Source organism: Notamacropus eugenii, chromosome 2, assembly GCF_028372415.1.
Source record: "Notamacropus eugenii isolate mMacEug1 chromosome 2, mMacEug1.pri_v2, whole genome shotgun sequence".
NCBI lineage: Eukaryota > Metazoa > Chordata > Mammalia > Diprotodontia > Macropodidae > Notamacropus > Notamacropus eugenii.
Window position 1 is genome coordinate 500,464,937 of NC_092873.1, and position 144,179 is coordinate 500,609,115.

At 38.8% G+C, this 144,179-nt stretch overlaps 2 protein-coding genes and 2 pseudogenes across 8 annotated transcripts in view; all 4 read right to left on the minus strand.

Annotated features, from left to right (window-relative positions):
- Positions 1–429: 429 nt before the first annotated feature.
- On the minus strand, positions 430–48,980 carry LOC140529958 (guanylate-binding protein 1-like). Of its 5 annotated transcripts, none has more exons than XM_072649021.1 (11): positions 48,782–48,980; positions 44,705–44,913; positions 7,686–7,813; positions 7,391–7,500; positions 5,989–6,185; positions 5,424–5,648; positions 4,780–5,060; positions 3,337–3,549; positions 3,022–3,124; positions 2,273–2,466; positions 430–1,185 (listed from the first exon to the last, which is right to left on the minus strand). In XM_072649021.1, the coding sequence occupies exons 2-11, from the start codon at positions 44,892–44,894 to the stop codon at positions 1,063–1,065; spliced, it is 1,764 nt and encodes a 587-aa protein (XP_072505122.1). In that variant the 5' UTR covers positions 44,895–44,913; positions 48,782–48,980; the 3' UTR covers positions 430–1,062. The 5 variants fall into 5 exon arrangements, with proteins under 5 accessions (XP_072505122.1, XP_072505121.1, XP_072505124.1 ...); XM_072649020.1 differs by lacking the exons at positions 44,705–44,913; positions 48,782–48,980 and adding exons at positions 9,981–10,189; positions 14,086–14,295; XM_072649022.1 differs by lacking the exons at positions 430–1,185; positions 2,273–2,466; positions 3,022–3,124; ... (4 more) ...; positions 7,391–7,500; positions 7,686–7,813 and adding exons at positions 35,261–35,961; positions 36,968–37,161; positions 37,706–37,808; ... (4 more) ...; positions 42,108–42,217; positions 42,401–42,528.
- Positions 48,981–60,294: 11,314 nt separating this feature from the next.
- LOC140523225 (guanylate-binding protein 6-like) lies at positions 60,295–93,402 on the minus strand (annotated as a pseudogene).
- Positions 70,210–71,457, minus strand: LOC140529960 (heterogeneous nuclear ribonucleoproteins A2/B1 pseudogene; annotated as a pseudogene).
- Positions 93,403–130,147: 36,745 nt separating the features above from the next.
- Positions 130,148–144,179, minus strand: part of LOC140529957 (guanylate-binding protein 3-like) — a 21,622-nt gene continuing 7,590 nt past the window's right edge. For all 3 annotated transcript variants that reach the window (XM_072649016.1, XM_072649018.1, XM_072649017.1), the window contains 7 exons: positions 142,000–142,196; positions 140,421–140,666; positions 138,610–138,890; positions 137,632–137,844; positions 136,791–136,893; positions 134,981–135,174; positions 130,148–132,699 (listed from right to left, as the gene is read on the minus strand). In XM_072649016.1, coding sequence (XP_072505117.1) covers positions 132,478–132,699; positions 134,981–135,174; positions 136,791–136,893; positions 137,632–137,844; positions 138,610–138,890; positions 140,421–140,666; positions 142,000–142,196 — 1,456 coding nt within the window. In that variant the 3' untranslated portion in view covers positions 130,148–132,477. The remainder of the gene's footprint in view (positions 132,700–134,980; positions 135,175–136,790; positions 136,894–137,631; positions 137,845–138,609; positions 138,891–140,420; positions 140,667–141,999; positions 142,197–144,179) is intronic.

Genomic DNA, 144,179 nt, shown 5'->3' on the forward strand with positions numbered 1-144,179 from the left:
TTGTGAGGTTTTTATGCCCTGGCACATGGTAAGATTTTGTATAGGTGCTTTGTACCCCTGACAAAAAGGAATATTCCTTTCTATCCCCATTCAATTTTATCCAGAGGTCTACCATATCTAACTTTTCTAAGATTCTATTCACCTCCTTAACTTCATTCTTCTTTATTTTGTGATTAGATTTATTTGGTTCTGAAAGGCGGAGGTTGAGCTCCCCCACTAGTAGAGTTTTGCTGTCTATTTCTTGCTGTAACTCTCTTAACAAAGTTCAATGATATACCACTAGGTACATATACATTTAGTATTGATATGGACACATATCTTTCACCTCCTCTCTTAGTAAGCTGCTCAGCCTCTGTCTCCACTGTTCAGAAGGCACTTAAGGTGAAGTCCTGTGGTGACAGCGCAACTATAAATGCAGGTATAATAATCTATAGCAACCAGTAATGATTTATTTACATTCCTCAGAGTAGAGAGCACTTGGGGATGAAAAAAGAACGAAAGAGACCCCACATGGGAAAGCATGACAGCAGCAAACATCTTGTTGGCTGTGCTTTAACCCACCAACCATCCCTTTCTTCCTCTTTTTTCTTTTCTTCTCTTCCACTTTCTGTTTCACAATATTTGTATTGAAATACTTGAAAGGTTGCCATGAGGGAGGAAGGATTAGACAAAGTGAAATCATTCATAGAGACCAGAATTAGATGACATTTTCAGGGAAGGCTCCTGGTTCCTGCTAAGGAAAGACCCCTGAACAGAGGATTGACCAAAAATGGAATGGGATACCTGGACTATAAAGGCAGTGAATTCTCCATCCTTTGGGGTCTTTGAGCTGAGCCTTAATGATCATTTGCTTGTCACAAATATTGTTAAAAAAAAAAAAAGAAACACTGTCTTTGGGCCAGAGTTTGACAGATGCTTTCTGAGATATCTTTAATCATTCAATTGTATAATTCTTCTATTATTTCAGTAAGATGAGTCTCTTGTGCATTGTACCAAGAATAAACATTTCTCATTTAACTGATGCTCTAGCTGTGGATAGATGGAATGGTGAAGCTTTTATCTTCACAATATAATACAGTTGTTATTTGAGCGACAGGCATCATACTGGGCCTGCAAATGCTGGAGCTGGCGCTGTCTTTCAGCAATCTCCCTCCTGTTCTGTTCCTCGATGAATCGTTGTTGTTCCTGCGGAGAAATGAGAACAAAAAGGCATCCACCAGGTCAAGTGTAGATCAAATCAGAGAGCTGGCAATACAAGTTAGTGCAAAGAACAGCTACTACTATGTTCTAGGTGATGGGATACAAAGGCAAAAACATGAAAGTTCCCTGCCTTTATGGAAGTCACATTCTATTGCATTTCCTATTGATTAGTAGCCTTAAGTTCTAGCTACTTAATCATTTCTTCATTAAAAATGTGAACACGCAAGATACTTTACTAAGATCTGTGGAGGATTCCAAGAAACATAAAATACCATCTAGTTAGGGAAACAATTTGAACACATATAAAGAAAATTTACAATATAAGTCAATATACCTAATTATTCAAGGAGTTGGTATAGAGAGGCATGTTAGAAGTTCATAAAAATAGAATAACTCTTGGAATACTCTGAATTTTCCTTTCCCTTTTCTCTCTCCTCCTTCCCTCTCTCCCATCCTTTTTCCCTATCTTTTTCCTTTCTTTCCCTTCCCTCTTTCTTTAATCCCAACTTTCCTGCCTTTCTACCTTTCTTTCATTTTTCCTCCTTCCCTCCATCCTTCCTTAATTCCTCTTTCCCTCCCCCTTCCTCCTGCCCATGCTTTCATTCTTCCTTCTTCTTTCCTTTCTTCATTCCCTATGTACCCCTCTCTTTCATTCCTTTTCTTCCTTCCTCCTTTCCTTCATATCTTTTCCCCCTTATCTTCATGGGCTGCCATAGTGACTTAGGTGCTTAATAAATATTTACCAAATGAATTAATAAAAAGAAACAGGGGATGTTGGCCTGAACTATATTGGATTTCCTTTAACATAAAAAATTTTTGCTATTCAAATGTTGTAAATGCATGATCTCCATTTACTTAAATCATTGTATTGGTTATTGTGTTCATCCTTCATTTTCAAAGAGGACCAATGATGACATGGCTTGCAATTGACTTTGTTTCAAGTGAGAGAGGACTGTGCAAGGTCACCAGCCTCACTTTCTCCTCCTGAGCCATCTGGATCCAGTGACCAGATATTCATCAGGATGATGGAGACAAGGAAGAGGACATATGTTGAACTGGGACAATGTAATACCTGTAGTCTCCGAGCACGCTCTCTCTCTTGTTGTTCCAACAATTGCCTCCTCTGGGCTTCCCTATTTGCTTCCATTTGCCTTAGTTCCTCTTGCTCTCTCCTTTGATTTTCCAGCACTATCTGCTCTTGCCTTCTTTGCTGTATTTCCAACTCTCTTGCAGCAGCTGCTGCAGCTTCTGCTTTCCTCTGTTGCTCTGAGAAGGAATGAGAATTTTAAAAATTTAACTAAAGGTAGAAAGGGCATCTGAGTGGTGTAGTAGATAAAGAGGCCTGGAGTCAGGAAGACCTGAGCTGAAATTTGACTCCAGACACTTGCTAGTTGTGTGTCCATGGGCAAGTTGCTTAACTTATGTGCCTCAGTTTTTTAATCTATAGAATGAGTTGGAGAAGAAAATGGAAAACCACTCTAACATCTTTGCCACAAAAACCCCAAATGGGGTCACAAAGAGTGGAACATGACTAAAATGACTGAAGAAAAACAACTAGAGGTCATAGGCTTCACCCTCCCTCAGCCTTTTACTCAGCTGCTTACTATTGGTTTGACTTCACAGAACAAAGTTATTGGACCTCTTCACTAGAATAACTACTACTTGCCTAGAGAGAAGGAAATATTTAGGAAGTAAAAAAGGAGTCTTTGTTGAATTCAAATGCTCTCAAGGACATCAAGTCATTATAAATAACATTTCTGAAGGCAGAGGGCACAATTCTCAGCATTCCTGAGGATACAGTCTCTTTCATGTATTTCTCACCTTCCATCTCCTTTTCCTTGGCAGTAAGCATTTTGTCTGCCTGGTTAATTGCCTCAGTTACCGTTTCCTTTGACTTCAAGTATTCTTCCAAAGTCTTCTCTGCCTGGAGGATAGGAAGAGAGTGAAACAAAAACAAGTAATGTGATGTGAGGGTAAATCCAAGGCTTGTTCATTCGTCTGAGCAGAACTTCCTTGTGCATCACTCCAGCTGACAGGGCTATTAACTATTCACTTTGAGGCTTATAACAGACTTTTAAAAGATCCTGGCTTCCCTTAATCTACAACCCAGAACCTGTGCCCAAAGGGAGGGTTTACCTGTATCCCCTTCTTAGGCTGCTGGCGGTACTTATATATGAGCTCTTCCTTCTTCTGAAGAAAGACACTATAGCCCCCTGGTTTGAAGAAGGCATTCTGCTTCACTTCTTCTTCCAGAGGACTGAAAATATCCTGGAGCAAAGCAGCGCACCGGTCTATAGACTGTCTTTCATTTTGTTTTTGGAAGTCATCTAGCTTGGCTTCTAGCTGAGTCTTTAGAGTGATTAATTAAAGAAAACAGAATTAAGACTTAAGTGATGCAAAAGAATGACGTAATTTCGGAATTCAAAAGGACCTTTGTAGTCATGTAATCTATCCCATGATCCATGTCGCCCAAGCTATTGTCCAGCCTATTCTTGAGGAGTTCTAAAGAAGCAGAACCCATGATCTTTCACTTTTAAGTAATTTTGATTGTTAGGAAGTTTTTCTTCAGATGATTCCCCTTAAGAACATGTCAGGTCTGTGGTATATGATTGTGATGAAATACTACTCTGTTGTAAGAAATAATGAGCTCAGTAATCTTAGGAAAATATGAAAAGACTTGCATGAAATAATAAAGAACCTAGAGAACACTGCATACAGTAATAGCAATATTGTTTTAAGAATAATTCAGAAGCATTAAATCATTTTGGTCATTATAAATACAGAAATTAAAAATAAAGAACCTGTGAAGATAGATGCTATCTCCATCCAGAAAAAGAACTCATAAATAGAAGTCTGTATTGAATAATTTTACATATATGTACCCATTTGTGTCTAATAGTAGCCATCTCTAGGGTAGGGGTGGGGAAGGAAGAAATACAAGGAAAAATAAGAAACTTGAATGGTGATTTTATTATATATTTAAAAGGAATGGCAGGTCTCATGCAAGAGGCTTGCAGTTCAACGTGCAATCATCTTTTTAATACCATGTTATGAAAATGCTTGATTTACTCCATAAGTTAAAGAAAAATAAATTTTAAAATCTAACATATGAGGTACTTATCCTTCCTGCACATTGGTATAGAACCAAAATCTGTTGTCTCTATGCACTTTTACAGGCAGTCAAAAGCACCAAATCCGTCCTCTCACCCATTAGCCTGAGATCAACTCCCATTAGATCCTTCAATATATGAAGCATACAAGTGTCTTGATTGGAAACTTCCAAAAATCCCTTCCCACTGCTGTCTTTGTTTGCAGCATATACCATAGTATATAACCCACCTTGCAGACCAAAAGCCTCAAGTGGACCTTTGATGTGTAACCTTTTAACTTTTCAAGATTTTCAATATATGTAATAGACAACCATGTTACATTAGACCTACAGAGCACATACGAGTCATGAGACTTTCACTTACTGATAATATTGAAAATGGGGTGTCAGAGTCACAATACTGAGGTCTGAGGCTTTCAAACGTACTAAGAACTTAGGTCATAGGCAAAGTCATAAAATAAAAAAGGTACCTCCAGTTTTGTTTGGAATTTCTGATTCATATCCTTGAAAGAGTCCCTGACAAAGACTTGAGTGGCTTCCCTCTTACAGATGGCATGGATGTCCAACAGTTCTTGAATGGTTTCTGTGGGGAACTGGACCTTCTGTGTCATCAGCTCTTCATACAGTGTAAGAGCCTTTTGAACTGCAGCCGAGTTCTCTAGCTCAGCCAGTGCCAAGACTGTATTCTCCATACAGGGAATATCTCCACTGGTGATGGCTTCTACATAGTTCAGGATCAGGTTTCCTAGACCTATAGAGGGAAGACAAGTGGAGTGATTGGGAGAATGGCCAGGGCACCTTGTTGAGGAAGGAGGTTGTATCTTTATTCTTTGTCAGGGTGGGGAGTAGGGATTTCATTTTGTTTCTCAGAAAGTGAGCTTTCTGATAGAATCAGGAAGTAGCAAGTATGTTGAGGAAATGGGAAATAAGAAAGATGTTTTTGGTGACCAAAGTTCTTACAAATGTGGTACATGTGATTGGTCTGATGCAAGAAGACAGCCATTGGCTTTGTTCATGGTTACCCGAGGAAGACTCCTCTCTGGTGAGACACTCTAGTATTCCCTACAAGTGCCATAAGCAAATCATGGGAAGTGCTGGTGAGCAGAAGACTCACGAGGCCCATTGACCATGCCACCTCCTGGGAGAGTCTTGGCCTTAGCTTCATCGTAGATGTAATCACAGAAGTTCTTAGTATTTTCCACAAAGTCAACATCAAGTTCATCATCATGAAGTTTGTCCAGGTGTTGGAGCTTCATTGTATCAGCAGGTGGGACAAAGATGAAGCATTTCCTGTTTACAAAGAACTTCTGGATGCACATTCTAGCTTCTTCACTGGGACCTAAGGAAAAGGAAGAAAGAAGAATCTGTCATAGAGTGAAAGTTGGACTGGAGTTCAGTCCTGTCCACTTGTGTCCTCTTTAGAACATTTGACTCCCACCTAACACTGATGTTTGTAGGCATGAGGTTGAGTAAAGAGAGAGAAAAGGAAAAGGACAAAAAATTTATCCTTTGAATACAATTGTTAGTTGAACCTAGTCATCTAGTTTCCTTCTAAGCCTTGCACCATGTTAATCTTTTTTTGAGGAGGCTAGAGAGTATGACTACAAACAGATTAACTGGACAGTATTAAAAGCAGTTTCTGGGATTTCCCCCTTTACCCAACCCTTCTTCCCTGGGACCTTTTATCACTTGCAGGGAATTCTCCAGGTACTGGTCAGAGGTGATAGGCTGCCCATTGATTTTCAACTCCAAGAGGAAATCACGCACAGTCCACACAAAGTCTGGAAAGAGGCTTCCAAATTCCATGGAGTCATTCATCTCCTCAGTGTTGGTGGAGGATTTTGTTTTGATTTTATCTGTCAGTTCTGTTACATAGCTGGTGGTGTTAATTAACGAAAAGTGGCAGAAAAAGAGCCTAGCAGTCATCATTCCTTAAGTCTCCCAATTCCCTAAAGTCTTCTACTTCTCCCCTTGTATCAACTTACTGGTTTGGTTTTTTTTTTTGCAGGAACATGAGACTTTTCTGACCATTACTAAGTGTATGTGTGTGTGTGTGTGTGTTTCACTGGATGCTTGTTTTCATCAGTATAGGGAACTCACAGTGAGAAATTTTCACTTAGAAATACAGATTGATATTTGATTTGTATAGCTTTAGAGACTTTAAGTGTTTTGCCTTGTTAGAAGAAAAATTATAACCTAGGTCTTCCTGATTGCAAAGGACTTCTCTATCCAATCTAGGGGTGGGGAAACTATGGCCTTTTAGGTCCTTGGGTGTGGCTTTTTGACAGAGTCCAAGTTTTACAGAACAAATTCTTTTATTAAAGGGATTTATTCTGTGAAGTTTGCATTCAGTTTAAGGGCCTCAACTGAGCTCCTTGAGGGACATATGTGACCTTGACGTCACACGTACCCCACACCTGCACTAGGCTATGTTTTCAATCTTTGTCTCTTTGACTTTATCTCTCTGTGTGTGTCTCTCTCTCCGTGTATCTCTATCTTCCTCTCTTTTCGTTCTCAGTGATATAATAAAATTGTTATCGTTGTTGTTTATCCTTCATTCTTACAGAGGACCATGTTATCTGAAGGAGATATCATGACTTAAAAGTGAATTGGATTTAAGTGAGGGAGAGCTGTGCAAAGTCAGAAGCTTCACTCTCTCCCCTGGACCAATCTGGGCCCAGTGGTTAGATACAGATTAGTATGACTGGAGATGGCTCCCAATTCAATAAAATACGGACTTTCTAGAGGTCTCTTTAGGGAAGAAAAGAGCTGTCTCAGGCTTATTTTGCTCTTCCTTTCAGCAATAATATAGACCAGGCATGTGGAGCCTGTGGCTTCAAGGCCGTGTGTTGCCCTCTAAGTCCTCTAGTGCAGCCTTTTGACTGAATCCAAACTTGCTAGAACAAATCCCCTTGATATAATGATTTTATCTGTAAAACTTGGGTTCAGTCAAAAGCCCATACCCAAGGACCTAGAAGGATACCTGTGGCTTTGAGACAACAAGTTCCCCACCCCTGTTATAGATCTTGAAGTTGGCCAAGTGATTTCTTACTATCATCTTATTTTGTGCAAAAAGGATACTACAGGTCTTCCATAGCCTGCTGGTTGATGGTGCCCATGCTGTTGTAGACAAAAGTACTGCTCAGTAGCACAGCCAGGGCAAAGATCCATGTGTCATTCTTATTGTCACCCTAGAAGTTAGATCACATTATCTGCACTGAATTCATGACTTTTGTCATTTCTGTGAGATGCCCCAGAGTACCATGGTTAGGCAGTAGGGGAAAACCAACTTGCTTGGTGTTTGTTACACTGCAGTCCTATAACAACAATATTTAATAACATTTGCTTGAGCAGTGTGGCCCCCACTGCTTCTTACCTTCTCCACATCACCCAGACCCTCGGTGTCCAGAAGAATGAGGGTATGATTTGGTTTCTTGGGATGAGGAACACACCAAATCCAGATGCCTTTGGTGTGAGACTGCACTGTGGAACCAAGGGAGAAACCTGCACAAGAGTTTAGAGAGATGAGCCCAGATGGTAGCAAAGTCGAAGTTTTGACCTTTGGGGCATGTGGAGGACATTCCAATCAGACAACTAGTGGAAAGAGATGGATGTAGATTGAGTGTAAAATGCTTCAAATGACCCACAGAGGGATTTAATTTAACGTAGAAGCACTAAGGCACTTCTTGCTCTGAGAAGCAAACATTAAAGTCACCTATAAATATTATGCTATTATCTATGTGTATCTTTTCTAATTCAGCTAATATTTAAAAATGAAATGGATGCTATTCCATAGGGTGCATATATGGCCAAGCTCCACTCAATAGTGAGTGTAGTATTGCTTCATTGTCTGTTCTTTAATCATAGTGTTATTTCCTGTATATCTTTCTTAGTAATGTGGATTTTCGTTTTTGTTTTGTTTTGTAGCTTCATTCAGCCTCTATTTTTATGGAATCACTCTGATGCATAGTATGTGTTATTCCTTCCTCTTATTTTCATTCTAGATGAATATTTATTTCTGGTTGTGTTTCTTGTGTTGTTGGGTTCTGGTTTCTTATCCACTCTTGTCAGTTTATTTTATTCGGTTTGATTATGCATCCAGTCCACATGTGGAATCTGTCTTTCTCCTTTTATTTATTTTATACATAATCTCTTAAAATCAGCATTTTGACATGAGACTTTTTTTAAATTTGCTTTTAAGTTTAAGCAACTTCTATACTAGTGTCTCCGTGAGTTAGAGTCAGTCCTCATGTGTAACCAATATTGTTTAAACTTCATTCTATCTGTTACCAGTGCAACTTTCTTATTTCTATCCTGGGTTCTAAGTAAATCATGTTCTGACATTTCTTATTAATGATTAAAACTGCAATAAATCTCATTAAGTAATTAATTAGCTGTGTGCTCCACCTCAGTTTGCATATTTCTTATCTAATGGTAGATTTGCTTAGATTCACTTCTCTCTTGATAGGGATCACCCTTCTCCTGAACCTCCAGTTTCTCAATTCCTAGGCTGAACCATTGAGGTTCTTGACTATTCTATATATTGTCACTGTAACCAACAAGAAAACAAAGTCATGAATGAATATTTCTAACATATCAACTGAGAGAAAGTCATACCCAAATTCACTTTCAATGACTGACCACTATGAACTTCTCAGTTTATGAAACCTAGGAACACCATTCAATTCTTTCAGAATATGCATTAAAATCTTTTCTCAAGAAGTTTTTCTATATCCATTCTGAGATATATGTTATGTTCAATTGTCTCTACACATGAACTGCTTTAGTTCCTTTCTCTCTCCTCTCTTCAGCTTTCACAGTCAATAATCTCTCCAGAATAACTCTTTGCTCTTCCCATGGACTTCCCATAGAATGGCAGAGATATGGTGACATTGATTGTACTTTCTGAGAGAGAAGTTGTTGAATTTGATATTGCACCCATGTATTATTCCCACTTTGTCCTCCCCACTCCAATCTTCTCACCTCATTCCCATTTAACTGACCTATTCTAGATTCTTTGAAATTATTTATATTTTTAATTTCTCTGCTTATTTTTATATTTGCTCATTTCTCTTTCTCTTTCAGACCTTGTTTCTCTCTGTCCAGTTAAGATTTTGGTTCAGAAGTTTCCCTTTCAAACTCTCATTTTAAGTAATAAATTGGGAAAGAGTAGTCAAAAAAATTTTGCTCCTCATCACAACTGTTAATATGTAAAAATACATATCTCTACTTTTCCTTATTAAGATGATGTCATCTAAAACATCACCCTCACTAAGTAACTATCTGTTGATGCTTTTTTAGCCTTCTCCCTTTTGTTGTTACTTCTCCTTTTTAAAAAAAAAATGTCCTTTCCTTTTTCTTCCTCATTACTTCTTTTCTTGTCTAGCCTATTTATTTTTAATTCTCTGTTTTATGACCTCTAACATTATTTTATTTTTAAGCTCTTCATGTTTCTTGTGAAAGAAAAACTTCTGTAATACAATATTTCAATTCCCTTCTCTGTCCTGTTTCTTCATTATTATATTTGAAAGGAATCAGGAGCACTGAGGAAGAAATCCTGCCTATAAAAATTCATTTATTCTTATCACTAAGACCCTAATCTGATCCAAATGCATAATCTTCTGAATGTGTACACAGAGGGATGTGTCATAGCCTTACCTTTTGGACTTACCAGTTTTCTGTTGAGCCAACTTATTCATCAGGTAGGATTTTCCAGTGCGATAGAGTCCCACAATGGCCACCACGACCACAGGCTGGGTAATTGTGGTAAGGACCTGCAGTGCTTCGTGGTTCACCATGAACTGCCCATTACTGTTTTCAATTAGGCAAACTGGAGCTGGCATCAAAAGAGTACTGGCCATGTTGGAGGTGAATTGTTACCTGCAAATACAAAGGCTCTTCAAATAGGAGTTGGAAAATATTAACCACTTCAAAATCCTGAGCCTGGAAACAGCATTCTCACGGCCATACTCCTTTTACCAATTATGACCCTCCCCATAGACTGTGTTTCCAGGCAGAACCAAAGACCTCTTATCTTTCTCCCCATTAATTCCTGTATCGATGTGGTCCTTCCTTCCTGAAGAGGATGAAAATGATATCACTATGCTAAAGTCAAGTTTCAGTGTGTCCAACTGTGGCAGACCACACTAGTACCAGCTTGGAATGCTCTACTACATGTTGAGCATAAATAGTACATATGAACATTTGGGGTGGTTACTCAAAATTTGTGCATCCTGTGTTTAAGCTGTTTCAATTCTGCCTTGCTCATAGAGCACAGCACCTTCTCTGAGGTGGGCATTCCATGCTGAGTCGTCCTGTGTCAGTATCTCCCATGTCACACACTGAAAGCGCAAATAATGAATCCTGTGAAGCAATCATGTGCAACTCAATTTCAATATTCAAAGGTGAATTAGGGCCTCTAGGTGGTGCAGTGGATAGAGCACCAGTGCAGGAGTCAGGAGGACCTGAGTTCAAATCTCACCTCAGACACTTGACACTCACTAGCTGGGTGACCTTGGGCAGGTCACTTAACCCCAATTGCCTCATCCTGGGTCATCTGCAGTCATCCTGATAAATATCTGGTCACTGAATTCAGATGGCCCTAGAGGAGAAGTGAGGCTGGTGACCTGCACAGCCCTCCCTAACTCAAAACACAGTCAAGTGCAAGTCATGTCATCATTTCCCTGATGGCATGGTCTTCTTCGGCAAGGAAGGATGAACAAACTGCCTCTAATAGTAACTGAATCCAGACGAATGGAAGCTTGCACTATGAATCCTAATAATGCAACCATGGCAGGGGATTAATTATTTGCATTAAGACCTGAATGTAATTACTTTTTAGTATCCAGCCTCTATTTCTTCAAATGCAATTTACTATAAAAAGTAGGAACAGCTACCTCTTCTCATGTTTTTCTGCGCCTCTGAAAATGTTTCAGATTGCAAAAATGTGAGGATTTTTGACATATTTATAAAATCATAGGTTGAGTTGGAAGTGACCTTAGAGATCATCTATTCCAGTTTACAGGAACCTAAAGTACAGAAAGTGTAAGTGGCTGCCCAAAGTCACACAGTCAAGAAATAGTGGAGATTGAGTTCATGCTCAGGTCTTTGACTCCAGAGCACTTCTAGTTTTCTTGATTTTCTTCTTATCTCTCCAGCTTTAGTTCCTGAATAAGGAATGTGCCAGGGCCAGGTTTCCCTTCCCTGCTACCAGCACAAGTGATTGAGGAAGCGAGGTGGTACAGTGGGTAGAGCACTGGGAAAAGCTGGTATTGGAAGGTATATTTAAACCTGACCTCAGACACTTGCTAGCTGTGTGCCTCTAAGCAAGACAAAACCTTAGTTTTTGCTTCAGTTTCTTCACCTGTAAAAGATGGTTAGTATCAGCATCAACCTTGCAGGGTTGTCCTAAGAAGCAAGTGAAATAATGTTTGTAAAAAGCACTAGCATGGTCCCTGACACATAGTAGGAACTACATAAATGCTTATTCCCTTCTCCTACCCCTTCCATTTTAAATGACTGAGAGGTTTGGACTTGCTCAAGCCTTGGGTCTCTGAATTCTTGTGCTGAAATTCCTCTCCTGGGCCTCAGCCTCACTCCCCTGTCCCTGGATCTTTAAGGTTCACAGAGCAGAGTCTTCAGGGCCCTTTCTGGAGTCTCTGGACAGAATGCTAAGCACATTGGAGCCTTGTGTTGTGGGCTTTCTCCAAGTGCTGTGACATTATGTTGGTTGCCACTGCTCTGGTCATTGGTTGCTCTCTGGTTGTTACCTAGGATTCCCAGGGTGCTCACCCTCTTGCTTTCTTACCACTTTCATGTTTTCTTGATGGGGGAAGGGACAAAGCATTTATTAAGCACCTAAAGTGTACAAGGCACTATAGTAAGCACTTTGCAAATATCTCACTGGACTTCTGTGAAGAGGTGTTATTATTACTCCTATTTTACAGTTGAGGAAACTGAGACAGACAGATTGTAAGTGACCTTACTGTTGTCACTTGACTAGTAAGTAGAGCTAGCTAGATTTGAACTCAGTTCTTCCTGACTTCTGGGGTCAAACTCTAAATACTGCGCCACCTAGCTGCCATCTCTGGTGTGCTGGAGGGCTCATCTTTCCTACTGCTATGGGCTTCTGGGTAACTTTACAATGCTGAGGCTGAAGTCATCTACTTTAGTTTTTCATTGGATATCTTCATCATGATTTCCTCTGAACCAAGGGATTTAGCTGGAGTAGGTAAGTGAGAGATGAACGGCTGGTGTCCTATTCAGGCAACTGTTATGTCTGGAAGGTGAATTACTGACCTATTTGAGGAGTTAGGGTTGAAAAAGAAAGGAAGAAAGGGTGGGGGTTTTGTTAGGAGCAACATGTTTTTCAGAGCAGAGATTGTCTTTCCAATTTTAAATACAATTTAAAATTATCTCTAATATACCCTGTCTATATCTCTTTCTACATAGTTGGTACGTTGTCTCTCCCATTAGATTGTGAATTCCTGGAGAGTTGGGATTTTTGGGGGGAGGGGATGCTTTATCTGTTTCTTAGTGCTTAGTACATGGCACCTAGTAGGCCCTTAATACAAATTTGTTGAACTGACTTCTCCTACCAGGTTATGCATCAAGATTTTTACCAGTTCATCAATTAAACAGAAAATTGAATGATCTTTAACTCTTTCTAAAAATCCAAATTAATACAACTTCCAATTATGATGCCTCAGACATGTAGACAACCCTTACTTAGTGTTTAGAGACTCTCCATACTTAGGAGTTCCAGAAGTAATACAGTTTAGGTACTAAGATACAGATCTTGCCCTCAGTCACTCCCACCAGGAGTTAGCAAACATCTCTAACTATTTTCCCTGTCATAATCTCCCAGGGGGGAAATATCTGGTTAGAGGAAAAGTCTGGATCCAACACATTGATTATTCTTCTGGCTTCTGATTGCTTAAACCCTGGCCTCATGATAGAATGAAATGCCCTCCCACAGAAACCATTCCTCCTTCTGTGCTCTGTTTCTTTCCTTTTCTGTGGGGATATGTTCATCAAATAGAAAGATACAACATTTATTTGGAGCTGTGGTCAAGGCTTGCCCTCTTGCTCTTTCATTCACATTTTGAACTTTGATTAAATATTTCCTATTTCAGTGCTGTGCTTAGCCTTGGTCAATTAGCATTTTGAATACTCAAAAGCTTGGACTTGAGTTTGTTTCAGAAGTTTCCAGTTTTCAGACTGTGTAGAGAGTAAATAAGCCAAGATGGAGAAAGTGCCGTTAAAAGAGCCCACAGTCCCACAGTATCTAATTCTAATAAATGGGAAAACTGGCTGTATGGAATGAGATTCTGGAGGCAGGATTTGGCAGTTTCAGTGGGCTCTAGATTCCTGTTCAGGTTTTTTCCTCTGTCTTTTCTTCTCCTCTCTCAAACTTTAAGATTTTCAACACTTGCATAGTTTTAGACATTTGCATCACAGACAATATTAAAATAGTTCAACTTCTCAGAAACATTCTATGCCAGACATTTACCTCTCCTCCTTACCTCAGTGCCTAGAATAGTGCTTCTCATGGAGTGGACACAGCAAATGCTCTGAAGCAACTCCTGACCAGACCAAGATTTAGACTTTGCTGATCTCTGAGGTGGCTGAGGACAAAACATGTCCTATTTTAAGCAAAATGCCTGGCCTACCCACTTCACTCCTCAAACTCCAAGCAGAGATTATAAAACAGAGCACAGCTGCTTTACAGTTTCTGAGAGGTCTATTTAGAAAAGAAAATACAGAAAAGTTCTTACCACTTCTCCACTTCCCAGTCTCTGTGTCTTCTGTATTTCATAGATTTGGTGACTCCTTTGGTGTTGTTTGTTCGTTTTTCTTTTAATCTTTTCACTTTGACTCTCTCTCAGTCAGTTTGTTAACCTAAAGCTCTCTGATCACTGAACTGTGACAGCTTTCAGTTTTTAAAGAATTCTGAGGAGTAAAAAAAAATATGGAAATGAAGTAGAGGAAAGGGAAACTGAAACTAGTAGCTAGCACTTTGTGACAGTGGCTGAATGAGGAGACAAAAAGGGGAGGTACCTAATGAGGATGCTGAGGATTATTACATGGAGATCTTTGAGGGGATATTGGCTTGCCCTGATTCCCACTGGAGGAGGAGAGGTTGGAGATTATCTAAAATAGAAGATCATCTCAAATATATTTATGTCTGCCCTTGGAAGGTTGATTACAATTATTTGGGTTTGTAAGTTGTTTATTCTGGAAATCAACTAAAAAAGAGAGATGAGATGAATGAATTTGTCTGATTACTGTCTCAGGATCCTATTGATTCTTTTCATTCTACCATTGGGCAGTGGATAGCATCACACTGGCAGATGCAAACTAGAGTATTATCTGAGTTATTTTCCTTCATCTCTAAAATACCAAGATGTTTTTGGTTTCAAAGCCATCTTTGGAGGGTAGACTCAGAGAGGACAGACACCTTAGGGATCATAAGATGGTAGATTTAGAGCTGTCAGGGACCTTAGGGATCTTCTAGTCTAACATCTTTTTGCAGACGGGGATACTGTGGCCCCAAAGAGGAATATGACTTGCCTAAGTCACACATGTGGTCTGTAGCAGAGATTGTATTTATACTCAGACCCTTTCTCCAGTCTTCTTTCAAAGGATTATCTATTAAGAAACAAATAGAGAAGGCAGGTTGTTGGTAAGACAGTTACTGAAGGCAGTAGACCCTGTCATTGCCTGTACAGATAGTTCTATTTTCTGGTGATTCTTGTGGTAAGAGATTATGTTGCCAAAAGGAATCCAAAAAGTATTTTTAAGGATTACAAAGGCCTATATAAGAAATTAAAGACCTTAGAACTAGCAGTGTTTCTTCACTGCTTCTAATTCAAATCAGGGAGAAATTTAATGATGATAAGAAAAAGAAACATAACAAAGTATATAAGTAGGCAGTTTTCAGATGCAGTAATCAAAGCTATCTATATTCATATGAAAAACAGCTCTCAGTCTTTATTGAGTAGAGAAATGCAAATCAAAAGACCTCTGACATATCAAGTCACTGCCAGGAGATTGACTAATATAACAGAAAAAGACAAATATGGGAGGGGATATCGGAAATTTGGGATATTAATGGCCTGTTGGCAGAATTCTGAACTAATCCACTGTGGAAAATAATTTGGAACTCTACCCATGATGCTATAAAACTATGTGTGCCCTTTGAACCAATGATATCATTACTGGGTCAGTATCCTAAAGAGATTTTTAAAAACAGTTACATGACCTGTGTGTACAAAAATATCCATAGCAGCTCTTTTAGTGGTGGCAGACAATTGGATGCGGAAGGGATGCCCATCAATTGGGGAATGACTCAACAAGTTATGTTGTATGATTGTAATGGAACACTGCTGTGCTGTAACAAATGGCGAACACGATGATTTCAGAAAATCTTGCAAAGACTTACAAAGTGAAGAAAATTGTCATGAGCAGGACCAGAACACTGAACATAGTAACATCAGTATTTTATGAGGAAGAATTGTGAATGACTTTATTCTTAGCAATTCAATGCTCTAAGATGGTTCCAAAGGACTTATGATGAAAAATGCTATTCACTTCCAGAGAAATAATTGATAGAGTCTGATTGCAGATTGAAGCATCCTTTTTCACTTTATTTTTCCTGGGATTTTTTGTGTTTTCTTTTGCAGCATAAATAATATGGAAATATGTTTTGCATGACTATCCATGTATAAACTATATGAAAATGTTTGCCTGTTCAATGAAGGCAGATGGAAGGGAGGGAGGGAGAAAATTTGGTATTCAAAATTTTAAAAGGTGAATGTTAAAATTATTTTTGCATGTAATTGAAGAGATAGAATATGAAAATTAATTTAAGTAATATTGTCATTTTTCTTATATTGGGCTTTGATAACTCAGATCAATGTGGTAATAAACCAGGATTTCAGAGGACGAATTATGAAACATGCCTTCTGACCTTCTGAAAGAAAGGTGATGAACTCAAGGTGTAGAATTAGAAATATATTTTTGGATGTATCTAGTGTGGTGATTTCTTTTGCATAGTAGTTACATAAGTTGAGTATTTCTTTTTCCCTCAAATGGAGGCAGGGGGAAGGGAGAGAAAATAATAAGGATTATAGTAATTACAATTATTAGTATTTCTATAGTACCTTAAGGTTTGTAAAGCATTATCTCTTTTGATCCTCACAATAAACCTGGGGAGTAGATATTGTGATCACCCTCATTTTTTAATTGAAAAGAAATAAAATTTGGGGGAAAAGGGATCACACATTGCTCTTTACTTAAATAGAAAAAAAATGACAGAAATGTCTTTCAGTTCTGCACAGTCAGTCCCTTGGCATCTGGACCAATTTGAAACTCCTCTACTTTCCTCCTTCCCCTGCTGCCTGAACAGAATACCACCACCCAGTTCCCTACCCCTCTTTAGGAAAATAACTTCTGACTTCATGTAAGGACAGTTTGTACAGTATTTCCTGTAAACTTTGAAGTAGATAGAAAATGAAACTGGTTTAATTCAAGGAAATCAGCCCAGTAGTGGGCTATTTGTGTGTGTGTGTGTATATATGTATATCTCTATGAAAGGCTTTGAGCACCAAAGAGAGGATTCTGCATTTGACCCTACAGGTGACAGGTAACCTCTGCAGATTACAGCATAGGGATACAACATGGTCGAACCTGCCTTTAGAAAGATCACTCTGATAGCTGAGTGTAGGATAGACTGGAGTGAGGAGAGACATGAGGCATGGAGAGCAATCAGAAGGTATGAAATAGCCTAGATATGAGGGGAGGAGAGTGGATACCAGAGAAGGGAATGTACATGGGACATGTTGTAAAGCAGAAACAATAGGGCTTGACAATACTTTAGAGATGAGGAGTGAGATAGTGAGCAAGTGAGGAAGTTGCCTGGATTATGATCCTGGGTAACTAAAAGGATGGTGGTGCCCTCAACAACAATAGGAAAGTTAGGAAGAGGGGAAGCTTGGAGAAAAGAGAACGAGTTTAATTTTGGACATGTTGAGTTAATGATGTCTATAGAACACTCAGTTTAGGAAGTCTAACATGCACTTGGAGCTGTGAAGTGGGAGGTTAGGGGACAGGTTAAGGCCTGGGCATCATCTGAATAGAGATGATAATTGAATCCATGACAGCTACTGAGATCACTAAGTGAATTAACCTAAAGGGAGAAAAGAAGAGAAAAGGGCCCAATCAGCAGGCTCAACCTGGCAGAAGAACCATCCAATGAAACTAAGAGTGATCAGATAGGTAGGAGGAGACCCAAGAGGGGACAATGTCACAAAAACCTGGAGAGAACAGAGGAGCAAGTTAAAGGTGATCTTTGGCTGAAACACAAGGCATCCTTAGGGAGAGAAATAAGGCAACATTAGTCTTGTTCTCCATCTGGGTGATCATCTAACCTCATAATTTTCTTTAAGACCTGCTGGTTAAGAATTGTTTTCCTTCCCTCAGTTGTGAAAACTATAACCGTCTCTTCACCATTAATTCTTTTATGGTGTTTTTTTTTATTTAGATCATTGACCCATTTGGAAATGATTGTACTATATAGAATGGATGATGATTTGTCTCCCTTCATCGCAAAATTATTGTCTAGTTTTTGTGATACATTTTGTTTAATAACCAATTCTTTTTCCATTTTTTCTTTTTCATATAGATCATTCAAAGAGTTCTCAGAGAGCATCTCAACCACCTCTTCCATTTTGATTATAAAGAAACAAAGCTGTTAGCTTACTGTTATAAAGTCATAGAGTTAGTTAGTGGCAGAGCTCAGACTTGGATTCATGTCCTCTGGGTTCAAACCCAGCTTTTTATTCCATTGCTGCCCCTCATCTAGTGGAGCACTTGAGCATCACAGTGGGTAAGAGTCCTTGGAGTATGGAGGAATTAATTTCAAGTCTAATTTCACAGTGATACCAGCTTTATGACCCTGGGCAAATTACTTACCTTCAGCCCCAGTTTCTTCCTCTGTAAAATAGTTTTAATAATAGCACCTTCTCTAAACTCCCCTTTCACCCTTTGAATCCTCACTGCCAATACACTACCCTTCCTCCCTTCCTGCCTAGTGAAAGACTTTTTGAGTTTAAGTAAGGACAGTTTATAACTAACTGACCTTCCTGCCAACTCTGAGTTAGATTGAAATTGAAGCTCATTTGATTCTAGGAAGTCAGCCAATTGCTGTGCTGTGCTATCTTCTCTCTCTCTCTCTCTCTCTCTCTCTCTCTCTCTCTCTCTCTCTCTCTCTCTCTCTCTCTCTCTCTCTCTGTGTGTGTGTGTGTGTGTGTGTGTGCGTGTGTGTCTTCCAAAGTGCTGAGGTCCATGACAGAACAAAAAGAAAAGGTTGGGAACCTATATTCTATGTAGAGAAGCTAACCATTTTTAATTTTAAGCTTAACTTCAAAACAATGACATCAGCTGAGTTTAGAATATAATTAATTGTCAAGAAATTACTTTGAAAATCTGGAAATATCCCTGTGCCATGGAGACCCCTTCTCCCATTGGTGTGTTCTTTCCAGAGGCTCCCATTTTGGGGACATTTCCAGACCTTCCATGCTTCACTCCTCTCCTGGAGGTTCTTCTGACTCTCCCCCTTCCCCTCCACTTCTTTGTTTTTCAGCCATTTTTTTATGTCTTGTCTTCTTCCATCAGAATGTAAACACAAGGGTGCAGAGAGTTTTCCTTGCATTTGTATCCCCAACACTTAACAGAGTTCCTAACACATTGGAAGTATTAATAAATAATGTTCCTTGCCTTGATATAGTCCCTATAAATCTGAACCCTACTTCTACTGGCTAGTTGTGCAATTGTATATCAAGCACTGTGACATTGCTGTTTTTTCTTTTAAAAATTTTTTATTAATTTTATTTATTTTCAGTGTTCCATAATCACTACCATATAAATTAGATTTCTTTTTCCCTCCCTCCCCCTTACATTCCACCTCCCTCCCCGAGACGGCATACAATTTTGTATAGGTTCTACACATACATTTCTATTAAATACATTTTCATCACAGTTGTGCTGCATAGAAGAATTGAAATGAATGGGAGAAATCTTATAACAATTCAAAACATAATACAAAAGAAAATTATCTCCTACATTCTGCAATTTAATTCCATTCTTTCTCTGGATGTGGAAGGCATATTGCCTTAGAAGACCATTGGGACTTTTTTTTAAGTCCTTGAATTGTGAAGTTCTAAGTCTATCAGGAAAAGCTCTTGCACACTGTGGTCACTGCTGTGCACAAAGTTCTCCTGGTTCTGCTCCTTTTGCTTAGCATGAGATCATATAAGTCTTTCCAGGCCTCTCTGAAGTCTTCCTGTTCATCATTTCTTATAGCACAATAGTATTCCATTACATTCATATGCCACAGTTTATTCAGCCATTCCCCAATTGATGGGCATCCTCTTGATTTCCACCTTTTGGCCACCACAAAAAGTGCTGCTATAGATATTTTTGTATATGTAGGACCCTATCCAATTTTTATGATCTCTTTGGGATACAGTCCTAGAAGCAATATTGCTGGGTCAAAGGGTATGAATATTTTTGTAGCCCTTTGGGCATAGTTCCAAACTGCCCTCCAGAATGGTTGCATCAGCTCACAGCTCCACCAACAGTGAATTAGTCTTCCAAATCTCCCACATTTTCTCCAACATTTATCATCCGACTGTTCTGTCATGTTTGCCAGTCTGAAAGGTGTGATATGGTACCTCAGAGTTGTTCTGATTTGCATCTCTCTAATCAATAGTGATCCACAATACTTTTTCATATGACTATAGATATATTTAATTTCTTTCTCTGAAAACTACTTATCCTTTGACTATTTATCAATTGGGGAATGACTTGTATTTTTGTACATTTGACTCAGTTCTCTATATATTGTAGAAATGAAGCCTTTATCACAGACACTAGCTGCAAAAATATTTTTCCAGTTTTCTGCATCCCTCCGAATCTTGGATGCATTGGGTTTGGTTGTGCAAAAACTTTTCAGTTTAATTTAATAAAAATTATTCATCTTGCACTTCATAATGCTTTCTATCTTTTCTTTGGTCAAAAATTTTTCCTTTCTCTATAAGTCTGATAAATACACTATTCCTTGCTCCACTAATTTGTCCATAGTATCCATCTTTATACCTAGATTGTGTACCCATTTGGACTTTATTCTTGTGTACAGTGTCAGACATTGTTCTATGCCTAGTTTCCACCACACTGTTATCCAGTTTTCCCAGCAATTTTTGTCCAACAGTGAGTTCTTATCCCAGAAGCTGGGGTCCTTGGATTTATCAAACAGTAGATTGCTGTAATCACTGCCTGCTGTGTCTTGAGTACCTAGCATATTCCACTTGTCTACCCTTCTGTTTCTTAGACAGTACCAAGTGGTTTTGATAATTGCTGCTTTATAATACAATTTGAGATCTGGTAGCACTAGGCCACCTTCCCTAGCGTTTCTTTTTATTACTCCCCTTCATATTCTGGACCTCTTGTTCTTCTAGATGAATTTTTATATTGTTTTTTTTTCCAGCTCTAGAAAATAATTGTTTGCCCCCTAGTCTGCCTCCTAGTCTGTCTCGTGATAGCCTCCAGCTGTTTCCAGCCTTTGACCCTCCTTGGATTTCCTCCTTGGACTTCTCCTCAATACCCTTCCTAAACCCTTCCTCCCATCACCCTGGACTACCAGACCACCTCCCCACCCCCCAGATTCCTCCTATACTCTTTTCTGTATTTAACTCCCACCTTGCCTCCATGAAGGCACTCAGATTCAATCCAGCTAAGACCCTGTCTAGCTGGGATTCCATCTGGCCCTCTTGTGAATACAAGCGTTACAAATGCTTAGGCTCCTTAGGAGGCAACCCAACTTGGCGAATCCTTAATAAACTTTGTTTTCTTTGGCTTTAAAAAAAAAAAGAATATGACTGTTTGATAGTTTGATTGGTATGGCATTAAATAAGTAAATTAATTTAGGTAGAATTATCATTATTATTATATTGGCTTGGCCTACCTACAAGCAACTGATGTTTTTCCATTTACTTAGATCTGACTTTATGTGTTTGAAAAGTGTCTTGTAATTGTGTTCATATAGTCCCTGGGTTTCTTTTGGCAGGTAAACTGCCAAATATTTTATAGTGTCCACCCTAGCTTTAAATGGGATTTCTCTTTCTGTCTCTTGCTGTTGGACTTTGTTACCAATATATAGGAATGCAGAAGATTTGTGTGGGTTTATTTTGTAACCTGCAACTTTGCCAAAGTTGTTAATTATTTTAAGTATTTTTTTACTTGAATCTCTGGGATTCTCTGAGTATATTATGATATCATCTGCAAAGAGTGATAACTTAGTTTCTTCCTTGCTTATTCTAATTCCTTCAATTTTTTTACATTTTATAATTGCTACAGCTAACATTTCTAGTACCATATTGAATAACAGTGGTGATAATGGACATACTGGTTTTACCCCTGATCTTACCGCATCTAGCTTATCTCCATTGTATATAATGCTTACTGAAGGTTTTAGGTAGATATTAATTATTATTCTATGGAAAGTTCCCTTTATTCCTATGCTCTCCAGTGCTTTTAATGGGAATGGGTGTTGTCAAAAGCTTTCTCTGCATCTATTCAGATAGTCATGTGGTTACTGTTAGTTTTGTTGTTGATATGATTAGTAATGCTAATAGTTTTCCTAATATTGAACCAGCCCTGAATTCCTGGTATGAATCCTACCTAATCATAATGTATTATTCTCATGATAAGTTGTTGTATTCTTTTTGATAAACTCTTATTTAAAATTTTTGCATCTATATTCATTAGAGAAATTGGTCTATAATTTTCTTTCTCTTTTTCATCTCTTCCTGGTTTAGGTATGAAAAACCATATTTATACAATAAAAGGAATTTGGGAGTAGTCCATCTTCCTCAATTTTCCCAAATAGTCTATATAATATTGGAGCTAACTGTTCTTTAAATGTTTGATAGAATTCACTTGCAAATCTATCTGACCCTGGAGATTTTTACCTTGATGGCTTGTTCAATTTCTTTTTCTGGGAAGGGGTTGTTTAAGTACTCAACTTTCTCTTCTGTTAGTCTGGGCAGTTTATACATTTTTTAAAATACTTATCTATCTCATTTAGATTGTCGAATTTATGGGCATAAAGTTGCGTAAAGTAATTTCTAATTATTATTTTAATTTCCTCCTCATTGGAGGTGAGTTCATCCCCTTCATTTTTGATATTTGTAATTTGGTTTTCTTCTTTCATAATCAAATTGACCAATGGTTTATCAATTTTATTAGTTTTTTCATAAAACCAACTGTTAGTTTTATTTATTAGTTTAGTAGTTTTCTTAATTTTAATTTTATTGATCTCTCCTTTGGTTTTCAGTATTTCTAATTTGGTACTTATTCGGGGATTTTCAATTTGTTCTTTTTCTAGCTTTTTCAACTCTATGCCCAAGTCATTGATCTCATCTTTCTCTATTTTATTCATGTAGGTATTCAAAGATATAAAACTTTCCCTAAGAACTGCTTTTGCAGTATCCCATAAGATTGATAGGTTGTCTCATCATTGTCCTTCTCTTCAGTGAAGTTGTTGATTGTTTCTATGATTTGTTGTTTAACCCACTCTTTCTTTAGGATTAGATTATTTAGCCTCCAATTAATTTTTGGTTTATCTTTCCATGGCCTTTTATTACATATAATTTTTATTGCATTGTGATCTGAAAAGGATACGTTGACTATCTTTGCCTTTCTGCACAGTATTGTGAAGTTTCATGCCATAGAACATGGTCAATTTTTGTATATGTGCCATGTGCCACTGAGAAAAAGTATATTCCTTTCTATCCCCATTCAGTTTTCTCCAGAGATCTAACATATCTACCTTATCCAGAGTTTTATTCACCTCCTTAACTTCTTTCTTGTTTATTTTAAGGTTAGATTTATGAAGTTCAGAAGGGGGAGTTTGAGGTTCCCTGCTAGTATAGTTTTGCTGTCAATTTCTTCCTGCAACTCCCCCAACCTCTCCTCTAAGAATTTAGATGCTATACCACTTGGAGCATACATGTTTAGTAATGGTATTACTTCATTGTCTATGGTGCCTTTTAGCAGGATATAATTTCCTTCCTTATCTCTGTTGATTAGATCTATTTCTGCTTTTGCTTTGTCTGAGTTAGGATTGCTCTCCTTGCTTTTCTTACATCAGCTGAAGCACAATATATTCTGCTCCAACCTTTTACCTTTAGCCTGTGTTTATCCCCATGTTTCAAATGTGTTTCTTATAGACAACGTATTGTGGCATTATGGCTTTTAACGCATTCTGTTATTCGTCTTCATTTTATGGGAGAGTTCATTCCATTCACTTTCACAGTTATGATTAAAATCTATGACTTTCTCTCCATCTTATTTCCCACCATTTGGACTTTTAGTTCTCCTGTCTCCCTCCCTCTCCTCAACACAGTTCGCACTTTTGACCACCATCTCCCACAGTCTTCCCTTCCTTCTTTCAGCCCCACTCACTTTTATTCCCCTTTAACCTTACTACTTCTTCCCTTCCTTTTAGCTTCCCCTCCCCTTTCTTCCTCCTTCCTCTCCTACTGCCTATAGGGCTAGTTAGATTTATATACTTAATTAAGTTTATTGTTCTCTCCTTGAACCAAATCAGATGAGAGTACCTCTCAAACACTGCTCATCTCCCTCCCCTCTTTCCCTGTACTATAATTTTGTACTTCTTCCTGAGATGTAATTTATCATTTTCTGCTTCTTCCTTTTCACATCTCTTGTTATACCCCTTCACATGCTTGAAGTACAATTTTATTATCACATCACTTACTTTATACCCATTACTTCCATCTATGTATATCCCTTTTATACTTCATAATAGCTGCACAATTCTCAAGATTAACAAGTGTCATCTTCCCTTATAGGGAAACAGTTTGTCCCAATTGAGTAAGAAGTTTTTCTTGTCCCCTATTTACTTTTTTTATGCCTCTCTTGAGACCTGCACTTGAAGATAGAATTTTCTATTGAGTTCTGGCCTTTTTGTCAGGAAGATTTGGAAATCCTTTATTTTGTTGAATGTCCATCTCCTTGCCTGAAATGTTATGCTGAACTTTAATGGGTAATTGATCCTTGGTTGTAGTCCTTTGCCTTTGCCTTACAGAATATCATATTCCAATTCCTTCGATCTTTTAATGTAGAAGCTGCAAGGCCCTGTGTGATCCTGACTGTAGCTCCTCGATATTTGAATAGTTTCTTTCTGGCTGCCTGGAGTATTTTCTCCTTCACTTGATAGTTCTGGAATTTGGCAACAATGTTTCTTGGTGTTTTTAGTTTTAAATCCCTTTCGGGAGGTGAATGGTGGATTCTTTAGATGGCTATTTTGCTTTCTGGATCTAGCACTTCTGGACAATTTTCCTTGATGACTTCTTGGAAGATCATGTCCAGACTCTTTTTCCATCATGGCTTTCTGGTAGCCCAATAATTCTTAAATTTTCTCTCCTGGATCTATTTTCCAGGTCAGTTGTTTTTCTAATTAGATATTTTACATTTTTTCTATCTTTTCATTCCTTAGATTTTGTTTAACTTATTCTTGATGTTTCATAAAGTCATTCACTTCTACTTGCCCAATTATAATTTTCATCAAATTGTTTTCTTCAGTTAACTTTTACATCTCCTTTTTCATCTGTCTAATTATTCCCCTTAAGGAATTATTTTCTCCAGTTAGTTTTTGTACTTCCTTTTCATTTGTCCAATTTTCCCAGTTAGGTTTTGTACTTCCTTTTTCCATTTGTCCAATTTTTCCATTTAGGTTTTGTGCTTCCTTTTCCTTTTGTCTAATTTTCCTTTTTAAAGATCTGTTCTTTTCAGTGAATTCTTTTTTCATACTTTTGAAATCATGGGCCAGTTTTTCTTCTATTTCCTTCTTCAGCTGTTCCAGGAGAGCTGTTTGTGCATGCAAACAGCTCATAGTCCCTTCTGAAGTTTCCAATGGGAGTATAATCTCAATACTGACCTCTTTGGCATTTGTGTTTTGGTCCTTTTCCCCACAGAAAGATTCTGTGGTCTTTTCCTTACTCCTTTACATCTTGCTCATGATGGTGAGTCTTTGTGTGTTGTGGTCTCTGGTTCTTTCAGTTAGAAGCTGGATAACGTGGTGTTGAGCTGACTAGTGTGAAAAACTTTGCATTCCATATTGTCTCCCTTCTCCCCTCTCCACCCACCCTCGTTGAGACAGCAAGAATTTTGATATAGGTGACACATGTGTATGTAACATGCAAAACACTTCCATCACAGTCATGTTGAGAGACACTAACTATATTTCCCTCCATTCTATCCTGACTTCCATTTATTCTATTCTTTCTTTTGACCTGTCCCTCTACCAAAGTGTTTGCTTCCAATCACCCTTTTCTCCAATTTACCATGCCTTCTAATATCTCCCTCTCTTATCCCCCTCCCCCCTGCTTTTCTGTATGGTAAGGTAAACTTCCATACCGAATAGAGTGTGTATATTATTCCCTTCTGAAGCCAAATCCAATGAAAGAAGGTTCCATTATTCCCTCCCACCTTCTGCTTTTTCCACTCCATTGTAAAAGCTCTTTCTTGACTCTTTTATGTGAGATGATTTACTACATTCTACCTTTCCCTTTCTCTTTCTCCTAGTACATCAACACTTAATTTTCTTTTAAAAATACCATTGCTTCATATTCACCTCACCTTATTCTCTCTCTCTCTCTCTCTCTCTCTCTCTCTCTCTCTCTCTCTCTCTCTCTCTCTCTCTCTCTCTCTCTATATATATATATATATATATATATATATATATATATATATATATAATATATATATATATATATATATACACACACATATATATGTATATATAATATATACATGTATAATATATATATACACATATTACATATGTACAGGACCCTATCCTCTCAACCTTCAACCTCTGTTACTGTTTGTAAGCAATGAAGCATTGACCTCCAGGGTTGATTGCAAAGGTAAAAAGATATATTAGTTATAAACTAACCCACTCAAATGTCCTCTTTGTGTCAGAGATTCTTATGATATGGAGACTCTTCTAGTTATGCTTTGGAAAGTTTCTTCCTGCTCACATTTTTGTCACTTATGCAGCACATCCTGGTGAGTGTTGAGGGTGCAAATGGGGTTCGGAATCAACTTCAGACCAGACCTTAGGGGGAACCTGTTTTCTGAGACTGCACTCGTTATCATCTAGTATCACTCTCCATGACCTCTGGATTTCCTGTGTCTGTGAGATAAACAGAGAATGTGCAGAGTACAAGATAATAGGCAAAGTCAGCAGATGTCCTCAAGGATCACATTCCTGAGAACAAAGAATGAGTCAAGAAAACAAGAATGGGAGACTGGCAGCTTATCACAAATACTTTTGGTTTTTGTCTTTAAATGTCCTGACCCTCAGATAAATAAATGGAGTTGTTCTATCATCTCCTGCCTGACCCATGTCTTTCTTCATCACCGCTTCACTGAACCAATAGGGGATGTGGGCTGCCCCTCTGCACTTGAGAAAATGTAGCTATGATTTAAAACCAACATCTGACTTGTGTATAGTCCATAGTTTGTGATTCTGGTCCAGGGAAACTCAGTCTTCTAGAAGCAGCTAGGACAACTGAGCAAACTTTTATCTAGATTTCATAAAATTCACATGATCATGACCAGATCATTAAGGAGAGCTCTAGGAAGAAGTGGGATCTTCTGGGCAGATCTTAGTACATGAATAGAAAGCATGGAGGAGAGAGATTGGAGTGACAGTGCTGTACATGCTGTCTTTACCTCTTAAATCCCATGGCACTTTCCCACCAGAGTCAACATGCAAAGTGGTACTATGAATGATTGACAATTAAAGCTTTGGGAATGAGACAGAGGCTATTGGAATCTGATTAGTCTGTCAAGTGAGACTAAACTGCTGGCTTCATTGCTTCTTCCCTCTGCCTATTTGAAGGATCTTTAACTCAGAGCCCAGATGGAATATGGAACATTTATCTCCTGTTTCCTTTTGTCCAAGGGAGAGGAGGAGGAGAAAGGAAAAGTAGAGAGAAAAATTTGTTTCTCCTGAGCTCCTAGACTGGCCTGTACCAACACTTTGTCCTCTTACTGATTTCCTTTTGGGTGGTTTTTTCCTTTTCATTCTTATGATATAAAACACTGTCCCTTGAAATCCATTTGTGTTAAAGTATTTACTTTCTGGTTCAAGGTTACAGTGAGAGAACAGGGAAGTTTTCCCTTTGGAGACATAGGAAACACTGAATTCATTCATTAAGAAATGAGATCTGGTGGGAGAGGCCACCAAATCTATTTTGGCCAAAGAGAAATTCCAGGGATCTTCATCCTTTAGATCTAATAAATCCATGAAGGATATGCAGAGATAAAAGCCCAAGTGCAATGAAGCTTAAGGAAATTAAAGTTGAAATCGTTTGAACTTCCCTCTGGTTTCCTTTTGAGGTCCTGGTGTGACAGAGCACTGAGACTTTGAGAGGATAAAAGCTGGGGTGAGGGAGCACTTTCAACTTCCATGGTGCCTGGAGGGTTTCTAGCATCAAACTCTTTTCCCTGTCAGATCTGAGAAGGACCATCATTGTTATTTTACATGCAGCTCCTTTACATGTTTGAGCATATTGGAAGGGAAAGACATCATGCAAGCCATTTATTTTGTTGGAAACCAGAGTGCTGTCTTCTTCTCCTCCTCCTCCTCTTCTTCTTTCTCCTCCTCCATTTCCTTTTCCTCCTTCCCCTCCATCTCCTCCTCCTCCACCAATTCTTTTTCTCATTCTCTTTCTCTTCCTCCTCCTTCTTCTCTCCACTTCATTCATGTAAAATATGTGGGGGGCTTTATATCTGATTTTTATAAAGACACCATTCAACTTCGGGGACCCAAGATGGCTGAGTAAGAAGTAAGTCAATCTCACTCTCCCTTATTGATCTTTCAAAACCCATAAAATATCCACCTAGGAAAAATCCTAGAACAGCTAAGCCAGGAGAAATATGGGGTGCAAGAGTCTTGTCGCCTGCCCAGAAAGCTTGAGGGATTAACAGGAAAGGCCTTTCTCACTCTGGGGAGACGTAGTAATATAGGACAGGAGGGGTTCCTGCAAGTCAGAGGCAAGCCCTGCATTGGTGGCAGACAAACATCCTCCAGCAACCAAATATTCCGGTGCTTTAAAGAAGCCATAGGTGTCCTTTAGGGGTCAGATTCCCTATCCCCACCCAGAGAGTTTAAGTATTGCTGACCCCAGCTCAGCACCAGAAAAGCTGCCTTACAACCTCCAGCTGCCAGCACCTGAAGCCCCAGGACACAAAGCCAGTGACCAGAACCCAGACTTCCAGCACAAGAAGTTTGGGACAGTGTCCCCTGCAGCCCAGAAGCAGAGCTCAACTTTAAAAGCAATAAAATAGACAAAAACCATAAGCAAGAAGTAGAAATGGACAATGACCATAGATCCTTATTATGGAGACAGAGAAGATCAAAACACAAACTCAGAAGAGGACAACATTGTCAGTATACTCACATCCAAAACCTCAAAGGGGAGTATGAACTGGTCTTAAGCCCAAATATCCTTCCTGTAAGGGCCCAAGAAGGATTTTAAAAGTCAGATAAGAGAGACTGAAGAAAAATTGGGGAAAGAAATGAGAGGTATGCGAGAGAGAGTCAATAGCTTGGAAAAGGAAGGAAAAAACTGACGGTAGAATACAAATCCTTGAAAAATACAATTAGCCAAATAGAAAAAGATTATACTGAAGAAAGCAACTCCTTAAAAAGTAGAATTGGCCAAATGGAAAAGGAGGGACAAAATCCTATTGAAGAAAATAATTTGTTAAAACTTAGAATTGGGCAAGTGGAAGCTAATGACTATAAGATATCAAAAATCAAACAAATAAAAACAAAAGAATGAAAAATAGAAGAAAAATGTAAAATACCTCACTGGTAAAACAACTGATCTGGAAAATTAAGCCAGGAGGGGCAATTTAAAAATTATTGATCTACCTGAAAGCCACAATGAAGAAAAGAGCATGGATGGCATCTTTCAGGAAGTCATTCAGGTAAACTGCCCTAAGGTCCTTGAAGCAGATGGTAAAATAGAAATTGAAAGAATCCACCTATCACCTCCTGAGAAAGATCTGAAATTGAAAATGCCAAGGTATATTTTAGACACATTCTAAAATTACCAGGTCAAAGAGAAAATACTGCAAGCAGTCAGAAAGAAATAATTTAAATATAACGGAACCACAGTGAGGATTATGCATACAGTTTCTACATTAGAAACCATAATCCTACAATATCTTGTTTACAGGAAACACATTTGAAGCAGAGACACACACAGAGTAAAGGTAAAAGACTGGAGTATAATATATTATGCTTCAGTTGAAGTAAAAATAAATAAAAGCATTGGAAACAATCTTGATTTCAGACGAAGCAAAAGCAAAAATAGTTTTAGTTAAAGGAGATAAGGAAGAAAACTACATCTTGCTTAAAGGTATCATAGGCAATCAAGAAATAGCAATATTAAACATATATGCACCAATTAGTATAGAATCCAAATTCTTAGAGGAGAAGTTAAAGGAATTACAGGAAGAAGTAGACCACAAAACTATATTAGTTGGGGATCTCAACCTCCTGCTCTCAGACCTAGATGAATCTAACCACAAAATACACAAAAAAGAGGTTAAACAGAAGAAGAAAATTTTTTTCAAAGTTGGATATGGTTGACCTGTGAAGAAAATTGAATAGGCATAGAAATAAATATAATTTTTCTCAGTACTAATTTCTACACAGAAATTGACCATGTACTAGGGCATAAAAACCTCTTTATCCAATGGAGAAATGCAGAAATATTAAATTCATGCTTTTCAGATCATGATGCAATAAAAATTACATGTAATAAAAGGCCATGGAAATATAGACATAAAAATTAATTGAAAATTAAATAATCTAATGCTAAAGAATGAGTGGGTCAAACAATAAATCATAAAAACAATCAATAATTGCATCAAAGAGAATGACAGTAATGAGACAATGTACCAGAACTTATGGGATGTAGGCAAAGCTGTTCTTAGGGGAAATTTTATATCTCTGAATGTTTGCGTTAATAAAACAGAGAAAGAATAGGCTAATGAATTGGGAATGCAACTAAAAAAGCTTGAAAAAGAACTAATTAAAAATCCCCAATTAAATGCCAAATTAGAAATTCTGAAAAACAAGGAAAGAGTAATAAAATTAAAACTAAGAAAACTATTGAACTAAGAAATGAAACTAAGAGCTATTTTATGAGGAAACCAATAACATTGATAAACCTTTGGTTAATTCTATTTAAGAAAAGGAAAAAATCAAATTACTGGTGTCAAAAATGAAGAAACTGAATTCACCACCATTGAAAAGGAAATCAAAACCATAATTAGGAGCTATTTTGCCCAACTGTATGTCAGTGAATTGGCAATCTTAATGAAATAAATGAATACTTAGAAAATTATAAAATGCCAAGATTTGGGAAGAGGAAATAAAATACTTAAATAATGCCATTTCACAAAAAGAAATTGAAGAAGCCATCGCTGAAATCCCTAGGAAAATATCTCCAGGGCCAGATGGATTTACAAATAAATTCTATCAAACACCTAAAGATCAATTAATTCCAATACTGTCTAAACTGTTTTGAAGAATAGGTGAAGGAATACTATGAAACTATTTTTTATGATAGAAATATGCTTCTGAAACCCAAACTGGAAAGAGCCAAAACAGAGAAAGAAAGCTATACCAATTTTCCTAATAAATATAGATGCAAAAATTTTAAATAAAATATTAGCAAACAGAGTAAAGCAACTTTTCTCAAGGATAATACACTATGACCAGGCCAAATTTATACTAAGAATGAAGGGCTGGTTTAATATTAGGAAAATTATCAGCATAACTGACCACATCAACAACAAGAGTAACAAAAAGCATTTGATTATCTCAATCGATGAAGAAAAAGCATTTGGCAAAATACAACACCCATTCCTATACAAAACACTAGAGATCATAAGAATAAATGGAGTCTTTTGTAAAATGATAGGTAGGATCCATCTAAAACAATCAGTAGGTTAGAAGAGGAGAAAAAGGTACAAGGAATTTCTTCTCAAAGGACATTCCTGGACAGTGAGAAAAACTCTCTAGATGTCAGGCGTTATCTGCAGTGACTCACTACTTCCCCACTGCTAGAGACAAGGAGCAAGACCTCAGGGCCAATGCTGAAATCTTAACAGTAGAACCCAAGACCAATTTTGTCGGAACCATGGTCCTAAAGGGGAGGAGCTAGGTGGTAGAGTACTGGACTTGGAGTCAGGAAGACCTGAGTTTTAATTCTGCCTCTGACACTCACTGCCTGTGATTGGAGTCATGTTCCTTCACAGATAATAGCAACTAATTCCCCAGATTGTTGTGAGGATAAAAATGAGATCATGTTTGCATTGTAAACCTTAAAGTGATATGTAAATTGCTAGCCATCATCTTCAGCACTATTCTCAATGCATAATTGAGGGGCCTTGATGTCCACATATTTGGAAAAGCATAAAATATTATATAGAGAGTGACATAGGATGGGCTCAAGTCAACTTCAATGTGGTTTGGCCTTTGCTCTACACTGAAATAAACATGGATCAATATCTGCTGTCTCTGTTACTATCCTGGCCTGGCTCTGGCCAAATTCCAGGAGTTTAGGCAAAGGCTCCATGGCCTTTGGGTAGGGGCTTATTGATAATGATCCTAAGGGAACCAGATTAGCCACTGGATATACTCTGCTCCAGGTCCCAGAAGTTGTGGGCTCAGGGTACAATAAAATTAGTCTTGGATATTTGGCATCATCCTAACAAACACGGCAGACTCTGAAATTAATATGCACTGTCCTTGGTTCTCAGGATTACACATGACTCCATGCACAGCTGGTATATTTTTAGGGTCTTTGTTGAGGACAAGGACACTTTGTTCTGAATTCAGGGTGTTCAGTCAGAAGCAGGTGGAGAGGAGACAGATCCAATCCAGTTCCCTTTGTGATTTCCCTCCATGTGCTATGATATTAGAAGTACTAATCACAGGACCTCAAAGGTTCATGGCACTTTGTGATTTTCAAAACTTTTTCTTAAACAGATGTTATGGAAGCCTTGTCCTACCACAAGATTATACAAAAGGCCAGGAATGTGGTTGAGTGCAGAACACAACTGTCTTGTTCACTGTGCCTACAATTGCTCCTTTGTCTTTCTTGACCCCATCATTTATATGAGGCACCATGGCCTTATTGAGAGCCTAAGAGGCAGGAAGACCTGTACTCAAGTCCTAACCTATACGACATCCTGGCTGTGTGACCCAGGACAAGTCCTTTAACCTCCTCATTGCCACCAGGAATTCTCTAGGACATTCCCTACAGGGTGGTATTGATTGTACTGGTAGAGGAAATGTTACTGCAGTTACTCCTATCAATGGGGTCACAGGACCAGTTCACTCTGTCTTACATTTGCAGGAATCAAGGATTTGGGGGTCGACACACTGGGGGACCTTGAACATAGCACTCAACTGTTTCAGAAAAGGGCAATCCTTAGTTCATGCTATCTATGACAAGTTTAGCAAGGGAAGTTAAACCAAGACTTTCTGACCTCAACACGGACAGAATCCTGCCAGACACAATGCCAGAGATTGCTAGCCATGGAATAGAATTCTAACTTGTGCCTAGATGCACAAGTTAGTTGAGGTGGCCCTGGATCTTTGTCCCAAACAGCTTGGTCTCTGGGTTCTGAAATCTCCTTCTGAAGAGAAAAAGCCTATTGCAATTAAGGCTCACAGAAATTCATGGATCTCCTATGGGTGAAAAACCATTGAGAGGTGTTCTCTAGATTTATGATTGTATGTTAAGTTTTCTGCCTTGTACAAAAGGGATGCAGAAGAAAAGTCTACAGGCTTTAGGTCTTTGCTTTGAGCTAAGTGTGTCTTCTGGTTCACTAGAAACCCATTCTTTGGTAGGGGTTTTTAAACATTGAATCTCAGAAAGTGAGGACCTGCAGAATAACTCAAACTTGGAATAGACTCACCTGGGCAGCTCATTGTGAGAGTGGGGTGTGTTCTATGAGGGACACAAAAATCATTTGATCTGTACAACAATTCTGTGCACTCAGTGAAGCAGAAATGACTGGCCCTATATTACAGGTGAGGAGGAGGAGGAGGAAGAAAGGGCTCAAACCCAGATCTTCTGATGAAAAATCCAGAGTCTTTTGTTCTCCACTATATTGAGTGGCATGAAGATATGTTTCCCTTTCCTACCATGGTGATTATGTTGCTTCTTGAGCATACCCAACCTCCATGTACCTTTAGCTTATATTCCAGAATCACTTCCTGTTCTCTCAGAATCTGGATCCTATCTTTCTTCTTCTTTTTCAATTGTTTGATGATTTCTTCATGACCTCTCTGCTGAGCTTACATTTTTCTGCTGCATTTTCATTTGTTGCTGTTCCAACGACTTTATCTCCTTCTCAGTTGCTTCTCTTTTCAGTTTTTCAATTGTTTGACTGAATAAAAAATGCAGAATATTAAATCATGAGAGGCTAGTTTTCATGTCTTGTCAGTTAGTCAACAAGCATTTATTAAGTGCTTCCTAGGGGCCAGGCAGTGTGCTAAGCAATTGAGAGATAAAACAAAAAGGTTAAAAATAATTCCTGTCCTCAAGAAGCTGATATTCTAAGGGAAGAAACAACCTCCACATAATTATTCAGATGCAAGATCCATAGAGAGTTAATGGCAGGCAATATAATGAGGAAAGCCGCATTAAAAACTGGAGGGAGAGGAAAGGCCTTTTGAAGAAGGTAGATTTTAGCAGAGGTAGGAGGCAGAGCCTTGATGAAATAGAGGACAGAGAAAGAAAAGGCCTGGAGATCAGACATGGCTTGTTGTGTCTGAGGAACTGAAAGTAATCAGTGTTGCTGAAACAGCACATGTGGAGGGCAGTGAGGTATAAGAAGCAGTAAAGGTAGGAAAGCGCCAATTTATGAAGGGCTCTAAATATTCAATGGAGGAGAACAAACTTATTGGCTCTGCACTAGCATAACTAGTTCAATATGATCATGAAGGTAGTAGGGAATGATTGGAAATAGAGGAAATTAAAGCAATGAGAGCGAGTGCTTGATTGTAGGAATTTAACCTCACTGACTTGGTCGTTACCCTAATTCTGGAGCTTCTTAGGTCCAAGTCTACCCAATTATGAATCTAGCCTTAGAAGAAAACTTTATTCAGTTGTGGGAATTAATGTATTATTTAAACCTAGCCCTGCACAGCTGTGAAACTGGACCACCTCCATCCTCTCTTAGAGACCCTTCACCAAGGACCTAGGTTGTGGTGTCCAGAAACCACGTGAGAGAGTACTGATTAATGCAAGGAATTTTCTCACCATTGTGCATCTCAGGCTACCCATAGCTTTTATCTGAAAAATGCCCCTGTATTGATTCATCAGTTATTGTTTCCATGATACTTTGATCGTTCACAGATACTTGGGGGGCAGTGGGGCACCTTCTTTTCTGATTGTTGGGAATTTCATCCATTCATTCTCACCATCCCAACTTGGAAATTCCCTGATCTTTCAACTAATTGAAAACTAGATTACTTAATGTTATATTGTTTCCTTTTAATTAGCCTTATGTAATTATTTATTTTTAATGTATATAATTTTATCTTGTCCTATTTGGGGTCTAGTGGCATAACTGAGGAATGAGCCTGGTCCTAACTTCTGGGGCAATTATCATGCATATCTTCATAAATCCATTTGCTCAGAACATTGAAACTTTGTTTCTTTAGTCATTTTGTCTTTCACCTGCCACAAGGTTACTGAGCAGGAGGATGACACAGTATTTTCTCTTGAACTCAGAATCCAAATTGAATTTGAAAAAGAGACTGTAAATTCTTAAATTTTTCTTTTTTATTAGACCAGAGAAGCAGAGTTGCATGGGAGCAATAAACATCATGTTGGCTGTGCTTTAAACCACTAAATGTCCCTTCGCTCCTCTTTTTTCTTGTCTTTTGCCCTGTTTTGGTTTCATATTTGTCTACAAATAGTTGAAAAGTTGTCATGTGGAAGAGGAGATTAGACAAGGTGAGCTTATTCACAAGGAACAGAGCTAGATGACATTTGCAGGGAAGCATCCTGCTTCCTGCTGTGGAAAGACCCCTGAACAAACAGGGCTAACCAAAAGTAGAATGGGATACCTTACTTATAAAGGGAGTGAATTCTCCATCCTTGGGGGGCTTTGAGCTGAGGCTGAATGACCACTGACTTGTCAGGGATATCATTAAAAATAGACACATCCTTTGGACCAGGGTTTGATAGATGCTTTCTGAGATACCTTTATTCATCCAATTGTATACTTCTCTTATCATTTCAGTAAGCTGAGTCTCTTGAGCATTGTCCCAAGGATAAACATTTCTCATTTTAATGACGCTGCAGCTGTGGGTGAGTGAGATGGTGAAGCTCTTATCTTCACAATATAATACAGTCATCACTTGAGTGACTGTGACGTAATTGGGCCTCCAAACGCTGAATATGGAGTGTTTGTTGAGCAATCAACTGCCTTTGCTGTTCCTGGAGTAATTGTGCTTGTTCCTGCACAGAAATGAGAACAAAAACATGTCCAACAGAGTGAGTGTAGGTGAAATCTGAGGGACCCCTCGCTTAGGTTTGGAGATTCAATTTAATGAGAGCAAGCGCTACTACTAGATTCTAGGTGGTGGAACAAAGGCAAAAACTGGAAAAGTCCCTGCCTTCAGGGAGGTCACATTCTTCTGGGTTTCTTAGTGATTGGTGATTAAGTTCTAGCTGTTTAATAACTTTCTTCATTGAATATATGAACATGCAATATACTTTACTAAGGTCTGTGGAGGATACCAAGAAACATAAATATGATCCTTACTTTGGGGGAGTTTACAATCTAGTTAGGGAAGCAACATGAAGAAAACTCAAAATACAAGGTCTTATATATAATTGTTCAAGGACTGGTACAGAGGGGTATGCTAAAAGTTCAGAAAAATAGAATAACTCTTTGAATACTCTGCATTTTCCCTTTCCTCTCTCCTTTCCTTCCTCTCTCACTCCTCCTTTTCTCCCTCACTCCATCCCTTCTTTCTCTCCTCTCTTCCTTGCTCCCTCCCTTTTCCCCCTCCCATCCTTTCTTCCCTCCTTTTTCCTTCCCTTCCCTTCCCTCATTCTTTTCTCTCTACTTTCCTCTTTCTCTCTTTCTTCCTTTTTCCCTCCTTCCTTTGTCCCTCTTCCCCCCCCCCAGTCTTCCTTCTCACACTTCAATTCTGCCTTCTTTTCTTCCTTCCTTTCTTCCTTCTCTTCTGTACTTTTCTTCTTCCCTCCTTTACTTCATGTCTTTTCCCCTTTATCTTCAGAGGCTGACATAATGACTGTACAGAGTAGGTGCCTAATAAAGGTTTACAAGATGGATTAATAAAAAGAAATAGAAGATGTTGTCCTGGACTACATTAGTCTTCCTTTAGGGCCAACAATTTTCAGTATTCAAGGGTTGTGAACTGCATGATGTCCATTTACTTAAGTCATTAAAGGGAAGGGGGAAGAGGACATATTTTGAACTGGGAAAGTGTAATACCTCTAGTCTCCTAGCCTGCTCTCTCTCTTGCTCTGCCAACATTTGCCTCCTCTGGGCTTCCATATTTGCAACCATTTTTCTTAGTTGCTCTTGCTTTCTCTTTTTCTTTTCCAGCTTTATCTGCTCCAGCCTTCTTTGTAGGATTTTTAGCTTTCTTACAGCAGCTACTGTAGCTTTTGTTTTCCGCTGTTGCTCTGAGAAGGAAGAAGAATTATAAAAAATTTAATTAAATGTAGAAAGGGCATCTGGGTGCAATAGTGGATAGAGGGTCAGGAAGACCTGAGTTGAAATCTGGCTTCACACACTTACTAATTGTGCAATCATTGTCAAGTTGCCTAACTCTATTTGCCTCATTTTCCTCATCTGTAGAATGGATTGGAGAAGGAAATAGAAAACCACTGCAATATCTTTGCCATGAAAATTCCAAATGGGGTCACTGAGAGTGCAACATGACTAAAACTGAAGAAAAACAACTAGAAGTAGTAAGCTTCTCACTTCCCCAGGCTTTTACTTACCTGTTTACTATTAGTTTGACTTAATAGAACAAACTTATTGGAACTCTTCACTAGCATAACTAGTATTTGCTTAGAGAGAAAGAAATATTTCGGAAGTAAAAAAGGAGTCTGTTGAACTCAGATACTCTGAAGGACATCAAGTCACCTTAAATAACATTTCTGAAGGAAGAGGGCACAATTCTCAGCACTCCTCAGGTTACAGTCTCTTTCATGTATTTCTCACCTTTCATCTTTTTTTCTTTGGCAGTAAGCATTTTGTCTGCCTGGTTAATTGCATCAGCCACAGTTTGCTTTGACTTCAAGTATTCTTCCAAAGTCTTCTCTGCCTGGAGGATAGGAAGACAATGAATTGGACACAGGAAGTACTGTTGTGAGAGTAAAGCCAAGGCTTGTTCATTCATCTGAGCAGAACATCCCGGTGGGTCACTTTAGCTGACAGGGCTGTTAACTATTCATTTTGAGGCTTGGGAAAGACCATTAAAGATTCCTCACTCCTCTTAATCTGCAACCCTAACCCTGTGTCCAAAGGGAAGGTTTACCTGTATCCCCTTCTTGGGCTGTTGGCGGTACTTATATATGAGCTCTTGCTTCTTCTGAAGAAAGACACTATAGCCCCCTGGTTTGAAGAAGGCATTCTGCTTCATGTCTTCTTCCAGAGGACTGAAAATATCCTGGAGCAAAGCAGTGCACCGGTCTATAGACTCTCTTTCATTTTGTTTTTGGAAGTCATCTAGCTTGGCTTCCACCTGAATCTTTAGTGATTAAATACAGAAAACAGGATTAAGACATAAGTGATGCAAAAAAAATCACATAATTTCAGAATTTAAAAGGACTTCTATAGTCATTTAATCTATCCCATGTTCCATGTTGCCCAAGCTATTATCCAACCTTTTCTTGAGGAGTTCTAATGAAGCAGAACCCATGACTTTTCACTTCTAAGTAATTTTGATTGTTAAAATGCTTTCCTTCAGATGATTTCTTTTAAGAACATGTTAGGTATGTAGTATTTGATTATGATGAAATTCTACTCTGTTGTAAGAAATGACAAACTCAGTAATCTTAGAAAAACGTGGAAAGACTTGGATGAAATAATAAAGAACCTAGAGAACACCGTATATACTAATAGCAATATTGTTTTAAGAATAATTTGTAAGGATTAAATCATTTTTGTCATTATAAATACAGAAATTAAAAGTAAAGAACCTGTGAAGATAGATGCTATCTGCATCCAGAAAAAGAACTCATAAATAGAAGTCTGTATTGAATAATTTCACATATATGTACCCATTTGTGTCTAATAGTAGCCATCTCCAGGGTAGGGGTGGGGAAGGAAGAAAAACAAGGAAAAATAAGAAACTTGAATGGTGATTTTATTATATATTTAAAAGGAATGGCAAATTTTATGTAATAGACTTGCAGTTCAATGTGCAATCATCTTTTTAATACCATGTTATGAAAATGCTTGATTTACTCCATAAATTAAAGAAAAATAAATTTTAAAAACTAACATAGGAGGTACTTATCCTTCCTACACATTGGTATAGAACCAAAATCTGTTGTCTCTATACACTTTTACAGGCAGTCAAAAGCACCAAATTTGTCCTCTCACCCATTAGCCTGAAATCAACTCCCACTAGATCCTTCAATATATGAAGCATACAAGTGTCTTGATTGGAAATTTCCAGAAATCCCTTCCCACTACTGTCTTTGTTTGCAGCATATACCATAGTATATAACCCACCTTGCAGACCAAAAGCCTCAAGTGGACCTTTGATGTGTAACCTTTTAACTTTTCGAGATTTTCAATGTATGTATTAGATGACCATGCTACATTAGACCTACAGAGCACATACAAGTCATGGGTCTTTCACTTACTAATAATATTGAAAATGAGGTGTCAGAATCACAATACTGAGGTCTGAGGCTTTCAAACATACTAAGAGCTGTAGGTCATAGGCAAAGTCATAAAATAAAAAAGGTACCTCCAGTTTTGTTTGGAATTTCTGATTCATATCCTTGAAAGAGTCCCTGACAAAGACTTGAGTGGCTTCCCTCTTACAGATGGCATGGATGTCCAACAGTTTTTGAATGGTTTCTGTGGGGAACTGGACCTTCTGTGTCATCAGCTCTTCATACAGTGTAAGAGCCTTTTGAACTGCAGCCGAGTTCTCTAGCTCAGCCAGTGCCAAGACTGCATTCTCCATACAGGGAATATCTCCACTGGTGATGGCTTCGACATAGTTCAGGATCAGGTTTCCTAGACCTATAGAGGGAAGACAAGTGGAGTGATTGGGAGAATGGCCAGGGCACCTTGTTTAGGAAGAAGGCTATATCTTTATTCTTTGTCAGGGTGGGGAGTGGGGATTTCATTTTGTTTCTCAGAAAGTGAGCTTTCTGATAGAATCAGGAAGTAGCAAGTAAGTTGAGGAAACAGGAAATAAGAAAGATGTTTTTGGTAACCAAAGTTCTTACAAATGTGGTACATGTGATTGGTCTGATGCAAGAAGACAGCCATTGGCTTTGTTCATGGTTACCCGAGGAAGACTCCTCTCTGGTGAAACACTCTAGTATTCCCTACAAGTGCCATAAGCAAATCATGGGAAGTGCTGGTGAGCAGAAGACTCACGAGGCCCATTGACCATGCCACCTCCTGGGAGAGTCTTGGCCTTAGCTTCATTGTAGATGTAATCACAGAAGTTCTTAGTATTTTCCACAAAGTCAACATCAAGTTCATCATCATGAAGTTTGTCCAGGTGTTGGAGCTTCTTTGTATCAGCAGGTGGGACAAAGATGAAGCATTTCCTGTTTACAAAGAACTTCTGGATGCACATTCTGGCTTCTTCACTGGGACCTAAGGAAAGGGAAGGAAGAAGAATCTGTCATAGAGTGAAAGTTGGACTGGAGTTCAGCCCTGTCCAATTGTGTCCTCTTTAGAACATTTGACTCCCACCTAACACTGATGCTTGTAGACATGAGGTTGAGTAAAGAGAGAAAAGGAAAAGGACAAAAAATTTATCCCTTGAATACAATTATTAGTTGAACTAAGTCATCTAGTTTCCTTCTAAGCCTTGCACCATATTAGTGTTTTTTTTGAGGAGGCTAAGGACTATGGCTATACATAGATTAAGTGGACAGTAATAACAGAGTTTCTGGGATTTCCCCCTTTACCCAATCCTTCATCCCTGGGACCTTTCTTCACTTTCAGGGCATTCTCCAGGTACTGATCAGAGGTGATAGCCTGCCCATTGATTTTCAACTCCAAGAGGAAATCACGCACAGTCCACACAAAGTCTGGAAAGAGGCTCCCAAATTCCATGGAGTCATTCATCTCCTCAGTGCTGGTGGAGGATTTTGTTTTGATTTTATCTGTCAGTTCTGTCACATAGCTGGTGGTATTAATTAAGGAAAAGTGGCAGAAAAAGAGTCTAGCAGTCATCATTCCTTAAGTCTCCCAATTCCCTAAAGCCTTCTACTTCTCCACTTGTATCAAATTACTGGCCTTTTTTAACAGGAACTTGAGATTTTTCTGACAATTACTTGTGTGTGTGTGCGTGCGTGTGTGTGTGTGTGTGTGTGTGTGTGTGTGTGTGTGTTTCACTGGATTCTTGTTTTTATCAGTATAAGAAACTTCCAATGAGCAATTTTCATTTAGAAATACAGATTGATATTTGGTTTGTACAGCGTTAGAATGTTTTCCCTTGTCAGAAGAAAAATTATTACCTAAGTCTTCTTGACTGCAATGGGGGTTCTCTATCCACTTCAGGGGTGGGGAATCTGTGGCCTTTTAGGTCCTTGGGTGTGGCTTTTTGACTGAGTCCAAGTTTTACGGAACAAATCCTTTTATTAAAGAGATTTGTTCTGTGAATTTTGGATTCAGTGTAAAGGCCTCAATTGAGGTCCTTGAGGGACACATGTGGCCTTCATGCCACATATCCCCCATCCCTGCACTAGACTGTGCTTTCAGTCTTTGTCTCTTTGACTTTATCTCTCTCTTTCTCTCTCTTTGACTGTCTGTCTCTGTGTCTCTATTCTCCTCTCTTTTTGCTATCAGTGGTAAAATAAAATAGTTATCATTGTTATTTATCCTTCATTCTTAAACAGGAGCATGATATCTGAAGGAGATATTATGACTTCAAAGTGAATTGGATTTAAGTGAGGGAGGACTGTGCAAAGTCAGCAGCTTCACTCTCTCCTCTGGAGCAATTTAGGCCCTGTGGCAAGATATAGATCAGGATGACTAGAGAAGGTCCCTAATTCAACAAAACATGGACTTTATAGAGCTCTCCTCAGGGAAGAGGAGAGTTGTCCCAGGCCTATTTGCTCTTCCTTTGAGCAGTAATAAGCAGTATTTGCATAGACCAGGGATGTGGAGCATGTGGCTTCAAGGCCATGTGTTGCGCTTCAGGTCCTCTAGTGCAGCCCTTTGACTGAATCCAAACTCCCTAGAACAAATTCCCTTAATAAAACAATTTTATCTGTAAAACTTTGGCTCAGTCAAAAGCCCATACCCAAGGACCTAGAAGGATACCTGTAGCTTTGAGGTCACAAGTTTCCCACCCCTGTTATAGACCTTGAACTTTGCCAAGTGATTTCTTACTGTCATTTCATTTGTGCAAAACGGATACTGCAGTTGGTCCAGGGCTTGCTGGTTGATGGTGCCCATGCTGTTATAGACAAAAGTGCTGCTCAGTAGCACAGCGAGGGCAAAGATCCATGTGTCATTCTTACTGTCACCCTAGAAGTTAGATCACATTATCTGTACTGAATTCATGACTTTTGTTATTTCTGTGAGACCCTAGATTACCATGGCTATGCAGTAGGGGAAAACCAACTTGCTTGGTGTTTGTTACACTGCAGTCCTATAACAACAATATTTAATAACATTTGCTTGAGCAGGGTGGCCTCCACTGCTTCTTACCTTCTCCACATCACCCAGACCCTCGGTGTCCAGAAGAATGAGGGTGTGATTTGCCTTATTGGGATGAGAAACACACCAAATCCAGATGCCTTTGGTGTGAGACTGCACTGTGGAGCCAAGGGAGAAATCTGCACAAGAGTTTAGAGAGATGAGCCTAGATGGTAGCAAAGTAGAAGTTTTGACCTTTGGGGCATATGGAGGACATTCCAATCAGATGAGTAGTGGAAGGAGTGCTGGATGTAGATTGAGTGTAAAATGCTTCAAATGACCCACAGAGGGATTTAATTTAACTTAGAAGCATTACGGCACTTCTTGCTCTGAGAAGCAAACATTAAAGTCACCTACAAATATTGTGCTATTATCTATGTGTATCTTTTCTAATTCAGCTAATATTTAAAAATGAAATGGATGCTATTCCATATGGTGCATATATGGCCAAGCTCCACTTAATAGTGAGTATAGTATTGTTTCATTGTCTATTCTTTAATCATAGTGTTATTTCCTGTATATCTGTCTTAGTAACGTGGATTTTCATTTTTGTTTTGTTTTGTAGCTTCATTCAGCCTCTATTTTTATGGAATCACTCTGATGCGTAGTATGTTTTGTTCCTTTCTCTTATTTTCAATGTAAATGGATATTTATTTCTGCCTGTGTTCTTGTGTTGTTGGATTCTGGTTCATTATCCACTCTGTCAATTTATTTCATTTGGTTTGATTATGCATCCAGTCCACATGTGGAATCTGTCTTTCTCCTTTTATTTATTTTATACATAATCTCTTAAAATCAGCATTTTGACATGAGACTTTTTTTAAATTTGTTTTTATGTTGAAGCAACTTTTATACTAGTGTCTCTGTGAGTTAGGGTCAGTCCTCATGTGTAACCAATATTGTTTAAACTTCATTCTATCTGTTACCAGTGCAACTTTCTTATTTCTATCCTGGGTTCTAAGTAAATCATGTTCTGACATTTCTTATTAATGACTAAAGCTACAATAATCTCATTAACTAATTAATTAGCTCTATGCTCCACCTCAGTTTGCATATTTCTTATCTAATGGTAGAACTTTCCCCATTTGCTTAAATTCACTTCTCTCTTGATAGGAATCACCCTTCTCCTGAGCCTCCAATTTCTCAATTCCTAGGCTGAACCATTGAAGTTCTTGACTGTTCTATATATTGTCACTGTAACCAACAAGGAAACAAAGTTATGAGTGAATATTTCTAACATTTCAACTGAGAGAAAGTCATACCCAAAGTCACTTTCAATGACTGACCACTATGAACTTCTCAGTTTATGAAACCTAGTAACATCATTCAATTCTTTCAGAATATGCATTTAAAATCTTTTCTCAAGAAGGTTTTCCATGTCCATTGTGAGATATGTTATATTCCATTATCTCTATGCATAAATTGTTTTAGTTTCTTTCTCTCTCCTCTCTTCAGCTTTCACAGTCAATAATCTCTCCAGAATAACTCTTTGCTTTTCTCATGGGCTTCCCATAGAATGGCAGAGATATGGTGACACTGACTCTACTTTCTGAGAGAGAAGTTGTTGAATTTGATATTGCACCCATGTATTATTCCCACTTTGTCCTCCCCTCTCCAATCTTCTCACCTCATTCCCATTTAACTGACCTATTCTAGATTCTTTGAAATTATTTATATTTTTAATTTCTCTGCTTATTTTTATATTTGCTCATTTCTCTCTTTCAAACCTTATCTCTCCCCAGTTAAGAGTCTAGTTCCAAAATCTCCCTTTCAAACTCTCATTTTAAGTAATAAATTTGGAAAGAGTAGTCAAAAAAATTTTGCTCCTCTTATCAGTACTGTTAAGAAATATGAAAAAAATACACATCTCTACTTTTCTTCATTAAGGTGATGTCATCTTGAACATCACCCTCACTAAGTAACTATTTTTTTGTCGATGCTTTTTTAATCTTCTCCCTTTTGTTGTTACTTCCCCTTTTAAAAAAAAATGTCCTTTCCTCTGTCTTCCTCATTACTTCTTTTCTTGTCTAGCCTATTTATTTTTAATTCTCTGTTTTATGAGCTCTAACGTTATTTTATTTTTAAGCTCTCCATGTTTCTTGTGAAAGAAAAACTTCTGTAATACAATATTTCAATTCCCTTCTCTGTCCTGTTTCTTCATTATTATATTTGAAAGGAATCAGGAGCACTGAGGAAGAAATCTTGCCTATAAAAATTCATTTATTCTTATCACTAAGACCCTACTCTGATCCAAATGCATAATCTTCTGAATGTGTATACAGAGGGATGTGTCATAGCCTCACCTTTGGGGCTTACCAGTTTTCTGTTGTGCCAACCTATTCATCAGGTAGGATTTTCCAGTGCGATAGAGTCCCACAATGGCCACCACGACCACAGGCTGGGTAACTGTGATAAGGACCTGCAGTGCTTTGTGGTTCACCATGAACTGCCCATTACTGTTTTCAATTAGGCAGACTGGAGCTGGCATCAAAATTCTACTGGCCATGTTGAAGGTGGATTGTTACCTGCAAGTACAAAGGCTAGTCAAATAGGAGGTGGGAAATATTAGTCATTTCTAAATCCTGAACCTGGAAATACAATTCTCAGGGCCATACTCCATCTTCCAGTTGTGACCCTCCCCATAGACTGTGTTTCCAGGCAGAACCAGAGATCTCTTATCTCTCTCCCCACTAATACCCTTATGGATGTTGCCCTTCCTTCTTAAAGAGGACGAAAATGACATCACTATGCTAAAGTCAAGTTTCGGTGCCTAACTACATCTGATCAGACCAATATGAGCTTGGAATGCTCTACTACATGTTGGGCACAAATAGTACATATGAACATTTAGGGTGGACACTCAAAATTTGTACATCCTGTGTTTGAGATGTTTCAATTCTGCTGTGCTCATAGAGCACAGCACTTTCTCTGATGTGAGCATTCCATGCTGAGTCAGCCTGTGCCAGTGTCTCCATGTCACACACTGAAAGGACGACTAATGAATCCTGTGAAGCAATCATGTGAATCTGAATTTCAATATTCAAAGGTGAATTAGGGCCTCTAGGTACTGCAGTGGATAGAGCACCAGTGCAGGAGTCAGGAGGACCTGAGTTCAAATCTCACCTCAGACACTGGACACTCACTAGCTGGGTGACCTTGGGCAGGTCACTTAACCCCAATTGCCTCATCCTGGGTCATCTCCAGTCATCCTGATGAATATCTGGTCACTGAATTCAGATGGCCCTGGAGGAGAAGTGAGGCTGGTGCCCTGCACAGCCCTCCCTAACTCAAAACACAATCAAGTGCAAGTCATGTCGTCATTTCTCTGATGGCATGGTCTTCTTCAGCAAGGAAGGATGAACAAACTGCCTCTAATAGCAACTGAATTCAGACCAATAGAAGTTTACAGTATGAATCTTAATGATGTAAGCATGTCAAGGGATTAATTATTTGCACTAAGACTTAAATGTAATTACTTTGTAGTATCCAGTCTCTGTCTCTTCTAATGCAATTTACTATAAAAAGTAGGAACAGCTACCTCTTCCCATATTTTTCTGTGCCTCTGAAACTATCTCAGATTGCAAAAATGTAAGGATTTTTAACATATTTATAAAATCATAGGGTAAGAGTTGGAAGTGAACTTAGAGATTATCTAATCCAACTTACAGGAACCTAAAGTACAGAAAGTGTAAGTGGCTGCCCAAAATCACACAGTCAAGAAATAGTGGAGATTGAGTTCATGCTCAGGTCTTTGACTCCAAGCACTTCTAGTTTTCTTTGAATTTTTTCTTATCTCTCCAGCTTTAGTTCCTAAATAAGGAATTTGTACCAGGGTCAGGCTTCCCTTCCCTACTACCAGCACAAGTGATTGAGGAAACAAGGTGGTACAGTGGGTAGAGCACTGGGAAAAGCTGGTATCAGAAGGTATATTTAAACCTGACCTCAGATGCTTGCTAGCTGTGTGCCTCTAAGCAAGACAAAACCTTAGCTTTTGCTTCAGTTTCTTCACCTGTAAAAGATGGTTAGTATCAGCATCAATCTTGCAGGGTTGTCCTAAGAAGCAAGTGAAATAATGTTTGTAAAAAGCACTAGCATGGTCCCTGACACATAGTAGGAACTACATAAATGCTTATTCCCTTCTCCTACCCCTTCCATTTTAAATGACTGAGCGGTTTCGACTTGTTCAAGCCTTGGGTCTCTGAATTCTTGTGCTGAAATTCCTCTCCTGGGCCTCAGCCTCACTCCCTTGTCCTTGGATCTTTAAGGTTCAGAGCACAGGGTCTTCAGGACCCTTTTTGGAGTCTCTGGACAGAATGCTAAGCACATTGGAGCCTTGGGTGCCTGGGCTTTCTCTAAGTGCTGTGACATTGTGTTGGTTGTCACTGCTATGGTCATTGGTTGCTCTCTGGTTGTTACCTAGGATTTCCAGGGTGCTCACCCTCTTGCTTTCTTATCACTTTCATGTTTTCTTGATGGGGGAAGGGACAAAGCATTTATTAAGCACCTAATACATACAAGGCACTGTGGAAAGCACTTTACAAATATCTCATTGGACTTCTGTGAAGAGGTGTTATTATTATCCCTATTTTACAGTTGAGAAAACTGAGGCAAACAGATGGTAAGTGACCTTACTGTTGTCACTTGACTAGTAAGTAGAGCTAGCTAGATTTGAACTCAGTTCTTCCTGACTCCTGGGGTCAAACTCTAAATACTGCGCCACCTAGCTGCCATCTCTGGTGTGCTGGAGGGCTCATCTTTCCTACTGCTATGGGCTTCTGGGTAACTTTACAATGCTGAGGCTGAAGTCATCTACTTTAGTTTTTCATTGGATATCTTCATCATGATTTCCTCTGAACCAAGGGATTTAGCTGGAGTAGGTAAGTGAGAGATGAACGGCTGGCGTCCTATTCAGGTGAATTACTGACCTATTTGAGGAGTTAGGGTTGAAAAAGAAAGGAAGAAAGGGTGGGGGTTTTGTTAGGAGCAACATGTTTTTCAGAGCAGAGGTTGTCTTTCCAATTTGAAATACAATTTAAAATTTTCTCTAATATACCGTCTGTATCTCTTTCTACATAGTTTGTACATTGTCTCTCCCATTAGACTGAGAGAATTGGGATTTTTTTTGTGGGGGGGAATGCTTTATTTGTTTCTTAGTGCTTAGTACATGGCACCTAGTAGGCCCTTAATAAAAGTTTGTTCAACTGAATTCTCCTATCAGGTTATGCATCAAGATTTTACCAATTCATCAATTAAACAGAAAAATGAATGTCCTTTAATTCTTTTTAAAAAGCCAAATTAATACAACTTCCAATTATGATGCCTGAGACATGTAGACAGCCCTTGCCTAATCTTTAGGCACTCCCCATACTTAGGAGTTCCAGAAGTAACACAGTTTAGGTGCTAAGATCCAGATCTTGCCCTCAGCCAGTCCCACTAGGAGTTAGCAAACATCTCGAACTGTTTTCCCCATCATCATCTCCCAGGGCAGAAATATCTGGTCAGAGGAGAAGTCTGGATCCAACACAGTTTGCTCTTCTGGCTTCTGATTACTCAAACCCTGGTCTTGTGATAGAATGAGATGCCCTCCCACAGAAGCCCTTCCTCCTTCTGTGCTCTGTTTCTTTCCTTTTCTGTGAGGACAAGTTCATCAGATAGAAAGATACCACATTTATTTGGAGCTGTGGTCGAGGCTTGCCCTCTTGCCCTTTCATTCACAGCAATTTCTACTTTGATAAAATATTTCCTATTTCAGTGCTGTGCTTAGCCCTGGTCCATTAGCATTTTGAGTACTTGAAAGCTTGGACTTGAGTTTTTTCAGAATTTTCCAGTTTTTAGACCGTGTAGAGAGTAAATAAGCCAAGATGGGGAACTTGCCATTAAAAGAGCCCACAGTCCCACAGTATCTAATCCTAATAAATGGGAAAACTGGCTGTATGGAATGAGATTCTGGAGGCAGGATTTGGCAGTTTCAGTGGGCTCTAGATTCCTGTTCAGGTTTTTTCCTCTGTCTTTTCTTCTCCTCCCTCAAATCTTAAGATTTTCAACATTTGCACAGTTTTAGGAATTTGCATCACAGACAATATTAAAATAGTTCAGCTTCTCAGAAACATTCTATGCCAGACATTTACCTCTCCTCCTGACCTCAGTGACTAGAATAGTGCTTCTCATGGAGTGGACACAGCAAATGCTCTGAAGTAACTCCTGACCAGACCAAGATGTAGACTTTGCTGATCTCTGAGATGGCTGAGGACAAAACATGTCCTATCTTAAGCGAAATGCCTGGCCTACCCACATCATTCCTAAAACTCCAAGCAGAGATTATAAAACAGAGCACAGCTGCTTTACAGTTTCTGAGAGGTCTATTTAGAAAAGAAAATACAGAAAAATTCTTACCACTTCTCCACTTCCCAGTCTCTGTGTCTTCTGTATTTCATAATTTGGTGACTCCCTTGGTTTTGCTTGTTCGTTTGTTTTTCTTTTAATCTTTTTACTTTGACTCCCTCTCAGTCAGTTTGTTAACCTAAAGCTCTCTGATCACTGAACTGTGACAGTTTTCAGTTTTCAAAGAATTCTGAGAAGTAAAAAAAAATATGGAAATGAAGTAGAGGAAAGTGAAACTGAAACTAGTAGCTAGCACTTTGAGTGGCTGAATGAGGAGACAAAAAGAGGAAGTACGTAATAAGGACCTTGAGGAGCATTAGATGGGGATCTTTGAGGGGATGTTGACTTGCCCTGATTCCCACTGGTGGAGGAGAGGTTGGAGATTATCTAAAATAGAGGATCATCTAAAATGTATTTACTTTTTCCCTTGGAAGGTTGATTACAATTATTTGGATTTGTGTGTTGTTTATTCTCAAAATCAACTGAAAAACAGAGATGAGATGAATGAATTTGTCTGATTGCTGTCTCAGGATCCTATTAATTCTTTTCATTCTCCCATTGGGGAGTGGATAGCATCTTACTGACAGATGCAAACTAGGGTATGATCTGAGTTGTCTTCCTTCAGTTCTACACTACTGAGATATTTTGGTTTCAAAGTAATCATTGGATGATAGATTCAGAGTGGGCAGACACCTTAGGGATCATAGGACGGTAGATATAGAGCTGTCAGGGACGTTAGGGATGTTCTAGTCCAACACCTTCTTTTTGCAAATGGGGATTCCTTGGCTAAACTATACCAATTTTCCTAACAAATGCAGATACAAAAATTTTTAATAAAATATTAGCAAAGAGAGTAAAGCAACTTATCTCAAGGTAATATACTATGACCAGGTCAAATTTATACCAGGAATGAAGAGTTTGTTTAATATTAGGAAAATTATCAGCATAATTGACCATATCAACAACAAAAGTAACAGAAATATGATTATCTTAATAGATGCAGAAAAAGCATTTGACAAAATACAACACCCATTCCTATACAAAACACTAGAGATCATAAGAACAAATGGAGTCTTTTGTAAAATGATAGGTAGGATCCATCTAAAACAATCAGTAGATTAGAAGAGGACAAAAAGGCACAGGGAATTTTTTCTTAAAGGACATTCCTAGGCAATGAAAAAAACTGCCTAGAAGTTAGGCCTTCTCTGCAGTGACTCATTGCTTCCCCACTGCTAGAGACAAGGAGCAAGACCTCAGGGCCAATGCTGAAATCTTAACAGTAGAACCCAAGACCAATTGTGTTGGAACCATGGTCCTAAAGGGGAGGAGCTAGGTGGTAGAGTACTGGACTTGGAGTCAGGAAGACCTGAGTTTTAATTCTGCCTCTGACACTCACTGCCTGTGATTGGAGTCATGTTCCTTCACAGATAACAGCAACTAATACACCAGATTCTTCTGAGGATAAAAAATGAGGTAATGTTTGCCTTGCAAATTTTAAAGTGATATGTAAATTGCTAGCCATCATCTTCAGCACTATTCTCAATTCATAATTGAGGGGCCCTGATGTCCACATGTTTGAAAAAGCATAAAATACTATATAGAGAGTGACACAGGATGGGCTCAAGTCAACTTCAAAGTGGTTTGGCCTTTGCTCTACACTGAAACAAACATGAATCAATATCTCCTGTCTCTGTTATTATCCTGGGCTGGTTCTGGACAAATTCCAGGAATTTAAGCAGAGGCTCCATGGCCTTTGGGTAGGGGCTTATTGATAATGATCTTAAGGAAACCAGATTAGCCACTGGATATACTCTGCTCCAGGTCCCAGAAGTTGTGGGCTCAGGGTACAATAAAATTAGTCTTGGATATTTGGCATCATCCTAACAGCCACAAACCTGGCAGACTCTGGAATTAATATGCACTGTCCTTGGTTCTCAAGATGAAGTCTCATGACTCCATGCACAGCTGGTATGGTTTTAGGGTCTTTGTTGAGGACAAAGACACTTTGATCTGAATTCAGGGTGTTCAGTCAGAAGCAGGTGGAGAGGAGACAGATCCAATCCAGTTCCCTTTGTGATTTCCCTCCATGTGCTATGATATTAGAAGTACTAATCACAGGACCTCAAAGGTTCATGGCATTTTGTGATTTTCAAAACTTTCTCTTAAACAGATGTTCTGGAAGTTTTGTCCTACCACAAGAATATACAAAAGGACAGGAATGTGGTTGAGTGCAGAACACAACAGCCTTGTTCACTGTGCCTACATTTGCTCCTTACAGTATGTCATCACTTATAAACCAACCAATTTTTTGGGAAACTCCAAAGAAAAGTTTGGGAGAGAAGAGGTATTAAACTGACTACCAAACTGAAGGTATACAGAGCTGTTGTGCTGATCTGACTGTTTTATGCCTGTGAAACATGGACATAAATCTTTGGAAAAATATCAGTTGCTCATGGGTAGGCCAAGCTAAGAAAACAGATGATCCTACCTAATTAATTTACTTATCCAGTACCATACCAATCAAACTACTAAAAATTATTTTACAGAGCTAGAAGAAACAATAATGAAAGTCATGTGGAAGAATAAAAAGTCCAGATATCAAAGGAATTATCAAAAAGAAATACAAGGGAAGGTGGCCTAGCTACACCATATCTGAAATTGTATTCTAAAGTAGCAATCATCAAAACTTCTTAGTACTGACTAAGAAATAGAGTTGTAGATCAGTGTGAAAGGTTAGGCATGCAAGACAAAATAGTCATTGATTATAGTAATCTACTATTTGATAAATCTAAAGAATATAGCTTCTGTGATAAAAACTCACTATTTTAAAAAAACTGCCTGGAAAACTGGAAAATAGTATGGCAGAAACTAGACATTGATCAACATCTTACACTCTACACCAAAATAAAGTCAAAATGGGTACATAATTTAGATATAAAGACTGATACTATAGGCAAACTAAGAGAGCAAGGGATAGTTTACCTGTCAGATCCATGGAGAAAGGAAGAATTTGTGAGCAAATAAGAGATAGAGAATATTATGAAATACAAAATAGATGATTTTGATTTCATTAAATTGCAAAGGTTTTGTGCAAACAAAGCAAATGCAACCAAGATTGGAAGGGAAGCAGAAGGCTAGGAAACAATTTTTTACAGCCAATGTCTCTGATAAAGGCCTCATTTCTAAAATATATAGAGAACTGAATTGAATTTATAAGAATACAAGTCTTTCCTCATTTGACAAATGGTCCGAGTATATGAACATTCAGTTTTCTGAGGAGGAAATTAAAACTATCTATAGTCACATGAAAAAATTTTCCAAAACAATATTGATTAGAGACATGCAAATCAAAACAACTCTGAGGTACTACATCACACCAGCAGATTAGCTAACATGACAAAACAGGAAAATGATAAATGTTGAAGAAGATGTGGGAAAATTGGAACACTAATACATTGTTGGTGGAGTTGTGAACTGATACAACCATTCTAGAGAGCAATTTGGAACCAGGCCCATAGGGCTATAAAGCTGTGCATACCCTTTGACCCAGCAATACCACTGCTACATCTATATCCAAAGAGATCATAAAAATGGGGAAAAGACCCATATATACAAAAGTATTTATAGCAGCTCTTTTTCTGGTGGCCAAGAATCGCATATCGTGATATATGAATGTAATGGAACACTATTGTTCTGTAAGAAATGATGAGCAGTTGGACTTCAGAAAGACCTGGAAAGATTTGAATGAACTGATGCTGAGTAAAATGAGTGGAACCAGGAGAACATTATACACAGTAACAATCACGTTGTGCAATGATTATCTTTGATAGACTTAACTCTTCTCAGGAATGCAAGGTTCTAAGACAACTCCAAAAGACCCACAATGGAAAATGCTATCCACATCCACAGAAATAATTTTGAAGTCTTAATGCAAATGAAAGTATACCACTTGCCCTCATTTTCTTTTGTTGTTTTGTTTCTTTGCAGTGGTTCCACCCATTAATTCTAGTTCTTCTTCCCACCATGACTATTGTAAAAATACGTTTATTATGATTGTATACGTAGAGCCTAATATCAGATTGCACGCTGTGTAGGAGAGGGGCAAGGAGATGGAGGGGGAGAAAATTTAAACTCATAATCTTATGGAATTGAAGGTTGAAAACTCAAAATAGATAAATTAATTATAAAAAATACACAGTTCACAATACTACATAAAGAAATTTTATTTTGAAAATGAGAAAAATAAAACAGAGACCTTCAAATGCAAAACCATTAGGGCAAAAAATATAGTGAAGAAAATGAAGATGGTTTAGGTGAGAGGAGAGAAACCTACAGGGAACAAAACAGGTGTCTCCAATTACCTGTAGGAGTATTACATGTAAAGGGATTAGATTGTCTGCTTGGACTCAGAAGGTTAAACCAGAAGTGGTTCTCAGTCAGCAGGGTAAGACTCTCCAGTGATCCACAGAATTCACTGGGATATTGTGTGATATTTGAATTTTCAAGGGAAACAAGGGCCTAGAGACAGCTCACAGATTCAGCATTAGATCACACAACATTCCTTTCATTGACATTTTGGAATGTTAGAGATGAGTTTGTTCACTTATGCTTTTGGCCAGGATAGTAAGTTCTAGTTTGCATCATAATATCTTGGTGAAGCTGGGGTTTTAGCAGTTGGTGAGTTAGAAAGCAAGCACTGAGCAAAATTCACTGAAGAACAGGAAATGAGGGAGGGAGGCTATAGTGTCCAACTGAATTCCAAGTTTGAGAAGTTGTACTGTGCCCAGTAGGCACACACATCCTATTATTAATGGTGGGTATTTAAGAATGGAAACATGGACAACTATGTGTCTCAGTGGGTAGAGCATAGGGTCTAGAATCAGGAAGACTAGTTCAAATCCAGCCTCAGACATCCATTCTCTGTGAGACCCTGGGCAAGGCACTTAGCCGTTTTTCCTCAATTTTCTCATCCATCAAAGGAACTGGTGAACAGAATGGCAAACCAGTATCTTTGCTAAGGAAACCCCAAATGTGATCATGAAGAGTCAGATGTGACTGAAAATGACTGAATAACAACATAAGAAGAATGCAGTTTAAAAAATCATTCTATTCACATGTATAAATTTTTCAAATGGTTAAGTTGTTAGGACATAAATACCTGTTGCAGCATTAATAAACAGGACTGTTAAGTATTTCTTTTTTTCTCAGAGGTGTTTTAAAAAAAACACTGAGACACTAAAGGTTCTGTGAACTAAGAAAATTTGGGAACTTCTGAGTTAGAAGTTGCAAAAAGTCATATTCAGGCTCGTTATGAAGGATTTGTATATACTCACTTGTCACTTTTTAAGAGAGACTAGGAAACACAATATATCAGCTACTCTCTGAACAATGGTAGAGAGGATATTCTGGGAGACCTGTCTAATATGCATCCAAAAGAAACAGAATTTAGAGATGAAAGGGACCCAAGAGGTCATCAAGCCTAGCCTGTTATTTTACAGAGAAGGATATTGAGGCTGGAGAAAGTGAAGTGATTTGTTCATGTTCACATACGCAGTGAGTGGAGGCCTGGCATTTGAGCTCAAATTTTCTCACTACAAACTCAATACACTTTCCACTGATCACACATTACTATGTCTACTTCAAAGTATAATTGGGGGTTCTGAAATCAGGAATATTCCACTTGGACTTTTTTAAAATCTTAAGAAGCAAAGTCAAATTTATGTGTCTCTGAAGAAATGTCAAGGGACTACTTCTCTGTGGTTGTCTGAATGTATTTGGAGTCAAGAAGCCTCAGTTTAAGTCCCATCTTCTGTGTGACTTTGGTCAAATCTCTGAGCCTCAATGTTTCATAATATTAATAGCTAGTATTTATATAGCACTTGAAGTTTCCAAAGAACTTCACTCATTTGATCCTCACAAAAAGTCTGTGAAGTAGAAGCTTTTATTACCCCTATTTTATGTATGGGGAAACTGTGATACAGAGAGTTTCAGTGACTTGTAGCAGATGATCTGCATCCCCACATGGATCGGTGATGTGGTGAAGAAGAAAGACACAGGCAGGAGGAAGAAGATAGGCCAACTCCCTTTATTGATCTGAAGGTCAGGGTATTTATAGATAGAAACTGCAAGTCCACATGACATTCTGCTTGTCTCCTGTCCTAGTGATTTGGCCATTCTTATTGTCTTTAAAGACTGTTAGCCTAGAGGGTATCTATTTTACATATCCCTTGAATTCCATAGTTCTCTTGTTTGTCTCATGGAGCCATTCTGGATGATAATGAGCACAGTCTCAAAGAACACTTTCCCTGAAGGTCTGTCCTGAACTTGTCAACCACACTCCATCCTGACCCTCAACAATTCCCCCTTTCTTTTGTTGTAACCAGAGATAATGTACTTGGATTTGAAGACCTTACCCATGAGAGAGAAGGCACCTATAAATAGGTGGCTGATACAGAGAAACAAATGGATAGAGGTAACATAGGCATGAGCCAATGGAACAGGGATGCAAAGGGATTTGTATTAGCAAAATAATCCCAAATTACACTTGCAGCTTCATCGAGGTCAAGATTTCCCTCGGAAGCCTGATCTATATCATTAGTCCAATTATATATAGAGGTATTATAATAGACAGGAGTAACACAAATAGAAATGAACCTATAATCACATCTTATGAACAATCTTGTTTCAAAAACATCAACTTTGTTTCCTATCACCACAATAGTTTCCCTTAAAGCATCCATTAAATTGTATGTACGGATAAGCCAATTGATACAGAGGAAGCCAATGCTGCCACAAATCTTATAAAGCCTAAAATAATGCAACTTATACATCTTTTCTGTCTTATTTTCAACATTAACTGATTAAAAGTTTGATCAGATACAGACATATACCAGCCTTTACTTTTGATAGGCATTAAAGCAAACCTAGGACACATAATTACAGATATAATGCTAGCATTAGCTATATGGAAACCAATGTATTCAGTGATAGTACAATTAAAGCATGTTATTTCCCAATCATAAGAGCAAAAATTCTATCTTTATCAATTTGTTTCCCAAAAAACCTTTGACCCATATCCTACTATAATTACGTCCTCTATCTTCCCTTCCCCATGTCACCACCCTAACCCAAGGCAGATTATGTACAAAAAGTCCATCTATCTTCCTCTCAATCAGTTCCTTCTGCTTCAGTGGTCAGCTGGAAGGTGCCCAGAAGCAGAATGAGTGTCTTCATTGTCCTGTCAGTCCGACGATGGGTTCATTGTGGTCTTGGCCTCTTTTCTTTCCTCTTTTCCTCGATCCTTATCTTCTCCAATGTATGTCAGAGGTCAGATGTCTCTTTCTGGTATCCAGATTGTTTCTTCAGCATTTCCTGTGGAAATACAAGCATACCCTCGCCCCCACATTAATAATTCAGAGGGTCCATGCCACAAGCCTGTTTTCATGTCCCTCCATTTCACCTTCACTATTTTCCAATCAGTGAGGCGTGTTTTGTCTTTTTGAAACTATTTTTGAGCAGGTTTAAGCCCCTCTCTATCTGGTGTCAGGAAATTTATGGTATACAACACCATATCAACTCTTCTCCTTATCCTTTTGCCTTCTTCTCTCCCTTTCTTTTATTTTTGGAGGAGAGTTTTTATGTCACGGTTGCGACATTCTACAATGGCTTGGCCAGTAGGATTATATGGGATGCCATTTCTATGCTGTATTCTGTTTGACAGACAGAACTTAGTAAAGGCTTGACTAGCATAAGCTGGACCATTATCTGTTTTTATAATTTGTGAAATACCTAGAGTGGCAAAACACCTAAACAGATGATCAATAATAAATTTTGTTGATTCCCCGGTCAGTGGGGTGGCAATAGTATAACCTGAATGTGTCTATAGTCACATGAAGGTATTTATTCCTTCCAAATTCTGGGACATGTGTGACATCTATTTGCCATATTTTAAGAGGATCGCATCCTCGAGGATTGATTGATGGATATATTTGATGGAGCTGGCAAAAACAGAATGCAATGTGGACAAGACTTTACAATGCTTCTTGCTTGCACTCTAGTAATGTGAGATTGCTTGTGAAAGCTGACTGATGAAACTGGTTGTGGGAATGCTGTGCTTCTAAAATTGTCAGTGTGAGCAAGCTGTCTGCTTGTCTGTTTCCCTCTATTGTAGGCCCTGGCAGCAGTGCATGAGATGGGACATGCATTATAAAAATTCTTCCTGAATGTTCCCTAATTGTTTTCTGCAATGTTATGAATAATTGAGTAATCTCATCTTCTTGATTCCTTCTTGTGCTGTTTCAATGTGATTAACTGCATATATGGCATATTTGCTATCTGAAATAATATTGAGATCTCCTTTTTGTTCTTGGATTGCTGTTACTATTGCAAAGATTTCATTTTTCTGTGTGGAATCAAAAGGTGTATGAATGAGCCTCTGTGTATCTGGGGGTATATAATATGAAGCTTTATTGTTATTTGTTGAATCCGTGAATATTAAAATTGCTTTATCTAATGGTTCCCTTTTTACTTGAGATTGGACAGTCCATTGATATGGCTCCATAAGCCTCAATAAACTATTGCTTACTTTGTTGTCATTCTTCCTTTGATATATTGCTAATATCACCTGCCAGTTTATATCACAGGCAATAAGTTCCTCAACTTGTTCCCTAGTCAAAGGCACATGAACTACACTCTTAACTTATCCTGTGAGTTGTATTCCTCTTTTTATTGCTTTCTTTACCAATTGTGCTACTAATTGAGCATAAGGGGTGATGGATCTCTTTGTCTGTGCTGGTAGAAATTCCCATTCTATGACTGCCTTTTGCTGATGTATTACTTCTAGTGGCATAATTGGTGTGGCTAGAATGGTTATTTCATAGCCTATTTGAGGATCCCATCTGTTTGTATAATTCCTCTGGATTGCCTTTTCAATTTTTTCTAGTTACTCCTCAGCCTGAGGTGTCATTATTCGAGGAGAATTAAGGTTTGTGTCTCCTTTAAGATATCAAAAAATGAAATTAACTCATGTGTTGGTATCCCTAGTTTTGGTCACAACCAACTGATATCTCCTAACAGCTTTTGAAAATCATTTAAAGTTTTTAACACATCCCTTTGTGGTCTAATTTCTTGTGACCCAACTTGATATCCCAAATACAAAAAAGGAACTTTCTTTTGTACCTTTTCAGGTGCAACTTGTAGTCCCCTTGCTTTTAATTCATTCTCTGTCTGTCCTAATATTTTTTCTAATACATCCTGTTGTGGGTGAGCACAAAGGATGTCATCCCATATAATGTGTGATATAGGCTTTTGGATAATTCTTCCTGATTGGCTCTAATGTTTTTGCTACAAATGATTGACACATAGTGGGACTATTCTTCATTCCTTGAGGCAGTACCTTCCATTGATATCTTAAGTGGGGTACTTTTAAATTAACTGAAGGCATTGAAAAAGCAAAATATTTGCAATCTTTAGGGTGTAGAGGTATAGTATAAAAGCAATCTTTAAGATCACAAGGGCCATTCTCGAGGGACCATAATGGGTGAAGGGAGGCCTGATTGTAGGCTTCTCATGCTTTCCATCCTCATCTTCAGATCAGTTAGCATCCTCCATTTCCCTGATCTCTTTTTTATAACAAATATTGGAGAATTCCAGGGACTAGTTGTTAGCTCTATGTTTCCCTTTTTAAGTTGCTCTTCAATAATTTCCTTTAAAGCCATCAACTTTTCTTGAGTAAGGGGCCACTGCTCAACCCATACAGGTGGTCCAGCTGTCCAGGATAACTGAGCAGCCATTTGTAATGTTAATGGCTTTCCTACAGAGGCCCCTATTAAAATTTGTCTGTGTGACTGCGCCCATGTGTTCCAAAATATCCCTTCCCCACAGACTCCTAGGAAGAGAAGCTACAATGTAGGGCTTAATTCTTCCTCTCTTATCTTCATATTCCCATGTCAGCCACTTAACACTCATTTGTGGCTGTGATATGGAGCCTATGCCCCACATCATAGTGTCACTAGCCTGTGTAGGCTATTTCATAGGCCACTGTGATTCACTAATCACAGTCTTGTCTACTCCTGTAGCTATCCCTTCAATCTCTACTCCATCTATCTTTAACTTAATAGTGGGGCGTGCTGTTCTAATTTGCTGAGCCCAATATACTTATGTCTTTTTAGACATCTTTTCTTCATTTCCTAAATGTTGCATTTGCATATGCAAGGGTACCTGTATTAGCAAAGCTGTCCCTATTTGATCCCCTTTTCTAATATTATGAGTGTGAAGACATGTGAGGAAAACAGTGATAGCTGAAATCACCTGTCCTGGAAAGAAAACTTGTGGCAGAACATTTGTATAAGAAAAGGAAGCAGTGGGTGAGGCAAGAGTAATAGCAAGAGTATTTGTTGGTATAGGAGGAACAAAAGTTACAGGAATGACTGGGTGACTCATAGAAGCAGTGAGCAAAGTTGATATGTTGGAATAAAGAGGAATAGTGACTATATTGAATGATCCTGTCCCGGTTTGTAAAGCTGACTCCCAGGTCATGGTGGGAGGAGTGACATCGCCCCTATTCTTGTTGGGGCCTGGAGTAGACCTGACTGTAGGCATTCAGAAGCCCAATGAAAGCCATTATTACATTTAGGACATTGGGTTTTTGGTCTAGTGGCTTGTGATTTTTGTGTGGATTGTATTGGGGTTTTTGATCAACATTCTGCCTTAAAATGTCCCAATTTTCCACATTTATTAATATACCTTTCCTTGGCCATGTGGCAGACTATGTGTCGAAAGCCCTGCAAATTTTTCTGCCAATATATCAACATAATATGTTTGTGATCCTACTACACTTCCTAATCATCTCCTCTACAGTTGTGTCTTTGGTGATTCCTGCTAATGCTCTTTTACAGTCCTCATTACAATTTTCTGTAACTAGCCTTTGGATAAGTATGTTGGAGGCAGCTCCGTCTCCTATGGCTCGAGTTACTGCTATTGTGAGCTATGCCACAAAGGAAGGAAAACTCTCATCATTGCCCAGAATAATTTTTGTAAATGACTGCCCCCTCTCTTCCTTTCCAGGTAACAAATTCCAGGCTTTTCAGGCACATAGACTAACTTGCTGATAAGCAAACATCTCATAATTGGTCTGATTTTTTAAAGGAGTAAAATCCGCTGTGCCTGAAAGTTGCTCATAGACAGCATTGATTCCATTCTGTTCTTTCTGCCTAGCTTGATCTCTGCGTTGATAGTGAAACTCTGACTGCCATAATATAAAATCACGAGGCTCCAGGCACATCTTTGCCAAGGTTATCCAATCATAAGGTGACATAGCTGTTCTACTTATGGAAACCAATAAAGCACCAACATAGGGAGATAAAGGACCATATTCAGTGCCTCCTTTTTTAAATTCTTTTAACACCTTTATGTCCAGAGGTTGATACTCTCTTATGGGATCATTTGGTTTCCTAGGGTTAAGTTTTTCTATTTCTGGATATACTGCTGGACCTCCTAGGAACTCTGTCATATCTTCTTCTATTTCTTTAGCCTCTTGGAAAGCTTTTTTCTAAAAGCGATAGCTGACTTTTAGGAGGCTGCAGCGGTATAGGCAGAGGATGAGCCTTGGATAAAGGACCTGCTAGTCTTCTCCTTTCTGGAGGAGTATAGAATGGCAGTGGCTCTGTGGGAGCCAGGGGTTCCAGGGGTACTGAGGCTTCCTCTGGCCAGGAGTCCACCTCTTCTCCCCCTTCCTTCTTCTCCGCAATCACCTCTACCTGAGTGTTTCTGCTCTTAAAAAGTATCTGACCCATAGTTAACCTTACTTTTACTGTTTACCTGTCAGTTTTGATTTCTTATGAAAAGAATCTGCTTTTTGATTCTGTTAACACAGTAAGCTCTCCTTGTAAGCCTGTAATTGCTGAGATTTTACTGTGCCTGCATGAACCTCGGATAAAGTGAAATGCCCCCACAAGGGTTCTTCGAGGCTTCCCCTTACCTTAGTTGCTTTGTCACAACTCGGAATTCCTTTCCAAGGGGGCCACAATCACCAAAAGATGAGTCCCTTTCCTGGGTCAGGTCCTTGTTGAGGAGCCAGGTGTAGGGGATGGCCTGCATCCCCACATGGCTTGGTGATGTGGTGAAGAAGAAAAACACAGGCAGGAGGAAGAAGATAGGTCAACTCCCTTTACTGATCCAAGAGTCAGGGTATTTAGAGACAGAAACTGAAGTCCACATAACATTCTGCTTGTCTCCCGTCCTAGTGATTTGGCCAGTCTTATTGTCTTTAAAGACTGTTAGCCTAGAAGGCATTTATTTTACATATCCCTTTTATTCCATAGTATTCTTGTTTGTCTCACGGAGACAGCAACCTCCCAGGGGACGGGGGAGGAGCCATGGAGAGCCATTCTGGATGATAATGAGCACAGTCTCAAAGAACAGTTTCCCTGAAGGTCTATCCTGAACTTGTCAGCTGCACTCCATCCTGGCCCTCAACAGTGATTTAGGGTCCTACAGCTTGTACATGTCTGATGCCAGATTTGAACTCAATCTCAAGTCCTGCCCAACCCACTGAACCACCAAGAAATCACATATAAAATGAGGCAGTTCGATTCTATGACTGTCCAGAGTCCTTCTAGCTTTGATTCTTCTGAGCCACCAAAGGGAAGCGAATGACACTGCAGACCATTTGTTTTCATTATATTTCAAAAGAAGCCCTTCATTTAGTGCAATGAAGCCTCATTTCCTTAACACTGAGGGGATGGATGCTCTTTGTGTGAATTTTCTCCCATATCCTTTATATTATATGGTGAATATCAGCTTTACTTTTTAATACTTGAATAAATTAGATGCAGGAAATATATGCATACATACTCAGACCCACATACAGGGAGATCTCAGTGTCATTTTCTCTTTAGGTGGGACAACTTTCATTTGAGAAACTTTGTTCAGAATTTTTTCAAAAATTGCTGAATGCCTCTGCCCCCAAGCCAATGAATTTTTTTTGCAAAAAGGTAACATGACCATTAATACAGTGCCAAAGATATCTAAACCTTTTTTAGTCTTAGAATTTGTAATCTCTTTTTGTAGGTAGTTTATTTCTTTATTCATCTCTTCAGATTTCTTATCAAACCCTTCCTCCAACAGCTTCCTTTATCCCTAAGAAAAGACAGAAGCACATCAGCATTGCACATTGGTTAGTCTCCATTCCACCAAGAACCAGGCACCTCTATGTGTTTCTTCTGCATAAGTGTGAATCCTAAATAGAATAGAAGAGGGAGAAAAGGCACAGGGAATTGTTCCTCAAGGGTCATTACTGGGCAATGACAAAAACCATCTAGACATTAGGTCTTCTCTGCAATGTCTCTTTACTTCCCCACTACTAGAGACAAAAAGCAAGACCTCAGGGCCAATGGTGAACTCTGTAACAGCTGAACACAAGGCCATTTGGGTTAGAATCATGGTCCTGAAGGGGTTGAGGTGGATGGTTCAATGCTGGACTTGGAGTCAGGAAGACCTGAGTTTGAATCCTGCCTCTGACACTCACTGGCTGTGGTTGGGTCATGTTCCTTAATCAATAATAGCACCTAATTCCCCAGATTGTTGTAAGGATAAAAATGAGATAATGTTTGCTTTCTAATCCTTAAAGTGATAAGTAAAATGCTAGCAATCATTTTCAGCAATATTCTCAACTCATAATTGAGTGGCCCAGATGTTCACACGTTTAAAAAGGGCATAAAATACTATTTAGAGTGACTCAGGATGGGCTCTAACCAACTTCAAAGTGGCTTGAATCTTTGATCAACACAGAAACAAATATGAATCAATGTCTGCTGTCTTTGTTACCAGCCTGGGCTGGTCCTGACCAAATTCCATGAGTATAGGCCGGGTCTCCCATGGTTCTTGGGTATGAGCTTATTAATAGTGGTACTAAGAGAACCAGGTCATCCCCTGGATATGCTGTTTCCCCAGGAACCAGGAGTTTGGGTTCAGGTAGGAGGGTACAATTGGCATCATGCTAGCAGCCCCCAAGCCCCAGGGGACTCTGGAATTTCCTTGCAATGTCCATGGTTCTTAGGATTAGAGATGACTCCACAGACAGTTTGGACATTTTTAGGGTTTTGGTTGAGGACAAAGAGCCTTTGATCTGAATTCAAGGGGTTCTGTCAGAAGCAGATGGAGGGGAGACTGATTCATTCCAGTTCCCTCTGAGATTTCCTTCTGTGTGCTATGGTATTGTAAGTACTAATCACAAGACCTCAAAGGTTCTTGGCATTTTGTGATTTTCAAGACTTTTTTCTAAAACAGATATCATGGACTCTTTGTGCTACCATAGTTACATACAAAAGGCCAGGAATGTGGTTGGATGCAGAACACAAAGGCTTGTATGACCCAGGACAAGTCATTTAACTCCTTGGAACCACCAGGAATTCTCTAGGACAATCCCTACTGGGTGGTGCTGATTGTAGAGGAAATCTCACTGCATTACTTCCATCAATGAGGTCACAGGAAGAGTTCCCTCTCTTTTACATTTGCAGGAAAGAGTCAAGGTTTTGGGAGTTGACATATTTGGGGGCCTTGAAATTAGCCCTCTGCAATTTTCAGAAAAGGGTAATTTTTATCAGGTGCTATCTGTAACAAATTTAACAATAGAAGTTAATCAAGGACTTACTGACTTGAGGACAAAAGAATTCTGGCAAAGATGATGCAGGAGATTGCTGGGCATGGAATAGAATTGAAAATAGTCTGAATGCACAAGTTAGTTGGGATGACCTGGATCTTTGTTCAAAACAGCTTGGTTCATGGAACATCCTTCTGGTTGAGGTGCAGAAAAATTAATGGATCTCTTATGAGAGAGAAATCCCTGAGGGATGATATCTAGACTGATGGTATGTTAAGTTGTCTGCCTTGTATAAAAGGGATGTAGCAGAAAAGTCTCTGGTCTTTAGGTCTCTGCTTTGAACTAAGTGTGCCTTCTGGTTCACTAGAGAAACGCTAGATGATAGGGGCTTGTGAAATCTGAATCTCATAGGGTGAGAATCTGGAGAATTGCTTGAACTTGGAATAGACTTGCTTGAGAAGTTCATTGTGAGAGCTGGGGGGATGATTAATGAGTGACACAAAAATCATTTGATCCACACAACAAATCTGTGCACTCAGTGAGGCAGATGTGATTGACCCTATATTACAGGAGAGAACACAGAGGAGGAGGAGAAGGAAAGAGCTTAAACCCAGATCTTCTGATGAAATATCCAGTGTCCTTTGCTCTCCACCAGGCTAACTCACATGAAGGCAACTTTCTCTTCCCTTAATATTTGCCCATCCCTTTCCTGTCATGGTGGTGATGTTGCTTCATAAGCATAGCCACTGATGCCAAACTTTGTGTACCTTTGGCTTATGATCCAGAAACACTTCCAGTTCTATCAGGATCTGGATCCTATGTTCCTCCATCTTCTTTTCCAATTATCTGATGTTTTCTTCATGACTTCTCTGCTGGGCTTCCATCTTCTGCATCTTTTCCTTTAATTGCTGTACCAGCAATTTCTTCCCTTCTCAGCCGCTTCTCTTTCCATCCATTCAACTGTTTGATGGAAGAAAAAATTAAATGAGAGAAGATTAACTTAGGCAAGGTTAGTTTTCATCTCTTGTCCATTAGTCAGCAAGCATTTATTAAGTGTTTACTAGGGACCAGACAGTATGCTAAGTACTTGAGAGATCAAAAAAAAAAAAAAATAAGGTTAAAAGCAATTCCTGACCCCAAGGAGGTGATATTCTAAGGCAAGAAATAACATTCAGCTAATTATTCAGATTCAAGATCTAGAAAGAGTTAATGGGAGACAATATGAAACAGGAAGGCAGCATTAAAATCAGGAGGGACAGGAAAGGTCTTTTGAAGAAGGTGGATTTTATTTTATTTTTTATATTAATTTTGTTAATTTTCAGTGTTCTATAATTACTACTGTATAACTTAGATTTTTCCCTCCCTCCCCACTAAGTCCTCCCTCCCTCCCCTAGATGGCATACAGTTTTATACAGGTTCCATACATACATTAAATACATTTTCACTATAGTCATGACATGCAGAAGAATTATATTGAATGGGAGAAATCTTATAACAAACCAAAATGTAATACACACAAAAAAGTGATCTGCTATATTCTGCAATTGACTTCCATAGTTCTTTCTCTGCATGTTGAAGACATTTTGCCATAAAAGATCATTGGGAATTTTTTTTAAGTCCTTGCACTGCTACAAAGATCCAAGTCTACCAGAAAAATCTCTTGCAAACTGTGGTCGTTGCTGCGCACAAGGTTCTCCTGGCTCTGCTCCTTTCCCTCAGCATCACATCATATAAGTCTTTCTAGGCCTCTCTGAAGTCTTCCTGTTCATCATTTCTTATAGCATAATAGTATTCCATTGTATTCATATACCATAATTTATTAAGCCATTCCCATTATATGGCCATCCCCTTGATCTCCAGTTTTTGGCCTCCAAGAAGAGTGTTGCTATAAATATTTTTGTACATGGGGGACCCTTTCTTATTTTTATGATTTCTTGGGAATACAGTCCTAGAAGCGATATTGCTGAGTCAAAGGGTATGCATGTTTTTGTAGCCATTTGGGCATAGTTCCAAAGTGTTCTCCAGAATGGTTGGATCAACTCACAGCTCCACCAACAATGAATTAGTGTTCCAACTCTCCCACATCACCTCCAACATTTATCATCTTCCTTTTTTGTCATGTTAGCCAATCTGATAGGTGTGATGTGGTATATCAGAGTTGTTTTAATTTGCATCTCTCTAATCAAAAGTGATTTAGAGCATTTTTTCATATGACTATAGATATCTTTAATTTCTTCCTCTGAGAATTCCCTGTTCATATCCTTTGGCCATTTATCAATTGGGGAATGACTTGCATATTTGTACATTTGACTCAGTTCCCTATATATTCTAGAAATGAGACCTTTATCACAAATATTAGATGTAAAAAATTCTTTTCCAATTTTCTACATCCCTCTGAATCTTGGTTGCAATGGGTTTGGCTGTGCAAAAACTTTTCAGTTTAATGTAATCAGAATTATTCATCTTACACTTCATAATGCTTTCTGTCTCTTCTTTAGTCAAAAATTCTTCCCTTCTCCATAAATCTGATAAATACACTATTCCTTGCTCCACCAATTTGTCCATAGTACCCATCTTTATACTTAGATTGTGTACCCATTTGGACTTTATTCTTGTGTACAGTGTCAGGCATTGTTCTATTCCTAGTTTCCACCACACTGTTATCCAGTTTTCCCAGCAATTTTTGTCCAACAGTGAGTTCTTATCCCAGAATCTGGGGTCCTTGGGTTTATCAAACAGTAGATTGCTGTACTCATTGCCTACTGTGTCTTGAGTACCTAGCATATTCCACTTGTCTACCCTCCTGTTTCTTACCCAGTACCAAGTGGTTTTGATAATTGCTGCTTTATAATACAATTTGAGATCTGGTAGCACTAGGCCACCTTCCCTAGCATTTCTTTTCATTAGTTCCCATGATATTCTGGACCTTTTGTTCTTCCAGATGAAATTTAATGTTATTTTTTCCAACTCTAGAAAATAATTATCTGATAGTTTAATTGGTATGGCACTAAATAAGCTAATTAATTTAGGTAGAATTGTCATTTTTATGATGTTGGCTTGGCCTACCCACAAGCAACTGATGTTTTTCCACTTACTTAGGTCTGACTTGATTTGTTTGAAAAGTGTCTTGTAATTGTGTTCATATAGTCCCTGGGTTTGTTTTGGCAAGTAAACTGCCAAATATGTTATAGTGCCCACCTTAGTTTTAAATGGGATTTCTCTTTCTATCTCTTGCTGTTGGACTTTGTTACCAATATATACGAATGCAGAAGATTTCTGTGGGTATATTTTGTAACCTGCAACTTTGCTAAAGTTGTTTATTATTTCAAGTAGTTTTTTGCTTGAATCGTTGGGATTCTATAAGTATATCATCATATCATCTTCAAAGAGTGATAACCTAGTTTCTTCTTTGCCTAATCTAATTCCTTTAATTTCTTTATCTTGTCTAATTGCTACAGCTAATACTTCTAGTACCACATTGAATAATAGTGGTGATAACGCACATCCTTGTTTCATCCCTGATCTTATTGGAAATGCATCTAGCTTATCTCCATTGCATATAATGCTTGCTGAAGGTTTTATGTAGATACTGCTTATTATTTTATGGAAAGTTCCCTTTATTCCTATATTCTCCAGCATTTTTAATAGGAATGAATGTTGTATTTTGTCAAAAGCTTTTTCTGCATCTATTGAGATAATCATGTGGTTACTGTTAGTTTTGTTGTTGATATGATTGATAATGCTAATAGTTTTCCTAGTATTGAACCAGCCCTGCATTCCTGGTATGAATATTACCTGATCATAATGTATTAATCTCATGATAAGATGCTGTATTCGTTTTGCTAAACTCTTATTTAAATTTTTTGCATCTATATTCATTAGAGAAATTGGTCTATAATTTTCTTTCTCTGTTTTGTCTCTTCCTGATTTAGGTATCAAAACCATATTTATATCATAAAAAGAATTTGGGAGGATTCATTTCCTAATTTTCAAAATTAGTCCATATAGTATTGGAATTAACTGTTCTTTAAATGTTTGATAGAATTCCTTTGTAAATCCATCCACCCCTGGAGATTTTTTCCTAGGGAGTTCATTGAGGGCTTGTTCAATTTCTTTTTCTGAGATGAGGTTGTTTAAGTATTCCACTCCCTCTTCTGTTAATCTGGGCAATTTTTATTTTTTGAAATAATCATCCATCTCATTTAGATTGTTGAATTTATGTGCATAAAGTTGGGCAAAGTGATTTCTATTTATTGTTTTAATTTCCTCTTCATTGAAGGTGAGTTCACCCCTTTCATTTTTGATATTAGCAATTTGGTTTTCTTGTTTCTTTCTTTTAATCAAATTGACCAAAGAGTTATCAATTTTATTAATTGTTTCATAAAACCAACTATTAGTTTTATTTATTCTTTAATAGTTTTCTTAATTTCAATTTTATTGATCTCTCCTTTGCTTTTCAGTATTTCTAATTTGTCATTTACTTGGGGATTTTCAATTTGTTCTTTTTCTAGCTTTTTCAGCTGCATGCCCAAGTCATTGATCTCCTCTTTTTCTATTTTATTCATGTAGGCATTCAAAGATATATAACTTGCCCTAAGAACTGCTTTTGCAGTATCCTATAAGATTTGGTAGGTTGTCTCATTATTGTCATTCTTTTGAATGAAGTTGTTGCTTCTATGATTTGTTGTTTAACCCATTCCTTCTTTAGGATCAGATTATTTAGTTTTCAATTAATTTTTGGTTTATCTTCCCATGGCCTTTTATTACATATAATTTTTATTGCATTGTGATCTGAGAAGGATGCATTGACCATCTCTGCCTTTCTGCACTGCATTGTGAGTTTTTATGCCCTAGAACATGGTCAATTTTTGTAAATATGCCATGTATCGCTGAGAAAAAGGTATATTCCTTTCTATCCCCATTCAGTTTTATCCAGAGATCTATCATACCTATCTTATCCAGAGTTTTGTTCACCTCCTTAACTTCTTTCTTGTTTATTTTGAAGTTAGATTTATCAAGTTCAGGGAGGAGGAGGTTGAAGTCCCCCACTAGTATAGTTTTGCTGTCAATTTCTTCCTGCAACTCCCCCAACCTGTCCTCTCAGAATTTGGATGCTATACCATTTGGAGAATATATGTTTCATTCATATTGCTTCATTGCCTATGGTGCCTTTTAGCAGGATATAGTTTCCTTGCTTATTTCTTTTGATTAAATCTATTTCTGTTTTTGCTTTGTCTGAGATTAGTATTGCTACCCCTTCTTTTCTTATATCAGCTGAAGCACAATGTATTCTGCTCCAACTTTTTACCTTTACCCTGTGTGTATCCCCCCATTTCAAATGTGTTTCTTGTAAACAATATATTGTTGGATTATGGCTTTTAAGCCATTCTGCTATCCATCTCTGTTTTATGAGAGAGTTCATTCCATTCACATTCACAGTTATAATTACAATCTGTGTCTTTCCCTCCACCCTCTTTCTTATTCTTTGTGCTGTTAGTTCTCCTGTCTCCCTTCCCTTCAGTAGAGTTTTCACTTTCAACCACCACCTCCCGCAGTCTTCCCTTCCTTCTTTCAACCCCCTTCCCTTTTACTCCTCTACCCCCTTGCTACTTCTTCCCCCCTTTTTAGCTCTCCCTCCACTTTCTTCCCCCTTCTCTTCCTCCTTCCTATAGAGCTAGTGAGATTTATATTCTTAATTAAATTTATTGTTCCTTCCTTGAACCAAATCAGATAAGAGTATCTCTCAAACAATGCTCCTCTCCCTCCCCTCTTTCTCTCTGCTATAATTTTGTACTTCTTCCTGTGATGTAATTTATCATTTTCTTCTTCCTCCTTTTTACATCTCCTGTTACAATCCCTTCACATGCTTGAATCACATCTTTATCATCACATCATTTACTTTATACCCATTCCCTCTATGTATATCCTTTTTATACTTCACAATAGATATACCATTCTCAAGATTAACAAGTATCATCTTCCCTTATAGGGATGTAAACAGTTTGCCCCAATTGAGTAAGAAGTTTTTCTTTTCCCCTGTTTCCCTTTTTATTCTTCTCTTGAGACCTGCATTTGAAGATTGAATTTTCTATTGAGTTCTAGCCTTTTTGTCAGGAAGGCCTGGAAATCCCTTATTTCTTGAATATCCATCTCCTTGCCTAAAATGTTATGCTGAACTTTGCTGAGTAATTGATCCTTGGTTGTACTCCCAGCTCCTTTTCCTTATGGAATATCATATTCTAATTCCTTCAGTCTTTTAACATAGAAGCTGCAAGACCCTGTGTGATCCTGACTGTAGCTCCTCGATATTTGGTTTCTTTCTGGTTGCCTGTAGTATTTTCTCCTTCACTTGATACTTCTGGAATTTGGCAACAATATTTATTGGTGTTTTGAGTTTGGGATTCCTTTCAGGATGTGAACATTGAATTCTTTCAATAACTATTTTGCCCTCTGGATTTAGCACTTCTGGGCAATTTTCCTTGATGATTTCTTGGAAGATACTGTTCAGATGCTTTTTTTTCATCATGGCTTTCTGATAGGCCAACAATTCTTTTTTTCTTTAGAATTATTTTATTAAATCATAAATGTACAACAGCTTCTTAACTCTATACATGCACTTATATCTTTTAAAGGAAAGCATTATGTCTTATTACACCATCATCCTGCCTAATAGCTTTTCAAAACTTTGAGAAGAATCTTAAAAAAAGTTTCACATGTCCCCTGAATATTACAAATTTAACATTATCAAAGAAGGAATGCTTCTACACTCTTACAAATACCACTAGAAAGAAACAACAATTAAAAAGCTAAGAAGCTGTCTCAAAGGCATTTTTTTTGTGTGTTTTTAAAATCCTTCCTCCACAGGAAGGTAATGTTATTAAATAATCCAATCCATTCACAAAATGGCTCTCTGCATCTGCTCTGGTATCTTCTGCCATATCACTGCATGTTTATGCATGACTGAGATAAGAATTTCCTTAACATTGTTATTTCGATAACCTGAAGCTGTTCTGTTACCTCTGGGCTCTCATCCTCTCCTATTTATATTGTGAAGCCCATGGCCAACAGGCAGAAAAAGCTCAATAGCAGCTCCTCCCTCCATAACTCCCCCTTCCTCCACTGCCTCCGAGACCACAGTTCCCTCATGTTCCTGCTACCACCAAAGTTTCCACACTTCATTAGACCATAGTTGGAAGGTTGCTGATTATAGTTTCCAAAATCATTGTAGTTCCCACTTCCATAATTGCCTCCTCAATAGTTGTCATAACCACATCCATTGCCCCCATTCTGGTTGCCATAGCCAGGTCCTCTACCACCATATCCTCCTCTTCCTCCTCCATAACCAGGACTACCTCCAAAATTGCCACCTCCCGGTCCTCCTCTGTATCCATTGTAACCATCTCCAAATTCATGACCACTTCCATATCCATCAGATCCCCCTCTAAAATTTCTTCTTGGGCCTGTTACAAAATTTTCCTGGTCACCATGGGAATCCCTAAAACCAAAATTCCCTGCTCTTCTGCTCCTAGAACTCTGCACTTCCTGCATCTCTTGTCTAGATAAGGCTTTTCAGACTTCTGAGTTGTGGCCATTGATGGTATGGTATTTTTGCAATGCAATTTTATCCACAGGATCATGGTTATCAAATGTAACAAAACCAAAGCCCCCTTTTTTTACCAGACTGTCTATCTGTAATTATTTCAATAGTATAAATTTTCCCATATTCCTCAAAATTATCTCTAAGGTGATATTCCTCAGTGTCTTCTTTAATTCCACTAACAAATAGTTTTTTCACAGTAACATCAGCACCAGGTTTTCCAGATTCCTCTCTGGCTACTGCTCTTTTTGGCTCTACCACTCTTCCATCAACTGAATGAGGTCTTGCAGACATGGCTGCATCCACTTCAGCCATGGATGAAAATGTTACAAAACCAAATCCCCTTGATCTTTCGCTTGCAGGCCCCCTCATAACCACACAGTCTGTGAGTTTCCCGCATTATTCAAAATAGTTTCTCAGACTTTCTTCTGTTATTTCAAAGCTCAGGCCCCCAATAAACAGTTTATGGAACTGTTCCTTTTCTCTGTTCATGGCTGCATTGGTCACCTCAGGCCAGGGCCCCACAGCCGATCGAGATGAGAAGGATCTTTGCAGACAGGTACAAACTGGACTCATCCTGATGCTGGGAGGGTGTGGGGGGAGGCTGTCGTGCCCTGGCTAAGAAAAGCATACCACCACTAGCTGCTGGGTGCAGAGTCCAAAGCGGGGAGTGAAGGCAGCCAGAGAGCAGAGCAACGAGCGGGAGGAGCAGGCAGGAGGCCTCAACTCTGGCAACAGTGGCTGCTGCCACTGCTAGGCTAATAATTCTTAAATTTTCTCTCCTGGATCTATTTTCCAGGTTAGTTATTTTTCCTATTAGATATTTTATATTTTCTTCTATCTTTTCGTTCTTTAACTTTTATTTGACTGATTCTTGATGCCTCATAGAGTTATTAGCTTCCACTTGTCCAATTCTAATTTTCATCAAATTGTTTTCTTCAATTAATTTTTGCATCTCCTTTTCCATCTGTCTAATTATTCCTTTTAAGGAATTACTTTCTCCAGGAAGTTTTCGTACTTCCTTTTCCATTTGTCCAATTTTCCCAATTAGGTTTTGTGCTTCCTTTTCCATTTGTTCAATTTTCCTTTTTAAAGGGCTGTTCTCATCAGTGGATTCTTTTTTCATCCTTTTAAAATCATTAGTCATTTTTTCTTCTATTTCCTTCTTTAATTGTTCCAGGAGTGTTCTCTGGGCATGTGAGCAGTTCATAGTCCCTTCTGAAGTTTTAGATGGGTGTAAGTCTCAATACTGACCTCTTTGGTAATTGTGTTTTGGTCCTTGTACCCATAAAAAGATACTATGGTCTTTTCCCTCCTCCTTTGCTTCTTGCTCATGATGGTGAGGCTTTGTGTGTTGTGCCCTCTGGTTCTTTCAGTTAGAAGCTGGAGAATCTGTTGTTCAGCTGCTGATGTGGGAAAGCTAAGGGCAAGTGCCTTTGTTTTCCCTTTTGTTTTGTATTTCCTGGCATAGTCATGGGGTTAGCTTATTAAGTGTAGGGGAGGGGTGATCTGGTCAGGGGATATCTTCTCAGCTGAGCTAGAGCAAAAGCAAGCTCAGCTCATTCCTGGGTCCTAGTGAGAGTTTCACCCCCTCTGTGGCTCTTTTCCTAGCACTGAGGTACTCCTGGGTCCTAGCACAAGTTTCCACCCCCTCTGGGGCTCCTCTCCTTCTGGTTAACTTCCACCATGGTAAGAGGAATCCGCCTTGGAAGAGGAATCCCCCTCGGCTATTTTCCTACACTTGGGGGCTGCAAGACTGTTTGCCCCTTCAGCTGTTCCTACTGATCCAGGATTTTTCTGGGGAAATATTTTATGGTTCTTTTGAGGTCAAAAAGGGGAGGTCAAAAAGGGAGCATTTACTGATCACGCCACCATTTTGACTCCCAGGAAGATCAAGTAGGTGACTTGCAGACATTTAATATGTGGGCTGAAACTCCTGGGAGCAGCTGCAACTGATACCTGGGGCTCAGAAGCTGTCACTTGGTTCCACTGGTCTCCTGTCCTGGGCTGCCACTTCACTTTTCTGCCATGCTGCTGCTGCCTGAGGCCACCCTGGGGGTTTCCTGCTCGACCATGCTGCTGCAGGATGTGCTGCCCACACACCTTTCTACTCCCTTTTCCACCACTCAGATGACCCCAGACAGTTTCTCGACACTGTGCTGTGTGGACGACAGATACTTTTCAAGAAGGTGGATTTTAGCAGAGGTGGGAGAAAGGAGGCACAACATTGATGGAATAGGGGACAGAGAGTGGAAAGGCCTGGATATCAGCTATGGCTTGTTGTGTCTGAGGAACTGCAAGTAATCAGTGTTGGTGAAACAGCATGTGTGGAGGGTAATGAGGTATAAGAAGGAACAGAGGTAGGAAAGGGTCAATTTATATAGGGCTCTAAATGTTTGGTGGAGGAGTTTATATATGATCCTTGAAGTAGAAGGGAGGGATTGGAGATTGAGAGAATTAAAGGGATGAGGAGAACTAATGCTTGATTATGGAAATTGAGTCTCACTGACTGGATCACATGCCCCGATTCTGGAGCTGCTCAGTTCTATTTCTACCTAATTACAGGTCTAGTCTTAATTCTTTGTTATGAGAAAACTTTATTCAGTTGTGTGAATTATTCTATTATTTGAACCTAACCCTGAATGGCTGTGAAGCTGGACCACCTCCACCTGCTCTGAGAGACCCTTCACCAAAGACCTAGATTATGCTGACCAGGAATTCAGTGAGATCCTACTGAATATTGTAAGGAATTTTCTCACCATTGCGTTTCTCAACCCACCCATGTTTTTGTTTTTGTTTTTTTCTGAAAAATGCCCTGTATTGATCCCACACTTATTGTTTTCATGTTGCTTTGATTACTCACAGACACTTGGGGGTACAGTGGGGCACCTTGTTTTCTGAGATCTGGGAATTTCCTCTATTCATTCTCTCTCTCCCAGCTTGGAAATTCCCTGATCTTTCAACTAATTGGAAACCAGATTACCTAATATTGAATTGTTTCATTATAAATAATTAGTTTTATGTGATTTTTTTTAACATGCAAAATTTTATCTTTTTCTATTTGGGATTCAGTGCCACAGCTAAGGAAGGAAACTGCTCCCAATTTCTGGAGCAATTCCCATGCATAGTTAATAAATCCATTTGCTCAGAACATTGAACCTTTGATTCCTAAGTCATTTCATTTTTCACCTGCAACAAGGTTGTTGAGCAGAAGGGTGACACACAGTATTTTCACCTGAAGTCACAACCTAAACTGAATGTGAGAAAGAAACTGAACATCCCTAATTTTTCTTTTTTTATTAGACCCAAAGAGGCAGAACTGAGAATGTCTGTGGGAGTAGCACTTTATGACCTTCAGGATTTTACAGCCATGATCATGTTCACTGTTAAAATCCTGCAGGGACTGGGACAGTAGAGAAGAAAGATTCCCAGGTATTTCAGAAAAATCTCCATGTCACGCTGGAGCAGTTAGGTAGAATTTTGTTTCAAACCCAACAAATTCCCTGCGTGACTAAACCGTTACACCCCAGCTCTCTGTGCCTTCCAAGGCCTTCTCTTCTTCAGTGAGAACTTGATCTGCCTGAAGAATGGATTCTTCTACCATTGCCAATGACTGTAGAAACTTCAGGAGGACCTCATCTGCCTGGACAAACACACAAAACAGACACACAACATTTTTTCACATGCTGAGAAGGGCATACCTTCTCTGGTAGGAACAACACCTTCTATGTAGGCTAGAACAAGAGTGGGGGTCCTGTAGCCTTGATGCTACATGTGGCTTGCTAAATCCTCAAGTGTGGCCCTCTGACTGAATCTAAACTTCACAAAACAAATCCCCTCATAAGGCCCAGCTTCCTAAATTACATATAACACATTCTCTAAGCAGAAAAAGAGATTTCTGTCAAGAACTTCTAGCTGAGATGTGAAATAAAAAGCCACCAGTGTCTAGACATTGTTCTCTTACGTGGTTATTGGTAGGAGAAAGTCACTACTGAAATGTCCAGTGGGATCAATGGAGCCCCTCCCCCTGTAGTGTCATGGCTACAGATCTCCAGGTTTTTACTCACCTTTACCCCTTTCCTGGGAACTTCTTGGTAATTGTTAATTTTTTTTTCTCTTTCTTTCCTGTAGAGGTTGTAACCCCCTGAGACAGAGAAGGTACCTTGAGAAATAGCTTCCATCAGTTTCTGTGAGGTAATCAAGCTTAGTTTGGCAATATTTAGTTGATTCTTCCTCATTCTGACATATGAAATCATTCTTCTTGGATTCTAAGATTTGCAGCCAGTAAAATGGACAGGAAAAAGACAGCGATGTAGCAGTAATGATAATAACAGATAAAATTGACATGATGGTTCAAAGGTTATCAAAGTGCCCTATTTCATTGTGGAGGGAGGGAGATTCTAAAGAAACTATTGAGAGAAGGTCTACTTGTTTAGTTTTCCCGGAAAGATGGATCGTGTGATAGAATAAAATGGAAAATTCAGACCTGAGAGAGCTCTAGTTTTAAGGCTGCTACTTTATCTAAGTTACCATGGACAAGTCACCTGTCCTCTTTGGGGAACAAAGTCCTCACTGTCCAAATGATCCTCCATGTTCCTGTCAGTCCTGAAAGCCAATAATATTGATTCTCTCTTTGATGTGGGCCAAGTGAGGGTTACCTCACTAAGGTAACTAAGAGTGTAAATAAGAGTGAGCAGACACTTGGACTAACAGGAGATGCTGCTAGAAGGACTCCAAGGGTGCTGAGGGTAGGAAGGTGTGTAGAGACTAGGGTGTATGGAACTTGAGAGAAAGTGTGTTCTGAGTGACCATGATGCCATATCTTCAGCAAATATGTGAGTTGTACTTTGTCTTCTAAGAAGTAACTGATTTCAGGGTGTCACAGGGAAGGAGCATCTTTTTGTGACAAATGAGATTTAGGCCTTCATGCCCCCTGCTCTCTAGGGAAACCAGAATCTTCTCTTATGATCTAGAGATACCCGCATGAAGGGCAAAACAATTGGAAAGAGTCTGACCAGTGTCTAGGCTTCACTCAGAAAAGAAAAGTAAGTGGAGAAGGATCAATAGCTGAGGGGTCATACCCCCAGTTCCTCTTGGAATTTGTGTGTGTCATCCATGAAAGAATGTTTCATAAAAATTGAGATGAATTCTTTCTCACAGTCTCTATGTAGCTTTAGCAAGTCCTGGTGGGTTTCTGTGGGGAAGTCCATGTTTAGGGCCATCTACTCTGCATAATGCTGGATAGCTTTTTGCACAGCAGCTGAGTTCTCAGTCTTAGCCAATGCCAACACTGCATTCTTCAGGCAGGGAATGTCTCCACTAGGGATTGTCTTCACATAGGTCTCCAGCAGCTTTCCCAACCCTGATAGATAAGATGAAATGAAAGATAAGGAATTGAAAAACTTCATTCAATTTGATCCCAGTGTTAATTATCTGGTAGAACCCTTGCCTCACTAAGGGTGTCTTTGTCACTATTCTTAGCAAGTGGCTTCCAAAAGCAGATAGATCACTTTGACTTAATGAAAGCCCCTGACCACTCAAAACAATTGAAATGGTCAGGAAAACTAGGTGTTTATCAAGCCTAAATATACCTCTTGGCAAATTATATCCATTTCTCCTAATTTTCACCTCTGGGTCAGGAAGAATGGATCTGAGGATTCTCCCATAGGTTTATTCTTGTGTGAACTTCATTCCTTTCACTGATTTAGTTCACTGATTTTTGGAAATATTTGACCTTGTCCATGTCTTTCCTAAAATGTGGCACCTAGAACTAAACACAGAATACTAGATGTGTCCTAACTGAAGCTGAGTAAATGCAAGACAATTATTACTTCACTCATCCTTGGCAATGAAAGCTGGAATAACTTTCCATTTTAGACTACTTACACATATTGATCTTGCAATCCTTGAAATTTTCCAGATCTTTTCCCTGAGAACCATTGTCTATCTCTGTCCCCCCACTATCTATATAAATTTATTTTTTTCACCAAAATAGAGAACTTTGCACTTATATGGTACCATGATTCATCTAACATCATATCTTAGACTGCCAGGTCAACACTGTATCTCACGTCTTTTATTCAATATGTTAACTATTTCTCTGAGCTCCATGCCATCTGTACATTGGATTACCACTCCATTTGCATCTTCTGTAACTTTGTCACAGTTTTTTAGAAAGTTATACAGCTCTAAATCACAGCATTATAGAATTCCCTGCAAGTTGATCTGAAGTTTCTAAGGACTCTTTTGGGTGTCTGGTAATTTAATATGTTCTGAATCTACCTTACTGTATTACCATTTATTTTGTGTCTTTATCTTGTTAATAATCACAAAATGACACACTGTTAAATAATCTTTTGAAAACTATGTTAATGTGACACTATTCCTCTGATCTGCATCAGTTCGGTTAGAGTGTCTAAGGAGAAAATTAATCTGCTGGATTTTAGTAACCACTGCTTCCCTTTCTTAATGATCACAAAACTTCCTCTTAATGATATTCCTTATGATGTTGTCAGAAATGAAGTCAAAGTCAATGGTTTATAGTTTACTACCTCCATATGCTTCCCCTTGGGAAAATTAAAGCAATTACCCTGCTCCACTCATCTGATACCTCTCTAATGGAGATTGAGCCTCCATTAAAGAACAGTGACATTGACTCAGGGTGCTTATTCCTAGGGATTTATAAACTGAAAGATAGGGAAGATAAAGAAACTCATGTTTATGGGAAGATTAATGCAAAAAGTTTACAATTTCTGTACACATACAACAAAACAGGAAAGATATCCAATCCCAATCAAGTATGCATTGGAGCAAATAATATTCACTATTCCCATTCACCACAATGCCCCTACTAAGAGTCTTGGGTTTTGCTTTCGAAAAAATGTAAGAGCAGAAGTTATCTGCCTGATCCTCGAATGCTGGCTCCAGTTGGCTTTCCTGTGCATCTTCAAGATGGGCTAAGAGTGACTTATCATTTGTTGGATGGTCAAATGTAAAACATTTCCATTTTGGGAAGAATTTTCTGATGCATATTCATGGAAAGCTGGATATTTCAGCTTTGGAGTTCTTGGCTGAGGGAGAAGAAAGCAATGATCATGGTAAGACACAGAACAGGACAGAGTTGATTAAAATGCTTAAGACTGGCTATTACTGCATTGAAGTCTTCATTCAGTCCTAAAATAGAATGATAGACAGAAAATTTTTAAAGCTAGGAGTGGTTTAGGGAGAGATTACTAAAAGTCAGACAACAATTCACTTCTTGTGAGGATGATGTATTATTCAAAGGAGACACTTAGACACATGGAGAGAAAATGGAATTGCCCCATATCTGAAAAGAACCTCTCAGAGATTCAGGGTTGAGCTAAGATTACTTAGAACTTGATAAATTGCTGGTCTAATTATAGATAATGTAGAAAGAGAATTGTGACCCTAAAATGAAAGATACTTGAGAGATGAAGGCTAAGATCAGGAAGAAGTCAGATTTCCAAGTTAATAAAAACCAATGCTCCTTGTTTCAAGTTAACAACAATTCTACCTCTGCAAGCAGAATTAGCCATTGAGTGGAAACTCTCTCAGAAATCATCCCCATTACTTCTTTCTCATCCATATCCTCTCCAAACATTCAGTTTCTAATTCTGTTCCCATAACATCTCTTGAATTCATTGGCTTCTATGTGCTTACACCCCACAATCCCTGGAGCTTAGGTTCTCACCTGTGTTCTTGCAGTGTCTTCATAACTGGGTTGTCCAGCCTCCACTTTCACTATCCTCCTACTCATCTCACACACATTACCAAATTGATCTACCTGTTGAACAAGTCTGATTGTAGTATTGCCTGGCTCAAGAAGCTATGTACAATACTTCCTTATTGCCTCAGGGACCCAGTACAAACATGACAGATTTCCAATCTGTTGTTAATATTTCTACATTCAATTCACACTGCTCTCCTTCCATCTTCTTTGTCAGTCACATTGAACTTCCTATTCTCTGTGCTTGACATTCTGTCTCCCATTTGTATGTTTCTGCCTAGTCTGCCTCTGAGCCTAGGCTCTTCTCCCTGTTACTTTTTCATCTGGATCTTGAAGCTCTCTGCAGTCCTCAGATGTGACAGTATCTCCTTCAGAGTCCCCTGGTGATCCCTGCAGCTCTTAGTTCTTTTTACCTCCCTCTTTCTCTACATTTATTCTGTATACTTTTTAATCCATTTATCTGTTCTCCTCTATTAGCATGTAACCTTTCTGAGGGCAGGCATTTTTCTCTCTTTATGTTGAGCACCTAGCACAGTCCCTTGGGTAGAGAACTTATTTAATTAGTGCATTTTGACTGTAGTTGAAGGAATTTGTTTTAAAAAATGATTTAGAGACATTTCCAGCAAGAGCAGCATCCCTGCCTGTATGCCATTAAGTAGTTCCCAGTCCACAATGAAAATAGTGCATAATGACAGATTTATATACTTAGATTTATAATCCCTTATGAAATGTTAGAAGAAAAAAGGCTACTAGAGTCATGACAGGACTGAATAGGAGCATCTGATGGTCATCCAGAAATCTTTAGCAATATACATTTGAAAGAGACATAGCCAATGTTTCTCTAGAATTCTCCAGGGGAGAAATATTCTCCTGACAAACTAATCAATTTGGAGTTAAGGTTAGAGATCTTGGATCCAAAGTTCTCCCCTTACAAATGAGGAAACTGAGCCTCAGAGACATTAAATGATGTGCCCAAAGTCACAAAGGCTGTAAGCAATCAGAGATGGAATTTGAATGCACCACCTCTCATTCCTTGTGTCATTCTCATTTTAATGTACAATATGCCTTCTCAAGGATCTGGCTATCTATCTCTCCTTATGAACAAGACGTATGCTGCTATTAGAGAGAAAGTATTCCTCAGGATGTGCCCAGCACTGAATGAAATAACCCTGAAAATCAAGTCATTCTCTTTCATTGAAATTCCATGCTCATCAAACAAATGCAGGACCTAGAGAAACAGTTATTTCCTTTTGTAAATTCACATCATAGAAACACATCACAAAAGTTCTCAGAAATCATTTTCCTCTGGGAATACTCTCTCCTGGGAAACACCACTAGATTATGGAAATTCTGGAGCTACAATAAAGAGATCAACTGACCCTCAACAAAGCCATGACAGGCTTGGTAGTTTTCAGCCTGCATTTCTCCAGTCCATGGGATTCAAAAGAAGAAGCCCCAGGAATAAAAGTTAAAATTTCAAAGGAAAAGAAAAACATTTGTTTTCCATTCCCCTGTACTGCCCAGGGCCACCCATGTACCCAATCTTGATTTCTAATAAATTACCTTTACTGAGCTTCAAGGCATTATCCAAGTACTTATCTGGGGTGATGAGGTGGTCTCCTACCTCAAGCTTCAGAGTGAAATCCCTCACAGTCCACACAAAGTCTGGAAAGAAACCCACTTACTCTGCTGAGCCATCTCCAACATCATTAGGTGAAGACTGGACCTTGATTAACTTTGTCAGCTCTGTCACATATCTAAGATTGTGTGTAAGGAAAAAGAAACACTCCCCAGCTTCAACAGATCCCAGGTCTAATTGTGGGATCTTCCCTTCCCTCCAATGAGTCTTGTGAGTTCTCTCTCCCACCTTCCCTTCTGTACTCATGAAATTTCAATCACAGATGTAAAAAGGAGAATGGAAGAGGTTCTTGGAAGAGTCCCTGATGAACCTGATGTGTTCTTCAAACCACTTGGTGAGACTCCATTTCTCATCATCAATCCTGATTGTTATAATATTGGAAGAGAAACACTGGTATGAAACCAACCTTTATTAAGTGCTTACTACATATCAGGCATTGTTCTAAGTGTGGGGTATCCAAATAAAGGCAAAAACATGGTCCCTGTTCTCAAGTATCAGACATTTTAGAACAGGGATGAGCAAGAAGATAGACTCTTGGAAAAGACAGGTTGAAATGGGATCAAAAGTACATATAGAGGGGTTTGCCTTGGCAAGGAGAAGGGCCACATCTTCATGTGAGATGGGGGGAAGGATGCAATATAGGGGAAGACATGAATGATGTGAGATAAAGCAGATGGGAAAAGAGGCTTGGCAATGATAAGGCAGAGGCATAGATGGAATGATCAAACCATTTCACAGTTCTTCAACATGGAAGAAGAATATTTATGTGCAATGGTAAGCACAACAAAGGCCCACCCAAGGTTTCATTTGAAGGACTGGTGCCAGGCTGTCATGTGAGGATCAGCCCATCTGGTTTGAGGACATTGACCCTGAGAAGCTTAGTCACCTCGTGATAGGTATTTCTGGGGAAAATGGCTCATGATGACAGCTCCTAAAGTGTGGAGAATTTGTCATGTGTTTTCTGGAGAGAGCAACTGCATTGACTATGTCAAGAATGTTCCGAAATTCTGAAAAGATAGTGCATCTGTTCCAAGGCCCGGTGGTTAATGGCGTTCATGCTGTTGTAGACAAAAGTGCTGCTGAGCAGGATGGCCAGAGCAAAGATCCAGGAGTCATTCTGGGAGTCATCCTACCAAACAGATTATGTCAGTGGATCTATGATTCCACCCTCCATCCATGATACTATATGACCCTTAGAATCAGTAGTCAGTTCCCCTGGAGTCTGCCAACACTCATATATTCAAGATTTGGTACTTTAGGGTTGTGGCTGGAAGTCAGAGTAGTAATCATTGTGTGGAATCTATGCCTAAAAGATTATCTATCTACCTATCGATCTATCTATCTATCTGTCTATCCATCTTTTTCAGTCTATATTTTCTTTGGTCCACTTAGGCCCAGGGGAGGCAGGAAACCCAGATGGATGTCTATCCATCTTTTTCTGTCTAGATTTTCTTTGCTCCACTTACTAATTTAACCAATCAGAGAAAGATCAAGGCTGGTAAATCTGGAACATAATTTTGTATTCAGGTTCACCAAGCAAGCAAGACATCCAAGGGAGAGAGAGGAAGTAGCTTGTGCAGGTAGTCAAATTATCACCACCACCTTGACCAATGCTTCCCTTGACACTTGGATAAATATAGCCAATTGTTTTGAGTTCAAGATTGCTCTACCTGTTGGAATAACAATGCCATGCAGACAACAAAACCACTGGGGTATCTGTGAACATGTTAGCTCTTTGATATCTGGACACTATGCTGGCCTAAAATTCCAGATCAACTAATGAGGAGTGTTGAAGGAAAAAGAAACACCTGAGAGGGACCCCCAAGAGTTTCTTGGGTTCTAGATTACAGTTAGTGTGTTGGGGGAAGAGGGGAACTTTTGAGTTTCCAGATAGCTCACAAGGGTTTTAGCACCAAGATTGTGTAGCAACACTCAGGATGATGTAGCATCACCAAATGGGGCCTACTTTGTTTCTATTTTTTATTTTCTAGAAAGATGAATGTTTTTAATATTTATTTTTTCTCCTTTCTGTGACATCTAGGACCAACAGAGGCAAGATTTGATGACAAAGGATGGGAACGTCCATTGTCCTATCAGTCTTTAGTGTGTGAATTCTATGAGCTAACGAAGGTTAGGTGGTATAAAAATAGAGTTCACTTAGTCATTGTTGAAGTTTGGAAACAGAAAATTTTTTCCAGAAGTTTAGGCCTATAAGACAAAATAGTGCCAGGCAAAGAATTACCTAGGAAAACTGACATGAAAGCAGTCCCAAGGTCCAGAGGTGACGTTTTTAGTCTTTCCAAAAGATTTTTCTTCATTGCCAGGGAAATGCCATAACAATGAATGTTATCATTTTCTACCAGTTGTTTTGACTTCAGGAACCATCATGGCCATTCTTTGTCCCCTCGGATAAGCTGACCTCCCAAAATCTCATCACCATGCTGGTCAGCTGAACTTTTGATCCTCAGCACCTTCTCAGCTCCCTCAGTTTACTCTCTGCTCTGATTGGAGGGCTAGAGGGTACATCAGTAAATGCATCTCAAAGCCTTCTTTTAGAGGAACTTTCCAGCTGACTCTCCATTTTCTATCAGCAGCTCTGTTTGGCTTTGACTCCATGCAACATCATGCCCCTACAGCAGATCTTCCCTTTTTCATCTCCCCCAGTATGTTACCTTTTGTCTTCCTCCATTAATTTGTAACCTCCTTAAGGGCAAGGCTTGTCTTTCTTTTTTGTGCACTCAGCACCTCACAGAAACCACATAAAAACATCCCTTGTCAATAGGTTTTGTACTCATACACAGACCTCCCAGGTGGAAGGTCTTCTTAGATCAGGCAGAACCAGGGAGGGGAATTGAGTGAGCAGAAGGTCACTGATCAATTTACCTTTTCCACATCTCCAAGGCCCTCAGCATCAGGCAGAATTAAGGTATGGTCAAGTTTGCTGAGGTGAGGAATGTCCTTTGTGTAAGAATGCACAGTGGAGCCAAGGGAGAAGCCTGCAAAGGAAGGGTGAGACATGAGGGCCCAGGGGAGGTAGGAAGCCCAGAGGCTGCAGCAGCCAAACTCCTTGATCCTAAAGGGAGAAAATGGGAAGGTCATCAGTGGGGAAAGAATAAGAATAAGGATCAAAATTAGCATTTCTCCAGCACATTTATGTGTGTTCTCTCCTTCTGTCTTCACAGTAATGCTGTGAACTGGGTGTTTCTTTTATCTTCATTTCACAGGGGAGGAAACTGAGACTGAGAGAGGTAAATTACTAGTCCTGGGTCACACAGCCAGTGAGCAGCTGAGGCAGCTTTCACACTCAGGTCTTCCTGGTTCCCAGTCCCACATCATCCAACATCAGCAGCTTGTGACAGAGGAATGCACGAATTTAGTTCACCCAGACCACTGTGAGATTAGATTTATGGAGTAAGATTTATGGCAAAGGTGGCAAACAAGATGGATGAGGGCTTCAGGGGTGCCTGGAGACATCACCTTTCTTAGCACTATCAGCCACACCCAAGGCTGCAAAAAGTTTAGACCAACTCCAGAAACCTGAGCTTAGAGAAGGAAGAGCAGCCCAGAGGAGAGCATCATGGAGTGTTGGTAGAGAGCAAGGAAGGACACAGGACAGCTGTGAGACCCTGAGCAAGTCACTGAATCTCTGTGCACTCTTCCCCCACACAAACCCCAGAAAAGTTTCCAAGACCTGAAGTGACAGATAGATATAGGAAGGGAAAATCTGAGCTCAGCAGGATCCAGGGGACAGCTACACACACACACACACACACACACACACACACACACACACACACACACACACATGCACACATATACACACAGACAGATACACAGACACATACATACATACACACATACATGCACACACTCATATACACACACAGACACACACACAAACACACGCACAGCAAAGCCATGACATGATTTCATAGAATCCAGGTAGCTTCATTTTCATTATGGCTTATCAATGTGTTGCCTAATAACTGTCTTTACTTGAAATTGCAAAATCTTTCTCTAAGGGAGGGATAAAAAAAGGAAACTGGCATTTGTTAAATGCCTGCTGTGTTCCAGGCACAGTGCTAAGCCTTTCACAAATTTGTGAACTTCTCAGGTGATCCTCAAGACAATATTGAAACATAGCAGTCATTGCTATACCCATTTTAAAGTTGAGAAAACTGATGCAAACAAGTGACTTGTCCCTACTCACATGACTAGTCAGTATCTGAGTTCAGATTTGGTCATATGTCTTCCTCACTCTAGGTCCAGCATTCTATCCACTTTGAGGGACTGTCTGGAATACCCACAGACCTTATATGCACACAAAGAGGCTACCTCTCATTAATTTGTTTATAACCCCAAATAAAAATTATCTTCCACTTCACTATTTTCTATTATCTTATTTTGGTGGGTATTATTTCACTGCTGTTTGTTTTTATTAGTATTACTTGTTATGTTTGGAAAGTTGTTGTTTGAAGTCTACATTTCTACTGATGGGTGGCCAATTTTACTTGGACACTTGCCAACAGCAAAGGAGGAGGGAGCCTAGGGGAGCCTTATACACTTTTCCCAGCTTTTGTTTGTTTGACCTCTTACAAAGGAATGCTGGTGTGGGAATGCCTACTCACTCTGTGGAAGAATCACTGACAGGTCTTTACATACATGATGAGGCCTTTTAGTTGAATGCAAGGTACTGGGAGAGTTTTCAAGAAACAAAGCAATGCACTTGGTGCTCTAGGAGAGATTCCTGACAGTTGGGAACTTTGTCAGATTTCCAGAGAGAAATTCAGGAATTGAAAAGCCAACTAGCATGGTCTTCTATCAAGGGTTACATATATATGCCTTAATTCATATGTAGAATCTTGGAACTCAGACTTTTTCTTAATTCACAATGAAATGAGAACAGTCATCCCACCTACCATCATCAACAATTAACTGACCAATTGTCACATTTGGGTAAGTGTGCCCAGGTTGCCTGTGAACATCAGCATGCCCTAGAAAACTGCTGCCCCTCACAGGACTGGGAATACAGTCTCAATGAATCTGTTAGGCATCCTGAGCAGAAGTTAAAATATGCAGGAGGATCCAAGTACCACCTCCACTGTGATCATCTGCTCCCCTGAGACCTTGATGGAGATGGCTCACATCCCTTTCCCCTAGAAGAGGAATGTCCTCACCCTCTAACCCCAAGGCAAAGGCTTGCTTCCAGCCTGGCCCTGCAGCCATTATCCTGGGGAGTATCCCCTTTAGGGAAAGATTTAGTCATTCCTACGAACACTATCACCAAGAGTTAAACAATCGTCACTAATTTTCAGCAAATAAGCTTGAGAACCCTAAAAACAGTAGCATCTTCTTCACCCTGACCACTACTCCTGAATCCAGCCCAGTCTAGACAGCCATGGTCCAGGAGAACAACCCCTTGGATTTGGCTACTGACTCTGCAAATATTGAAGCCCTCCTTTCTTCCCCAAAGAAAGTGAAGACCCACAAAATAATGTCCCCATCATCCAAATCCTTGGAACTGACCGATGATTCTGCATGAGGGGTTTAAATCAATGGAAAAGACAAGAAAGAAGGTGCATTACTCTCTGATCTCCTTCTGAACCCTTAGGACCAATGAGCTTTCCCACATGACTTGAAGCTGAAAGCTTTTCTGTTTGTTAACTCTTCATTAGAACATGAACTTCTTGAGAGTTGGGGCTGTCTTGATTTTGTTTTGGCATCACCAGTGTCATTTAGTAATTAATAAATGCATTTATTCATTAAGGGGAAGAACAGAAGGTGAAAAGATTCTAAAGGCAAAGTTGTTGTATTGTTCAGACTCACTTTGCATAAAATTGTGGCCATTCCCAATACATTTCAGTACAGAAGTCACAATGTGCAGAAAAATAGTGCAAAAAGTCCTAACTCTAGAGTAACAGGGTCTGGGTTCAAATGTGATACTGGGCAAATAACATATCCCTCTCTATGTGTATATGGGGTGTTCACAAAGGTCCTACACCTCTGGTGTGAGGACTTGTTGACTCCTTTTCTTTCTGTCCCCATCCAATTTTCTCCAGAGGTCTACAATATCTAACTTTTCTAAGATTCTCTTTACCTCCTTAACTTCTTTCTGTTTTTTTTGTGGTTAGATTCATCTAGTTCTGAGAGAGGGATGTTGAGGTCCCCCACTAGTATAGTTTTGTTGTTGATTTCTTCCTATAAATCACTTAAATTCTCTAAGAATTTCGATGCTGTACTACTGGGAGAATATATGTTTAGTACTGATATGGGCACATATCTTTCACCTCCTCACTCAGTCAGCTACTCACTGTCCAAAGCCACTTAAACTCAAGTCCTGGGGTGATAACCCAACTGCAAATACAGGTATAATAATCTAAAGCAACCAACACTGATTTATTGACATTTCTCAGAGTGATGGAGGAGAGCAATTGCACAGTTCCTAATAAACATAATGAAAGGAGAATTAAAGAGACCTCACTTGGGAGAATGTGGCAGCAGCAAAAACATCTTGTTGGCTGTGCTTTATCTCATCAAATGTCCCTTTCTTCCTCTTTCTTCTTATCTTCTTTTCCCATTTGTTTTAAATTTGTTTTCAAATAATTGAAAGGTTGTGATGACAAAGAGAGGATTAGACAAGGTGAGGTCATTCACAGGGAGCCAAGCTAGATAACATTTGCAGGGAAGACTCCTGGTTCTCTTGCTAAGTAAAGACCCCTGAACAAAGAGGGCTGACCAAAAATGGAGTGAATTCTGCATTCTTGGGCAGTTTTGAGCTGAGGCTCAATGATCATTTGCTTGTAATGGATATTGTTTAAAAAACACATCTTTTGGGCTAGGTTTTGACAGTTGCTTTCTGAGATACATTGAATCATCCAATTGCATAATTCTCTTATTATTTCAGTAAGCTGAGTCTCTTGTGCATTGTTCCAAGGATAAACATTTCTCATTTAAATCACACTGGAGCTTTGGGTGAATGGAATAGTGAAGGTCTTATTTTCAAGATATAATACAGCCATGACTTGAGTGATGATTATGAAATTTGGCCTGCAAATTCAAAATTTGGAGCTGTTGTTCAGCAATCAACCTTCTCTGTACCTGGTGTAATTGTACTTGTTCCTGCAGAGAAATGACAACAAAAAGGCATCCAACAACCAAGTGTAGGTGAAAACAGAAGTGCCCCTCTCTTAGATCTGGCAACACAATTTAATGCAAACAAGCACTACTACTAGGTTCTAGGTGGTGGGATGCAAAGACAAAACCAGAAAAGTACTTGCCTTTAAGGAGGTCACATTCAACTGGGTTTCCTAGAGATTAGTAGGTAGCCTTAAGTTCTAGCTGCCTAATAACTTTCTTCATTGAACATATGAACATACAAGATTCTTTGTTAAGCTCTGAGGAGCATACCAAGAAATGTACCATATGATCCTTACCTTAGGGGAGTTTGCAATCTAGTTAGGGAAACAACATGAACACATATAAAGAAAACTCACAATACAAGGCACTAGATCTAATTGTTCAAGGAGTGGTACGGGGAGGCATGCTAAAAGTTCAGAAAAATAGAATAAGTCTTTCAATACTCTGAATTTTCCCTTACCTCCTTCCTTCCCTCTTTTCCTTTCTTCCCTCTTCCCTTCCCTTTCTCTTTTCTCTCTACTTTCCTGCCTTTCGTCCTTTTTTCCCTCCTTCCTTACCTCCTTCCTTAATTCCTCTTTTCCTTCCCTTTCCTCCTTCCCACTCTTTTGTTCTTCTTTCCTTTCATCCTTCCCTACTTCCTTCCCTTATTCCTTCCTTTTCTTCCTCCCTCCTTTCCTTTCTGACTTTTTCCCCTTATCTTCAGAGGTTGACATAGTGAATGTACAGAGTAGGTTCTTAATAAATGTTTAAAAATGTTTTTAAAAAAGAGATAGGAGATGTTGTCCATGATTATATTAGTCTTCCTTTAGGACCTAAAAGTTTCACTATTCAAGAGTTGTACCTGCATGGTCTCCATTTACTTAAGTCATTAAGGGAAATGGGGACTTAATGACTTAAGTAAATGGAGACCATGCAGGTACAACCCTTGAATAGTGAAAATTTTAGGACAGATGTTAAACTGTGACAATGTAATACCTGTAATCCCCTAGCCTGCTATCTCTCCTTTGCCCTGCCAAAAATTGTCTCCTCTGGGCTCCTATATTTGCAGCCATTTTCCTTAGTTGCTCTTCCTGTCTCTTCAGTGCAAACATTATCTGCTCCTGCCTTCTTCACTGTATTTCCAACTCCCTTGCAGCATCTGTTGCAGCTTACACTTTCCTCTGTTACTCTGAGAAGAGAGAAGAACTATAAAAACTTAACTAGAGGTAGATAGGGCATCTAGGTGGTATAGTGGATAGAGAGCCAGGCCTGGAATCAGGAAGATCTGAGTTCAAATCTGGCTCCACATGCTTCCTAACTGTGTGACCATGGGCAAGTTACTTAGCTCTATTTGACTCAGTTCCTCATCTGTAGAATGAGTTGGAGAAGGGCATGAAAAACCACTTTAATAACTTTGTCATGAAAACCAGAAATAAGGTCACGAAGAGTGGGACATGATTAAAATGTCCTACTAGACAACAACTAGGGGTAGTAGACTGCTCACTCCCCCTGCATTTTACTCACCTGTTTAGTATTGGTTTCATGTCACAGAATAAATTTATTGGATTTCTTCACTAGAGTAACTAGTACTTGTTTAGAGAGAGAGATAGTTAGGAAACAAAAAAAGAGTCTTTGCTGAATTCAAATTCTCTCAAGGACATTAAGTCATCTTAAATAACATTTCTGAAGGTAAGGTGTACAATTTTCGGCACTACTCAGGTTAGAGTTCCTTTCATATATTTCTCACCTTCCATCGCTTTTTCCTTGGCAGTAAGCATTTTGTCTGTTTGTTTAATTGCATCAGTTACCATTTACTTTGACTTCAAATATTCTTACAAAGTCTTGTCTGCCTGGAGGATAGGAATACAATGAAGTCGGAACAGATAAAATGATGTGAGAGCAAAGCCAAGACTTGTTCGTTCATCTGAGCAGAACTTCCCTGTGGGTCACTCCAGCTGACAGTACTATTAAATCTTCATCTTGAGCCTTAGAAAGATCCTTAAACTTTCCTGGTGTCACTTAATCTGCTCCCCTGATCCTGTGCCTAAAAGGAAAGTTTACCTGTATCCCTTTCTTGGGCTGTTGGCGGTACTTATATATCAGCTCTTGCTTCTTCTGAAGAAAGATGTTATAGTCTGTATATAGTTATATAGAAATGATGAGGTCAGTGATCTTAGAAAAACATGAAAGACTTTCATGAAATAATAAAGAGAGAAATGAGCAGAACCAAGAGAAAACTGGATACAGTAACAGCAGTATTGTTTTAAGAACAACTTTGAAGGAATAAGTCATTTTGACTATTATAAATACAGAAATTAAAAATAAAGCACCTATAAAGAATGGTGCTATCTGCATCCAGAGAAAGGACTGATAAATATAAGTCTGTATTGAATAATTTTACGTATCTATTTGTGTCTAATACTAGCCATCTCTAGGGTGGGGGACAAGGAAAATAAGAAAGTTACGTGATAATTTTATGACACACATTGAAGAGCAAAAGCCTCAAGTGGACCTTTCATGTATAACTTTTAACTTTTCAAGACTTGCAATATATGTATTAGATGATCATATTACCCTTGATCTATAGAGCACATAAGAGTCATGGACCTTTCAGTTACAGATAATATTGAAAATTAGGTGTCAGAGTCACAATACTGAGGTCTGCGGTTTTCAAATGTAGTAAGAGCTGTTGGTCATTGGCAAAGTCCAGGTACCTCCAGTGTTGTTTGGAATTTATGGTTCACGTCCTTGACCAAGACTGGAGTAGTTTCCCTGTCACAGATGGTATGCACATCCAACAATTCTTGAATGGTTCTTGTGGGGAACTGGACCTCCTGTCTCATCATCTCTTTATGCACAGTAAGGGTCCTTTGAACTGCAGCTGAGTTCTTTAGCTGAGCCATTGCCAAGATTACATGCTCCATACAGGGAATATCTCCACTAGTGAATGTCTTGTCATAGTTCAAGACCAGATTTCCTGGACCCATACAGGGAAGACATGGAGTAACTGGGAGAAAGGCCAGAAATAACTGGTTTAGGAATGAAGCTGTTCTTTTATTCTTTGCCAGAGTGGGGCATGGGGGGTTCATTTTGTTTTTCAGAAAATGAGATTTCTGATAGAATCAGGAAGCATCAACACTGTTTAGCAAACAGGAAATAAGAAAGATGTTTTTGGTAACCTAAGTTCTTAAAAATGTGGTACATATGATTGGCCTGGTGCAAGAAGACAGTCATTGTCCTTTGTCCATGGTTGACCTAGGAAGACTCCTCTCTGCCTCACTCTAGTATTCCCTACAAGTTCCATAAAGGCATCATGGGAAGTGCTGGTGAGAAGGCTCACAGGGCCCTTTGACCATGCTACCTCCTGGGAGAGCTTGGCCTCAGCATCATTGAAGACATCAGGTTTATCATCATGAAGTTCCTTAAGGTATTTGAGATTCTTCCTATGAGCAGGTGGGACAATGATAAAGCATTTCCTGTTTAGAAAGTACTTCTGGATGCACATCTCCTTCTGGCTTCTTCACTGGTATTTAAGAAAAGGAATGGAGGAAGAACTTGCAATAGAGTGAATGTTAACCTGGAATTCAGTCCTACCCAATCATGTCCTCTTCAGAACATTTGACTGCCTCCTAACCCTGATGTTTATAGGCATGAGGTGGAGTAAAGAGAGAGGAAATGAAAAGGACAAAGACCATGTGCCTTGAATACAATTATTAGTTGAACCTAGTCATCTAGTTTCCTTCTAAGCCTTGCATTATTTTCCTCTTTTTTGAGGAGGCTAGGGACTACGACTATACATAGATGAACTGGACAGAAATAAGAGCAGTTTATGGGATTTCTCCCATTGCCCAACCCTTCATCCCTGGGACCTTTCTTCACTTGCAGGGCATTCTCCAGGTACAGGCTCTCCATTGATTTCCAGCTCCAAGAGGAAATCATGCACAGTCCACACAAGGTTTGGAAAGAGGCTATCAAATTTCAAGGATTCATTGATCTGCTCAGTGCTGAGGGAAGATGTTGTTTTGATTTTTTCTGTCAATTCGGTCACATAGCTGAGGATGTTAATTAAGGAAAAGTGGCAGAAAAAGAATCCAGCAGCCATCATTCCTTATGTTTCCCAATCCCCTAACATCTTTTACTTTCCTTGAATCTTTACTGTTATTTTGAGCAAGAACATAAGAGATTTTCCTGACAATTACTGAATATGTGTGTGTGTGTGTGTTTAACAGGATCCTTGTTTTCATCAGTATAGGGCACTCCCAGTGAGGAATTTTCCATCAGAAATACAGATTGATACTTGCTGATGATTTATACCGCTTTAGAGTTGTCTAGGAGCACTGAGATATTAAATGTTTTGTAAAGAAAAGTTATAACCTAGGTCTTCCTGACTGCAGTGGGGGTTCTCTATTCACTCCAAGGGTGAGGAACCTGTGGCCTCAAGGCCTTCTAGGTCCTTGGGTGAAGCCTTTTACTGAGTCCCAGATTTACAAAAAAAATCCTTTTATTAAGGTGATTTGTTCTGTGAAGTTTGGATTCAGTCTAAGGGCTGCCCTTGAGGACCTAGAGAGCCACATGTGGCCTCAAGATGGAAAATTCCGTATCCATACATTAGGCTGTGCTTTGTATCTCTGTCTCTTTGACTTTGTCTGTCTCTGTCTCTGTCTCTGTCTCTCTCTGTCTCTCTCTCTCTCTCTCTCTTTCTCTCTCTCTCTCTCTCTCTCTCTCTCTCTCTTTCTCTCTCTCTCTCCTCCTCTCCTTTTGTTATCAGTGACATAATAAAACTATTATTGTTTCTGGTTATCCTTCATTCTTAAAGAGAACCATGATATCAGGAAGGAGGTGTCATGACTTGCAAGTGAATTGGATTTAAACAAGGGAGGGTTGTGCAAAATCAGCAGCCTCATTCACTCCTCTGGAATCATCTGTGCCCACTGGCAAGATATAGATCAGGATGACTGGAGATAGCCCCCAATACAATAAAATATGGTCTTTATAGAGGCCTCTTAGAGAAGTGGGGAGCTGTCCGAGGCCTGTTTTGCTCTTCTTTGAGAAGTAATAGCTAGCACTGGTATAGCCCAGGGATGGGGAACCTGTGGCCTTGAGGTCCTCAAGTGCCTCCTTTTGACTGAATCCAAACTTCCCAGAACAAATCCCCTTAATTTTTTTTGCACTCAATGTGGGGACTTTATTGATGGTACAAATACAGGACTCTAGACATCTCCCCCTTACTACAGCAGTGCTTTGGGACAAGGAAGTGAATGGGACATGGGATCACCAGTATAGGAACATAGGTTAGGAATGTAGGTTCCCCAGTGGAGGAACTCCTTTTTTGGCTGAAGAATATCCATGACTTTCCACTTTACTCACTGGAGGCCATGTAGACCATGAGGTGTACTACATGGTTGCTATAACCATACTTATTGTCAAACCAAGAAATGAGCTTGACAAAATGGTCATTTAGGGCAATACCAGCACCAGCATTAAAGGAGAAGAGTGGGTTTTGCTGTGCAAAGTCACAGGATACAACCTGGTCTTCTGTGTAGCCCAAGATGCCCTTCAGCAGTCCCTCTGATGCCTGCTTCACCATCTTCTTGATATCATCATATTTGGCAGGTTTCTACAGATGGCAGGTCAAATCCACAAGATACACATTGGTAGAAGAGACATGGAAGACCATGCCTGTGAGCTTCCAACTCCCCTCAGGTATGACTTTATTTACAGCCTTAGCAGCACCAGTGGAAGCAGGGATGTTGTTTTGGGCAGCACCATACACATCATGCCACAGCTTACCAAATAGGTCATCTACTATATTCTGAATAGCAGTAATGGCATGGGCTATAGTCATGAGTCCTTCCACAATGCCAAAGTTGTCATGAATGACTTGACCAAGGAGCCAAGCAGTTGGTAGTACAGGAAGAATTACTGTACTTGTCATCTTAAGGGAACTGAAGGGGCAGACATGATGAACCTCTTGACTCTACCCTTCAAGTGAGCCCCAGGTTTTTTCATGGTGGTAAAGACTCCAGTGGACTCTGTAACATACTTGGCTCCAGCATCCCCAGCAATTTATATTGGTGTGATACTGCTTCTAGAAGATGGTAATGGCTTTTCCATTGATCACCAGCTTTCCCTTCTCAGCCTTGACAGTGCTCTTGAATTTGCCATGCGTGGAGTCATATTGAAACATATAAAGCATGTAGTTGAGGTTAATGAAGGAATCATTGATGGCCATGATGTCTACTCCACTTGAGGTGAATGCAGCCCTGGTCAACAGGCGCCCAATATGGACAAATCCATTGACTCCAACCTTCACCATCTTGTTTCAGGACTGTGACTAAAACAGTGGATACTGGCACCAAGCTTAGGAGAAAAGTCCCACAAATCCCCTTAATAAAAGAATTTGTTCTATAAAACTTGGACACAGTCAAAAGGTCACCATGATTATGCAGTGGGGGAAAACCAACTCATTTGATCATTGTTACACTTGAGGCCTTCTCCACATCATTCAGAACCTTGGTATCCAAAAGAATGAGGGTATGATTTGGCTTAATGGAACGAGGAACACACCACATCCAGATGCCTTTGGTATAAGATTGGCCTGTGGAGCTAAGGGAAAAGCATACACAAGAGTTTGGAGAAATGAACATAGATGAAAGCAAAGTAAGACTTTTCACCTTTGGGGCATATGGAGGACATTCCAACCAGAGTAGTAGTGAAAAGAGTGCTGCACATAGATGGAATGTAAAAAGCTTTAAATGACCCATAGAGGGATTTATATCTGAACCTAGAAGAAATAAGACACCACTAGCTCTGAGAAGGGAATATTAAAATCACCTATAATTATGATGTTATTATCTATGTCTTCCTTTTCTAATTCAGTTAGTATTTAAATATGAAATGGATGCTATTCCATATGGCACATATGTAGTCTGTGTAGTATTGCTTCATTGTTTCTTCTTTAGTCATAATGTTATTTCTTGTATATCTCTCTGGGTAATGTGGATTTTTGTTTTTGTTTTGTCTTATAGCTTCATTAGACTTCTACTGTTATGGAAGCCCGCTGATGCATGGTAAGTTTTGTTCCTTTCTCTTATTTTAATTCTAGAAGAATATTTATTTTTGGTTGTGTTTCTTGTATTGTAGAGTTCTGGTTTCTTATCCTCTCTGTCACTTTATTTCATTTTGTTGGTTTATGTACCCAGCCCACACTTGGCGTCTGTCTTTCACCTTGTATTTATTTTATATATTATGTCTTAAAATCAATATTTTGATGTGAGGCCTTTTTAAAATTTATTTTTAGGGGCGGAGCCAAGATGGCAGAGTAGAAAGACCCACATACACATAGCTCCGAACCCACAACCCACAGAACATCTGTAAAAAGGAACTTTCAGTGAATTCTAGAGCAGTAGAGGCCACACAACAGTGGAGCAAAGGAGATTTCTGTTCCAGAGGGACCTGCAAACCTCTCGCAAAAGGTCCTTTGCACCATGGACTGGGCGCCGAGTACAGCCCTGCCACACCCGCAGCACCAAGAGAAGCAGATCCGAGCGGGCTTCAGGGACGGGATCTCCAGTGGCCGCCCAAGTCCCTCCACCCACAGGTGACGGGGGTCGGTGAGAGGATCTCTTTGGCGGGTCGAGAGGGGAGTGGGGTACCCCCATAACTCAGGCCCCCTCGGGAGGCAGCAGCTGAGGCAGCGGCAGACCAGGGCTCCCCAAGCAGGCAGGAGCCTGGATCCATTGTTTAAGGTCTCTGCATAAAGCCCCTGAGGGAACTGAGCCCGTGAGGCGGCTCTGCCCTAACCTGAGCACCTGAACTTAATCTCACACTGAATAGCAGCCCTGCCCCCGCCAAAAGCCCTGAGGCTGGGAAGCAGCATTTGAATGTCAGACCCCAAGCACTGGCTGGGAGGATCAGGAGGCGAGGTGAGTGTGAGGAGAATATTCAGAGGTCAAGTCACTGGCTGGGAAAATGCCCAGAAAAGGGAAAAGAAATAAGACTATAGAAGGTTACTTTCTTGGCGAACAGGTATTTCCTCCCTTCCTTTCTGATGAGGAAGAACAATGCTTACCATCAGGGAAAGACACAGAAATCAAGGCTTCTGTATCCCAGCCCACTCAATGGGCTCAGGCCATAGAAGAGCTCAAAAAGAATTTTGAAAATCAAGTTAGAGAGGTGGAGGAAAAGCTGGGAAAAGAAATGAGAGACATGCAGTCAAAGCATGAACAGCAGGTCAGCACCCTGCTAAAGGAGACCCAAAAAAATGCTGAAGAAAATAACACCTTGAAAAATAGGCTAACTCAATTGGCAAAAGAGGTTCAAAAAGCCAATGAGGAGAAGAATGCTTTCAAAAGCAGAATTAGCCAAATGGAAAAGGAGATTCAAAAGCTCACTGAAGAAAACAGTTCTTTCAAAATTAGAATGGAACAGATGGAGGCTAATGATTTTATGAGAAACCAAGAAATCACAAAACAAAACCAAAAGAATGAAAAAATGGAAGATCATGTGAAATATCTCATTGGAAAAACAACTGACCTGGAAAATAGATCCAGGAGAGACAATTTAAAAATTATGGGCCTACCTGAAAGCCATGATCAAAAAAAGAGCCTAGACATCATCTTTCATGAAATTATCAAGGAAAACTGCCCTGAGATTCTAGAACCAGACGGCAAAATAAGTATTCAAGGAATCCACAGATCACCGCCTGAAAGAGATCCAAAAAGAGAAACTCCTAGGAACCTTGTGGCCAAATTCCAGAGTTCTCAGGTCAAGGACAAAATATTGCAAGCAGCTAGAAGGAAACAATTCAAGTATTGTGGAAATACAATCAGGATAACACAAGATCTAGCAGCTTCTACATTAAGGGATCAAAGGGCGTGGAATAGGATATTCCAGAAGTCAAAGGAACTAGGACTAAAACCAAGAATCACCTACCCAGCAAAACTGAGTATAATACTTCAGGGGAAAAATTGGTCTTTCAATGAAACAGAGGACTTTCAAGCTTTCTTGATGAAAAGATCAGAGCTGAAAAGAAAATTTGACTTTCAAACACAAGAATGAAGAGAAACATGAAAAGGTGAACAGCAAAGAGAAGTCATAAGGGACTTACTAAAGTTGAACTATTTACATTCCTGCATGGAAAGACAATATTTGTAACTCTTGAAACTTTTCAGTATCTGGGTACTGGGTGGGATTACACACACACACACACATGCACACATGCACACACACATAGAGATAGAGTGCACAGAGTGAATTGAAGAGGATGGGATCATATCTTAAAAAAAATGAAATCAAGCAGTGAGAGAGAAATATATTGGGAGGAAAAAGGGAGAAATGGAATGGGGCAAATTATCTCTCATAAAAGAGGCAAGCAAAAGACTTATTAGTGGAGGGATAAAGAAAGGAGGTGAGAGAAAAACATGAAGTTTACTCTCATCACATTCCACTAAAGGAAGGAATAAAATGCACACTCATTTTGGTATGAAAACCTATCTTACAATACAGGAAAGTGGGGGATAAGGGGATAAGCAGGGGGGGGTGGATGATGGAAGGGAGGGCATGGGGAGGAGGGAGCAATTTGAAGTCGACACTCATGGGGAGGGTCAGGATCAAAAGAGAATAGAAGTAATGGGGGACAGGATAGGATGGAGAGAAATATAGTTAGTCTTATACAACACAACTATTATGGAAGTCATTTGCAAAACTACACAGATTTGGCCTATATTGAATTGCTTGCCTTCCAAAGGGAAGGGGTGGGGAAGGAGGGAGGTAAAGAAGTTGGAACTCAAAGTGTTAGGATCAACTGTCGAGTAATGTTCTTGCCACTAGGAAATAAGAAATACAGGTAAAGGGGTATAGAAAGTTATCTGGCCCTACAGGACAAAAGAGAAGATGGAGACAAGGGCAGAGAGGGATGATAGCAGAGAGAGCAGACTGGTGATAGGGGCAATTAGAATGCTCGGTGTTTGGGTGGGGGGAAGGGGATAAAAGGGGAGAAAATTTGGAACTCAAAATTTTGTTAAAATGAATGTCAAATAAATAAATAAATAAATTTTAAAAAAATACAATAAAATTTATTTTTAAGTTTAAACTGCTTTTGTTCTAGTGTCTCTGTGAATTAAAGTCAGTCCTCATGTGTAACCAATGTAGTGCAATCTCCATACTATCTGTTACCAATGTATTTTTCTTATTTATTTCCATCCTGGGTTCTAAGAAAATCACATTCTGATATTTGCTTATTAATGACTAAAACTGCATAATCTCACACTGGTTAATGAATTAGCTCTGTGTTCCATCTCATTTTATATATTGCTTATCTAACTAACTGAAGAAGTTTATTTCCCCAAAAGCTTAGATTCACTTCTCTCTTGATAGGAATCATCCTTCTACCCAACTCCAGTCTCTGGACTCCTAGGCTGAAACCTAATATATATTCTATATATTATCACTGTAACCAACAAGAAAACAAAGTCATGATTCAGTATTTCTAACATCAGCTGAAAGAAAGTCATAGCCAAAGTCACTTTAATGACTGATCATTCAATGAGCTTCTCAATTTTAGCAATGTAGAAACACCATTCAGTTCTTTCGGGACATATATTAGAATTCTTTTCTCAAGAATTCTTTTCATATCCCTTTATGAGATATATGTTAAATTCAACTATCTCTACAGACAAATTGTTTTACTTTCTTTCTCCATCCTCTCTTCAGCTGTCACAGACAATAGCCTCTCCAGAATAACTGTTAAACCCCTACAATTCTCATGGGCTTCTCATAGAATGGCATAGGTATGGGAACATCGGCTCTACTTTCTGAGAGAAAGGCTGTTGAATTTGATATTGCACCAGTGCATTCTCACTTTGTCCTCCCCACTTCCAAATTCTCATCCCATTCCCATTTAACTGATCTATTCTAAATTCTTTGAAATTATTTACATTGTTAATTTCTCTGTTTATTTTTTATTTGTTCCTTCCTCTCTCTTTGAAACTTTTTGTCTCTGCCCATTTAAGAATTTGGCTCAGAAATCTCCTTTTCAAATTAATTTTAAGGAATAAAATGAGAAAAATATAGAAAAAAGAATTTGAATCATCTTATCAAAACTGTTAAGGACTGTGTAAAAATATACATCTCTAGATTTCTTTCTTAAGATAATGCCATCTTAAACACCACTATAACTAATTAAATAACTATTTTCTTTGGTCAATGCTTTTTTAAATCTTCTCCCTTTTGGGGCTCCTCCTCCTTTTGTTTTGTAATTGTCCTTTGCTCTGTTTTTCTCATTACCTCTTTTCCTGTCTGACTTGTTTATTTTTAATTCCCTGATTCATGGGGACTACGTTTATTTTATTTTTGTGCTCTCCATATCACTTAGGAAAGAAAAACTTCTATAATATAATATTTAGTATCGTATCATATTTAATAGTTCTCTTCTCTGTTTTATTTCTTCATTATTGTATTTGAAAAGAATGAGAACTAAGGAAAAAACCTTGCCTATACAAATTCATTTATTCATATCACTAAGACCCTAATCTGATCCAAATGTATAATCTTCTGTATGTGTATATCGAGTGATGGGTTATAGTTTCACCTATTGGATTTTCCAGTTTTCTGCCCTGCCAGCTTGCTCATCAGGTGATAGAGTCCCACAATGGCCAACACCACCAAAGGCTGGAACTGTGGTGAGGATCTTGTAGCATCGATGTGATATTCACAGAGCCTACAGTGGCCATGGGTTATGAATTGGAAAATACCCTATGGAAGACAGAACCAAAACATTTATTCAGACACCAGAGAGCCAAATCCATCATAGTAACAAAAATATATACTCAGTAACAATGCAGAGAACAAAACCATCCCCAATCCTTCTCCCTGCTAGGTTTCTCACAAACCAGCTCCATTAAAGAAATCACAAACAAACTCTTTCACTCATGCTAGGCAGCTGCCTGCATCCTATGTGGTTCTGACTGCTCTCAAGACTAACTTCCTCTCAGCTTTGTTCTAGCTCTACCTCTTCCTGTTCCACCCTTCCTGTTCCGCCCTTCCTGTTCCAGCACCCTCCTCCCACCACAGGCTCCATGTGAGTCAGACTTCCATGTGACCTATCAGGTCACATTGGCCTATTAATGAATGAGAAAGCTCTCCCTATTTACAATACTACTATATGCAGCTCCAAGATCTTTCATGTTCATTTCATAGGTCTAGTCAGTGAAACAACTGGTATCAAGAGAACATCAAGAGGGATAACAGAACAATAAGCATATAAAACAATATCTCAGTCAACTGGAGTCAACAGAACTTTACATTATAACAGGGATTACACAAAATAAGCACACAAAACAATATCTTAGGGTGGGGTTTGAGCACAATCACCCTATCACTCTCCCTCAGATGATTGGGGTCCAACATCTTGGGGTAAGGGACTAAGGCTCTTCTTCCATAGCAACTTCCTGCTCAGCTCGGACATAGATCTGTCCCTGCCCCAAGAGGTCCCATTCGAGGGGTCAGTTCTTTAGCTGGCACCAGAGTTTGGTCGACACCAGCTCCAGGGGTAACACAGCACATTGTACAGAGGGTGACATCCAACTTAAGCAATCAGGGATCTGCAGGTGGAGGGTAAGCCTGCAGAACACAAATCTGACAAACAAGATGAACAAAGAAAAAGCCAAAAAGAAACAAGGAGACAATAACCAGAAGCAAGGTAGATACAGGGTCAGCCAGTCTTCTGGAATCCATGAAGTCACTATCATAACCTCCTTCCCTGTTGTTTACTCTTTTCCAACTTGCAGTCCTGGGACCATCATTCTGACTAGAGGTATACCCTCTTTCATCTGACCTGGGGCCTGGTCAATCTCCCATTCTTCCTGCAGGTGTAATGAAGTTGGATAGGATGTTTCAGGAGGACCTATAGGGACAAAGCACATCTCCCTGCTCAGTCTAATATTAAACCTCTTTCCTTGATACATTTTATATAGTTCATTAGTTAGAATGCCATCTATTCTTCCAAACTCTATCCCTCTCAGTAGAGCAGCAAACAATTTTCTTGTCAACTGTGGGGAAACTGAGGAAGATTCTCCCTAGCCCCTTGCATGACTGCCACTTGACCTAAAATAAGGAATGTAACTTAAAGTTGATTTGCTTAACTGGGAGTGCCAGGGGAAGCAGCAGAATTAATGAAGCATGTAGCCAGGGTGAAGAGACCCTTATCTTAAGAGTCATAAAACTCGGAGGGAGCCAAGATGGCGGAGTGAAAGCAACGACTCACCTAAGCTCTTGGAAAAACTCCTTTGGATATCTCTGGGGGGAGAGTCTGACCAGACTTTGGAGGTGTAGAATCCAGTGGGAGACGGACTTTGACAGATTTGGAGCCCAGGCTGGACTGGAAGGTCCACGGGAGGGATCTGTTCCGTGGGGGTAAGACCCCGGCGCACAGCCCAGCGCGGTCGGCGCGGCAGGGCGGAGGCGACCCGAGGGGCCCGAGAGTGGCGGGCGAGACCAGCGGAGCAGGAGATAAGCCAGGCCGAGCCAACGATATCAGCGCAACAGCCTTTGAAATCTTCAGCCTAAAGACAGGACTTCAGTGGGTCACTACTTGAACATCCAGGAGCTGGGATGCCGGAGTGATCAGTAAGTGCTCTCCCCTCCCCCCCGATGACCGTGAGGGAACCATAAAATTCTTCCCCAGATTAATCCTGGATCAGTGGGAACAGCAGAAGGGGACGGGTGGTCTCATAACACCAGAGGCTGGAAAAGTGGCAAAGGGGGATTCTTCCCACCGTGGTGGAGGCCATCTGGAGGGACAGACGACCCAGGGCAGAGAAAATTCGCACTGAGACCCAAGCAAGCCTCAGCCCGGGAGACGAGCCCCAGGAGGGGCGGGAACACGCATTAGCCTCTAGGCGTGCCCCAGCCCTCCAGGGGAAAGGGAAGACAATAGGGAAGCTGGGATCACCATCCCCGGACCTTGCCTTCGCCTCAGGCCAGCTGAGGAGATATCCTGAGACCAGACCACACCTCCCACACACCTATCAAGCTAACCCCAGGGTTGATCTGGGAAACAACAACAACAACAACAACAACAACAACAAAAAAAAAAAAAGCCTGCTTTCAGCCTAGACACACAGCAGCCCAACTTAAAAGATCTGTATCTTCTGACTGAAAGAACCAAAAGCTACAACACTCAGCCAACATCATGAATAGGAAAAAGCAGACGAAAAGTGAAAAAACCATAGAATCTTTCTATGGGGATAAGGACCAAAACACAAACACCAAAGAGGCCAGAGCTGAGACTGTACTTCCATCTGAAACCTCAGATGGGACTATGAATTTCTCGCAAGCACAACTAGATTACCTGGAACGTCTGAAGAAGGATATAAAAGAAAAACTGGCCAATGATTTTAAAATTATAAAAAAAGAATTCACTGATGAGAACATCAATCTGAAAAAGAAAATTGAAGAAATGGAAAAGGAAATTCAAAAATTAACTGGAGAGAATAATTCCCTAAAAGGAAGAGTTAATCAAACGGAAAAGGAAACTCAAAACCTAATAGGGAAAATTGATCAGATGGAAAAGGAAACCCAAAACCTAACTGGGAAAATTGGTCGAATGGAAAAAGAAGTACAAAAATTAAATGGAGAAAATAGCTCCTTAAAGGGAAAAATTGGCCAGATGGAAAAGGAGATGCGAAAGCTAACTGAAGAAAACACTACGATGAAGATTAGAATTGGGCAAGTAGAAACTAATGACTCAATGAGGCAACAAGAATCAGTCAAACAAAATCTAAAGAATGAAAAGATAGAAGAAAATGTAAAATATTTAATTGGAAAAACAACTGACCTGGAAAATAGATCCAGGAGAGAAAATCTAAGAATTATTGGCCTGCCAGAAACCCATGATGAAGAAAAGAGTCTGGACAATATCTTCCAGGAAATCATCAAGGAAAACTGCCCAGAAGTACTAGACTCAGAGGGCAAAATAGTCATCGAAAGAATCCACCGTTCCCCACCAGAAAGGGATCCCAAACTCAAAACCCCAAGAAATATAGTTGCCAAATTCCAGAGCTATCAAGTGAAGGAGAAAATACTACAAGCAGCCAGAAAGAAACAATTTAAATATCAAGGTCACACAGTCAGGATCACACAGGACCTTGCAGCTTCTACATTAAAAGATCGAAAGAATTGGAACCCAATATTCCGTAAGGCAAAGGAGTTGGGACTCCAACCAAGGATCAACTACCCAGCAAAGTTCAGCATAACATTTCAGGCAAGGAGAAAGTCATTCAACGAAATAAGGGATTTCCAGAGCTTCCTGACCAAAACACCAGAACTCAATAGACAATTTGATCTTCAAATGCAGGTCTCCAGAGAATCATAAAAAGGTAAACAGAGGGGAAAAAACAAAAACAAAAACTTGCAACTCAATTAGGGCAATCTGTTTACCTCCCTATAAGGGAAGATGATACCTGTTAATCTTGAGAACTGTGCAGCTATTATGATAAAAGGGATATATGTAGAGGGAACGGGCATAAAGTAAATGATGTCATGTCAAAAATATGATTTAAGTATGAGAAGGGAATGTAATAGGAGGTGTGGAAAGGGGGAAGCAGAAAATGGCAAATTACATCACAGGAAGAAGTACAAAACTATAGTAGAGGGAAGGAGGGGAGGGAGATGAGCATTGTTTGAGAGGTACTCTCATCTGATTTGTTCAAAGGAGGGAACAATAATCTTAAGCAGATAATCCTAACTAGCTCTATAGGTAGTAGGAGGGGAAGGGGGAAGAAAGGGGAGGGTGGCTAAAAGGGAGGAAAGAAGCAATAAGAGTAAAGGGGACTAAAAGGGAGGGGGGCTAAAAGAAGGAGGGGAAGGCTGCAGGAGGAGGGGGAGAAAAGTGAATACTATTGAGGAGGGGAAGGGAGACGGGAGAGTTAAAAGCACAAATGGTGGGAAAGAGGGTGGAGGGAAATACACAGTTTGTAATCATAACTGTGAATGTGAATGGGATGAACTCTCCCATAAAACGGAGACGGATAGCAGAATGGATTAAAAGCCATAATCCAACAATATGCTGCTTACAAGAAACACATTTGAAACGGGGGGATACACATAGGATAAAGGTCAAAGGATGGAGCAGAATATATTGTGCCTCAGCTCATGTAAGAAAGGCAGGAGTAGCAATCCTAATCTCAGACAAAGCAAAAGCAGAAATAGATCTAATCAAAAGGGATAAGGATGGAAACTATATCCTACTAAAAGGCACCATAGACAATGAAGCAATATCATTACTAAACATGTATGCTCCAAGTGGTATAGCATCCAGATTCTTAGAGGAGAGGTTGGGGGAGTTGAAGGAAGAAATTGATAGCAAAACTATACTAGTGGGGGACCTCAACCTCCCCCTCTCTGAACTCGATAAATCCAACCTCAAAATAAACAAGAAAGAGGTTAAGGAGGTAAATAAAACTCTGGATAAGGTAGATATGATAGATCTTTGGAGAAAATTAAATGGGAATAGAAAGGAATATACCTTTTTCTCAGCGGTACATGGAACATTTACAAAAATTGACCATGTACTAGGACATAAAAATCTCACAATCCAGTGCAGAAAGGTAGAGATAATCAATGCATCCTTTTCAGATCATAATGCATTAAAAATTACATGTAATAAAAGGCCATGGAAAGAGAAACCAAAAATCAATTGGAAACTAAATAATCTAATTCTAAAGAAGGATTGGGTTAAAGAAGAAATCATAGAAACAATCAACAACTTCATTCAAGAGAATGACAATAGTGAGACAACATACCAAAACTTATGGGACACTGCAAAAGCAGTTTTTAGGGGAAGTTTTATATCTCTGAATGCTTACATAAATAAAATAGAGAAAGAGGAGATCAATGACTTAGGCTTGCAGTTGAAAAATCTAGAAAAAGAACAAATTGAAAATCCCCAAGTAAATACCAAATTAGAAATACTGAAAACCAAAGGAGAGATTAATAAAATTGAAATAAAGAAAACTATTGAATTAATAAATAAAACCAATAGTTGGTTTTATGAAAAAACTAATAAAATTGATAAACCTTTGGTTAATCTGATCAAAAAAAAGAAAGAAGAAAACCAAATTACTAACATTAAAAATGAAAGGGGTGAACTCACCTCCAATGAGGAGGAAATTAAAACAATAATTAGAAACTACTTTGCCCAACTTTATGCCCACAAATTCGACAATCTAAATGAGATGGATGAATATTTTAAAAAATACAAATTGCCCAGATTAACAGAAGAGGAAGTTGAATACTTAAACAACCCCATCTCAGAAAAAGAAATTGAACAAGCCATCAATGAACTCCCTAGGAAAAAATCTCCAGGGCCAGATGGATTCACAAGTGAATTCTATCAAACGTTTAAAGAACAGTTAATTCCAATACTACATACACTATTCTTGAAAATTGGGGAAGAAGGAGTCCTCCCAAATTCTTTCTATGATACAAATATGGTTTTGATACCCAAACCAGGAAGAGACAAAACAGAGAAAGAAAATTATAGACCAATTTCCCTAATGAATATAGATGCAAAAATTTTAAATAAGATTTTAGCAAAACGAATACAGCATCTTATCACGAGATTAATACATTATGATCAGGTAGGATTCATACCAGGACTACAGGGCTGGTTCAATATTAGGAAAACTATTAGCATTATCGATCACATCAACAACAAAGCTAACAAAAACCACATGATTATCTCAATAGATGCAGAAAAAGCTTTTGACAAAATACAACATCCATTCCTACTAAAAACATTGGAGAACGTAGGAAAAAAGGGAACTTTCCATAAAATAATAAGCAGTATCTATCTAAAACCTTCAGCAAGCATTATTTGCAATGGGGATAAGCTAGATGCATTCCCAATAAGATCAGGGGTGAAACAAGGTTGTCCATTATCACCACTATTATTCAATATGGTACTAGAAATGTTAGCTGTAGCAATTAGACAAGATAAAGATATTCAAGGAATTAGAATAGCCAAAGAAGAAACTAAGTTATCACTCTTTGCAGATGATATGATGATTTACCTAGAGAATCCCAGAGATTCAAGTAAAAAATTACTTGAATTAATAAACAACTTTGGCAAAGTTGCAGGGTACAAAATAAACCCACACAAATCTTCTGCATTCCTATATATTAGCAACAAAGTTCAACAGCAAGAGATAGAAAGAGAAATCCCATTTAAAGTTAGGGTAGACAGTATAAAATACTTAGGAGTCTACCTGCCAAAACAAAGCCAGGGACTATATGAACACAATTACAAGACACTTTTTGCACAAATAAAGTCAGATTTAAGTAAGTGGAAAAACATTAGTTGCTCATGGGTAGGCCGTGCTAATATAATAAAAATGACAATTCTACCCAAATTAATATACTTATTTAGTGCCATACCAATTAAACTATCAGACAATTACTTTCTAGAGCTGGATAAAATAATATCAAAATTCATTTGGAAAAACAAAAGGTCCAGAATATCAAAGGGACTAATGAAAAGAAATGCCTGGGAAGGTGGCCTAGCGCTACCAGACCTTAAACTGTACTATAAAGCAGCAATTATCAAAACCACTTGGTATTGGCTAAGAAACAGAGAGGTAGACAAGTGGAATAGACTTGGCACTCAAGATGCAGTAGGCAAGGAATATAGCAACCTTCTGTTTGATAAACCCAAGGACCCCAGCTTCTGGGATAAGAACTCATTGTTTGATAAAAATTGCTGGGAAAACTGGATAACAGTGTGGCGGAAATTAGGCATAGACCCATACCTGACACCATACACAAGAATAAAGTCCAAATGGGTACATGATTTAGGTATAAAGATTGATACCATGAATAAACTGGAGAAGCAAGGAATAGTGTATTTATCAGATCTATGGAGAAGGGAAGAATTCTTTACTAAAGGAGAGATAGAATGCATTATGAAATGCAAAATGGATAACTTTGATTACATTAAACTGAGAAGTTTTTGCACAACCAAACCCAATGCAACCAAAATCCGGAGGGATGTAGTAAATTGGGAAAAAATTTTTACAGCTAAGCTCGGGGATAAAGGCCTCATTTCTAGAATATATAGAGAACTGACCCAAATGTATAATCATACAAGTCATTCCCCAATTGATAAATGGTCAAAGGATATGAACAGCCAATTTTCAGAGGAAGAGGTTAAGGCTATCTATAATCATATGAAAAAATGCTCTAAATCACTATTGATTAGAGAGATGCAAATCAAAACAACTCTGAGGTACCACATCACACCTATAAGATTGGCAAACATGACAGAACAAGAAAATGATAAATGCTGGAGAGGATGTGGGAGAGTTGGAACACTAATTCATTGTTGGTGGAGCTGCGAGCGCATCCAACCATTCTGGAGAGCAATTTGGAACTATGCCCAAAGGGCTACAAAAATGTGCATACCCTTTGACCCAGCAATATCGCTACTAGGACTATATCCCCAAGAGATCATAAAAATGGGAAAGGGTCCCACATGTACAAAAATATTTATAGCAGCACTCTATGTAGTTGCCAAAAACTGGAAGTCAGGGGGATGTCCATCAATTGGGGAATGGCTGAATAAATTATGGTATATGAATGTAATGGAGTACTATTGTGCCATAAGAAATGATGAACAAGAAGACTTCAGAGAGGCCTGGAAGGACTTATATGACCTGATGCTGAGTGAAAGGAGCAGAACCAGGAGAACTTTATGCACAGCAACAACCACAGTGTGTGAGAGTTTTTTCTGGTAGACTTAGATTTTTGTAATAACACAAAAACTTCTGAAAAAAAAAAAATCCCAATGGTGGACCTCAAGGCAAAATGCCTTCCACACTCAGAGAGAGAAATATGGAAGTCACTCACATAATGTAGCAGATCATGTTTGTGTATGTGTATCTGTTTGTGTATCATGTTCTGATTTGTTATACGGATTCTTTCATTTATCTTAGTCTGACTACATAGCATGACTATAGTGAAAATATACCCAATAGGAAAGTATATGTAGAATCTATACAGAATTGTATGCAGTCGTGGGGAGGGAGGGAGGTAGTGGGGGGTGGGTGGGGAGGGATAAAATCGCAATTGTATGGCAGTAATTGTTAAACATTAAAAAAATAAAAAAAATAAATAAATAAATAAATAAATAAAAAAGAGTCATAAAACTCCTTAAAGAAGGAGCTATCTGCATTCAAGGACCTGGCCAGTCCTTGGGTACATACATCAAAGTCAACAACTGGAAATTTTGGTCAGAGTTCCTTCTTTGTTCTAATGATCCTCTTTTCCCTGTAGTTACATATATAAATGAACTGAGTAGAGATGGATCTTTGGAGGTCTTTGCTCCAAAAGTGGGGATGCCTGCTTCTGCTCTCCCAGTCAGGAACTTTGCTGACTGCTCCCCACTTTCAGCCTCCCCAGTTGCCAAAGTGTTGGCACTCAGACTTGGCTGGTGAAGTATGCTTTTTCTTTTTTTATTCTGTCTTAACTATTGTCTACTGCTTATATGTATACACTTGCTAACTTGCACACGTTTTGTAGTAATAAAACTTAGTTGGCTATTAAGCTTGTTTTAGTGCGTGTCATTGTATCTTAAGATCTGAACCTAAAGTCAAAGTACTGTGCAGTCTATGTAATCTCTTTTGGTTATATCAACCTATTTTGACTTTGAATCTGCTGGCTATTGACTCTTCTCTCTCAAGGAAATTTATTTTTTTCACTGATTCTCACAGTCCAAGGTACCAAGGATTCTCCCATTCTTTGGATGAACTAACTCAAAATATCTGTGACCTCTTGCTGAGTAAAATCCTCAATTGCCTCCCCAAACCCTCACCTTCTTGATTCTCCCATTGTGCTTCAGCCTGAGAAGCTGCCCATGCATCCTTTCTCTTCTCAACTTTTTGCCTTTTTTTATGAGGTGAACTACCAACAGCTTTTTCTTTCAGCATTCCAGACCCTCCAGCTTGCTCTGCTAAAGGAGAGTTTGAATGCTGCAACATAAAAACTGGTCATGCAAACCACTCAACTTCCTTTCCATCTGAGCTTTCTCCTCCAGGAGGTTGTCTCTGCTTTTACTTATAACTCAATAGCTTGTTAGCAAGGCCCAGCCTCTCCTACACACACCTGTCATTTCTTTCCCTGTCTGTTGTTATTCCCTGCAAACTTCTTTCTAAGTCTCTGGGTTCTCCCTTCTGTAGCCTTGGTTCCCAGTTTTCAGAAAGCCCTGTGCCTTTAGCCCATTCTCACCAGGGAGGAATAAAGCAAATTATTCTACCACAGGACATCTATTTCTTCCTCTGTCTCCCCTACCTTTCTGTCTTCAAACAGAGGTCTGATATTTTGCGATCCCCTACCTGTCACCATTTGTAGTGCCAATGAAATATTCACAGCACCTAATGAGGCCATGAATATCGGGTACAATTTTGAATTGTGAAATACAACAGATTCTACATGGAAGACAGAACCAAAACATTTATTCAGATACTAGAAAGCCAAATCCATTATAGCAACAAATATTTACACAATAACGATGCAGAAAAAACACACTATCCCCAAACCTGCCCTCTACCTAGCTTCCCCTAAAGCAACTCCCTTACACAAATCACAAACAGACTCCCTTCATGGATCCCTTGTAGTTGACTTCAGTATTTACAATACTCAGAATACCTGAGCTGTCCATAGTTGTTCTTTGAACAATATCACTCTTATTGGATACAATGTTCTATTGGTTCTGTTCATATCACTCTTCATTATTTCATGTAAGTCTAAATTTTTCTAAAATCTTCCTGCTCATCATGTCTTACAGCACAGTCGTATTCCATCATACTCATATACTCTAACTTCTTTAGCCACTCCCCAACTGATAGGCATCCCCTCAATTTCAAGTTCTTTGACACTACAAAGAGAGCTGCTATAAATATTTCAGAAAATATAAGTTCTTTTCCTTTTTCCCTGGTACCCTTGGAGAAAAAACTTAACAGTGGTATTGATGGGTCAGAGCATACACAATTTTATAACTTTTGGGGCATAATTTCAGATTGCTATCAGTTCACAGTTCCACAAACAATGTTAGTGTCCCAACATTTATCATTCTCTTCTTCTGTTGTTTTAGCCAACCTGATAGGTATGAGATATCTCAGCATTGTTTTGATTCACATTAGTCTAACCAATAATAATTTAAGCATGTTTTCAGATGACTGTATGTAGTTTTGATTTCTTCATTGAAAAATTGTGTGTTCATATCGTTTCACCATTTATTTTTGGAAAATGACTCATTCTTATACATTTGACAAAATTCTCTATTTATTTGAGATGTGAGGATTTTATTTGAGAAACTGTCCATAAAATCTTCCTCCTACCCCCACTTTTTTACTTTGTTTCTAAATTTGGCTGTATTAGTTTTATTTGTTCAAACTCTTTTTAATTTCTTTTAATCAAAATTATCCATTTTTCATCTCACAATACTATCTCTTGTTTATGCATATATTTCTGCCATATCAGGAAGTATCACAGGTAATATACTTCATGGTCTTTAATTTTCTTATAACATCTCCCTTTATGTCTATATCATATATACATTTTGACCTAATCTTTGTAAATGGCATAAGATTTTGCTCTACATCCAGTTTCTGCCAGAATGTTTTTTAGTTTTCCCAGTAATTTTTACTATTTGATAAAATTGCTAGTAAATTCTCCTCCCAAAAGCTTAAATCTTTACACTTGTCTAACATAACATTACCATAGTTATTTACTAGTGTGGATTGCATGTCTACTCTATTCCACTGATGCACCTTTCTATTTCTTAGCCAGTACCATATAGTTTAAATAATTACTGCCTTATAGCATAATATAGTTTAAGATCTGCTACTGCTAACCCTCTTTCCTTTACATTCTCCCCCATTAATTCCTTTGATATTCTTGACCTTTTTTCTTCCAAATGAATATTATTTTTTCTAGCTCAATAAAATATTTTTAGCAATTTAATTGGGATGGCATTGAATAAGTAGGTTAGTTTAGGTAGAATTGTCAGTTTGTTACATTGGCTCTGTTCACCAAGAACAATGAATATTTCTCCTATTATTTAAATCTGACTTTATTTGTATAAAAAGTGCTTATCATTATGTTCATGTAATTTCTGGGTTTGTTTTGGTAGGTACACTCCCAGGTGTTCGTATGTTGTCTACAGTTATTTTAAATGGAGTATCTCTTACTATCTCTTCTTGCAGGCCTTAGTTGGTGATATATAGAAATGTTGATGATTTATGTAAGTTTCTTTTATCTCCTGTCACTTTGTGAAAATTGTTTCAATTTGTTTCAACTAGTATTTTTTAGTTGAATCTCTCAGATTTTCTGAGCTTATCATCATATTACCTACAAAAGATATAGTTTTGTTGACTCGTTGCTTATTGTGATTTCTTCAGTTTCTTTTTCTTCTCTTATTATGATTGCTAGCATTTCCAATCCATTATTGAAAAATATTGGTGATAATGGACATCCTTGTTTCACTCCTGATCTTGTTGAAAAGGCTTCTTTCTCCCCTTACAAATAATACTTGCTGCTGATAAGTGCTTCTCATCATTGTAGGGGAAAAATCATTTATATCTATGTTTTTAAATGTTTTCAGTAGGTAGGAGTGTTGTATTGTGCCAAAAATTTTTTTCTGTATCTATTGAAATAATTATATGATTTTCCTTACTTATATTATTAATACAGTCAATTACGTTCATAGCTCTCCTTATCTTAAACCATCCTTGCTTGCCTTCCTGGTATAAATTCAACTTGGTCACAGTGTATAATCTTTGTCATGTATGATTGCACTCTCCTAGCAAGTATTTTATTCAGGATTTTTACATCCATATTCATTTATGAAATTGATCAATAAATTTTTTCTCTAGTCTTACTCTTCCTTGTTGAGATATCAGCATCATATTTGTTATATAAAAGGAGATTGGTAGGAATCATCCTTTAACTAAAATTCTGAATATAAATTTAATATTGGAAATGGTTGAAATTTTTAATTAAAATTAATTTAATTTAAATTTTTAAAAAGAATTCACTTGTAAATCCATTTGGTTTTGACGCTTTTTTCTTAGGAATCTCATTTATGATCTGTTAAATGACTTTTTCTCAAATAAGTTTATTTAGATGTCCTGTTTTCTCTTCTGTTAATTTAAGCAGTTTATATTTTAGTTATTATTATTCCATTTCACTTAAATTATTAAGTTTATTGGCATATTATTGAGCAAAACAGCTCCTAATAATTGCTTTAATTTTCTCTTTATTAGTGGTATATTCATGCTTTCCTTTTTTGATGCTAATGATTTGCTCTCTTTTCTCTTTTTAAAAAATATTAACCAAAAGTTTATTTATTTTATTCCTTTTCCTATAAAACTAGCTCCTACTTTTATTTATTAATATAATAGTTTTTACATTTAAGTTTGTTAATCTCACCTTTAAATTTTAAAATTTTCATTTTGATGTTTAATTGGGGTTTTTTAATTTGTTCTTTTCTAGCTTTTTAAATCATACCTCCAATTCACTGATATGATCTTTTTCCATTTTATTGATGTAAACCACGAGAAATATAAATTTTCCTCTGATTCCTGCTTTTGCTGTATCTCATAGATTTTGATGTGATGTCTTAATCATTGTCTTTAATGAAATTGTTTATTGTTTCTATGACTTGATTATTTACCTCCTCATTCTTGGAAGATAAGGATGTTTTGGCTCCAATTAATTTATAATTTGTATTTCCTCGGTCTCCAATTAAACATAATTTTATTGCATTATTATCAGAAAACAATGCATTTAACATTTCTGTTTTTCCGTATTTGGCTATAAAGTTTTTATGCTCTGATATATGATCTCTTTTTTTGGTAAAGGTACCATGTACTCATAATAAAGCAGTTTCTTTCTGTTCCCTCTCAGTCCTCTCAAGATTTCTATCATATCTAACTTGTCTGAGATTCTATTCAACCTCGTCATTTCTTTCTTATTCACTTTTTGGTTGAATTTATCTAGTTCTGAGAAGGGAAGGTTGAAGTTTATCAGTATTACAGTTTTGCTATCTGTTTTAGATGCTATGGCACTTAAGTTCAGCATTGATATTATATCATTATCTATGCTACCATTCATCATAATGTAATTTCCCTGCTTATGTTTTTTAATTAAATCTGTTTTAGTTTTAATGTTGTCTGAGACCATGATTTGTGTATCTGCTTTCTTTCATCAGATGAAGTATAATAAATTTTACTTCACTTCTTTATTTTTATTCTATTCATATCTCTCACTTTTAAATGTGTTTCTTATAAACTGTATATTGTAAGATTTTGGTTTTTAATTCATTCTGCTGTTTCCTTTTCATGGGCAAGTTCATCCATTCACATTCTAAGTTATAATGAATGGTTGCACATTTTCATCCATCCTATTTTTTCCTCACTCTATATTATTTTCTTTCTCATTTTTATCCCATATTTCCTCAAATGTATAATTTGCTTCTGATCATTGCCGCCTTAAGCTTCACCCGTATCGAGTCTCTCCCTTATCCTATCCTTTGGCCCACTTCTTTCTTTGTAAGTTAAGAAGACTCTTACACCATTCCAGATGTGTATGTTATTCCTTCTTCCACCTCATTCTGAGAGAATAAGATTCTAGCTCTACCAACCCTCCATTCCTTCCTGCTTCACTGTAACAGTTTTTCCACTGGTACATGTTTATATTAGATAATGGCTCAATTTTACCTCTCCCTACCCAAGTATACCTTTTAGAATCACCCCATCATACTCAACTGAATCCCAAGCCTTCCCTCTATGTATGTTCTTTCAAACTACCCAAGTAATGGCAACATTCTTTTTTAAATAGTATTTTATCTTTTGAATTACATGTAAAGACAATTTTCCACATACATTTTGTGAAATATTTTGAGTTCCAAATTTTTTTCCTCCTCTCCTGAGGATGGTAAGCAATCTGAAGTAGGTTATACATGTACAGAGTGATAACATTCTTAATACTTACAGATAACATTTTCCCATATAAGAAGAAAACAGCATCACCTTTTAAATTACTTATAATTTGTCTTAAATCTATACCTTCTTCTGTTTCTCCTGATACTTGTAGGTAAAATTTTCTGTTCAGTTCTGATCTTTTCCTCATGAGTACTTGACAGACTCCTAATTCATTTAATCCATTTTCCTCCATGCAGGATTACACTCAGGTTTGCTGGGTGAGTTATTCTTGGATGTAAACTCAGTTCCTTTGCTCTTCAGAATTTAATGTTCCAGGCTCTTTCATCTTTTAATGAAAATGCTTCTAAAACTTATCTTCATGGTAGTGAAACCATGTTTAATATTTTTCTAGTAACTTGTAGTAGTTTATCCCTGGTCTGAGAGCATCAAAACTTAGCTATAATTTTCCTGTCAATATTCATCTTGCGATATTTTATAGGTGGAGATATGTAGATTTATTTTTCAGTTTCTATTTTACACTCTAGTTCTAAAATTTCTTGGCAATTTTCCTTAATAATTATTTTAAGTATAGTGTCTAGACCTTTTATTTGATCATAACTTTGAGGTAGTCCAACAGTTCTGAAGTACCTTATTCCACGATTTTAATTCTTAATGTAGAAGCTGGTAAATCTCATGTGATCCTGAGAGTTGCTCCATGATATTTAAGTCATTTCTTTCTGGCTTCTTGCAATATATTCTCCTGAACCTGGGAGCTCTGGAATTTGGCTATAATACTCCTGGGAATTTTAATTTTGAGATCTCCTTCAGGAGATGACTTGGAGTATTTCTATTTTACTTTCTAGCTTTGGAATATCTGGGCAGTTTTCCTTTATTACATTTGAAAATATAATGCCTAGGTGTTTTATATTAATCCTATTTTTCAGGTAGTCCAATAATTTTTATATTGTATCTTCTCAAACTCTTTTTCCCAGTCATTTTTTTATTTTTCATTTTATTTTTTCCTCTATGTTTTATAAAATCATTAACTTCACCACATCTAAGTCTGATTTTCAAGGAGTTATTATCTTCTGTAAGTCTTTATACTTCTTTTTCTAATTGGTTAAATTTCTAAACATATTTTTTCTGGATATCTTTGTGTTATTCTTTCCCCCTGTCACCCTAATTTTTCTTCAGCCTCTCCCTTTTGATTTTTAAAGTCCTTTGTAAGCTATTCCAAACACTCTTTTTATATTTTACATTTTTTCTTTGAAGTACAAGTAAGTGTTTTAATGTTATTAGCTTCTTCTAAGTTTCAAACCAGAACTTCTCTACCAATGGGTAGCTATTTATCATCAGGTTCTTTCTTTCTTGCTTACTCATGTTTTGTGGCTTATTTCTTGTCCGTTAACTTTCTGTTAGAGGCATGTTCTAGACCTGAGGTATGGGAGATAATGTCTCAAGCTTTGGGTTTTTCATTCTGTTATTTTCTGTACTATATCTGGGGGCTTGTTCTCAGGCACCACTCTCTGTCCTAGCCACAACCAGGGCTCCCAGAAATGCTGTTAAGGCAAATGCTCTTCATTCCTATGGCCCCTCCTGTGGCTGAAAGCTTGACCTCACCCCTTTATCCTGGCATCAAAACTAGGGACTCCACTCTCTTTTGAATGCCAAAAGCCAGCAGGACCCAAACACCTCTGCAAGAGCTCTTCCTAGCCACAGTGACAGCCCAGGACTGAATCCTGTCAGTACACCTGAGCCCCACACATAAAGCCAATGTATTTCCCTGTAATATCCCACTGTCATCAGTACTTTCAAGCCTACATGCATGGTCCATGGAGATAAAGTTCCTGAAACTGTGGCTGTTGCCCAACACAGCTGCCTCCAGGGTTGCAATTTTTTGATTTGAAGTGATTTACTGGAGGCATCTGTACTTTAATAGGGACAGTTCACTAGTAGCAGGAGAAGGAACACTGGTCACAGATCCAGGACAGAAAAGCATGATTGTGGTCACTCAGAGACCAAAACATGATCCAGAAGAGCAATGACCAGACCTCTCCTTGGATCATACTTCATTGAAAGAACTAAAAATTTATACACCTGAGTGTATTCTGAGTGCAGAATAAAAAAAGCCTGATTCTTAACATAGTGTCTCTCATAGCCTAGGATTAGACATAACTTTAACATAAAGTTTAAAGCAAAGAAATAGGCTCAAAAAAGAGCAAACAACAAAAGAAGACCATGACCATAGAAAGTTACTACAGTGACAGGGAAAATCAAACCACAATATCAAAAGAAGACAACAATGTCAAATAGCTACATACAAAGCCTCAAAGAAAAATATTAATTTGTCTCAGACTCAAAAAGAACAAAAACTTTGTTCTGGGAGTGTGCTGAAAAAGGATTTTAAAAATCAGATGAGAGAGGAAAAGAAAAAATTTGGAAAAGAAATGAGATTAATGCAAGAAAATCATGAAAATAGAGTCAGCAGCTTGGTAAGGGATGCCAAAAAATATTGAATATCATAATACCTTAGAAAAAAATTGTTAAAGTTAAAGAGGACCAAAAATCCACTAGAGAGAACTCTTTAAAAAAACAGAATAGGCCAAATGGGAAAAAATGTGCAAAAATTTACTGAAACAAAAAACTCCTCTGAAAGTAGAATTGGCAAAGGAGGTGCAAAAGTTCACTGAAGAAAATAATTCCTTAAAATTTAAAATTGAGCAAGTAAAATCTAATGACTCCCTGACACATCAAAAAAAAATTAAACAAAATCAAAAGAATGAAAGAATAGAAGAAAATATGAACTATCTCATTGGAAAAGCAACTGACCTGGAACATAGATTGAGGAAAGATAAGAAGTACTGGACTACATGAAGGGTGTGATTTTTTTCTTAAGTGCCTAGATGTCACCTTTCAAGAAATTATCAAATAAAACTTCCTAGATATCTTAGAACCAGAAAGCAATAAAATATTGGAAGAATTTACACATCACCTCTTGAAAGAGATCCAAAAATGAAAATTCCCAGAAGTGTTATAGCCAAATTCCAGTGCTCTCAGATCAAGAATAAAATATTGCAAACAACAATAAAGAAACAATATAAATATCATGGAGCCACAGTCAGGATCACAAAAAAATTTAGCAGCTTCCACATGAAAGAATTAGAAGACTTGGAATATGATATCTCAGAGAGCAAAAGACTAAGAATAACCTATTCAACAAAACAGAATCAAACTATTAAAGGGGAAAACCAATTTTCAAAGAAATTGAGGACTTTCAAACATTCCAGATGAAAAGATCAGAGCTAAATTTTTAAAAAATTGACTTTCAAAATCAAAATTTCAAATACAAAAATTCAATTGAATTTCAAATTCAAAAGAAGCATAAGAACATAAATGGGAAAAATAAACCATAAAGTGTTCAATAAGGTTAAACTGTTTCCATTGCTACATGGGAAGATGACATTTGTAAGTCCTAAGAACATTATCATTATTAATGCAGTTGAGAGAATACAGGGACAGACTGACATGGATGTGAGTTGAGTGTGATTGGATCATATACAAAAGAATAAAATTAAATTAATGCGTACAGAAAAGGAATGGACTGAGAGAAAAGGGAAAGAGGAGGCAGAATAGGATAAATTATCTTACAAGTAAGAGGCACAAAAAAGCTTTTACAGTGGAGGGCTAATTAGGGATGGGACACAGTTTGGTGGCTGATACTTGAATTTACTCTCATCTGTATTGGCTCCAAGAAGGAATAACAAACATTGAGTTGGGTATATACACCTATCTTAACCTACAGACAAGTAGGAGAGGAGTGGAATAAGAGAAGGAAGGACTGATAGAAGGAAATGCTTGAAGAAGATGGGAATCAGAAACAAAACATTTTGAGGTGAGATAGGGTGAAAGGATAAAGGGAAAAGTGTAAATGGGGTGATGGGATGAAGGTAAATAATCTATCAGTAATCATAAGAGTAAATGTGAATGGAATGAACTACCATAAGGAAATTAGAGGATCAGGGAAAAGTTTACCTTCTAAATCTGTGGATAATGGAAGAATTTACAAGAGATAGATAACATTGCAGAATGTAGAATACACAATTCTGATTACATCAAAAAAAAGTTTTGCACAAGCAAGGCCAAAGCAGCCAAAATTAGAAGGAAAGAAGAAAAATGGGAGGAAATTTTATAGAAGTTTCTCTGATAAAAGCCTCATTTCTCAAATATATACAGAAGTGAGTCAAATTCATAAGAGTCAAAGCATATAAATAGGCAATTTTCAGATATATAAATCAAATCTATCCATGGTCATATGAAAAACTGATTGAAATCACTTTTGAGTAAAGAAATGCAAATTAAAAGACCTATGTGGTATCACCTCACTCACATGAGATTGACTAATATGACAGAGAAGGACAAATATAGGAGGGGATATGGGAAATTTGGGATATTAATGCCTTGTTGGTGGAATTGTGAACTTAACCACTCTGGAGAACAATTTGGAACTCTGCCCAAGGGCTATAAAACTGTGTATAACACTCTGATCCAGCAATATCACCACTGAGTCTATATTACAAAAAGATTTTTTTTAAAAAAAAGATAAAGAAGCTATATGTACAAAAATATTTATAGCAGCTCTTTCTGTTGTGGCAAAGAATTGAAAATTGAAGAGATGCTTATCAGTTGTGATGGAATACTATTGTGCTATGAGAAATTATTTCAGAAAAACTTGGAAAGACTTACATGAAGTGATGAAAAGTAGAGTGAACAGGATGAGAACTACGAACACAACACCAGAAATAGTGTATGATGAAGAATTGTGAATGACTTACCTATTCTCAGCAATACAATGATCTATCACAATTTCAAAGGACTTATGATGAAAAATATTCTCCACCTCCAGAGAAAGAATTGATAGAATCTGAATGCAGGTTGAAGCATCCTTTTCTACTTTATTTTTCTTGGGAGTTTTTGTATGTGTTCTCTTTTATAACATGAAGAATATGGAAATGTGTATTGCACGACTGTGCCTGTATAAATTATACCAAAATGCTTGCCTACTCAATAAGGGCAGATAGAAGGGAGGGAGGATAAAAATGCGGTACTTAAACTTTTAAAAGATGAATGTTAAAATTGTTTTTCCATTTTATTGAAAAAAAATAACATATAAACTAATTAAGTTAGGTAAAGCTGTCTTTTTTATTATAATGGACTTTAAGAACTCAGATCAATTCAGTAATAAACCAGGATTTCAGAGGAATGATTATGAAACATGTAATTGACCTTCTGAAAGGTGATGAATTCAAGATGTAGAATTAAAAATATATTTTTGTCTCTATCCAATGTGGAAATTTCTTTTGCATATTAGTTCCATGTGTTGAGTGTTTCTTTTTTCCCCAAATGGTGACAGAGGAAAGGGAGAAATATTAATTATAATAATTAGTATGTCTACAGCACCTTATAGTTTGTAAAGCACTTTATAAATACAATCCCATTTGATCCTCCTAATAACATTCTGCAGTTGCTACTATTATTATCCTCATTTTTTATTGTTTTTGTTTAAGTTTCAACATTCATTTCCACAAAGTTTTGAGTTCCAAATTTTCTCCCCATCTCTCCCCTCCCCTCACCCCAAAGTGCCTTACATTCTGATCACCCTTTCCACTAATGTTCCCTCCCTTCTAAGGCCCTTACCTTCCCCTATCTCCATCTTCTCTCTTGTCCTGTAGGGCAAGATAAATTTCTATAGTCTATTACCTGTATTTATTATTTCTCAGTTGTACGCAAAAACAGTTCTCAACATTTGTCCCTGAAATTTTGAGTTCCAACTTCTCTTCTTTCCTCCCTCCTCACTCATCCCCACTGAGAAGACAAATACCTTCCTTGAGCCAAATGTGATGAGAGTAAGCTTCACTTTTTCCTTCTCACCTCCCCCTTTACCCCTCCATTAGAAAAGGTTTTTCTTGCTTCTTCTATGAGAGATAATTTGCCCCATTCCATTTCTCCCTTTCTTCTCCCAATGTATTCCTGTCACCACTTAATTTTATTTTTTTAGATACGATCCCTTCCTATTCAATTCACCCTGTGCTCGCTCGCTCTCTCTCTCTCTCTCTCTCTCTCTCTCTCTCTCTCTCTCTCTCTCTCTCTCTCTATCTATCTATCTATCTGTATCTCTTTATATGTGTGCGTGTGTGTGTATGTGGGAGAATGTATACTCCCTCCAACCTACTCAGATACTGAGAAAAGTTTCAAGAGTTGCAAATATTATCTTTCCATGTAGGAATATAAACACTTCAACTTTAGTAAGTCCCTTGTGATTTCTCTTTCCTGTTTACCTTTTCATTCTTCTCTTGATTCTTGTGTTTAAAAGTCAAATTTTCCTTTCTGCTCTGATCTCTTCCTCAAGAATGTTTGAAAGTCCTCTATGTCACTGAATGACCATTTTTTCCCCTGAAGTATTATACTCAGTTTTGCTGGATAGGTGATTCTTGATTTTAATTCTAGTTCCTTTGACTTCTGGAATATCATATTCCAAGCCTTTCAATCCTTAATATAGAAGCTGTTAGATCTTGTGTTATACTGATTGTATTTTCCATGATATACGAATTGTTTCTTTCTAGCTGCTTGCAATATTTTCTCCTTTGCCCAGAAACTCTGGAATTTAGCTACAATATTCCTAGGAGTTTCTCATCGCTGATCTCTTTCAGGAGGTGATCAGTGGATTCTTTCAATATTTATTCTGCCCTCTTGTTCTAGAATATCAGGGCAGTTTTCCTTAATAAATTCATGAAACATGATGTCTAGGCTCTTTTCTTGATCATGGCTTTCAGGTAATCCCATAATTTTTAAATTGTCTATCCTGGATCTATTTTTTGGATCAGTTGTTTTTTCCAATGAGATATTTCACATTATCTTCTATTTCTTCATTCTTTTGGTTTTGTTTTGTAATTTTTTGGTTTCTCATAAAGTCATTAGCTTCCATCTGTTCCATTCTAATTTTTAAATAACTATTTTCTTCAATGAGCTTTTGCACCTTCTTTTCCCTTTGGCTAATTCTGCTTTTTAGAGCATTCTTCTCCTCATTGGCTTTTTGGACTTCTTTTTCTGGTTGAGTTAGCCTACTTTTAAAGGTGTTATTTTCCTCAGCATTTTTTGGGTCTCCTTCAGCAAGCTGTTGACTCGCTTTTCATGATTTTCTTGCATTGCTCTCATTTCTCTTCCCAATTTTTCCTTCACCTCTCCTACTTTATTTTCAAAATATTTTTTGAGCTTCTCCATGGTCCAGGACCATTGCATATTTGTTTTGGAAGTTTTGGATGCAGAAGCCTTGACTTTTTTGTGTTCCCCTGATGGTAAACACTGTTCTTCCTGATCCGAAAGGATGGGAGAGAATACACGTCCACGAAGAAAGTAACCTTCTATAGTCATTTTTTTTCTCTTTTTTGGACATTTTCCCAACCAGTTACTTGAGTTTTGGGTCCTTTATCAAGAGTGGGGTATACTCTGGGGACCTGTAAGTTCTCAGCTCCTCCACGGTGGCACAATCAAGGGAGAGGAGTTTAATCCCTAGCCTGGCTCTTGGCTGAGATTCAGATCAGCTGTTCAGTTCCCCCAGGGGCTTTCGGCAGGGGTGGGGCTGCCACTCAGAGCTGAGGTTCAGATCAGCTCTGCCATGGCTACCACCGCCTGGGGCCAAGGCTAAGGAAGGACCCTGTTACCTTGTCACAGAGGTGAAAAACTCTCTCACTGACCTTTGAAGCTGACTCTTGCATTTGTGGGTTGAGGACTCTGTAAACCTCCACTGCTGCTGGGGATTCTGCCCCTGAGGCCTGCTCCAGTCCTACTCTTCCCAGCATCATGCAGCCAAGGCTGGGATGAGGCCCGCTCTGCATCTGGTGTGACAGACCTTTCCTGTTGGCCTTCCAGGTCACCCTGGGCTGCAAATCTCCTCCACTCCATTGTTCTGTGGCTTCTGCTGCTCTAGAATTTGTTGAGAGTCATTCATTACAGGCATTTTATGGGCTGTGGGGGAAGAGCTAGAGTATGTGTGTCTTTCTACTGCACCATCTTGACTCTGCTCCTACATCCTCACTTTTTAATTGAAAAGAAATGAAATTCGGGGGAAAATGTATTACACATTACTCTCTACTTTAAAAAAAAAAAACAGAAAAAATGCCAGAATATTTTTTTTCTGTTTTTGCTTTCTGACATTCTTTTTTTTAATTTATTTATTTATTTAACTTTTCAACACTCATTTCCACAAAATTTTGTGTTCCAAATTTTCTCCCCATTTCTCTCCTCCCCCAACCCCAAAACGTGGAGCTTTCTAATTGCTACTATCACCAATCTGCCCTCTCTTCTAACATCCCTCCCTTCCCCTGTCCCCATCTTCTCTTTTGTCTTGTAGTGCAAGATAACTTTCTATGCCCCATTGCCTGTATTTCTATTTCCTAGTTGCAAAAACAATACTCAACAGTTGTTCCTAAAACTTTGAGTTCCGAACTTCTCCCCATCCCTCCCTCCCCACCCATTCCCTTTGGGAAGATAGGCAATTCACTATAGACCATATCTGTGTAGTTTTGCAAATGACTTCCATAATAGTCATGTTGTGTAAGACTAACTATAATTCCCTCCATCCTATCCTGCCCTCTGTTGCTTCTATTCTCTTTTGATCCTGTCCCTCCCCAAGAGTGTTGACTTCAAATTGCTCCCTCCTCCCACTGCCCTCCCTTCCATCATCCCCCACACCCTGCTTATCCCCTTCTCCCCCACTTTCCTGAATTGTAAGATAGGTTTTCATACCAAAATGAGTGGGCATTTTATTCCTTCCTTTAGTCAAATGTGATGAGAGTAATCCTTCATGTTTTTTCTCTCACCTCCCCTCTTTTTCCCTCCACTGAAAAGTCTTTCTTGCCTCTTTTATAAGAGATCATTTGCCCCATTCCATTTCTCCCTTTCTGCTCCCAATATATTTCTTTCTCACCATTTAATTTCATTTTTTTATGATCCCATCCTATTCAATTCACCCTGTGCTCTCTGTCTCTCTCTCTCTTTGCATGTGTGTTGTGTGTGTGTGTGTGTGTGTGTGTGTGTGTTATCCCACCCAGTACCCAGATACTGAAAAGTTTCAAGAGTTACAAATATTGTCTTTCCATGTAGGAATGTAAGCAGTTCAACTTTAGTAAGTCCCTTATGACTTCTCTTTGCTGTTTACCTTTTCATGCTTCTCTTGATTCTTGTGTTTGAAGGTCAAATTTTCTTTTCAGCTCTGGTCTTTTCATCAAGAATGCTTGAAAGTCCTCTATTTCATTGAAAGACCAATTTTTCCCCTGAAGTATTATACTCAGTTTTGCTGGGTAGGTGATTCTTGCTTTTAGTCCTAGTTCCTTTGACTTCTGGAAAATCCTATTCCACACCCTTCGATCCCTTAAGGTAGAAGGTGCTAGATCTTGTGTTATCCTGATTGTATTTCCACAATACTTGAATTGTTTCTTTCTAGCTGCTTGCAATATTTTCTTCTTGACCTGGGAACTCTGGAATTTGGCCACAATGTTCCTAGGAGATTCTCTTTTTGGATCTCTTTCAGGAAGTTGTCAGTGGATTCTTTCAATATTTATTTTGTTCTCTGGTTCTAGAATACCAAGGCAATTTTCCTTGATAATTTCATGAAAGATGATGTCTAGGCTCTTTTTTTGATCATGACTTTCAGGTAGTCCCATAATTTTTGAATTGTCTCTCCTGGATCTATTTTCCAGGTCAGTTGTTTTTCCAATGAGATACCTCGCATTATCTTCCACTTTTTCATTCTTTTGGTTTTGTTTTGTGATTTCTTGGTTTCTCATAAAGTCATTGGCCTCCATCTGTTCCATTCTAATTTTAAAAGAACTATTTTCTTCAGTGAGCTTTTGAACCTCCTTTTCCATTTGGCTAATTCTGCTTTTTAAAGCATTCTTTTTCTCATTGGCTTTTTGAACCTCTTTTGCCAATTGAGTTAGCCTATTTTTAAAGGTGTTATTTTCTTCAGCATTTTTTTGGGTCTCCTTTAGCATGGTGTTTACCTGTTTTTCATGCTTTTCTTTCATCTGTCTCATTTCTCTTCCAAGTTTTTCCTCCACTTCTCTTATTTGTTTTTCAAAATCCTTTTTGAGCTCTTCCATGGCCTGAGTCCATTGAATATTTATTTTGGATGTTTGGGATACAGAAGCCTTGACTTTTATGTTTTGCCCTGATGGTAAGAATTGTTCTTCCTCATCTAAAAGGATGGGAGGAAATATCTGTTCACCAAGAAAGTAACCTTCTATAGTCTTATTTTTTTCCCTTTTTTGGGCATATTCCCAACCAGTTACTTGACTTTTGGGTCCTTTGTCAAGAGGAGGGTATACTCTGCAGACCTGTAACATATCAGTTCCTCCAAGGTGGCACAATGAAGCATGTACTGTTCGGGGCGCAGGGAAGGATTTTTGTGCTCAGAATCTTAGCAGAGTTTCCTCTCCACAGGCACCTGACCTCCAGTTCCACCAAGCTAGCACTGGGGGGGTGGGATTCAGTCAAGCTGTGGGGGTATGGCCACCACTCAGTGCGAGACAAAGACCAGCTCCCTCAGTGCCCCCAGGGATTTTTACGATCCAGCAATGGTCTCGGGCTGCTGTAGGGGTTGCTGTGAGATCTGCTGCCACCTACCCGAAATGACCTCTGTGGCAGCTGCCTAAGGCCAAAGCTATAGAAGGCCCTTCTCCCTTCCTGGCCAGCTGAAAAAACCCCATCAGTGACCTTTAGTGCCTGTTGGTTGAGGGATCTGCGAACCAGCTGCTGCTGGGACTGGGGATTCCACAACTGGAGATTCCACCCCCAAGGGCTGTTCATAGAGCTCTGTGCTGTGTGGGCAAGCCTGGGATGGGCTCCCTGTCAAGTGCAATCAATGTTTCCCATGGACCTTTTAGGTCACCTTGGGCTGGAAATCTCCTCCACTCTGTTGTTGTCCACTTTTGCTGCTCCAAAATTTGTTGAGAGTCCCTCTCTACAGGTATTTTATGGGCTGTGTGGGGAGAACCTGCATTTTTTTGTCTTTCTACTCCACCATCTTAGCTCTGCCCCCTAGAATAGTTTTACAGTTCTGAATAATCCCTTTGCATCTGGACCAAGTTGAATCTCCTCTACATTCCTCCTTCCCTTGCTTACTGAACAGAACACCACCACTCAGTTCCCCATCTGTCTTTTGACTTCATGTAAGGACAGTTTGTATTTTTTTTCCTGTAAACTTTGAGGGACAGGGAAACTGAAACTGGTTTGATTCAAGGAAATAAACCCATTACAAAGTTGTTTGTGAATGTTTATATGCCTATGAAGACAGGATTCTATATTTGATCCTAGGCATGGTCAGAACTGCATTGAGAAAGACACTTTGATAGCTGAGTGGAGTAAGGAGAGTCATGAAGCACAGAGAACAACCAGAAGGTATTACAATAGCCCAAGGGTGAGTTGAAGAGGGTGGACACCAGGGCAGTAATAATGTCAGAGGAGGGAATGGAAATGGGAGATGTTGTAAAGTAGAATTAATAGGACTTGGCAATAGTTTGGAGAGGGAGAGAGATAGTGAGAATATGAGGATGATGCCTGGGTAAAGAGCCTAGGTGATTGAGAGGATGATGGTACCCTCAACAGTGATAGAAAGTTAGAGAGAGGGGAGGGCTTTGTAGAAAAGGGAATGAGTTTAATTTTAGATGTGTTGAGTTTGTGATGTCTACAGGACATTCAGTTTAAGAAGTCCAATATGCAGTTGGAAATATGAAGGTGGAGGTTAAAAGACAGGTTAATGCCAGATAAAGAGTTCTGAGCATCATCTAAATAGAGATGATAATTTAGTACATGAGAATTAATGAGGTCATCAAGGAAATTAATCTAGAGGGAGAAGAGACCAGAAGAAGGCCCAGTCAGCAGGCTCAATCTGGCTGAAGAGCCAGTCAATCAGATTGAGAAAGAGTGGTCAGAAAGATAGGAGGAGATCCAGAAAAAAGCAAAGTCACAAAAAACCTAGAGAGAAGAGAGGATCAAGATAAAGAGGGTTATCCTTAGCTGAAGGAACAAGGTACTCTTAGGGAGAGAACAGGAGACAGTATATGTCTAGTTTTTTATTTGGCTAGTTATCTAACCTTATAATTTCATTTAAGATTTGGCTGGTTAAGAATTGTTTTCCTCTCCTCAGTTGTGAAAACTATAACCTTCAGTTCACTATTAATTCTTTCATGGTGTGGTTTTTTTTTTAAATATTTACCTCATTGACCCATTTGGAAAAGATTGTAGTATATAGAATGGATGATGATTTGTTTCCCTTCATCACAAAATTATTCTTATTTTTTGCAATACATTTGTTGAATAACAAATTCTTTTTCTATTTTTTTTTGAATAGATTGATCATTTAAAGAGACTTCAGAGATCATCTTGACCACCTCTTTCATTTTGATTATAGTGAAACAGAACAGTTTGGTTACTCATGGAAAGTCAAATAGATCGTTAATGTCAGAGCCCAGATTTGGATTCAGGTCCTCTGCATCCAAACCCAACTCTTTTTTTTCCATTGCTGCCCCTCATCTAAGGACTTATCATTCCTAAAGACACCTGGGTAGCACAGTGGATAAGAGTCTTGGAGTATGGAAGAATTCATTTCAAGCCTTACTTCAGAGTGATATCAACTTTATGAACCTGTACAAGTTGCTTACTTGCAGTCTGGGTTTCCTCCTCTATAAAACAGGTTTAATAATAGCACCTTCTCCAAATTCCTCTTTGTATCCTCACTACCACTACAGTGTCCCTTCCTCCCGTTCACTAACTAAAGAAAGACTTTTTGAGTTTAAATAAGGAGAACTTATAACTAACTGACCATCCTGTCAACTGTAACTCACATCAAAATTGAAATTCATTTGATTCTAGGCAATCAGGCCATTGCTGACCTGTGTTGTGCTCTCTCCCTCCCTCCCTCCTTCCCCCCCTCCTCTCTCTCTCTCTCTCTCTCTCTCTCTCTCTCTCTCTCTCTCTCTCTCTCTCTCTCGCCCTCCCTCCCTCCCTCCCTTCTTCCTTCTCTATTTTTGAGGTATCGGTATAGGTGTGGGAGGTAAGGTGCTGAGGTCCATGACAGAAGAAAAAGAAAAGGTGGGGAATATATACTCTAGGTAGAGAAGCTAAACTTTGTTTATTTTGAGCTTAACTTCAAAATGATGACATGAATTGACTTTAGAATATTATTAATTGTCAAGAAATTTATTTGAATCTGAAAATATCACCGTGCTATGGAGGCCTTTTTCCCATTGGTGTATTCTTTCCAGAGGCCCCCATCTTGTGGTCATTCTCAGAACTACCATGCTTCATCCCCTTTCTAGAGATACTTCTGAATCTTCCCCCCCCGCCCCATACTGCCTTGTTTTTCAGCCCTTTTTGTCTTCTCTTCCTACATCAGAATGTAAGCTCCTTGAAGGCACAGAATGTTTTCCTTGCATTTGTATCCCCAGCACTTAGCACAGTACTTGCCACAGAGGAAGTGTTAATAAATAACGTTCCTTGCTTTGCCTTGATATAATCCCTAAAAACCTGAACCCTACTGCTATGGGATAGTGAGAAATTGTGTATCAATCACTGACATTGCTTTTACTGCAATATTTATGGTAACTATATTTCCTGTTTTCTTTCTTGTTACCCCTTTCCTTCTTCCCTTACTCCCTAGTTGTGACATCCATGATATACACATATTTTAGTAGTATTTAGTACAAAATCCTAGGTATACATTTTCTTTTTAAAATATCATTTCTTTTCTCTCAATTACATGTAAACAGAAATTGTGAATATTCATTTAAAAACTTTTTGAGTTCCAAACTCTCTTCCTTCCTCCCAATGACCTTCCTTCAGAAGGCAAACAATTTGATATAAATCATATATGTGCATCCTCACAAAACATTTCCACTTTAGCCATGTTGAAAAAAAAAAACATAGACCAAATAAACAAGAACAATAAAGAAAGTTTTAAAAAGTATGCTTCAGTCTGCATTTAGACTCCATCAGTTTTTTCTCAGGAGGTAGAGGGCATTTTTTCATCATAACTCCTTCAGAGTCATCTTAGATCATCATATTGCCAAGAATAGCTAAATCATTCACAGTTGATGATCATACAATATTTATGTGACCCTGTGCAATGTTCTCCTAGTTCTGCTCATTTCTCTTTGCATCAGTTCATGTAAGTCCTTCCAGGATTTTCTGAGAGGATCTTGCTCATCATTTCACATAGCACAATAGTATTCCATAACAATCATATACAACAACTTGTTCAGTCATTCCCCAGTTGACAGCCTTTCTCTCAATTTCCAATTTACCACTACAAATAGGGCTGCTAAATTTTTGCACACATGAGTCCTTTTTTCCCCTTTGGTCTCTTTGTCGTACAGACCTAAGAGTGGTATTGCTGGGTCAAAGGTTGTGCACAGTTTGATTGGCCTTTGGGCATAGTTCCAAATTGCTCTCCAGAATGATCTGGTGGGATAAGTTCATGACTCCACCAACAGTGCATAGGGTTCCAATTTTTCCACATCCTCTTCAACATTTATCATTTTCCTCAAATCCATTGCTGAGATTAAGGACTTTCTGAGTACATTTTAAGCTCCCCTTTATGAGGAAGGCATTCTGGAAAATTTGGACTATTTGACTGTCTCAGAAAGCTCCCATAGGGCAATATTGATATTATCCTCCATCCTAATCATGTTACTCAGATTCTAGGCCTATCTTAAATCCCCAACGCAGCCTTTAAGGCCTTTACCTTGAGTGCTCTCATTGTGGGTCAATGGTTTTCCTCAAAGTCCCATGCTTTGGGGAGGTCTGCATTCATTTTCTGCATTCATTTCTTTTTCTCAGTCCCTGAAGAGACCTTCCCTATGGCTCAGGTTGTTTTTGTCCTTCATTTTTGTCCTTCAACTTGTGATTAGAGCAAACTGCCTGCATGAGAACCCAGCCAGGTGAGTAACCTGTAGCTCACCTGTACACCTGAATGCACCATAGTACAATATCCACTAAACTTTCAACCTCCCTTGGTGTTTGTGAGTAATGATCTCTAGGCTTAATGATTACAAAAGCAAAGGGATATCTTACAGCTTGTTATCACTCATAAATCAACCCAGTCAAATGCCTCCTTTGTGTCAGACATTCTTATGATATGGAGGTTCTCCTAGTTATGCTGCAAGAGATTTTACCCACTCACGTTTTTGTTGCTTATGCTCCCCATCCTAGTATCTTAGGAAAATGTATCTACGACTTAAGACCAGCATCCACTTGTGTATAGTCCATAGTTTCCAATTCTGGGCCAAGGAAGCTCAATATTCTAGAATCAACTAGGACAACTGAGCAAATGTTTACTCAGATTTCATAGAACATATGACACAGACCTGGCCATTAAAGAACTCTGGTAAGATAAAGGATGTGAGAGGATTCTTCTGGGCAGACATTAGTAGATGAATAGAAAGCACAGAGGAGATAGATTGGAGTGAGAGTGGCATATGTGCTGTCTTTCTCTCTTAAGTCCCCCAGCACTTTCCCACCAAGGCCAACATGCAAATTACTACTAGGAATGATGGACAAGAAAAGTTTTGGGAATGAGGCAGAGGCTATTGGAATCTGATTGCTCTGTCAAGTGAGACTAAACTGCTGGACTCATTGCTTCTTCCCTTTGCCTATTAGGGGGAACTTACCATAAAGTCCAGATCTCCATATAAAATATGGGACAATTACCTCCTGGTTCCTTCTGTCCAAGGGAGAGGAGGAGAAAGGAAAAGTACAGAGACAAGCTGCTTGTTTCTCCTAGGATGCTAAACTGGTCTGTACCTACATTTTGTTCTCTTATAGTTTCCCCTGTGAATTATCTTGTCTCTTCATTCTTCTAATATAAAATAGTGTCATTTGATATCTACTTGGGTTTAAGTATTTTATTTTCTGGCTCAAGCTGATAGTGAGAGAACAGAGAAGTTTTCCCTTTGGAGACAAAGGAAACAGTGAACCCATTCATCAGAAAGTGAGAAGTAAGGGGAGAGGTCCTTGAATCTATTTTGACCAGAGAAAAAGTCTTTACCTTAGGTCTAGTAAGTCAATAAAGCAATCACAGAGATAAAAGTTCAGGTGAAATGAAACCTAAGGAACTTAATATTGAAATGGTTGCAGCTGTCTTCTGATTTATTTTTAAGGTCCTGAGGCTACAGGGCACTGAGGCTTTGGGATGGCTAAACCTGGGGGCCACTTTCAGCTTTTCCCTGGTGCCTGAATGGTTTCTAACAACAAATGCCATTTCTCATCAAACCTGATAAGTGAGGGTCTCTCTCTTTCTCTCTCTCTCCCTCTCTCCCTCAATATTTGATAGGGACTGGGACTAAGATTTAATTTGTACAAGGATCATCTTTATGAGAAAGTTCCCCTTAAAAATGTAAGTTAACCTCTTCCACTGAAGGAGGTAAATGACTTGTCCAGGATCATACAGACTGTATGGGTAGGACTTGAACTCAGGTCTTCTTGGCTCCAAAGCAAACTCTCTATAATCCATGATACCATGCATGACCACACTTGTGTTTCTTCAAATACACATGGGAACTCATGTTCGTATTTTATGCTTCTTACATGTTTGGTATGTAAAACATGTGGGGGGTCTATAACTGATTTACAGAAATACACAGTGCACAATAATTCATAATGAGGTTTTATTTTGAGAAGGAGAACATAAAACAGAGACCTTCAGATGCACAACCATTAGGCTGAAAGATGTAGTGAACGAAATGAGGATGGTTTAGCCTGAAGGAGAGATGCCTAAAGGGGACATAATAGGTATTTTAAGTTAGCTGCAGGGGATCATGTATAAAGAGGATTAGATTGTCTCTTCTTGGACTCAGAAGGATAAACTGGATGTAGTTCTCAGACAGCATGGTGAGGCTCTGCAGGGATCCAGAGAATTCACTGGGATGTTCTGTGAAGTTTGAATTTTCAAGGGAAATAGCTATTCAACAGTTGTCTGACACCAGGCTAACTACTACCTAGAGACAGCTCACAGATTCAGCATTAGATCACATGACATTCCTTTCATCGACATTTTGGAATTTTAGAGATAATCTGTTCCCTTATGCTTTTAGTCAGGATAGTGAGTTCTTGTCTACATCATCATGTCTTAGTGAAGTTGGTGTTTTGACAATTGCTGAGCTAAAAAGGAAGTACTAAGTAAAAATCACCTTGGAACAAGAAATGGGGGAGGGTGGGTATAGTCTCCAATTGGATTGCAATTTTGAGAAGTTGTACTGTGCCCAATAGGAACATACCTCCCATTAGTAATTGTGGCTATCTAAGAATGAAATGTAGGCACCTATGTGGCTCAGTGGAAAGTGCAAAGGGCTGGAGGTAGGAAGACTTGAGTTCAAATCCAGCCTCAGACATCTACCAGCTGTATGACCCTGAGCAAGTAATTTAGCCTTTTTTTGTCTCGTTTTCTTTATCTGTCAAATGAGCTGGAGAAAAGAATGGGGAGCTACTGCAATATCATTGCCAAGGAAACCCCAAATGGGGTCACCAAGAGTCAAACATGACTGAAAATGACTGAACGACAAAAAAGAATCCAATTTTTAAGAATTCTTCACATTTATGTATATAAGTTTTTCAAATGGCTAAGTTGTTAGTATATAAATACTTGTTACAGTATTTAATAAACAGGACTGTTAAATACTTCTGTCCCAGGGGTGTTATAAAAAAACACACTGAGACGCTAAACTGAGCAAGTTTGGGAACCTCTGAGTTAGAAGTCACAGAGTCATCTTCAGGCTGGCCATTAAGCATATAACTACACACACTTGCTCATTTGTTACTTTAGAGAGAGCTCTCCTTGCTTGGAGATTGTTAGGGCACAATTTACAAAATCTTTTTCTAGGACTAAGAAACACAATATGTCGGCCACTATCTGGACAAAAGCAAAGAGGGGATTCTAGTACTCCTAACTAATACCCACCCAAAAGAAACAGGATTGAAAGCTGGAAGGGAACCAAGAGATCATGTAATTCAGCCTGATTATTTCACAGAGGAAGAAACTGAGGCTAGGGAAGGTGAAATAATTTATCCAAGGTCACATAGGCAGTAAGTGTGAGGGCTGGCATTTGAGCTCAGGTCTTCTGACTACAAACTCAATATATTTTCTATTGATCACAGATTACTATTTCTACTTCAGAGTATAATTGGGGGTTCTGAAATCAGGGACCATTCTACTTGGACTTTTTAAAATCTCAAGAAGCAAAATCAAATTTATGTATTGTTTCTAAACAGAGGTCAAGGGACTTGTTCCCCATGGTTGTCAGAACATATTTGGAGTCAAGACACCTCAGCTTAAGTCTCATCTTCTGTGTGACTTTGGTCAAATCTCTAGCTCTCATTATTTCATAATGTTAATAGCTAGCATTTACATAGCACTTCAAGGTTTCCAAAGAGTTTTATTCATTTGATCCTCACAAAAAACCTGTGAAGTAGAAATTTTTATTACTCCCATTTTATGTATGGGGAAGCTGAAATACAGAGAGTTTCCATAACTTACTTGGGGTCCTAAAGTTTCTAAGTGTCTGATGCCAGATTTGAACTCATATTCCTGACCTCAAGTCCTGCCCCACCTATTGAACCACCAACAAGCCACATGTAAAATGAGGCGGTTAGGTTCCATGACTGTCCAGAATCCCTCTAGCTCTGAATCTTCTGAGCCATCAAAGGGAAGAACTCAAGCTTCCTGCCCTGCAGACCATTTGCTTTAAAGAAAAGTAATCTTTCATTCATTGGAATGGAGCCTCATCTCACTAACACTGGATGCTCTTTGCATGAATTTTCTCCCAGATCCTTTATATTATATGGTGAGCATCAGTTTTACTTTTTAATACCCGGGTAAATTAGACCCAGGAAACACATACATGCATAAATATTCACACACTTATTTTCTTTTTAGGTGACACAACTGCGTTCTACAACTTTCTTTTGAGAAACTAAAACCCATTTGATTACTGCACACAATGACCCAATGCCTTTATTCCCAAGCCAAGGACTTTTCCTAGACCAGGTGAGAAGACCATCAGCGCAGTGCCAACATTGTCTAAAACTGAGGGCCACCAAGAGGACCTTTCCCTCTTAGCAGTCTCAATCTTTCTTTGTAGATTCTCTGTCTGTCTCTTCAATTCTTCAGCTTTCTCATGAAATCCTTCCTCAATCATCTTCTGTTGTTCCTAAGAGAAGGCAAAAGTGCATCAGCATTGCACATTGGTTAGTTCTCATTCCACTAAGAAGAGGCACCTCCATGCATTTCACCTGCATAATGTGTGAGCCCTAAGTAGAATAGAAGAGGGGAAAAGGCACAGGGGATTTCTCCTCAAGGGACATTCCTGGGCAGAAAGAAAAGTTATCTAGAGATTAGGTCTTCTCTCCAACATCTCATTACTTACCCACTGCTAGACACAAGAAGCTAGACTTCAGGGCCAATGCTGAAATCTGTGACAGCCGAACACAAGACCAATTGGGTTGGAACCATGGTCCTAAAATGGGGGGAGCTAGGTGGCACAGTGCTAGACTTGGAGTCAAGAAGATCTAAATTTAAATCCTGCCTCTGACAATCACTGGCTGTGACTGGAGTCATGTTCCTTAGCTGATATTAGTATCTAACTCTCTATGTTGTTGTGAGGACAAAGTGAGATAATGTTTGCTTTGTAAACCTTAAAGTGATATGTAAAATGATAGCTATCACCTTTAGTTGTATTCTCAATTCATAATTGAGAGGCCCAGATGTCCACATGTTTTAAAAAAGGGCATAAAATACTATACAGAGTGATTCAGGATGGGCTCAAGTCAACTTCAAAGTGTCTTGGTCCTCTTAACAACACTGAAACAAATATCAATATCTGCTCTCTCTAATGCTAGCCTGGGTTGGCTCTGACCAAATTCTATAAGTTTAGACAGGGCCTACTCTATCCCATGGCCTTTGGTTAGGGGCTTATCGACAATGGTCCTAAGGGAACTAGGTCATCATGTTAGCAGCCCCAAATTTCAGGGGACTTTGGAGTTAACTTGCAGTGTCCATGGTTTTTAGGGTTACAGAAGACTCCATAGATAGCTTGGATTTTTTTAGGGTCTTTGTTGAGGACAAAGAGATTTTGATTTGAATTCTGGGGGTTCAGTCAGAGTCAACTGGAAGAGTGATAAATCCAAAGCTATTCCCTTTGAGGTTTCCTTCTATGTGCTATGGTGTTAGAAGTACTAGTTATAGGACCTGAAAGGTTCATAGCATGTTGTGATTTTCAATCCTTTTTTAAAAAAATAGATGTTATGGAAGCTTTTTCCTATTACAATTATGTACAAAAAAGGCCAGGAATGTGGCTCTATGGAGACCATAATAGCCTTGTCTCCTGGGCTTACATCTACTTCTATGTCTTTCTTGACCTCCTCTCATTTGTATGAGGCAGCATGGCCTTGTTGAGAACCTTACAGTCAGGAAGACCTTGATTCAAGTCTGACCTTTGACACATCCTGGCTGTGTGACACAGGACTGATTGTTGGTTGGTGCTGATTGTACTGGTATAGGAAATCTCACTGCAGTTCCTGCTATCAATGAGGTCACAAGGCTAGCTCACTCTCTCTTACATTTGCAGGGAAGAGCCAAGGATTTGGGGAACAACACGCTGATCAACACAACTCTAAACCTCTACAGTTTTCCAAAAGAGTATCCTGTAACAGATGCTATTATATCTATGACAAGCTTAGCAATGGAAATTAAGCCAGCATTTTCTGATCTCTGAAATTTCTGATCTAATGCCAGAGATTGTTGACCAGGAAATAGAATTCAAAAATAGCCTTAAACCTGAAAGTGCAAGTTATTTAGAATGACCTGGATCTTTGTTCCAAAGAACTTGGTCCCTGGGTTCTGGAATCTCCTTCTGGAGAGAAAGGCCCATTCCAATTAAGGCTCAGAGAAATTCATGGATCTCCTATGGGAGAAAAACTACTGAGGGATGTTTTCTAGATTGATGATTGTATGTTTTGCCTTATATAAAAGGGATACAGCAGAAAGGGCTCTGTGTATTAGGTCTTTGCTTTGAACTAAGTGTGATTTCTGGTTCACTAGAGAAACACAGATTTTGGTAAGGGTTTGTGAACTTTGAATCTCATAAGCTGAGAACCTGGAATAGACTTGCCTGTGCAGCTCATTGGGAAAGCTGGGGCAGGGGAGAATATGCTCTATGAGTAAAAAAAAATCGTTTGATCTGAACAATAATTCTGTACACTCAATGAGACAGGTGTGATTGACCCTGTGTTACAGGAAAGAACATTGGAGAAGAGGATGAGGATGAGAAAGGGGCTCAAACCTATATCTTCTGATGAAAGGGTCCTTTGCTCTCCACTATGTTGACTCACATGAAGGCAATTTTGCCTTCCCTGTCTGTCTGCCCATCCCTTTCCTGCCATGATGGGGATGTTGCTTCCTAAGCACAGTCACTGATCCCAAACTCCGTGTACCTTTAGCTTATGATCCAGAATCATTTCCTGTTCTCTCAGGATCTGGGTCCTATCTTCCTCCATCTTCTGTTTCAGTTGTTGGATGTTTTCTTCATAACTTCTCTGCTGAGCTTCCATCATCTGCTGCATTTCCATTTGTTGCTGTTCCAGCAATTTCTTTTCCTTCTCAGCTGCTTCTCTTTTCACCTGCTCAGCTGTTTGATGGAAGAGAAAACATGAGAAGATTACATCAGATGAGGCTAATTTTCATCTCTTGTCAGTCAATAAGCATTTATTAAGTCCTTACAAGGGGCTAGGAAGTACGCTGAGCACTTGAGAGATCAAAAAAATGGTTAAAAATAATTCCTTCCCTATAGGAGCTGATATTCTAAGGGATGAAACAACACTCACATAAATATTTATACGCAAGATCTATAGAGAGTTAATGGCAGGTAATATGACTGAGGAAGACAGCATTAAAAACAGAAGGGAGAGGAAAGGCCTTTTGGAGAAAGTGGGATTTGAGCAAAAGTAGGAGGTAGGAGGCAGAGCATTGATGGAATAGGGGACAGTGAATGAAAAGGTCTGGAGATCAGCTATGGCTTGTTGTGTCTGAGGAACTATAAGTAATCAGTGTTGGTGAAACAGCATGTGTGGAGGTCAGTAAGGTATAAGAAACAGTAAAGGTAGGAAAGGAATAATTTATGAAGGGCTCTAAATGTTGAATAGGGGAGTTTGTATGTGATCATGGAAGTCATTGGAGGCTGAGAAAACTGAGGAATCAGGAGAATAAGTACTTGATTATGGAAACTGAGTGAGCCTCATTGATTCAATCTTGTGCTTTAACTCTGGAGCTGCTCAGTTCCATTTCTACTCTATTATGGGTCTAGTTCAAATTCTGTCTTGTGAGAAAACTATGCAACCGTGGGAATAATAGTATTATTTGAACCTAGCCTTGCATGACTGCAAAGCTGGACCACGTCCACTGCTCTTAGAAAATCTTGATTAAGGAGCTAGATTATGCTGACCAGAAACCCAGTGAGATCCTACTGATTGATTCAAGGAATTTTCTCACCATCGTGCATTTAAGCTACCCATATTTTTCATCTGAAAAATGCTCCCCTTACTAATCAAGTAGTTATTGTTTCCATGTTGCTTTAATTATATACAGACATTTGGGGACTAGTGGGGCACCACCTTTCCTGATTTCTGGGAATTTCAACTGTTCGCTTTCTCCCTCTCAACTTGGAAAGTCCCTAATCTTTCATCTAATTAGAAACCAGATTACCTAACGTTACATTTCTTCCTTTAATTTTATTGACTTTATTTGATTAATTATTTTTAATCTATAAAATTTGTATTTGGGATCCAGTGCCAAAGCTGCGGAAGGGCCTGGTCCCAATGGGGGAGGTCAGTTGACATGCATAGCTTAATAAATCCATTTGCGCAGAAGATCGAAGCTTTGTTTCCTTAGTCATTTCATCTTTCACCTGCCACAAGGTCTTTGAGCAGGAAGGTGACACATATTTTTTTCTCTTGCACTCAGAACTCAAACTAACTATGAGAAACAAACTGGAAATTCCAAAATTTTTCCTTTTTTTGTTAGACTCAGAGAGGCCGAGGTGAAAATATCTGCGAGAGTAGCACTTCAAGACCTGCTGGATTTTACACTCATGATCAGAATTGTTGTTACAAATTCAGCAGGGACTGGGAAAGTACAGAAGTGTTTCAGGAAAATCTTCATGTCACACTGAGGTCCTCAGGGAGAATTTTGTTCCAAACCCACCAAATCCCCTGCTTCTCTAAACCGTCACACCTCAGCTCCCTGTACCTTCTAAGGCCTTCTCTTGTTCAGTGAGTGCTTGATCTGCTTGCAAGATGGATTCTTCTGTCATTGCCAGCGACTGTAGAAAATTCTGGAGGACCTCATCTGCCTGGACAACCACACAAGACAGGCACATAATTTTCCCCAAACCATATCAGTTGCTTAGAAGGGCATTCCTTCTGTGGGAGGAGTAATGTCTGTATAGGTTAGAAAAAGGGTAGGGATCCTGTAGCCTTAAGGTCACACATGGCCATAGTTAACTTTAAAATTAACAAACAGTTTTCATTTTTTTAATTTATTAAGTACATAGCAGTTAGATTTTTATAATATAATGTACATTTTTAAAGTGTATCTAAAGTTTCTTGAATATGGCTTTATTTAATTACAGTTAAATTAATAATATCAAAAGGCTCCCCATCCCTGGGCTAGAATATTCTTTTCTTTAAAAGGTATTGAAAACATTTTGGGGACATGATTGACTCAGAAGATTAAACACAAAGGTCATTCATGTGACCTACTTGTCAGTATGTACCAAAAGGTCAGGTCACAAGGAGATTCAGCTTTAAAGAATCATTTTTCATTCCACTAAGACAGCATGCATCAGTCCTGCCTCTGTTGGGACCCTGAGATGGCCCAGCTTCCTAAATTCCACAGCACATTCTCTAGCCAGGAAAAAGAGATTTCTGTCAAGAACACCAATGAGATGTGAACTAAAAACCCAATATTGTCTAGACATTCTCCTCTTAGGTGGTTATTTGTTTGATAAAGTCAATATTCAAATACTCAGAGGGATCAATAGAGCCTTTCTTGCAGTGTCATCACTGCTGGCCCCCAGGTCTTTGCTCACCTTTACCCCTTTCCTCGAAATTTGATGGTAATTGCTCATTACTTTTTCTCTTTCTTTCCTGTAGAGCTGGTAACCCCCTGGCACAGAGAAGATGCCTTGAGATATGGCTTCCATCAGGGTCTGTGAGAGGTACTTAAGCTTAGTTTCACAACATTTGGTTGATTCTTTCTCATTTTGACATATGAAATCGTCCTTCTTGGAGTCTAAGATTTGCTGCCAGTGAAACAGACAGACACAAAGACAATCAGGGAAAGGGCAGAAATAAAACAGCAGTGATAATAACACAATAAGATTGGCATGTGGCCTCAAAGGTTATCAAATGTTTTACATGCCCTACATCACTGTGAAGGGAGTGAGATTCCACAGAAACTGTTGAGAGAAGGTCGACCTAGTTTTCTTTTGGACAAGAGGTATAGTGGGGTAGAATAAAACCCTAACCCTGGCCTGGAAGCTGAAAGACTTAGGGTCTGCTTTGAAATCTGCTATGCTATAAGCTGGGTCACCATGGAGAAGTCTCCTATCGTCTCTGGGACCCAAAAACCTCACTCTCCAAATGATTACATCCACTGATCCTCCATGACTCTGCCAGTTCAGAAATAATGGTTCTCCCTTTGGTCAACCTGAGTGTTACAAAGTTAAGCAAGACTGAGCAGACATTTGGCCTAGCAGGAGATACTGCTAGACGAAACTGAGGATGCTGTGGCTGAGAAGGTGTGTAGAGATGAGCGAGGTTGAGCAAAACTGCAGTGTGCTCTGAGAGAGCTATGACGCCATCTATTCACCAAGGGAAGCAACGTTTCATGGCAAGTGAGATTGAGGCCTTCATGCCTCTAGCTCTCTGGAGAGATCAGGCTCATCTCTCATAAGCTGGGGATACAGACCCCAATGTCAAAAAAGTTTGGATAGAGGCTGAGCAGTCTCTAAGTTTCATTCAGAAAAGAGAGCTAAGAGGAAGGATAAATAACTGAGAGAACATACCATCATTTCCTTCTGGAACTTGAATGTGTCATCCTTGAAAGAATGCTTCATGAAAATTGAGATGGCTTCTTTCTCACAGTCTGTATGTAGGTTTAGCAGGTCCTGGAGGGTTTCTGTGGGGAAGTCCACCTTTAGGACCATCTGTTCTACATAATGTTTGATAGCTTTTTGCACAGCAGCTGAGTTCTCAGTCTGAGCCAACGCCAATACTGCATTCTCCAGGCAGGGAATATCCCCACTAGAGATTGTCTTCACATAGGTCTCCAGCAGCTTTCCTAACCCTGACAGACAAGATGAAATGGAAAATGAGGCAAAGAGAAACTTCATTCAATTTGATCCATGCCTCATTATCTAGTAGAACCCATGCCTGGCCAAAGATCTCTTTGACAATATTTTAAACAATTATTACCAATCACTATTAGATAATTTTGACGTAAGCAGAGAACATGATGATTCAAGACAGTCTCTTCTACTTTTTAACAATTTAAATGCTTCGGAAACCTCAATTATTTATCACACATAAATATACCTCTTGGCAAATTCTTCCTATTTCTTCTAGTTTTTACTGTGGGATCAAGGAGAGTCAATTTAAGCTTTCTTTCGTGGGTTCATTCTTCTGTGAATTCCTGTTCTTCCACTGATTCTAGTTGTCTTGTTCTGGCAGTGTTGACCTTGTGTGTGTGTATATATATATATATATATATATATATATATATATATTTCCTAAAGTGTTATGGCCAGAACTGAACACAGTATGCCATATGTTGTCTAACTGGAGTTAAATAAATCCAGGGGAAGAATTACTTCACCTGTTCTCAACAATGAAGTCTTGAATAATTTTGCATTTGAGAATACTGACTCATAACGAACTTGCAATCCAAGAAATTTCTCCGGATCTTTCTTCCCAAAACTGTTGTCTATCCCTGTCTCTCCTGACATCTACTTCAGTACATTTGTATACCCAAATGGTTCACTTTGCATTTTTTCCATATAAGATTCCATTATTAATTTAGAGTCATGGATTTAGCCTGCCAGGATAACATTATATCTCATTTCTTTCTTACAGTGTGCTACTTGTTTTGAACTCTATGCCATCTGCATACTGGAGTATCATTCCATCTGCATCTTCAAGAACTTTAACAATGTTATTGAAAAAGTTCTAAAGCCCTGAATAGTGGCCTTATAGACTTCCCTTCAATTTGACTTCAAGCTATTAATGACTATTTTGGGGGGCTGGTCATTCAAACTGTTCTGAATCTACCTAACAGTATGATCTTCTATGTCATATCTCTGTCTTGTTCATAATCATATCATGACACAATGCTACATATTCTCAAAATTTAACTATGCTAAATTGACATCATTCCTCTGATCTATATCAATCCAGTTACAGTGTCAAGCAAGGCAATTTGCTTAATCCACTGGATTTTCATGACCACTGATTCCTTTTCTTTGTGCTCATAAATCATCCTCTTGCTGATATGCTCTACAATTTTATCAGAAATAAAAGTCAAAGTTACTGGTTTATACTTTATTAACTCCACTTGCTTCCCCTTGCTGAAACCAAGGTAATTGTTTTTCTTTTCTCCTCTGACACCTCTAATGGAGATTTGGTCTCCATCAAAGATCATTGACGTTGTCTCAGAGTATGTTTCTCAGGATTTGTAAACTGAAAGCTAGGGAAACACAAAGAAACCCATGTTTATAGGGAGGTTAATTTTTAAAAAGTTTACAGTATCTATGCACATACAGAGAAATAAGGAAGATACATGCAACACCAATCAAGTGTGCAGTGGGGAAAGGAAACTCACGATTCCCATCGACCATGATGCCTCCAAAAAGGGTCTTGGGTTTTGCATTGGAAAAGATGTAAGAGCAGAAGTTGTCTGCCTGATCCTTGAATGCAGGCTCCAGATGGCTTTCATGGACATCTTCAAGATGGGCTAAGAGTGACTTATTATTCGTTGGACGGTCAAATGTAAAACATTTCCGTTTGGCAAAGAATTTTCTGATGCACTCTCTTGGAAGGTTGGCCATTGCAACTTTGGGGTTTTTGCCTGAGAGACAGGAAAGCAGACATCACGATAAGGTAAAGGTCTAATACAAGGGGTTGATAAAGATATCTAAGATGGGGAATTGCTTTATTGAAGTTTTCATGTATCTAGTACTTTTCTCCCTGTGGCCTTTTCTTCTTGGAACCTGTAACTCTCTGAAGGTTTCTGGTTCAACAGTACCTCCTCCAGAAGTCCTTACTGATCCCTGCAGTCCTTTAGTCCTTTCTACCTCCTTTGTCCCTCACATTTGTTTCATATATGTCTTTTATCCACTTATATTTTGCATGTTTTCCCCTAATAGCATGTAATCTTTTTGAGAAGAGTTATTATTTTTTGTGACTCTGTGTCCAGCACCTAGCATAGTTCCTCAGGTAGAGGAGATATTTAATTATTGATTTTGGATGAGAATAGAAGGAATTCATTGTTGAACATGATTCAAGATATTTTCAGTGACATTAGTATCCCTGCTTGTATACTGTCAGGGAGGCAACAGCCTACAATGAAAATGGGGTATGATAAGAGGTTTGTACATTTAGATATATAGCCCATTATGAAGCATGTTAGAAGGAGAAAGGTTACTAATGCAATGAAAGCTGAATGGAAGCTTCTAATGGTCTAGAACTGTCTAGGAGTGAAACCCTCTGCACTCACTAGCTAATGGATATATAGTTAGGGTATTTTTAGAGATATTGGAGTCCAAACTCTTAATTTTACAGATGAGTAAACTGAGGCTCAGAGACATCAAATGACTTGCCTAAAGTCATGGAGACAGTAAGCAGTCAGAGCTAAAATTTGCATCCAGAGCCTCTGACTACAAATGCTCATTTACTTTTTGTTGTATAACATAGCCTCTTCAGAATATTCTTGTCTCTTGTTATCAAAATTTCTATGCCAATAGTAGAGAGGAAGAATTCCTCAGGCTGTGCCCTGGACTGAATGGAATAACCCTTAAATAAAGTCATTCTCTTTCAGTGAAAGTCCATGCTCACCAACCAACAGCAGGGCATAGAGAAATCTATCTCTCCTTTTGTGAATTCATATGATACAGACCCCTCACAAAAGTTGGCAAAAGTCAGTTATCTCAGAGACTGTTTGTCTTTGGGAAAGGTCACTAGATTATGGAAATTCTGAACTACAAAAAAAGAGATCAACCGACCCTAAATAAAGCCATGAGAATCATGATAACTTTCAATCTCCATGTCTCCAGTTCATGAGATTCAGAAGAATCAGTCCCAGAAATAAACAGCTAAGATTCAAAGAAATGGAAAAACATTTGGTGTTTTGGTTTACTGCCCAGGTCCACCCATGTGCCCACTTTTGATTTCTAATAAATTACCTTTACTGAGTTTCAAGGCATTCTCCAGGTACTCATCTGGGGTGATGGGGTGACCATCTAGCTCAAGCTCCAAGGTGAAATCCCGAACAGCCCACACAAAGTCTGGGAAGAAGCCCACAAACTCTGCTGAGTCTTCTTCTCCAACATTATTAGGTGAGGATTTGACCTTGATTAGCTCTGTCAGCTCTGTCACATATCTAAGATCAAGGATAAGGGAAAGGAAACACCCACCAGCCTCATCAGTTCCCAGTTTTGCTTGTGGGATCTTCCCTTCCCTCCCCTGAGTCTTATAAGTTCTCTTCTGTACTCATGGGATTTCAGTCATAGATTTAAAAGGAGAAAGGAAGAGCTTTTCAGTGGAGTCCTTGATCAACCTGATACATTCTTCAATCAACTGGGTGAGACTTCTGTTCTCATCATGGTTCCCAATTGCTACAATATTAGAACAGAAGCACTTGTATGAAACCAGTATTTATTAAGTGCTTACTGTATATCAGGCGTTGTTCTAAGTGCTGGGTATACAAATAAAGTAAAAGCTGGCAACATGAATAAAGCACTGGACTTGAAATCAGGAAGACTCATCTTCATGAGCTCAAATCTGGCATCAAACACTAACTAGTTTTGTGACCCTGAGCAAGTCATTTAATCAGCTTCTTCATGTTCAAAATGAGCTGGAGAAAGAAATGTCAAAACCACTCCAGTATTTCTCCCAAGAAAACCCCAAATGGAGTCACAAAAAGTCAACATGACTGAACAATTGAATAATAAAATACATTCCCTGCTCTCAAGGAAATCACATTCTAATAGGGGAGATAACGTAAACAATTATGAACATTATACACACCTATATGCATTTATATACATATACCTTTATGGATACATCTGTACATGTATATCACTGATGATAATTATATAAATATATAGTATAAAGGTCAGGTAATCCCTGAGAGAAGGCAGTAGCATAGGGATACTGGGAAAGATCCCTTGATGAAGGTGAGATTTGAACTGAGACTTGGAGGAAACAGGGTAAAGTAGGAAGTGGAAGAGAGGAGAGAGAGATTTCCAGGCACGAAGGACAGTCTGTCAAAAGGCATGAAGTGAGGAGATGAGATATAAAGTAAGAGGAACAGCAAGAAGACCAGTGTGGTTTGATGGTAGAGTATGAGGAAGATGTAATGTGTAAGAAGACTGAAAAATGTAGGAAAGGAGTTGTTAGTAAAGGGCTTTAAGAGCGAAACAGAAATTTTCATATTTGATCCTAAGAGTAGTAGGATGTACTGGAATTTATTAAGTAGATAGTGAAGTGACATCGTCAAATCTGCAAATTATGAAATTACATTAGGAGGCAGAGCCATGATGGCAAAATAAAGGCAGGACTCACTTGAGCTCTCCCCCAAACTCCTCCAACTACCTTTTGAAAATGACTCTAAACAAATTCTGGAGCAGTAGAACCCATAAAAAGATGGAATGAAACAAATTTCTAGCCCACAACAACTTGGAAGATTAGCAGGAAAAGTCTGTTGCATCAGGGTAAGAGAGGAGCATAAACCATGCCACTACAGATCAGGGCTTAGGAAACTCAGAGCAGGCAGCATTGGTAGTTTCCAGACCTTTCAGTCCACAGATACCAAAGATGACTTGGAAGGCTGGCAGAAAAGATCTGACACACCTGGGTGAAAGTGGAGCACAATCTAACACAGTTCATACCAGCACAGCTCCAACCCCAGCAAACCAGGAGCAAGCCCTGGGAGTGACTGAATCAGCAGTGGTAGCAGCAGTGGCTGCTTCCAGAGATATCAGCCCACAGATGGTAAAGTGATTGAACAACTGGTCAGAAATATATTAGAGTGATCTTTTTATTAGCTCTGAGGAGGACTCTGTTGTTTTACTCATACTCAGATCTGGGTCACAGTCCTGGCTGGCAGTCCCAGGGTGAAGAGGAACACTAACATAGCAGAGTTTGCAGTAGCAATGGAGCAGGGAATGTTCTCACAATGTGAGGGCAGAAAAGAGTGCTCATGGTCACCCACAGATCAGATCACAGGCCGGAAGAGTAGTAAATATCTCTCCTTAGATGATACCACCTTGGAAGAACTGAAAACTTACAAGTCTCTAGAAGTATCTCTGAAAACAGCTGCACAAAAACCCCGAAGCCTGGGACAATTCACCTTCTAACCTGA

What these genes read in the sequence shown, in the direction of transcription:
- LOC140529958 (XM_072649019.1), bottom strand. Translation starts at nt 44,894, where the DNA reads ATGGCCAGTAGAATTTTGATGCCAGCTCCAGTCTGCCTAATTGAAAAC. An exon ending in GTTGGCACAACAGAAAACTG is followed by an intron (nt 42,529 to 44,704) that starts GTAAGCCCCAAA and finishes ACTCTTGTGCAG; the next exon opens with ATTTCTCCCTTGGCTCCACA. An exon ending in AGCAGGCTAGGAGACTAGAG is followed by an intron (nt 35,962 to 36,967) that starts GTATTACACTTT and finishes ATTTCTGTGCAG; the next exon opens with GAACAAGCACAATTACTCCA.